Here is a 144,179-nt window from a genome sequence, read left to right as displayed (position 1 = left end):
TTAATGGTGTCGTTCAGATGCCATGAGGACAACAGTAACCAGCCCGTCAGCTATCAGGTGGCAAGAGTCAGAATCACCATGGGAGGAGCACTGCCTTCGGTGCGGCTAGGGTTCGCCATGGAAGCTTTGTTGTTGTTATTATCGTTATGCATGATTTTTATTGAATTGGGTGAAAGAATACTTTTTATAATGTTTTATGTTATTTGATGCGAAAAGAGTAATTATGTAAATTTAATCATCAACGTGAAGTTATTCATGTATGCGAAGTTGTAGGATGGTAGAAAACATAAGTAAATACACATGAAAAACAATGCACATATCCCTATGGTTGCTTAAAATTGGTTCTACAGTCTCCCATAACCGCTTTGGGTGAGATTGCGATCTGCTTGCAGGTCATTGCGGAAAGGGCCAGTGGTTGAGGGTTTTGTTGGTGCGCAATGCACTCTAAACCTGGGTCAAGCCACCTTAAACCAACAACATGGCTTAGTCTTCATCCACCATGTCAACTCTTGAGGTGTTGCAAAACAACCCTGCCCAAAAGAAGGCTTTACTTTCAGCCATCTAATCAGTGGATCCATTGGATTCCAACCTTGTTGTTTTCTATCATGAAAAATATACCCCTTGGCTTCCAGTTCAATTAGATTTTATAATCCAGGTTGCCATCCGTGGTAATAATATTCATCGTTCTATCGTGGATGAGGGAGCCTCGACTTGCTTTATGTCAGTGTCTTGTTGGAAGGCATTTGGTTCTCCTCAATTGAGTTAGTCACCTACCACATTGAAAGTATTTGATGGGAGAACATACAAACCTTATGGGATTTTGAACTCCTTGCAAGATGAATTTGGGGGAAAAACCATGTCCATTGAATTCAAAGTTATTGATGAACCTCTTGATTACAATCTTCTATTGGGACGTATGTGGGTTTATGCCATGGCTGTTATCGTTTTGACTTAATTTTGTATGATCGCCTTTCCTCATAAAGGCGGGATTGTAGCCATAAACCAACTCACATTTTTCACCTCTAATTCACATGTTAGTGGAAGTGTCCCACCTGTAGGGGAAACTATAATGTCATATTAGCATGTTGGGGTTAGATTGTTTAAGGATTCTTTACTTATGGGAACCTTTTCGCTCCCTCCTCCTCTCCTTCTCAACAGCTCATCTTCGGTCACCTATATCAACATGATATTGTCTCCTACTATCTTGGCCGATCCGTGGATTGTACTAGATGAAATTGACATCCAAATTTTTGGTGACTAAATGTCGGTAAGTCCTATTGAGCTAGATTATGAAGCCATTTATTCAGCTTGTGCGATTTCTTCCTTTGATTTGATTAATTGGGTAGACATATATTTGGATTATGGTACGTCTTCTTATCCTTTCTCGTGTGTATTCCCTACCGATGAAAGCATCGTGGAGATCATGATGTCAAACGATGTGTATTGGGATTAACATCACCATCATTTCTCCTTACCTGATTCCATTGAGGATAGCCTCAGTGATGTGTACTTGCCCAATTCTATCTATTTCTATTCATGATGTTGATTCAAAAAATAACCTTTCGAATATCAAAGAGATGATACCTCTTGATATTTCCGTTAAGCCAGGTGTTTTCAAAAATCTACACATTGGAGCATCTTGCTCTCCATCCGAGATCGAGACTTATCGAGCCCTTTTTCATGAGTTCCGATATGTCTTTGCCTGGATCTTCTAGGAGATGCCAGGTATCGACCAAAATATAGTTGTACATGAAATTAAGATGTATCCTGATGCCAAACCAGTCTAGTAGTGCCTCCATCTAGTCCATCCAAAGAAGGTTGCTGGCATTAAGGCTGAAGTTGAAAAGCGTCTTCAAGATGGTTGCATATACCTTGTTCCTTTAACTTATTAGGTGTCAAATGTAGTTCCTGTTATGAAGAAACAAGGCACCATTCAAGTGTGCGTTGATTATTGGGATGTAAATCATGCATGTACAAAGGAAAATTATCCCACCCTGTTTATTGACCAGATTGTTGATGACTATGCTGGCTACGAAATTTATTCATTTATTGATGGATTTTTGGGCTATAATCAAATCAACATTCTCCCAGCGGACCAACCTAAAATTGCTTTTATCTGTCCTTGGGGCACTTTCACCTATAGGAAACTCCCGTTCGGTTTAAATAATATTAGGGCCACATTTCAACGTGCCATGGATTATGCTTTTCATGATATCAAACACATTGTTCAACCATATTTGGATGACCTCCCTACTCACTCCAAACATCAGGTTGATCACCCGATGCATCTTCAGGCTATTTTCCTTCATTGTAGACATTATAATATTCGACTTAACCCACACAAATGTGTGTTTTGTGTTGGTTCTGGTTGACTTCTGGGTTTTGTCATATCAAAACAAGGAATTTGTATCCATCCATTGAATGTACAAGAGATCGTTGATTTTCCTGCACCTTCTTCACTCGTTCAACTTCAATGACTCCAAGCGAAATATAACTTTCTGCAAATATTTATCCCTAACTACGCTAAGTTGACCAAAGGATTCACTCACTTGCTGAAAAAAGGGGTTCCCTTCCATTGGGATGATGTGGCTTAGAAGGCGTTTGATGCCCTGCAATATGTACTAATTTGGGTACCTCTTCTATACCCCCAGGATTATCAATGCGACTACTTCCTGTATCTTGTTGCTGTCATTTCTATTATAGAAATGGTATTGGTCCAAGAAGATGATTTAGGGACTGAACATCCCATTTATTATCTGGATCAGAATCGTAACAATATTGAGATTCGATATTCCCACATACAAAATTTGGCTTTGGCGGATGTTCAAGCCGTCCAAAGGTTTTGCCATTATATCTTTCTTTGGAAAACTATGGTTGTTTCGAAATGCAACCCTATGACATAAATTTTGTCACGTCAATTGTTGGGGGGAAATTACTCGAAATGAATGGTCATTCTACAAGAATTTGACCTGGAGTTCATCAAATCCAAGTGAAAGAAATCCCCGATTTTCAAGGAACTAATGTGTGATCTTGCTTCCCCTGATTTGGAATCTACATCTGAAGATTATATCCCCAACGAGTCGTTGTTTCTAATCTCGTCATCTGACCCATGGTATGGAGATTTCTTGATTTATCTCCAAACCCAACTTTCCGGTCTAATACATCTCGCTCTGAACAGCGACCATATCGTTGGTAAACCTAAAATTACATCATCATCGGTGACACCCTTTACCGCCGTGGTATCGATATGATATTATGAAGGTTCCTCACACTTGAGGAGGCTGAGAAAGTCCTTAATGAATGCGCCTCAGGTTCATGTGGCAGATATTTATCTGGTTATGCTACTGCCCAAAAAATTTTACATGCTGGTTACTTTTGGCCTACCATCTTTCGCGACTTCATCTTCAAAGTCCAGAAGTGTCATGTGTGCGAGATATATGATCGTAAAGCCCTTGCTCCGTTGCATCCCATTATCGTTGTTGGTCCTTTTTTGAAATGGGGTATCGAATTTATGACATGTAACCCTCACTAGCCGGGGGGCATGGTTATATTATTGTCGCAGTTGATTACTTTACTAAATGGGTTGAGGTGATGCCTACATTTAACAACACAGGTGAAATGGTTGCTTACTTATTTTTCAACCACGTCATCCATGGTTTGGTGTTCCATAAAAAATAGTTACAGATCAAGGAAAGTATTTCCATAATCATATGATGATTGAACTAACTGCTAAGCTGATACTTTCCCATGAAAGTTCCACTCCCTACTATCCTCAAGATAATGGACAGGTTGAGGCCATCAACGAAGTTCTTAAGATGATGGCCTCAACCTGTCCATTATCTTGAGGAAGCACGAGCTCAGGGTCATCACAAAAAAATCCATGCCTATGTAAGGATAATCATTGTTCATAATAAATTTCTTGCCCATCCATTCAAAGAAGGTTGGTGAGAAGCTGATTACTGATGGCCCTGCATGACAAGACATGTGATCTATCCACCTCCTCATCTATGGCACCCTTGGATCAATAGGCTCGAGTGTAATATGCTAAGGCTGAAGTAATGGAACCCTCTCTAGTTCAAAAGAAGCTAAGATTGTATTGTATTTGAAGTTCTTTAGTTTTCCCTCTTTTGCTTTAGATAGTTGTTCTTTCATATTGATTAGAACACCCTCACTCTAGTTGAAGAGTGTTGGCTCTAGAAACTCTAACCCATATTGCATGTATGATCTACTTGCTACATGTAATATTAATCTACCCTCCAATCTTGCGATAATGAATAAGATCATTCTCAAAGGTAATCAGGTCACATATTTATGCTGACCTTTCCATTGTTGGTTGGTTGGGCTCGAGGTCTGCAATAGGTAGTTATTTAATCTTTCACAGTTTCTCCCCCCTTCTACCGCCTAAGAGGGAGATGGGGGCACCTCTCATGGAAAAATATTTTAGAAAGTAGATGTCTTCTACCTTTATCTGAAGCATATGTTCCCCAAACCTGAACACTTGCACCTTAACATCCCCTGAATGAACAAGGTATTTTAACAATTCCTTTTGTTGCCTCATACTAGGAATCCAGAAGAATTTTAGTAACCCATAGTTCCTTAATGCCTGGATGGTAGTAGTATCATTTGCCACATTCAAATATTGTTCCTCATGTTATATTTCTCTCTGCACGAAAGCCATTTTATGCTGATGAACCCCTGAAACATCAACATGATATTCATTAGGATCCTTTTTATGAAAAAAACTTGACAAATTTTGAGGAAAAACTGCTGAACAAATTTTGGATTTGTGCCCAATGCACCCCGAAAGAGAAAACTAGAGCGATGCATCCCTGCCTACAGTATATGACTGCTTAGGTGCAATGCAGTTTTCGACCATCTCGGCTTGCATTGGTCCTAGGGTGAAATTTCAGAACTGCAGGGCCCTAAAAAACTCAACAATTTCGCATGAAATCATAAAATGGAACCACAAAAACAATGAGAGATTTTAGCTCCTACCTGGAAGCGACAATACTCGAAATGGTCTACTAGATTGTCCACAATCAGCTACAGAAGATAGAGGGAAAAATTACTCAAAACTCTCACTGTTGAAGGTAAATGTGTAATGGTAAAGATGTACCATCATTTTTAAGTATATATGGTCATATTTTTCATTATTTTATTCATATTTAAATGTTTTGACCTAGTCATGATTCATTTTTACCATGAAACATGTATATTTAATCCTTTTTCTGTTGTTCTGAGAAGTTTGACAGTTGATAACATATTGTGTTGTGCTTTAAATAGGTTATTTTGACCGAAGAGTACAATTTCATCTCTATTTCAGGCTCTTTAAACCTACGAAAAAGGAAACCCTCAAAGTCCTATTTTAGCTCTTTTCACATTCCCAAAACATGAAAAGATTGTCGAGCACTTGTCTTTTCAAACTCTTAAAAGTAAATGAAAAGGCGTCTACTCAGTATAAGTTTACCACTTTTCCGGATTGAGATAGACTAAGTACGAAAAATGAATACCTTAGTTGAACATGGCTAAGAGGTTCTCTTGGGTATTGTTTTCTTCCTTTTCATATCTAAGGGACTACCTACAAAAAGGAACATCTGGATTTTTTTCGCGTTTTTTTCAAACTCTCTAAACATGAAAAAGAAGTCGAGTTTTCACCCTAGCTGGAATCATAAAAACATCAAACAACGATGTACTTGTCGATCATGATGGGACTAAACCACTCCTTCTATGGGTTCCATAAATATTCTCAGAGGGATTCATTAGAAGGATGAACTTACATATCAAGGATATGTTATTCTCCTCAAGCTTGTTAAAAAAAAAGAGAGGTATTGACAAGTATGGTTGGGGAAATTGGGAAAACAAGGTATTCCATTTGTTAATGGTAGCGAGTCACTCTTGAACACGACACTCTTCCACTTCATCTCTGTGGCTGTTGGATTGGGTAATATGCTTGGATTTTGGTTGTCATACTGTTTCAGAGCCTCCATTTCAGTTTTGGGTAAATGCTGCCAACTCCATTCTGTGTCATTAGTGTGTTCAAGAGAATTTTTTCACCTTATATCTATTGAAATACTCTTAAGCCTTCATTCCATGTTTGTCTTTCTTGATCGAGTTCCATATCATCATCATTCTAATCATTTTGTCTCAATCATCATACCTATTTCGTGTTGTTGATGGGGGATACATCAAGAGCCTCCTATGATGGGTCGCTTCCTATAAACATCAACATATTATCCAGGAAGATGACTTAGAAACACCTATCGGTACCTTAGTGCTTGCATACATCAATGGCAAGTGTCCTTGCTCTCGACGATAGGTTTACATCATTGGATTTTGACAGAAATATTATGTGTGGTGTTTGACAACAACTCATTTACTCACACCATATTGGTTGTACTTGAGTACCTTGAGATCCATTAACATCATTGGTGGTTTCTCTCGCATCTATTAATGAATTACATCATTGGCTAGTAATTAGATGGTGTCTACCATGTTCGACCTCGGCTCATTGATTCACATGGATAGACTCATATGTTGGTTGGTCGTCTAAACAAGATAGAAGACCCTGGATCTAGTTTCCACCATTCAGGCTGTTATTTCAAGATTATACAAGATCACTATATATGATGACCATGATCATACTAATAGTCATCTAGTCATGGGCCCACCATCAGTCATTAGTGGACATGTCTTTTGATCATTGTACATGTTATGTTAGCTTATGTGTTAAGTATGGGTATGCATCCCTCAGTAAAAGGATATCATGATGTAAATGTATTTTAACAGAAGTTGATCTCACCAGTTGTTCTTTATCCCGACTTGTCACAAGTTAGAGAACTTTAGTCATCGGTCATCAACTATGACTTTGCGCTTTAGGGGGCATTTTTTTATAGGACATTTTTTCACATCCAATCAATATGCCTCCTAATAGGATCAATCAACATCCTATTCCCCCTTTACATCATTGTTTCACAAATCCTTATGCATGACTCTCTCCTTCCCTAGAGTTTCTTCCCTAAACTGCATCATCTGAGCCAGTTTTAGGACCAATGCTCCCTATCCTCTTTCTGGGCTGTGTTCACTTACAGTTTTCTTCATTTCAGCCTACGTTGATCACCTACAAGTTTCTCCCCTTTGCACCTGTGTTGGTTCTAGAAATTCGGGAAAAAGAGTGAGAATCCCAAAGACTTCATTTCCAAAAGCTTCCAGGATCTGTTGTAACCATTTACCTTAGATAAAACTTTCGAATCTTATCCTATCCTACCTTAGAGTTTCCATCCCTTATCCTTTGATCATATCCTCCCATCAAAGGTGGATCTAAGAACTTAGATTGGTAATTAGATAAGAACTCCCAACTTACCTCGCTCCTCTATATATTTACAGCCTTCCATATGCAATAGGTTGGCTTTTGGAGAGTGATTCTACCCTTATGTTGTTGTAGTGAGAGTGATATTTTCATGCATTTAGGGTGATTGTAGGTGCACTTTGTGACAATGGAAGGAGAATTCAACAAGTTGGAGGAGATCTTCTACAATATCAACACCTATTTATGGTTGTAACTCACTCTATCTATATCAATACAAAGAGTTCTTTGTTTTCCTATATGTGATGTCATTATTTCATGTATTTAAATACCATGTTGATTTGTTGAATAAAGTAGATAGATGATGCTACATAGATCTCGTAGTTTCTTGGCTTGTGTTGTCCAGTTGTGCAGGCTTTAATTTTGGCAGCTGGGGCTAGGATTAGAGAATTCAAGCCAAAGAAGGAGCAAAACATATGACATATTCCCAGTAGGTTTCATCCCTTCATCTACTTACTTTAAGGAAAACATTGGGTCCTTTGTCTTTCTGTTGTTCTAGGTCAGTCCACCAGACCTAGGGGAGATATTTTTTTCCGTAGTCATAAATCCCGCATAACAGGCAACTTTGGATGCCAAGACAGAGAGCTAAGTTTAAATATGAGATGGCCAATTTTGAATTAGGCAAGATGGGTAAACTCTCTCTAGTCTATCCTAGATAGGGACAAGGAATTCCCTGATGGGGGTGTTAATGGTGATTATGAGGGATCCTTGGGGGCTGAGCCTGCCACTCTAGGACGTGATGGGAGTTTATGAAGAGGGAGTGTGACTTGTTCCCAACATGCATCTACATGAAATTCACTATATGGCCATCTTCAACTATTTATTTGTGGTATCAATTTGGTTTTCGACATTCTGTGAGAGAGTATGGAGAAAAGGTGAGGTCAAGCCATCGACCTCCCTATTGTTGGTGGAAATTATTCACCCTTTCGCTTAGAGGAAATTGTTTGCGATATTTCCTAGTACTAACACGACATGGTATTTTCATGTTGTGGTGCACAGGAAGCGGTGGTGGTTGAGCATTGGAGCTAGGTGCGTGGAAATATTGAATTGGCCTAAAGCCTAGGTAGTCAACGGTCTACAAAGATTTACCTTTGATACTCATGGCAAGGTGGTATAGGTCATTTTCTCTATGATCTTGTTTCTTTTAGTATTTGTTTTCCTAGGTCAATTGTACTATATTTCTGTAAGCCAGTCTAAGGAATTGGTGGGGTGTGGGAAGCACATGAGTTTGTTCACTCTCTGTCTTAAGTGGGATATATTGTTTTTTTAGCTAAGATGGATTTATTATGGTATGTTTGCGATTGTTTCTTGTTCTTGTAAGGGGGTTCTCATGAAGAAAATTGTTAGTTGGACGAGAGTCTCTTCACCCTCCTTGTATTATTCAGTTCTGAATGTATTCTACAAAACTTGTCTACAAGGAAAATTGTGGCTCTACATTTTGTTAATTATTCTGGGGCCTGTTGGATTTTCCACCGAGGCATCCATTTCAATGGATTTTGAGTGAAGGTGTCTTTCAATTGGTGTGTTTTGGTTGATGAGTTTTGGTGACAATTCTATTGTGTGGTGCCAAATCCCTAACAATGTTGTGGTTGGGTCTTTCTCCTATTTTTTTGCAAGTTGTGGTCGTTATAGCAGTTGTTATAGGTGTGACCCCCATTTTGCAACCATGCCACCTAGGAAATGGATGTGTTACAGGCGCATGGGTGGGGGGAGTAGCCCATAAGGTCAAAGAAGAGTGAGGATTTATGCTTAGGATTTTGCTGCTACCTATTTTACGTTGTCCCTCTGGAGACAAGGAGAGAATTTTTTAAATTGGAAACTCAAGCTAGAGTAGAAATGAAAGCCCACTTCGACTCAAAAATCTTAGATGAGGTACTTGCTTAGGTACCAGACCCTGGCCACACTAGGGGATTGAAGAAGAAGTACTTGAACTCTGTCGCTTTTCATTGCCAGATGATGACTCTATTGGGCTTGGGCTTCAAGGAAAATTAGGTTTAAAGGTATAATGTCTTTGCCTCTTTATAGGACATCGAGAAGATGTTTAGGAACCATTGTTTCACCTTGGACATGCTCAACGCAAGGTTGGCCCATATAGAGGGACACATACAATGTGGCTTAGACATTGTTGTACCTCTTGGGTCGAGTGTTAGGGACCCTAATCCCATATCTTGTTCTAAATTTGAATGATGCATATTCTTGTTAACTTTTTAATTTTATTATATGTGTGGTTAAGATAACCCAACAAGAAGGGATTTCGTAATCTTTTGTAATATGGATTTAGTAGTGTGGATTCTTTTTGGATCGAGGGTTACTTAGTAAAGTTATGGTCTATGGGTACCTTTGTATCCTAATAAAATCACAGAGAAACCCTCTCTAGATAGATGTAACAACCATGTACTTCTAATTTTATTTTGGTAATATAAATTATTAATTTACTATAAGAAAACTTAAATATTTGGAAATTTGTGAGATAAAAATAACTCATATTTACAAAATGAAAAGGAGATAATTGCCACAAGGAAATGGTGATCCAAAGTAAGGGCCATTGTCTCCTAATTCTTTATTGTGATTTTGCTATCAATGATGATTGTCAACAACATCATTGGGTTTAAGAGAGAAATACCCGCTTGTATTTGTTTTTCTCCTCTAAACATGCGAGGTGATAAAATCTTGAAGTTGGGGAAACCTATTTAAGCAAAATGATTGTTTTTAGCCTTGACAAGTTATGTGAATCTTTAACATTATAGGCACTAGATCAAGCTTTGTATGGTGTCCCGATAGCTTGTCATTAGACCAGGCATATGGATGCACACAAGCTAGTATATTGCTTTGCTTGGTTAATTAGAATGAATCCATTTTTAAATAAAGTTGTGTGGTAGCTTCTTGTTAGACCGAGCATAGGGATGCACACAAGCTAGAGTATTGCTCAACTTGGTCTATTACACGAATAGTTATGTCGATAGGTGTATCTATTTTGGAATAGGCCCTTCACAATTTTAATTTAATTATCAATTATTATTAAGTAGAAGGTAGAGATTTAACCTCCATGGAATATGCAGGAATATTCATAATAATATTTATATATCAAGGGTTCAGATTTATCTCCAAGCTAGTTATATTCTTTTAATTAATTTATCCCAAATTAATTAATTAAAAAAAATGTCATATTGAATATGTGGTTGATAAGCCATTGTATCATAACAAGAGCTATTTACAAGTTACCAATTTCCATAGAAAAGTGGGGGTGAATCTGCATAGTTAAGAATATTGTTACATACTTTTAAAAATTTATATATGTTTAACTCATATATGAATTCTTTTTATAATTAAATAATAATTTAAAATATAGTTATAATTTAGTTAATTTTTTAATTTGGGGAATGTGAAATATATCGTGTGGTAAGTATCTTAGCCTCAAGGGTTACATCAGTTGTTCAATCATCATCATTAAAGAACCTATGCTATTGAGAGGTCGGAGGTCCAATTCTCTTAACACTCTCTCGGGGTCATGCTCCATGATTGAGCCAACAAGGAGTGATCCTTTAGAGCTCAAAAACCATTGATAACTTAATCAAGTCAAGACTACCATAACTACCCAACAAAAATTAATAAAAATCCATAAACATTCAAAAGTAAAAAAAAAAAAAAAACTCATATATAATTTCAAAACTGAAATATAATTCTAAATAAGAAAATAAGGCTAATATAGATTTCACAAAAATGGAGCTAATTATTATTTTTTAAATTTAAATTTAATTTTACTGTAATGTTAACTTGGTCAAAATGTTTACATAACATTACAACATCTCTTCCATACTGGGTTAGAGAGCACTTCTTGACACAATTATTACCAGCCTAGATCCATATTAACTCTAGATCCACCAAATGCCAAGAGAGATCAAATCTCTTTTCAGTCCAAAAGAGGTTTGCACCTCGAGAGTCTTGATCCCTCTCGGCACTTGGTAGATCCAGAATTAAGATGGATGTAGGTTGATTTAATGTGTGTATGTGTGTGTCATGTGTGCGTGCGTGTGTAATTTGACCACGTCAAATTTTTTACATAATATATCATAACCTTACAACATCTCTTCCATATTGGGTTGGAGTGAGCTTCATGGTGAAATTATTATTAAACAACCCAGATCCATCTTAAATTTAGATTTGACAAGTGTAGAGAGGGATCAGGTCTAGAATTAAGATGGATCTAAGCGGTAATTTGTATTTTTTTGTTTTTGTCCTTCTCATTTGGACGATTTCTTTCTTATCGTTTATTTATATAACATTTTGGGGGATTTTTTTTGGGATTCTCTTGTATTTGTAGTGATAAGAGAGAGAGTTTATGTTAAAAAGTGAGTATTATGATTACTAGTTTGGTATGTGATTATAAATATTTATTTATAGTGCATAATATTTATTATCACTCTAATTTCTATAATGATTGTTTGTGCAATGCTTTCAATATTTATATATAGAAAAATTATGAAGTTAGATATGTATAATGTATATTTACTATCACTTTGTTCCATGTGATGAATTTCTTTTCATATCTAGAATATATCTAAGTTATATTGGAGGTTACATAAATGAATTTGAATTTCTAGATTTATTTTTTAATCACAAGTGTGTTTACTTGTCATGTCAATAAATTATAAATGCCTTTGCCCCTCATTAGCATTTATAATATTTATGTAACTCTTTAAGTGTTGAGGACTACCACTCTTCTTAGTTAGTGAATTCTTGTTCATCTCAAATTTCTTTTATATATTCCATATGAACAACTTTATGTTTTTTCAATGTAGGATAAAAGTGCCTAATGGAAAGGCCATGGTCTAAGAATCTAAACGTAGTTTCGTAGATTGAATCCACGTTTTTATTTGCTTTTAATCTATTTAGAAAGCATTGAAATATAACATTTAAAGTAGACAAGACAAAGTTATCATGGGAATGATTGTGGACAACCAACTCCCCGCCCCTCGCCCAATTTTTTTTTGGGAGTGTTTACCTCTTTGGTCCAAAAGTCAACTTGTGATTGAAAGATGATTGATATGCCCTACCATGGTATTTCTAGGGAGATAAGAGCAACATTATTCAAAATTTGAAATTGTTTGAATATTGCTGATGGAGTTTTTTTAGAAACAAATTATGTCCAAAGTATTAAAACATCTAACGTTTTGAGTGGAACTCTAGCCATCATTATGGATAAAAAAATAAGTAATTGTTTGTTTCATACACTTCTAAAAATAGCCTCCATTAATTAAACTAACATGGTTATAATTTCCTAACATAAAATAAAATTTCTCAAAGAAATATGGATGTTGGCTAGTTTTCATCATCTGTGAAGAAGATGGGGTGTTGTGAGTTGGTCCCTAATTGGAAAGCTAGGGAATCCTTCATAGCTGCTATGTTTTCCTCAATTTTTCTGAGTCCTTCTCAAACCTTTGGGATTCATCGATAAGGTGGTATTATTTGTCATTACAATGTGTTTTTTCTAGAATCGTGGAAAAGATTTGTTTCTTTCTCTGAAATAGAGCCCATGTGGCATGCTATCATTCCCTTGGTATACCAGTATAAATCCTATAAAAGACTACTAAAGTGGGCCTACTCCTAGAGATACCGATGTATGGAAGTATGTTCTCTAGTTCCTTCTCTATGTGCTTCATGTTGGTGGAAGATTTCTTAGCATGAACTTCGTCTTTCATATTTCCTAAACTTTGCATGGTAATGACTTTATACCTAGTGTCAAATCCTTTGAAAATGGGAAATGCTTCGGGGTTTCAAAATTTTGACTAAGGGTATTGTTCTAGGGCGAGGAATTGTGCCAAAACATCTAAAGTAAGGTTTTTTTTTTATTTTAAATGGATGACCAATGCTTGAACTTTAAAACATATGTAAATCCTAAGTAATTCTAAGAAAACGGAAGGGATGATTCTTCATTCTTAACATAATTAAGCTTTAAAATGATTTGGAAAGCATAATTTAAGATGTATAATTCCTTAAACATTCATATTGAATATATATATATATATATATATATATATATTTTATATAGAATAGATGTGTATAGAAGTTTTCTATAGTTAAATAGTGCATGTGCAAGAGCTAGCAGAAGACGACAATATTTTTTTTAGAGGAATTAACTAAGACAAATATTTTCAGTTAATTAATCTCTTTTAATAATGATAACTTTGCAGGGGCTTTTAGAGAGACTTGCATTCAATCTAGTCCTACCCAAACTTCTATGTTACCTTGAACATGTGTAGAGAAAATAAAATTGAAAACATAATTGAATAACCAAAAGAACTCACAGAGATACAAAAGCTGCTAAGAATGAATCCAAAATCCAGGCTTCTATTAACTTCAGAAATATCTTAAAAAGTTACAAGAATGTCCAATGGTTCATCATAAGGGTTCAACCCTTTCTTCTTTTAATTAAAGATACTTATAGAGCTCGACACAAAATATCTAGACTTCAATTAAAATTTATTATAAAATATTATATCATCCAAAATAATTGGGATATTATAAAAATAGTACTGAAAAATGGTAAATCTGAACTGATTTTAACACTACACAAATTTTGAGGGTTGTTGTTTGATGACTGTAGCTAAAAATTTTCCTTTTTGTTCACTGCTCCTTTTAATCTGATGCCTTCTCCTGCTTATTTGTTGTCTGCTCCTGAAATTTAGCATTATGTTCTATTTGATGAGCTCACATAATTGATCCCATCTCTTTTCATCACGGATAGAAAAATTTAATAATTTTCTCTGTGATTCATCAACTTCAGTATATTTTTCAAAAGTAGGCCTAGTTAGAAACAAATGCTTTTTTTTTTTTATGCTGAATGAGAAAATCATAACTTAAACATTTGATGAAAGCTTTACTAGTTATAATTCCTCTTATTTTGGCAAACTTAGTCTTGTCCACTGCTATATCATGTAACCTGTTGTTGTAGTGGCTACAACCCTCCTCCAAATTTTTTCCTTAGCTTCGTTTTGGTGCCTCCCTACTAACCTTTCACAACACCATGTATTGCTTCATCAAGTACACAAGCTTCGTTGATTTTCTTGTAGAAAGACAACCAATCTCTCAAGTTTGATGCATTCCCCTCACAGGCTATTTCCTTGGACTTGGTCCAACTACAGGCTGAGCAAATCCCTCAAAATTTTTTGCAATTCCGGAGGGCAACCAGCCTTCCCTCTAGAAATTATGCAATTCTGTCTGGCAGCCTGTTGGGCTCCATAATTGCGCAATCCCGCCGATCAGCCTTCATCCAGAAAATTGCGCAATTCTTCCTAGCAGGGATGCTCAACCTAGGAATTGCACAATCCTGGGCAACAATAAGCTTTTTTGCCCATAAATTATGCAAATCTCCTAGGTATCCAACCCAACTCCCATCCAGAAATGCACATTTTCTCCCAACAATTGAGAAACCTCTTTCATGTGCGTTGGGTTGGTCAGTTCCAACCGGGACCAAGGAAACTTGACTTGCATGCATGGCTTGATTTTTCCCCGAATAGAAAAAGGCAACATGCAAAAAGAATCCCTTGATTTAGGGAGCTATTTTTAGCAGTTGGAGGTTGCATGCAAAGATCATTTTAGAGTATTTCCTCCAAGTGTCACTTTTTCCTAGATTTGTGGCATGCACATCATGAGCCCAAACTTATTTATTTGACACATCAGAGCTCATTATTTCACATCGATCTTGGATGTATGACATCCCACAACACATCCATGACTCTTCGACACATCTGGCTCAACTATTCACTAGTAAGTGGTCTCAACTTGTCTTTTTTATCATTTCTGTCACTTTTTGTGTTTTCTCTTGTGTGAGTGTTGTTTGCTTGATTCCTTTGAACTCTTGTTGTAGTTTACATGCATACTAGATTGTGCTAGCACCATTTTAGTTTTCATTGCCATCTCACAACTGTCGCATGCGTGAAACTGTTTTGCAGGAGCAGTCGTCGATTCAACAACTCGCTTCACCCAAATGCCTGTTGTTTTGTTTTCTGAATCTTTCATCCAATGTTTGCATGCATGATCAATCACTTCTGTTTACACTTAGTATCACCATGCATTCACTTTAATATTTGCTTTTAGTTTCTTGTCGATGGGTCTAGGCAGCCTTGGCCCGGACTCTACCTCACCAAGACAACATTGCGCAATCCGGAGAAGGAAGGCTTTGTCTTCCTCTCCAGAAATGCGCATTTCTTCCCAAGAGCTATCCTCTAGGCTTGCTTTGCGCATTTATGAGGGACAATGAATTCTTGCCCAGAAAATTTCACAATGCAGTCATTGAACCTGTATCCATTTCTAGCTGGAATTGCACATTGCATAATTCCAACAGTCAACAGTTAACCTGGATTGCGCATTGTGCAAATCCAACAGTTAGCATTCAACCTAGATTGCGCAAATCCAACAGTCAACAATCAACCTGGATTGCACATTGTGCAAATCCAGCAGCCAATCTTACCTCCTAGATAGCCCAAATTTCCTTTTTCTCAGTCCTGGCAGCTAGTCACCCAGGCTCCTAGAAGAAACTGTGCAATCCATGCCTATAAAATCCCTAGGCATGTGTTATGTCATTCTCGAATTTTCTTTGGTTTTTGCTAACATATTTCTTGCCATGCATGTCGCTTTGTCTCCAAATCTTTCAGGTGTTCATCCACCTCTTAGTAGTACAAGATCAATGGCCTCCAAGAGAGCGAGATCAAAACACATTGACAGAAGTACAACTGGAGCAGTAGTTGAGCGAGTGTCTCTAGTCTACCGATCCATGAAGACACCAAGTTGTTTCTAGACAAGTACATCAAGCTGAAATGGCGAGAGGTCAATGATTCATTTGCAAGCACTTTTGGGGAAGAACTCGAATACCACTAGGTGTATGTGAACATTCACAAGTCCGACTTATACCGGATTGCATGCAGATACCCTGTGTTCCCATGCGTGGAAATGATACACTGGATTGTCTCGTACAATGATCCTGAGACGACGACTTTGAGCAGTGTTAGCGGGACGAATATTGCAATCTTCTGGGCATAGCATTATGATGAGATGTATCAGATGTCGAAGCCTATGACCATCATGGAGACTCCCTTCAGTATGCCAAGCAACGGTTCCAACTCCAGATAAATATTGAAGAACTGGGTTAAGGAGCCAGCTAGATTCAGGATGACACCCAACCAGATCTACAAGACGAAGATACTATAGAACGAGTATCAATACTTGGTCATATTTTCATGTCGACTGTGTGGACAAGAAAGCACAGAAACCTTCCCACAAAGTTGGGTGATTGCACTAGACCAAATGGCTAGATAAGGAAAACCATGTAATTGGTCCAACATGTTGGCTCATTAGCTAAAGGAACAGGTAACGAGGGCTTGACAGTCACCCGAAGTTACGCAAGCAAAAATCTACATGTATGCATATATCTTGGATGCAATCTATGCCCAACAGGAGTTCCCGGGCTTGAAGTGGGCATGGTCACCAGCGGAGATTGTTGTGAACACTTATTCTAAGTTGTTGTCCGAATGCAGCTTTAGAGGATTTATCACATGGTTGTCCAATCATTTTTTCACCCCAGTTTACAAGATGATATTCGAATAGGATCCACCCTACATGTCGAAGGCAACAATGGAGGCACTGATAGACATAACTGATTGGTATGCTTCACTGTTTGGCACCTTCATATGGATGTATAGCTTGGAGAAGCCTCTGCATGTCCTATCAAAGTTTTCCTTGAACATACTCATCATGCAGGAAGTATCATACCACATCTTAGCAGGATTGACAGCTAGACCGCACCAGAATAAGAAAGCACCTTGGCCCGCTCTTCTGCTACAAATTGGGTTATATGAGATCTATAGTTTCAAGTAAGCCAATGTCAAAGAAAAATAGATGAAGAAGTACCTGTTCAACCTCTGAAGTTACACTCCATATGACCCACATTGTCTTGTGAAAGATCACTACGTGAGAGTATAGTTCAACTGAATCCACTAGGCATTTCATTGAGCGGAGGACGACCTATAGAGATATTAATATAGTTTCTCTAGACCCAATGAATAGGTCGGCTTCGTTGTGGAGTGGTTAGCGAAGCAACATGAAGCAGCATCTTGGAGAGCACCAGAAGCAGCACCAGCAACAACACCAGAGGAAAAAATACCAGTGCATGACAAGGGCAAGAGGAAGATTTTCGATCGCATGGAGGAAGAGAAAAGCTGCAAGTTTCAAGTAGATCCACTTGTGGAGAAAGAAGTTATGTCTATAGAGGCAAATAGGAAATAATGTGATAAGAGTAACACACAAAGACAGAGGGAGAAGAGAAGAATGGAGGAAACAGAGAAGGAGTTGCATGAGTTGAAGGAGCAACTCAGAAAGGAATAAGAGCTACCCAAATAGGAGAGGGAAGCATAGAAGCAACAGGTACAACAGGGGGCGCAACATGTGAAAACAGATGAAACAATGCTCGTATAGATAGTGGACTCATAAGAACATCTAGCATCAGGCAGACAGGGTGAACCATCGTAGGAGTAGGACTTCGCTCGTGAGATAGAGCAATCACTTCAACATTTGGATACGGATATGAAGCAACAGGAATTGGAATAGGAAATCGACCTTATGCCTCATCACCAAGAGGTTGACTTACTCACTTCACCGCATCTAGAAGATGAGAAAGTCTCAAGTGACCAAGGAGGCACTGAGATCCTTGGAGATCAGCCAGAAGGAAAGATGCACAACATCTCATTCGACGAGTCTCAATGTAGAGTTGTGCAGTCTCGCAAAGTTTCGACTCCAGATGATCATACATCTCCTATGCAGGTTGAGGAACGAGTGATCGTGTCTGACGTGCACAAACATCCTGTATCCTTGGCCGATGCTACCATAGTGTATGCGGAAGCCACTAGCACAAGTGTTTGCTTTTTGATAGCTGAGAATGAGGGAATAGCTAAGGAACTATAGACGACCAAGAAAGGAGGAGAGTTGGTGACAGTGTCCACCTGAGATGAACTGAAGAAGGCAATATTGGATGAAGTATTGTCCCTTGACATAGTTATGCGAGCATTTTATTCCAATTTTGGTACCGTTCATAAGGAAGTTGTCCATCTCAATGGATGGCAGTAGTGATGTGCTATAAGAGCATGTATCTTGGTGAACTTGCATGCTGCTGTTGATTACATGCAAACATGGACGATGAGATCCAAGGGAGGCCCGCTTCACTTGCCTAAGATGATGAAGGCTAGAGCAATTGAGCTGAAGGCACGTATCCAGAGTCAGATCCGGAACTATGAAGAGCTCCCACAACTCATCACTGGTATACAGGCTTCCCATGCACGTGTATTCAAGAGTATGGATGTTGTGGTGCGCGCACATGTGATCTGATCTATTGGGATTCTCACCCAGGCAAATATAAAGGCACAGGTCCATATAGAGCTTGACTCATACTTCGACGAGTTGATGCGCATTGCTACCAGCCCAGACTTTCCCATCAGTGAAGACATCATGCACAGGTACGTTGCTGGTCTAGCTGCATTGAAGATAATGATGCGCATGCTTTCAGACAAGTTGAACAGAGGAGCCCGAGCAGTGTACCCGGATGCTATGGAGGCAAGAGTCAGGTTCCAGAAAGATGTCAACTTGGAGCACACAGACACCATCATGGACTACCGATCTTGGCATCAGTATGCTATTGTTGACCATCATGAGGATGTTGAATAGTTGGACTTCCATGATTGTCTAAGTCATAGTGATGTCAAGCATGTCTTGCTCAAGCCATTTTGTCTCACATGGGTACATGTGCATTGTGATGTAACGACTTGTCAAGTGTAATTCAAGTGTTGATAATTGGATATAATAGTCATAGAGTAGATGAAGAGTCATGAGGGTAGATGAACTGTCACAAAGGGGAATGTCAAGGGTCACCCCACCCTTTGCTACAAATTGTCCCTTGTAACTCATTGTAAAGGATTTTGGTCAGCCAAGCTTCGATAAGAGTATCTTAGAGAAAGCTTGGACAGTATTGTAATGAGCCTTGGCTTCTCCACTACGCAGAGCTAGTATATCTATTTGGAGGAGCAGGTAGTTGTGGCTGTAACGTTACACTATTGGGACTAGCGGAAGTACATGGATGTACTGTATCACTGGAACTTACACTTCTTAATATAACAGAGCCAACATGTTTTCATGCATATGTTGTTATTGTAGTTGGAATATTTTGGTTGCTGTAGAAATGTATGTTATTTAACTCACGCATTTGTGTATGAACTATCTTATATGCAATTGTATGAATCTTGTTGCAAACGTGCTGTTGGTTTGAACATCACCTTGGATTGCCAACTATCTTGTTTTCCAGCCGGTGATGCATCCTTTCTAGTGTGTTCCCTTCCAAGCTGAGTAATATTACAGGGTTCCAAGGGGCACACTCACATCACCCTCTTTCTGTTAGAATATCTCATGCACCTTCTTTGGCTTACTGCAACTATCACATCCTTTCTACTAACACATACATCTTACTTGCCTCTGTGTGAAATCGCAGTCAAGGCATTACCGTATGACCCACTGCTGGGACTCCCACGCCAAACGGTTTGAGGTCTAATTGGGACTTCTTATTGGGGAGATCCCCTGACATGTTGGCGGGTCCAACACTGTCAACACCTGTGTTGATAATATTTAAGTGGAATCAATTTTCCACCTATACCCTATAAACCTAGGAGACCTTTTTTGATATAGAGCATTGAATTTTCTGTGAATTTTTTTTATCTAAACCTTTAAATTCTGGCACATATTCTCAAGTTGTAAAATCAAATTCCTCTTGGTTAAAATTTTTCTTACCTCCAAGACAACTTTGGTTCTATTTTCAATCCTGAATTTTTCAATTTCATCCTTTGTTTTGGAGTTTAAGACTTTAATTATCCTTGTGGCATCTCCTGGTTTGTGGTCCAGGTCTTCTTTTACTTCTATTACTACTTCTCTTGATCTCTGCAATAAATATTCTTGTTCAAAAATAATTTCAATGGAAGGCCATAATTTAGTCATTGATGCATCAATATCAATCCATATATTTTCTTTGGCTTGAGCTATAGTTTGTGCAATCAAGGATTCATTCTCATAATTTTCTAATTGCTTAGTCAACTTATAGTTCTTTTGAATCTCAGCCAAATATGCATTATCATACTTGATTTTCTATTCTTGAATCTTTTGGAGTTGCATCTTAAGGTTTTCAATTTCTCGATCTTTTAAAGATAAGTCTCCCATGGCCTTTGGCAATTGTTCTGCTGAATCAGTATATTGTGTTTCTATTGTGATTGTTGTTGTTATATATGTCATTGCTGCTAAAGTACGTACTATAGAAGGTGTCACTATAGGAATGGCAATTGTAATACTAAGCTGCTGCTCTTTTTCTTTCAATAGTGTTTCCATATAAACTTCGATCTTCTGAATTTGGATACTTTGTTCGACTATCAACTTGAATATATTTTCCTTTTCCTTTTCTATTTTACCTACTTCCTTAGCTTGGGGATGCTTTTTAGTAGGAAGTTTAAGTTGCTTATTTAATGCTTGAATGTCAACCTTTTTATTCTTTATCATCTCTTTCGATGCCTTGATATCACTAGGAGCATATCCTAGTTTAATCACCAAATCTTCAAGTGCTTTGATTTTGGTATCTTTAGCTAAGGGCGAAATTCTTTCTATTTTTAACTCTGTGTCAATATTATTCAAGGAAGCTTGTAGCTTAGAGGCCACCATGGCTGAACTTGTCAATGTAGAATATATCATTTCATCTCCTTGCTTATGAAGGTCAACTTGATCAATTGGATGAATTTGCTTAGTATCAAAAGAAAAAATGGATGTTTATAAACGTCCGCACTTTTAGGAACTATAACCTTAGGTTCTAAGAAGACTAATTGAAACTGTCCCTTTTGAGTATCAAGTGCAGACAAAATTCTATGTTGGGTAGTCGAAGACTGTTTCCAAAACTTAGAATAAGTAGAGGCCTTTAATGCTTCATCTTCCTTTTTATTTCTCTATATCTAGCAAAAATTGTTTGTTGCATTGTATCTTGAGAGACATATGATACATGATAATTTGATGTTATCTCTTCAATTTGTGGAAAGGAAGTAATAGGAAATTCTGGCAGCACTACTATAACCTGCTCCTATGAATTATTTCCTTCGGAGGACTCTTCATTAGTGTTTATTTTCTTTCTCCTTTTGAATATTGTGAAACCCGTAGATTGAGTTTCTGAGTATGTAGGAGATATAATTTCTCTTGATCTTTTGGTTTCTTTTTCTTGGAGAACTATAGTTTGTAAAGATATTTGATTAACAATTTGTTCCTTGGCTTCCTGTAATATATTTTCCTACCATTCTTCTTGATTTTCATATTGTTCTATCTTTGGCCTGGCTATATGTACATAAGGTGTTGTTTTTTCCTCAACTCTCAACCTTGAAATAATTCCCAAGGGATCATTGGACCAAGTAAAAGTCAAATTGAATTTCATTTTCTTTAACAAATTATCAACCTCGTTCGTTGTTTCTCTGGTATTAACAATGAAAGGGCCAATCTCTGCCTTCATCTTGAATTGTGTGTTTTTCTTCCTGGATACAAAATGCAAATCATCCATATTCATCATTTGCCTAATGTATTTTAAGGAAAATATCCTTATTGGCACAAACACTAGTAACCTGTAGGGAGGGAGTTCACAACCATATACTATGATCTCTATGTCATTCTAGTAGAGGTACTAGTCTCCAACTTTAGCTTGCTCAGTAAGTTATAAAATTTCTTTGATTTTAGGTGAAATCCTTGGTCTTACATCACTGCTGAGAAGGCATAAGGACATATGCAAAAACTAGTTTACAAAGTCATTGAAGGAATACTCTTCTATGTTTTTCCTTACCAAGGAAGTCTAGTGAATAACATATTGATGCTTTCCTTGTGCATCTAACTTCTGAAATGGGAATTTAAGCCTTCCTTCTTGATGAAATAAAAGAAAATATATAAGAACTGATTGATGTTTAAATGAAACTTCAGCAAAAAACTTTATAAATTGATCATGAATAATATCTGACAGAAACTGACTGTAATTAAAAATCAATGAAGGCTTATTACCCATAGAGAAAACTGACAAAAATCTTAGTATCACTTCATCTGCCCATTGATCGGTAGCATAACCTAACAAACAAGTGGCCATGAAAATAACTTTCCTTGACATTTCTAGAAAAAATGCATTGGAATAGGGTGGATTAGTTCTAGGAAATTCAGAAATTTCAGGTAGGAATGACTCAAAAATACTAGCTTGCTGGGGAAGCGTAAGTGTTTTTATAGATATCCATGAGGGAATCAGCAAGAAGGGGTGCAGAGGAGCTTGAAAATAGATTTTTTAGTGCTTAACATATGGATTTAGGTGTAATATTGAATAAAACTTCATTGTTTTGGGAAATTACAGACCTCTGACTAGGAAAATAACTGAGATGGCGTTAGGTGAAAATTCTGGGAATTGATGAGTTTCGAGAAAGACAAATTGGGGCAAGAAAGAATCCCAGATATTTAATTCATCACTAAAATCTTGGAATTTTTGGTTTTCCCAATTGTGGAGTTCATAAATATCAAACTCGCACTGGGTCCCTGAGACTTTATATTGGGTATCAACCAGAGGGAGCTCGCCTAGGGTAATGAAAGAGGGTAATGTAGGGATTTCTACAACTATTTTAGATTTTCCTTTGTGAGAATACATTTTAAACAACAAATTACCAGTTAAGGTGGTGAATTACCAGGCTATTGATGATCACTAGCATAGGAAGATGGTTGTGCAATTTTGAAATTCTGGGCCACACTTGTGCTGTTGAAAGGAGAAATGGTGAAAAAGGAGTATGCAGGGTAATGAGATTTTTTAAAAGAGGAGATTTAAACGAATGGTGATTATAACCATTTTGGCACATCTAATTAATAAAAATAGGCGTTCGCAGGAATGATTTAATTATTAAATGGTCATATAGCTGTTTGCCAGGAATTAATGTAAGAAAGACAAGTGGCAGTGTATGAGCGGGAGTGGGAGTGAAGGTGGGAAGGAAAAGTGGTTTGCAGAGGGGTGGGGGGGGGGGGTAGGAGGTTAATGGAATTATATTGGGGAGTCCCAAACTTCATGTGGGGTTGTCACGTATGGTTGGGCGGTATTGTCAAATCAACTTTTCAGAAACCCCCACCACACCCACCCCCCCGCCCCCTTGTTAACCTTTGAAAGTGTGGGGGGGTCTCAAACCTATCCTCTATCTTTGATCCAGGCGAGGATGATCTCATACATTTATTTTGAATCCCATTTTATCGCTATTCGATGAAACATTGAATCAGTTTATTTTCAAATTTACTAACTCTCGGAAAAATACAAAGGATTAAAATAGTAATAAAAATAAAATAATGTGACATTTTGACTTGCACACTGACTTTGGGATATTTTCATTTATTTTCATATATATATATATATATATATATATATATATATATATATATATATATATATATATATATATATATATATATATAGATATATATCTATATATATATATCTATCTATATATATATATATATATATATATATATATATATATATATATATATATATATATATCTATATATATATATATATATATATATATATATATATATATATATATATATATATATATATATATATATTTATGCCTTTTTCTTTCTTTTCTTTTGATTTTTTATTTATTTATTTTTCTCATTTTTTTTAAATTCTCTTTTTTATTTTTTCTTTTTTAACATAAAGGGAAAAGTAGAAAACAAACTAGGGTAAAAATAAGTTACAACATCGGCTCCATTTGGGGACTGCTTCTTCCTGTGGGATGCAGAGAACTTGTAGATCCATGTGCCTTCTCCTCAGGCTATGGAGTCTTTGCTGTGAAAAACACACTTTAATGCTAAAATTTAAAGAAAACTCAAAATTTACAGTGAACATGGTTGCAAGCATTTAATACTGAATATAGTTTTTGAGGTATTTCCCATTGACCGTTAAGGAACATCATCTCTGTCTTGGTTTAGCTCAATAATCTAATTGATTCTCCTTGAAAAATCATAAGCTTCTTCATATGATTCTTGTAAAAATTTCATGGCTGAAAATGCTAACTTTGTAGGGAAAATGGCTTTAGTTCCATATACAAGTTGGAAAGGGGATTTTCCAGTAGATATTTTGGGTGATACTATGTTTTCCCAAACTGCATATTTGGGATTACTATCCCAACTTCTTTTGTGATCTGCCAATACTTTCTTAATAACCTTAACAAAACAGTTATTTGATGATTCTTCTAACCCATTACCTTGTGGGTAATATGGTGTAGAATGATGCAATGAAATATGATATTTCTTACAAAATTCTATCATTTTAATACTGTTGAAAGCCTATGCATTATTTGTAACTATTTTATTTGGATACCCAAATCTAGACAATATATATTCTTTAATGAATCTCGTGACTAATGTATTAGTTGCATTCTTAACAGGGATGGCTTCTACCCACTTAGTGAAGTAATCAGTGGAAATTAAAAGCCATCTATGTTGGTTTCTGGAAGCTAGAACTATTTCACCTATGAAATCTAATCCCCATTGTAAAAAATGAGCTTCAATTAAAACTACAATAGGGGAAATGTTACTAACCTCTGTTTTCCAGCAAATACCTGACATGGGATACAACTTCTTACCTTTGCTCCAACTTGTGCAAATATTTTGGGCCAATATAAACTTGTTCTCAAAATTTTGTATGCAGTTTCCTTCCAAGCATAATGTCATCCACAAATTCCTTCATGAAATTGTTCAATTAGTCCTTCAGTTTCACTTTTAATCAAACATAATAAAAGAATATTCAAAGGATGCTTCCAATACAAATTGATATTTATGATACAATACTTCATAGTCTTGAGTCTAAGAGATCTGGATTGATTCTTTGTGAATTCAGGAGGATACTCTAAATATGGAATAAAATGCACTATGTATTTATACCAATCTGAAAGTAAAATTTTCTCATCAATATATAAAGGAAGAGGAACTAGATCTGAAATGGAAGAAGGCTCTTGTGGATTCTTCTCACTTGAAATTTGAGAAGGTTCTTGTGGATTCTTCTCACTTGAAATCTGAGAAGGTTCTTGTGGATTCTTCTTACTTGAAATTTGCATGATGTTGTTGATACCAAGAATCTTACAATTTTGATTCACCCAAGTGTTTAGCTAAACCCTATCCTTTGACCAATTTGGTAGGTCTGATATTTAGATCAAACTCCAGTATTTTAGCTATCCATCTTCCCCTATTTCTATTTGTTTCAGGTTGAGTTAGAACTTTTTTACCGCATTGTTGGGGACATAAGAAATTATAGGAGAATGCAAGATATAAATTCTAAATTCTTTTAAAGCTTGCAAAAGGGCATATGCTTGTTTCTCTATTATGTCATATATTGGTTCAACATCTCTCATCACCTTACTAAAAAGGAAATATTTTGTTCATATCCATCATCATTCCTTTGTGGTAAAACAACTGCTATGGTAGTGACAGAGGCAAAGGAGAAGATACTAAAAACTTTTGAGTAAACTGGACTAGCTAGTACTGGGGCTTTTGAAATGGCCTTCTTGATCTATGAAAAAATAATCTAGCTTGTACTGTCCATTTGACTTCATGACCATTTTTAAGCATATTAGTAATATATTTGACTATCTAAGCATAATTAGGTATCAATCTTCTTAAGGAATTTATTTCTCCTAAAAATGACTAAATTTTCTTCTTGCTTCTAGGTAAATTGATTACCTAAATTGTTAAGACTCTTTTTGGATCAATAACAACTCCTTCCTTTGAAATTATATGTCCCAATAGCTTTCCTTCTTTCATTGCAAAAAGTGATTTTTTGGGATTAAGAGAAATCCCATATTTCTTGCATCTTTCAAAAACTTTTCTCAAGTGTTTCAAGTGTTTATCATTAGAATCAGAAAATACAGTTAAATCATCAAGATAAATGACAATAAATTTATTTATGTTACCAGCAAATGTGAGATCCATTTCTCTTTGAAATTTTGCTCCATCATTGATTAAATCAAATGGCATATTGGTGTACATAAATATACCCCATGGAGTTGTAAACGTTGTCTTTTCTCTATCTACTATACTAAACAGAATTTGGTTATATCTAGAAAATCCATCTAACATTGAAATCCTATTTGAACTTGAAACTCTCTGAAGTAATTGGTCCATTTTTGGTAAAGGATAATTATCCTTTAAAGACAATTTGTTGAGATTCATACAGTCAACACACAGTATTATTTCACCATTTTTCTTCCTAACAAGTACTAGGTTGGCTATCTATTCAGAATATCTTAAGGGAACAATTATTTTTGCACCCAATAGCTTTTTAATTTCTTTTTCAATGATTGGAAGCAAGACTGGATTTATTCTTCGTAATTTCTGCTAAAATGGTTTAGCTTCTAGTTTGAGAGGAATTTTATGCTCAATAATGGTTGCATAGGTTTTAAATTCTTCATATGACCATGAAAATACATCTCTATAATGTTTGAAAAGATTAATATATTTGTCTTTGATTTCTTGAGGCAATGATGCTGCAATTTTAACATTTTTGATTTCTTCAAAAATACCAATATTACAGTCATGAACATCTTCTTGTTGTGAATTTAGCAATGAAGTTTTTGACACATCAGTATGATTAAAAAAAAATCAAGGGGAACTAATCCTTTTGGAATGTAATTATATGATAACTGAATGATATTGTGATCAACAATTTTATGTTCTAAATGTGAATTTTAATAATCCTCATTTGATTTGATTTCATCAATGTGTTCTTCTTCAACATGTGAAGCAGGAAATTCATCTATTTCTCGTAAAATGCTTTTTAACTATTCATCATTCTCAAAAACCTTCTAGTGTTTGAGATTGTTAGGAATGGAAGGTCTATATTTTACTTCAATTTGATAATGCAATTGTAGGGGATCAAATATTTTGAAAGAACTAACAAAAATTTCCAAAGCATCAACATGAATATTTTCTTCTCTTGGGATTGATGTGATATTAAAGGATTGAAAATAGTTATCTACACAATCCCAAACTTCATTCCTATAAGCTCTAAGCCTAAGATGTTTAATTTGACAAAGGTTTTTGATTTTTTTTACAATCACCTCTGAATCACCATATATTGCCAAGTTTTCAACTTTCAGACTCTTATCTAACTTCAATCCCAAAATTAGGGCTTGATATTCTGCCACATAGTTTGTGACTTCAAAATCTAATTTAAAATATTGGGTTGTATTTTTCTTATCAGGAGATATGAGTACAATTCCATCCCCAACCCCATCTTTGAAAATTCCCCATCAAAATACATTTTCCAAATGTCAGTATTTAAAATTTTAGGGTATTGATAGTTTCTTGAATGTTGATTTGAGGGTTCGGAAGATCATTAGTAGCTAAATTAAAGAATCCAAAATCTTGATCAATTTCATAAATGGGATGATTAATTGCTTGATTTTATTTTCTTTGCAAACTATATTGATGAATCTTACTACTCTATATAATCTTAAATATTCACCTCCATAAACTGAGATTGTAGCATAAGACATGTCCATTTGGAGACTCCCCCCTAGCTTGGCACAACAAGATCTTGACAATAACATTCGAAATATTTTGGGAATATATGTCACAACAATGTCCAATATTATACTCTTCACAGGGATCTGAGCAAGTGTTACAACTAAATCCTTAATTAATCTGAGGCGAGATACTTTCTTAGAATCAAAAGTATACATATCAGGATATGGTCTAGTAATTTAAATTGAAGTTGATCCATGATTACTTTAGGCATTAGATTATGGTAAGCACCATAATCTAACATGAAGTTATATAAAAGGTAATCATGAATTCTCAAGGTGACATAAAAAGGAGGTACACTTTCATCAATCATATTTGAACTAGGACCAAAAACAACTTGAGGTTTTTCATCATGTAAACTAATGATATCCCCCTATGCATCAACACTTGAAGATTGAATCCATTTAGAGACTTGATGTTTATAACCTGGATTTTTGGAGAGTTCAGATAATGGGATTGGAATTTTAACTCTCTCTAACTCTTTTTCAACATTAAAAATAGTTGGAACAAAATTTTCAACAATATTCTACTCTTGTAACTTATTTTGTGGTTGAATTGATGATGTTTGTGTTTAACATGGTTTTACTTGAGGTTCATCAAAGGTAACCTTTTTGACTAGTCTACCAAGTCCTGGTCTTGGTCTAAGGTCATATCTTCTATTTAATTCAACAATGAGGAATTCAAAAAAAGCTTGATACTTGGAAATTTGAGAATTTTATTTATTTTGAATCAGAGACTGATCTTGACTGATTTGAACGATAACATTCTATGATGATGGATCTTCAAAATAATTGATATCATTTTTACTGATAGGAACAATTTCTTCAGGATCTTGATCATCCATCATTAGGGGAGGTTGAATTTTCTAATCAACGTTTGGTCTTTGCAAAATTTGAGGTTGGAAAGGTCTTTTGTATTGAACTTGTGGTATGTTTTCAACTTGTTGGCTTACTCTAGATTGAGCTTCCATTCTTGAGATTTTGTTAGACAGATTTCTAAGTAAAGAGGTTATTTCATCAATTATATGTTTTTCATCGTTAGTTTTTGACGATGAGGTACCTTCCTCTCTAGATTTCATCCTCTTTTCAACCTTTTATGGCTTAGATTTTAGTTTAGCAGATGTTGATCTATTAGCCTCAACTTCGATTGCATTAGTTTGCATGTATGCTAGGGTTTCATATTTTCTCTCCCTAAGCATTACAACAAAGTCATCTTCAAATGCTTTGGAAAACCTAACTTTGGCAGCAGTCACTGGAGGTTTGGAATCTGGGGGAATTTTGTTATAAATTTTATTGAGTCTTTTAATGAAATGAGCTACAGGTTCACTAGGGTTCCTTTTTAAGTATTCAAATTCTATTAACTAGTAAACAACCTCATTTTTTATTCCCCATTGATTTTTGAAAATGTTGACTAGTTTAGGCCATGAATTAATGGAATTAGCTTGAAGTTGTCTAAACCATATTCTAACATTTCCTTCAAGTGATTGAACAAAAAGTCTTTTGTAGACATGTTCGTGCTCAATATTCATGTTATCAACAAAATCTAGGAATGCCACTAAGTGATCTTCAACAGATGGCCCTGTCTCTCCATTAAATCTAGGTAAATGTTTTAGATACCCATCAGGAAAATCATGAAGTTGGGCTGCTTTTGGAAGGACTAAGGTTGCACAACATGCTTCCAGAATTGGTTGAATACCATCTATTTGATGTTGTGATGGAGTTGTCCTTTTAGGAGATACAACTTTGCTAGAAGAAGGGGGTAATGAAGGTCTAGGTTTCTAGAAGAATTGAGGATTAATAACTAACTTTTGAATTTCAGGTAAAACCTTTTCAAGATCCTCAAAAGCTAGAGGATTAGTATAAATACTAAGTTCCTCTTTAGATTTAGTAGAAGTGGATGGATAAGTATATACAAAAGAATATTTAAAATCATGTGGTTTAAAATTAGAAAGAGGAAGTTTAGGATCTTCTTCACTGTCATAAGATTCCATATGGGAATAAATAAGTTCAAAATCCTCACGTTGATGGACTAAAATTTCGGTTTGAATATTTACTCCTCTAGAAATGAGTTTTAAAACTTTTGGAGGAAGATCTAAATATAACAAGTATTGGAGTTGACTGTAAACGATCAGATTCTGAACTTACTCTAGATATAATAGAGGCATAAGTATTAAGAGAATCTTTTAACATACGTCTAATAGATGCAATTCTAACTAATCTCTCTGGATTAGATAAAGGAGAGAAAAACTATGGATATGACTGAGATATGGTATGCTTGCGTGAAGCTAGATTTTATATGTAGAGTCACCAGGTGAAGGGTTTTAGCCTACTCACCTCATATTCACCATTAAGATGCAAGTATAACTATTGTCCCAGGGAAAAAAACTTCAATATTTATTCTGTTAGCACTCAACAATTTTCTAAGGTTGCATAAGAAAATCACCAAGGTAACCACAAACCAATTTTGGAAGTTGGGATCTAGCCCTGCTAGCTTTAGAGAGGGATCTTTGTGTAAGATTTAGCTTTGTTTGATCAAATATTAGGCTATTCATGAAGTTTGGGGGTTTTATTTGTATTTGAGTGGTTGGTTGATAACTTTTATTTCCATTGGGCTATCGAGTTTGATACATAAACTACTGATTAACTTGAGTATCTACAGATAGATCTCACAAGGCAAGGTAGCCAAATGGACTGGATTCTTTAAATTCTATGAAACAGAGAAGAAGAAAAGTGCAAGCTTCAGTTTAAAATAGAACATTGTTACCTGAATTCTATATTCAAGGATCAAAAGAAAACATAAAAATTATTCGTAGTCAGGTGCAGAGTGTAGATTTAAACAAATTCTGCCCTTTATTTATCTATTGACTAATTCCGATATTACAAAACAATCATGTGCTATAAACAGAGAGATATAAACACATATAACAGATAGATGTACTTTACCACCAATTTGACACATGAATCCTGTGAAAGAGCCTCTGTATTACTTTGGAAAATCAGTCGATGCTTCAGCAACAGGTATACAATAGTTTTTCTTCGTACAAAAAGAAACCTGTACTACTTCAACAATTGAAGTATTTATAACTAAATTACAAAAATATCCTGTCAAGATGACAAGGATGCATCTACAAAATGATAGGACTGAATTAAGCTAACTTATTACAATGAAATGAGGAAAATCGAACTGTCTGAAGTGGTGGCACTGAAATGAAGGAATAGTTGGCTGTCTGGTGCTGAAAAAATGGATGCGCTATGATGCTGAGCTGTGCTACAAAATTTACCATTTACTCTAGTAATTCACAGAGTTTATCCCAACATTGTTCACTTGGGATATTCATCTTCATTAATTTTCTGTACACTTCATCAACTTTGGTATACCTGGAAAATGTCGGTCAGGTGATGAACAAATTCGGAATTTCATATTGGATATATATGAGTATTTTGTTGAATTAGTTATTACTAAATTTCCAAATCAATAACATTATGTTGTGTGGGTGGTTAGTATTATGGTTTGGTAATTATTTTATGTTTACAAGGCCTTGGTTAATTGATAGGATTCATTATTGAGTGAAATTTTTATACACCAAAGTTCTTTGACAATATTAAACATCTAAATCAATAAATTTACATCAAGTAAACCATTAGTCATATGTTTAATGGCAAGTTAATCCACCTAGTTTATTTTTAAAAGTGCATCCATTAATCCAACTTGGTCGATTTTTCATAGTGCAGCGAATTCCAGATTCAATAATTCCAATTCCTATGCATTCTAAATTTATTATTATCTATATATAGAATAACAAATGTCACTACCATTGTAACGAGGTTGTTGGACTTTAGATGCCTTTAAATTCAATAGTATCTATTCACTCTATCCTATTTTTTTTCCTTCTGGCAAGGGTGTTTATAACCCCATTCTATGTAACTCACAACACATCAATAAATACCTAGTAGAATGCATAGGAATTGGAATGATTGATGGATGCACTTTTAAAAATAAACCAAGTGGATTAACTTTCCATTAAACATATGACTAATGGTTTAATTGATGTAAATTTATTGATTTATCCATTTAATAAGGTCAAAGAACTTTGGTGTAATAGAAAAAGTCAACAAGATTTAATTTTTTTAAAAATTTCATTCAATAATGAATCCTATCAATTAATCAAGGCCTTGTAAACATAAAATAATTACCAAACCATAATACTAACCACCCACACAATATAATGTTATTGATTTGGAAATTTAGTAATAACTAATTCAACAAAATACTGATATATAAAAGAGTTATAATAACCTTGCCAATAAGGCACTATCCCCAGTTGGAGCCAATGTTGTCACTCGCTGCAAAAAGTGTTTTCAAGTTACCCAAAGCGCAAAATAGTAGAAAATTTTACAGCTATCTTTCAAGCCATATAAGCTCTCAAAGCTAAATCAGACCCTCTTCATTGGATAGTGCTCAGAATAGGCTTTCCAATGGTACGTGGAAGTCCAAAAATGGACTCCTGGATTAGAAGTTAGAGCAGATTGAAGCTACCCTCTGAAAGCTAGAAAACAAAGAGAAAAGGACCAAGGGTAAGGCTCATCGCAAATCACAATTGGAGTTTTCTGAGGCAACAACAGGGGAAGACATTGAAATCTACGATTAGTGATTTCCAATATCGCAAATCATAAACCGAAGTTTTAAGGTACTGTCTATCGATGATCAGAGGTCGTGTATCGATGGGCTAGCGCATCACAGGTCATAGTCATGTTGCAGATCACAATCAGAGTTTTGACAAAGCAGCGACAAGAAAGGGCACAACAAACTTGTGATCAACAATCACTGATATCGATAATCGGTGATCGGAGGTCCATGGTCCATAGTCTATCGGCGATCGGAGGCCCTGGTAGTGACGAATGAGTAGGAAATCGAGATTCGGGGTGAATCAGCGATCAAAAGTACCAGAGGGTACAACCAAATATGGCGTCATGAAACCGCCGAAGGCTGATAACATTAAAAATTGCTGATATTTAGGCCTCTAGTGTTAAAGTGCCAGGGAGGGCCGATTGCAATTAACAAGGGAAATCAATTACAAAACCAGAGAAGGGCGGGCCTTTTCCCTCTCCTCTAATAGGCGACATGTCGAAATACTATTGGTCCCGATAAACCTACATGGCGGTTGACATCATCATGACGTGGAAGTACAGAGGTCACGTGGCATGAAGATTTGGCATTTTTAGGGGTCATAAGGGGCCAAAATAAGGTGACACGTGTCACCACTCACAAGGTGACATGCGACAAAGTATGAGTCATCTCGCAAATCAATGATCAGAGATCTCGTCTCATCACATATTGCAATAGCATGAGTTAGGAGGGTGCAACCAGAGGCATGGATTAGAAAATTCTTGGTTGCCGATCTCCGATATAAGGCTAAGCACCAGGTCACTTCCCTTGGTCATATGAGAAGGAATGCAAAAAGGGGCTAAACCATAAGGGGCCTAAAGATCCCAAAACTTGCCGATTTTGTAATGTTTTTAAGTGCAAAGGGCTAATAAAGAGAATCCCCTATTCAACATTAAGGTAGTATTACTCGGCATATCATGGCTCCGATAACATGATACAGAAAGTTAAAGGGACAGATGGGTCGACAACCGAGGCATTGAATGAAAGCATGGTGCAACGGTAAATCAGTACGGGGGCTTAGGAAGACTTAATGCCTTAGCGTGGAGCCCCACTCAGGCACAAATTTAAAGGACTGCCCGGACAAACTCTTCTTCTACTTTGTGACAAGCAAACTTAGTTGACCACTAACAGCTCTAGAGAACGAGCGATTTCAGCAGTTAAGGCGAAAGTGACAGGAACCATCCAAACAACAGGAATGACCCATTGTGGCAGAGATGTGGCCTGATTAGGGGCCTTCACAGGAAAAATAGGGGGATACTTCCTCCATCATCTTTCCTTTTTCCCTTTTCCTATTATTCTGTAATTTCTGTTTATTTTCAAGAAAGGAATCAAATCCTTAGAAATCATTTTGAGTAGCAGATCTATCACAGGCCTAGACAGCTGGCCCTTGGCTAAGATATTTTGTAAATGTTGATTTAAAGCCCCCCCTTCTCTGTATAAATAAGGGGAAGAAATACTTAATATGGGTTTGGGAATTCTACACCCAAGTGGTCCAAATTCTGTGGTTCCACTCTGGTTCTATGAAGCTTGTTCACGAGGGACTTGAGCTGCAGGTTGCTGAATGTAAATGGACTAGTGAATGGGACTCAATTTGAAGATTAATGAAACCCTTTGGTGATTCCAATCATGGAAACGCGCAATATGTTTTCCCTTCTGTAAATATCATTCCATGTATGTTTTTCTTTCTCTGAAATAATGTGATGAAGCTACAGGTTTCATCCTTGTTAATGATTGTATATTTGTTACTAAGTAGTGACAGTACCTATGTTACCTACAAATGTACTTATGTACCTGTAATATGCACAAATTTGCTTAATATTTTGGATACAAATGTGCACATGAGTATATGGCCTGAAACACTGACTAGTGCTCCACTCCTGCCACTCTTTCATCTCCTTCCTCTTCCATATTTCTGCTGGAACATTGTGGCTTAGGATTCTTCATTGCAATCAGACCTATGCACCAATTTCCCTCCTCTTTTTCCTCCTCTTCACTTTACTGCAACGTTAATATCAAGCTTCATGTTGTTGTGTGCCGACCACTAGAACTAGACATTTCTCTCTAAGGTTGGCCCGATTTACCCCCTGAACATTTGGATCCATGTATTGGCTTGAATATACTTTGATGAAGGGCAATTGAACCAAGCCCCCTTTCTTCCCTTTTTCCAACTATGTGACATTTGGAGTGCAATAGAAAGCCCCCATTGATAATCTTCCATGCACTCCTCTATTCAATATGTCCTAGGTACTGGTCTATAATTAACCCAGAGTTTGTCTCTAGGAAGCTTTCTATATCTCCCGAAACATTTGTGGTATAGGTGCTATTAAAATCGATAACACCCAGTCTATAGATTAGAAGGGTATATATAGAGCCTTCCAAGGCTATCCCTTATTACCTTGGAATACATGCATATGTTTTGGCATTAATGCCATTCCTCTTGAGTTTATAAGGACTTCGACCTAGCCAGCGAGTATATAATTAGTTACACACACACATGCACAAGCTGTAATGTCTCTCTTGAGATTTTCATACGGCTCATCCTAGCTCATTCAATGCATATATTTATATGTATATTACTCATATAAGAACATTGTCCTTACTAAACTTATAAATAAACACCACCAAATATATAGTTTGGTTATGCAAATCATTAAACACAGAGAGATCATTTTTACAACAAGTATTTTCCCATCCTTCATACTCAGATAATTAGATTAAATTCAAGCTCAGAGTAAACACAAGAATTTAAACCAAACCTCAAACATTGCAATAGAATGATAACTATTACATATATTTACCCATCTCTTGACACTCGGGCAACTTGGAAAATATCCCATACTTAGAAAATAACATATTATCTTATGCATACATACCATTAAACAAGAATCTGTGCTTAGAATAACACAAGTAATCATACCCTTCCAAAACCATACAAGAAACCAACATTACTCAATCATACAAGAAACTCCATTTCCCAGCATTGATAAGTCATTGTTAACCAATGCATAATCAAGCAATAAGCATCAATACATTCACACAAGAATCAACATCCCTCAACACTAACATAAGCATTGAACCAACACATTAAACATGAGATTAATATTCAAAAGGAATTTAAAATGCACCATAAACATTCATATATCATTTATTGGAACATAAGGCATAAGGAACATTTATCTTAAGTTGACATATCTGGAAATTGAGAATGGGACTTCAATTCTCCACCCAATCATAGACAAGTTGCAGCCAAGTCTTTCTTGAAATTGACATCCCCAAGCCAGATTCCAGAGTTTGAGGTAGAGTGCTTTCATAGGAATTTTAAAGTGATATTACCAATTGAAACAGGGTGTCTCGAGGCTGCCTCACATCCACCCACCAACTATCAAAAATAAAATAACCACAGTGAATCACTTCTCTCACAAATAGGCATCATCAGCTCAGGGAATTAAACCAATATCATCAGTTGAAATAGGGTGCATCAAGGACACAATGCCTTCACCCATTAGCTATTCAAATATTTCACCTCAAGTAGGGAACACTTTCCTTTAGACAAAGGGACTTATAATACAAAATCCTAACATCTCTAGGGATTTTGACACAAATACTCTCAATTCCGTTGTGGAGATATATATATATATATATATATATATATATATAGTTAATAACATGGATGGTTTATCAGCTATGTTACTTTTGAAGGAATAAGAGTGCACTTTCTAGCATCTTAGTGGAATCTTCCACCTGTTTTCTCAACCTAAGTCCCATGGAACTATCATCAAATGTTATCAGCCCACTAGCCCTGGGTGCCTCCACCTCTCAAAGGTTATCAACCAACATAGTATCCAGTGGATTTATCAGCCATGTAAGGCACAACCATTGTTATGTGATTATCATTCAGCAAGCCTCATGGGTTTCTCAACTGGCTATCATCAGAGCTTCTCTTCCCCCTGAATTCTCTCAATCGTCATATATTTTCCTTCCCTCTCAATAATTCAACTTGCTCATCAGGAGCCTCTCGGCCTCCTCTTTTCTGTGTTCTCTTCTCTACCTATGCCCATGAATTGTGTATGATTTCAAAAACCTTCTCAACCTTCTTTCTCTATTCATCATGAGCCACTCAACCTCCTTTCTATGTTCAATAGGATCCTTCCAGCCTCATGTTCTCATGGTCGTTCTTTCTCTATACACATAGGGTATATTCCTTCAACACATAAAAGAAAATGAATAGAGATAATACCCCCCATATCCTCCCATTATTCTTCATTGTAACTATATGATAGAGTATCTCCTCCCCTCCTCAACCATGATGGTTCTATAATTTGGAGTGGTCTATGCAGTCCAAACACGTTGGACTGCGTAACCCATATTCCTCATTAACTTTTTACCTTTCTTTCTTGTATTGTTTCCCAAGAGAACATGGGTACATCCTTTATTTCTAGTCGAATTTAATAATTAATCAACTCATTAAAACTCCTTATTCTGACTGATTATTTAAAGCAACCATCTTCCCCGACAATCTCCTTCCTCAAGCAATAGGATTTGTGTCACTTCCTCATCCATTTTAAATTTGATGGCTACAATATTACAAGGAAAATGTTTTACAAGGGGAATTAACCCGCAGAGAATGTCACACCAGTCGTCTCAATGAATTCTACATATCTTTGCTAATCCTTTATGGATTTTTTTTTGAACAACTTGACCACTCCATTAGCTTGTGGATGATAAGTTGAGGACTTTTTTATGATCAATTAAAAACTTGCTTAGCAATATTTTTATTGTTCCATTAACAAAATATCTTCCTTGATCACTAACAATAGTTAATGGACAACCAAGTCTAATGAGTATGTTTTCATAAATAATTTTCACAAAAAAATTATTTTTTACATGACTTTACTGGTTCAAGTTTTGTCCATTTCATGATGTATTCGAAAGTAGTGATTCTACACTTTTCTCTTTTCTTTTTGTTTGTTGTGGGAATGTTCCAAAAAAATCAATTCTCATATTTAAAAAGGTAAACATGAATTTACCACATTTAAAGGAATTTCATCTTTCCATAATGGTTAGCACATTCACTAGCAAATATCACATTTCTTTACATAGTTTAGACAATGCAATGCCAGCGACCAAAGGCCGACTTGAAAAATCTTCTTGGAATTTGTATATGCATGATAGTTTATTCCTAATAGCCAATAGCCCTACATATGCTTCATTTTTCATCTGTTTCTTTTTATTTTCTACAACATATCAATGAAGGACATCATTTGAGCCCAACTTATATAAATACCCATTCATTAGCGTGAATGGTGCAGATTTCATTGCTAATGCCTTCTTTTTATTTTTTTAGAAGTTCTTCAGGTGCCTTCCCATCCTCTAAGAATTATGCAAGTTCAACTAAGTGATGTGGCATTGCCAAAATTTGAAATAGGTGAGCATTAAATAAATCGTTATTGATTTTGGTTGGCTCTTCCCCTATGTTGACTCAAGACAGGTGGTATAGTCGAACATTCTTCTTTCCTGGTCAAATGATGATGTTGAATTTGAATTCTTGAAATAACATCCATGATTGGCATATTCTTCCTTAGTGAATTGGTTTATTCATGAAGTATTTTAAAGCTTGGTGGTTTGTGAAAAAACTAGATGGATTTTCTAGTAAGTAGTTTCTCAAGTTTTGTAAAGGAAATATCATTCCTAAGCATTTTCTCATGATCATCGAATAATTTCTTTGCACTTTATTAAATTTCCAACTAGCATAGGCATTTAGGTGGTTGATTGTTTCATTTCTTGGTTGAGCCAAGATGACTTCAACTGCAACATTGGAGGCATCAACATGCATATGAAACTTCTTCATCCAGTTAGGAAATCTCAGTATAGGAGCTTCTACCATCTTTGATTTAAGCAATTGAAATGACATTTTGTATTCATTGGTCCATGTAAACTCAAAATCCTTGCGAAGCAACGCATCATTGGGGAAGATGATGTCGAAATAATGATGACTAAATCTTCTACAATACCTAGTATGCCCCATAAATATCTTTATCTATTTTTTATTTACTAGGAGCTTAAGGTCAAGAATGATTTTTATTTTTCCTATGTCTACTTTGATGTCATCCTTACATACAACATCTCAAGTTGTACAATGATAGTTGTTGCGAAAATATATTTTTGATCTTAAGGGAAAGTTGTATTTGTCTACACCTTTCCAACATCATCCTTATCCAATGTATATGTTCTTTTAATAGATGTATACTATGTAATCATCAAAGTATACAGCCGGGATTTGTATATATACTCCTTAAAATATTTCACAACTACCCTTAACAAAAATGGGTGCATTCATCAATCCAAATGACATTACTTTTTATGGAAAAGAGCCAAATTGTGATACAAATGTTGTTTTATCTTCAACTTTTGTAGCAATTGATACTTGGTTGTACCTTGAAAAACAATTAGTGAAAGAGAAACATTAGTCTCCTATGACCTCATTTATGATTTTGTTGGAAAAATGGGTCGGAAATGGATTAGTTACCATTATTTTGTTCAAGGATCAAAATTCAACACAAGTTATAAGTCTTTTTGGTTCATGTTCCTCTAATTGGATGACTATTGGACTGTCCCATTTTGATTTAATGATGGGGTATATTATTGATACATATAACATCCCTTAAATTGCTTTCTTCATGACGAGTTTATACTTATATGCTAACTTATATGGTTGTTTTCTAATTGGCCTAGCACGAGGGATGAGACCAATTTTCATATCCCTCATCTCCTTCCATAATCTTTTAAATATTTATAATCCCATGCAAAAATATCCTGATATTCTCAAAATAAGTTGATTATCTTTATGATTTTTTTATTTGACCCATCCAAATCATCTTTGGTTAGTTATATATAGATATATTATATCCTTTCATTTTTATATCAAACTCATCTATTCAAGTGGTTTTGATTCACCTATTTCTCTCTTTCCTTCAATAATTTGAATATACTCCAATGGGAAGTTTGGTTTTCTAGCTTTATCACTACTTTTAGTGGATATTTTTATATTATTCTTATATGTTTATTCATTTCTAGATTATCCTTCTAACTTGCAGAGGGGAAACTTATGTTTTCCATATCGATTGGATGAGCAATCAGTTTGTTATGGCGTTCGACTCGTTTATAAATTAAGACTTGTTTATAAATTAAGTCAACCTTATGTCAACTTTCGACTTGCTTTTTCTCAATATTTTTTGAGAATCCAATTTTTCTAAAAGTTCCTTTATTTCTTGTATTTCCTCAGATCTTTCTTTTTATTCGCTAGCAAAAATTTAAACTCGTTGATGAATTTCTTTTTTATATAAACTAGATACGAGTGTCTTCCCTGGCTTCTTCACTTTTATACCATTTATATGGTATATGGTCTAAAGTATTTGGAACTATATAGGGCTAGACACGCCAATCTCTATAGCCAATCCTCTATTCCTTCTCACAATTGTCAATAAGGGCTACATGATAATGTTTGATCTTAAACCATGGAATGTTAGTTTGAGAAGATAATTTGTTCTCACCAAATATTTCTATGAAATATGTGATCATAGTCATCCAAGTTTTCGACTGTAAGGAATGCACTTCCCACCATCTTTCTACTTGTCAAGTGAATGATTGGACCAAACTTTGCATCTGACGAGTCTTGCCAATTGTTTTTGAAACCTCAAAACGACGAATTTCATCCCTTCAATTGAAGAGGGTGAGTTGGTTCTTTTAAATCTGTTGGTAGTAGGGTGGGTGTTTGTCTTCCCTTCTTATGGTATGAAAAATATGATCCATGCTTTTTGATTGTGATGTACTTAATCAACAAACATTCCTGGGCACTCGATTCATAGTTTTTAGTTGCCATTTATATATTGCACGGTTAGAGTTATGGCCCATGGATAATGACAAATTTTAAAATATTTCTCTATTTTGTTAGCTCGTGGGTTTTTGTGATCTATAATGTAGTAAGTATGTCTTTCGGATTAATCACATTGATATTATTTGATCGATTTTTTGAACCAGCGAATGTGGTTCATCTTTGAGACAAAGATGAAAAAATCCATAGATCCTAATGAATAAATAGAAAGGAAGCATCAAAGTCCAGAATTAACTGTTAGACACTAATTAGTAGGAAATTAGTTATTTAATTAATAAATTAATAAATTTTTAATTTTTAAATTCCAATTAAAGACTAGTGGTTATAAACTAGTCATTAATTGTTTATATAAGTATTTAATTAATTGTTTATATTATATTAAAAAAAATAAAAATATTTATATAAACAATTAACAACTAGTTTATAACAGTTAGTCTTTAATTTGAATTTAAAAATTAAAAATATATTAATTTATTAATTAAATAACCAATTTCCTACCGACTAGTTTCTAACAGTTAATTCTGAATTCTGATGGTTCTTTGCTATTTATTGATTAGGATTTATGGATTTTTTCCCCTTTATCATGAGGATAAACCACATTAACTAGTTCGAAACGTCGACCAAATAATACTGATGTAAATAATCCAAAAGACGTGCTTACTATATTCCCTTGACTAAATCGATTACTTCAAAATTGACTTAGTCAAGACACCCATTATTACGATTTTTATGCACCACAAAGTACCAATTGGATCAAAAGTCAATTATTTTCCATTTTCAGATAATCTGCTTTTCTATCTATTGTGCCCTCCCTAATTTTATCCAAGTCTTCCTTGAAGAATGTTGACTGGGTAAAAATCTACCACAACTCAATTTACCATATGTCCATTGATCTCTGAGTTGACTTGCGATTCGTAGTCATCCTGCATTTCGTTTCGAGATAATTTTCGAAGGTTCTTGCATGGTCTTTGCTCCTCTATAATCCTCCACAATGCTCAACGATTCTTTATATTTAAATAATTATAATTCCTCGTTCCCTATTCATTGTTTTTTTGTTTGAATCCATGCATATACTTTTATTTTGCAACAGTTATACTAGACTTTACTTTTGCGTCTAAATAGATTGGATGGCTCCTGATCTGGTCACCACATGCAAATGTAAAAATTTCTGTTTTCCCACCCCGGTTTTCAGTTTCTCCTTATTTCTCCCATGTAGTTAAATGCCCATTCCCATAACCATACATTTAACAGACTGAAAAAAATAAATATTGCTGAAAACACAAATTCTGGAAATTTTTCAGAATGCTGGAAATTGCAGAATTAAAAATCAGCAATTAAAAACAGCCATTAAAACACATTAAAACACTGATATTTTTGGTCAACTTGACCCTGGAAAAACCCCCTACAACTCTTGGGGAAAACCAGTTTGAGAGCTCTTCTTTATTTCTGAAAATTGTCTTTTTACAGTGAGAATTATTCAGCAAAAAATCAGCAAGCAAATTTACAACTTATCTCCTTTCCCGTGCCTCACAGCAATCTGGAAATTACAGCAAACAGGACAGCAATAAATGTTGTACGACCTCCGTTTTGTGTGCAGAAAAATCAGCAAACTGCTCCTCGATTTTTGTGCAAAAATCTGCCTTTCACTATGTGTTGAATCAGCTGTACAAATCTGCTCAACTGCTGCCTTGGAATGTGTGCCAAGCTGCTGTCTCCTTCTCCTTCCTGCTCAGAAATCTCTCTTGCTCTCCTTCTCCCAATCTGCTCATGAAAGAATGAATGACCTTTTCCTCCTTTTCCTCCTTTAATATAACTCCAAGTGACTTTTGGGTGATCTCTAAATCCAATGGCTGAAATAGATTTAGATCAATGGTTGAGATTAAATGCTCATTTAAATCTCACTTTCTATTTTTTAATTCACCCCACTTTAATAAAGACCCACTTAGTCATTTATTTCCAAAGTCACTTTTCCTTTCTAATTTTTCATTGACTTTATAAAAGTCACTTTAAAATTAGACTTAATAACTTTATCACTTAAAGTCACTTTTAAATTAGATTTAACTTTATAAAATTATAAAGTCACTTTAGGAGAAAAATTAAATTCTTTTGGACACTTTTCCCTAGGCCAAAGATCAAAGCCTAAGGGAACCACCTGTCCTCCGGTACCAAATTTCAACACTCCCTCTTACCGAGGAAGGTGTTCCTCACCACACCCATCTTGTCTCTGAAGTAGACATGCTTGCCCCGTGGTAAGGCTTTGGTAAGGATATCTGCAACCCGCTCATCAGTGGAAATATACTCAAGCTTCACAGCTCCCTTCTGAACATAGTCTCTGATGAAATGATATCTGATCCCGATATGCTTTGACCTGTCATGAAATACTGGATTCTCCGTGAGTTTAATGCAACTCTGATTATCACAGTAAATCACTGAAGGTCTCAACAGCTGACCAAATAAGCCAAACAACATCTTGCGAAGCCAGATGGCCTCACAACTAGCTAGACTGGCTGCCATATACTCTGCTTCCGCTGAACTCAGTGCTACTGACTGCTGCTTCGGCTGAACCATGACACTACTGCTGAACCCAACCCAAAACAACACCCTGAAGTGCTCTTCCTATCAGAAGCACAACCTGCCCAATCAGAATCAGTGTATCCTGCCAATCTCACTCCATCTCCCTGCCTGTAGTCCAGACCATAATCCACTGTCCCCTGCAAGTACCGCAAAATGTGTTTTGCAGCCACCCAGTGAACCTTCCTAGGCTCACACATAAACTGACTCATCGTGTTGACTGCAAAACAGATATCTGGTCTAGTGTTGACCAAATACATCAAGGAACCAATCAGCTGCCTGTACAATGTGGGATCCACCAACTCGGAATCCGAAGCATGAAGCTTCTTCCAGTTGGTGATCATCGGTGTCAACATGGGTCTACAATCCTCCATGTGGAATCTGCTAAGGATGTCCACAATATACTTCCCCTGCCCCAGGAAGAAATGCCCCTCCTCCTGCCACACCTCCAAACCCAAAAAGTAATGCATCAAGCCGATGTCCTTCATCTCAAACTCCGCCGCAAGATCTCTCTTGCAGTGCTCTATGAGTCTCTCTGCACCTGTAATGATCAAGTCATCCACATACAGCACCAGAATGAGAGGCTCCTCACCAATCACAATAAAGTAAAGGTTCGGATCTGCCTCACTCTTTGTGAAACCCATCCCCTGCAAGTATGCATCTATCCTGGAGTACCAAGCTCTGGGAGCTTGCTTCAGGCCATAAAGGGCCTTCTTCAATCTGCACACATGGGACTCCTTCCCATGCACCTCAAAGCCCTGTGGCTGCTCAATGTACACCTCCTCCTGTATGAAGCCATTGAGAAATGCGGTCTTCACATCCATCTGGTGGATCTTCCAACCCATCTCTGTTGCTATCGATATAATGGAGCGGATCGAAGTATATTGAGCCACGGGAGCGAAGGTCTCCTCATAATCAACTCCCTCTACCTGGGAGAACCCTCTAGCCACAAACCTCGCTTTGAATTTCTCAATGCTGCCATCTGCAGCATGCTTTACCTTGTAAAGCCATCTGGAAGTAACCACGGATTTGCCCTCAGGCCTCGGCACCACCTCCCAAACATCATTCTTCATGATAGAAGAATACTCCTCCTGCATGGCCTCTCTCCAGACCTGCTGGCTAGCTGCCTCCTCATAGCTAGAAGGCTCAGAGTCAAGGATGCTAGTAACCATCGCCATATAACTACAAAACCTCTCAGGTGGTCTACTCTCTCTGACCGGCCTCTTCGGCTTAGCAACAGATGTGGCATCTCTCAAGGTGTCATGAAGCCACTTGGGCTTCCTCTTCCCTGAGCGCACTTCTTCCACCGGAGAATGAAACTCCTCCTCCTCATCATCATCAGTAGCCTGAACTCCTGACTGTCTGTCTGCTGTCCTCCTGCCTGCACCTGAACCTGTAGAAGCTGAGGTACCGTGTGAACTGTCCATCAGTGGACTCCCTAGTGAACTGCTCTGCATGCTGCCCGGAGCACCACCCCTCTGGCTCGATGAGCCACTGCTCACTGACGGACCTGACATCCTCATAGATGTACCTCCGGATCCTCCTGATCCCTGCCCACTGGATCCCTGCGACTGACTCAACTGCTGCTGAGGGTCTGGCTGATCCAGATACTCTAACTCCCGTGACCTCCTAAAGGCCCTGTCCTCCTCGAACTTCACATCCCGTCTGACAACAACTCTCCTCTGTGCAGGAATGTAAATCCGAAAGGCCTTTGAGGTCTCACTGTAGCCCACAAAGATACCCTTCTCTGCGGTGGGCTCTAGTTTGGTCCTCTTCTCCTTGGGTATATAGGAGTATGTAATGCATCCAAAGATATGAAGATGACCAAGATCAGGCTTCTTCCCAGAGAAAGCCTCCTCCGGAGTCATGTGCCCCAAGGCACGATGCGGACTCCTGTTCTGCAAGTAAACAGCTGTGTTGCAGGCCTCTGCCCACAAGAACAATGGCAACCCCTGATCATGTAGCATAGCTTTGGCAGCCTCTATGATGGATTTGTTCTTCCTCTCCGCAACCCCGTTCTGCTGGGGGTTGTAAGGAACAGTGAACTCCCTCCTAATGCCTGCCTCCGCACAATAGTCAACAAACTCTCCAAGGGTGTACTCTCCTCCATTGTCCGACCTCAAGGAATTGATCTTTCGGCCTGTCTGTGTCTCCACAAGAGCTCTGAACTCCTGAAACCGCTTGAAGACCTCACTCTTGGTCTTTAAGAAATAAATCCAGGTCCTCCTGGAGTGATCATCAATGAATAAAACATAGTACTCATACCCACTCAAGGAAACATGAGACATCCGACCGCTCACATCGGAATGAATCAAATCAAGTATCCCCGTCGCTCTGCTGTCACTGCTGGGAAAAGGGGATTTGGCAAATTTGCCCATCGCACAACCTCTGCAAGTATCAAAGTGATCAGTACTGAAATCTGGCACACCTATAGTGATCTCCCGCAATGTCCTCAAGGCTCCATGATACATATGTCCCATCCTGCGGTGCCAAATCTCACACAGCTCAGAACTGCTAGCTCTGCTGTCGGTACTACTGCTCAATGCCAAAAGGGGCTGAAATGCAAACTTGTACACCTTTGCATGGCGTACACCTATCACTCTTGCTGAATCAGCTGGAGTGTCCCTGGGATACATCAACACCTGTCCTCCCCTGAACAGTACGTCATATCCTCTGTCCTCCAAAGCTGAGACGGATATGAGGTTCTTCCTCATCCCTGGCACATAAAGAACCTCTGACACCTTCAAGGGAGGTTTGGACTCCCTCTGAAATGTCACTGTCCCCACCCCGACTGCTCTAACAACTCTGTCATCACCGAGTACTACCTCAATATCAGTGCCACTCTCTGAAAGCTCTGAGAAGTACTCACGGACTCCTGTCATGTGACGTGAAGCCCCACTGTCCACATACCAAATACCTGTAGATGCTCCGCTAATCGAGGGAAAAGCATGCTCCCTCTGAACCTGTGTGGCAGGTGATCCTGCACTAGAGGACTCACATGTAGTGAACGCAAACTCCCGGTCAAAACGACCTGCAAAGTCCTCAATCTCAGCTGAAGCTGCCACGTCCTGGTTCTTTCCCTTCTTCTTCTTCTTCTCCGGACACACAACTGCATAGTGTCCCATCTTTTGACAATTCCAACACTTCACCTTGGAATAGTCCTTCTGTGTGTTCCCCGGTTTACCTTTACCTTTGCCTTTGCCCCCACCACTGCTTGTGGAAGCCTGCTTCTTCCCTTTGCCTTTCTTGCCTCCTGCCACCAGTGCTACATCCTCATCCTGCTCAACTGGCTTGGCTGCCCCAAGCTGTCCTTTCCTGATCTCTGTCTGAATGCAATCATCCCAAAACCTCTCCCTTGTGGGAAGGGTCTCACGTGCACAAACCCCATCAGCAAAGTTCAACCATGAACGGGGGAGGCTATTCACTGCAATACGCACCAACTCAGTGGATGGAATGGCCTCTCCAATCGCTGCCAACTCATCTATCACATTGGTAATCTTTGTGAGATATCCAGCTGCACTATCATTACCCATCTTAATGTTCTTCAGCTTCTCCTTCAGGACCATCTTCCGGTTCTCATTGGTACTCTGGTAGAGATTGGACAATGCTGTCCACATCTCATGGGCATTGCTCTTTCCTCTCACATGAGGAATGCAATGGTCTTTGATTTCGTCTAGAATTAGCCTCTTACCCTTATTGTTCTTCTTTTTATACTCAGCCAACTGAGTAACATCAGTGGGCACAACAACAGGGTTCTGTGCGGTATGCACCATGATATCCCAGACTTCTGCCTCCTCAAAGATACTCTGCATTCTCTCCTTCCAAACGCTGTAATTTATATGCCCATCCAGCCTATCCTCCACCCTCAATCCCAATGACATCCTGCTGTCCTAAAACTGAAAAATAGCACTGCTGTAGTAAAGATAAAACTGCTGTTTATGAAAAAATCAGCTTGCTGGAATTTTCTGAGTGAAAAATCAGCAACTGTAATTTTTCCTTTTGCTGTCCCAAACTGCCCTTCAGCACTCAAGCTCTGATACCATGTAAAAATTTCTGTTTTCCCACCCCGGTTTTCAGTTTCTCCTTATTTCTCCCATGTAGTTAAATGCCCATTCCCATAACCATACATTTAACAGACTGAAAAAAATAAATATTGCTGAAAACACAAATTCTGGAAATTTTTCAGAATGCTGGAAATTGCAGAATTAAAAATTAGCAATTAAAAACAGCCATTAAAACACATTAAAACACTGATATTTTTGGTCAACTTGACCCTGGAAAAACCCCCTACAACTCTTGGGGAAAACCAGTTTGAGAGCTCTTCTTTATTTCTGAAAATTGTCTTTTTACAGTGAGAATTATTCAGCAAAAAATCAGCAAGCAAATTTACAACTTATCTCCTTTCCCGTGCCTCACAACAATCTGGAAATTACAGCAAACAGGACAACAATAAATGTTGTACGACCTCCGTTTTGTGTGCAGAAAAATCAACAAACTGCTCCTCGATTTTTGTGCAAAAATCTGCCTTTCACTATGTGCTGAATCAGCTGTACAAATCTGCTCAACTGCTGCCTTGGAATGTGTGCCAAGCTGCTGTCTCCTTCTCCTTCCTGCTCAGAAATCTCTCTTGCTCTCCTTCTCCCAATCTGCTCATGAAAGAATGAATGACCTTTTCCTCCTTTTCCTCCTTTAATATAACTCCAAGTGACTTTTGGGTGATCCAAGTGACTTTTGGGTGATCTCTAAATCCAATGGCTGAAATAGATTTAGATCAATGGTTGAGATTAAATGCTCATTTAAATCTCACTTTCTATTTTTTAATTCACCCCACTTTAATAAAGACCCACTTAGTCATTTATTTCCAAAGTCACTTTTCCTTTCTAATTTTTCATTGACTTTATAAAAGTCACTTTAAAATTAGACTTAATAACTTTATCACTTAAAGTCACTTTTAAATTAGATTTAACTTTATAAAATTATAAAGTCACTTTAGGAGAAAAATTAAATTCTTTTGGACACTTTTCCCTAGGCCAAAGATCAAAGCCTAAGGGAACCACCTGTCCTTTGGTACCAAATTTCAACAGCAAATTCTTTGGGTTCAAAACTTCATGCTTTGGAATTATGTTACTAGGTTTACGTCTCTATTATGCATGATTTTCTCTAACATGCTCGAAGAAATCTTCCAAAGAATGATTGCGGAGACCACTTGTATTACAATACTTTAAGTCAGTTTATTCTTTCATCAAATAGTTGGAAGCGAGATGAACTTCTTTATAACGTGTGAAACATACATTCGACCTCTATCCTAACCTCTTCCACCTCTCATGAATCATCCTCCTCCTCTTCCCTCGTAACCTCTATGCCCTTGGTAGCCATTGATTGGTTGTGCATTTTAGTTGGTGGCCTATGTATGGTATACCACATGGAATTTTGGTTTATTTCAACCATTCAAGCGACGTTCTTGTTTCAAAGGGCTATTCTCATCATAGAATGCACACTATTTTGGTTTTACATTTTTTAGATTATATGAGAAGATCTATTTTTGTTTTGTGTACAACTGGTTTATTTTCGAAGGCATTACTAGACTTAGAATTGCCTTTTGTGTGACTTTTAATCTTACAATTTGTACAAAACATTTCAATTTTTTTCATGGTCAAACTTTGTACGGATTGTTGAAGTTGCTCTAGCTTTTCTTCGAGGCTTTTGTTGGTCAACGATGATGATGTTGAGGGCGAGTTATTGTCAACCTCTATGTGTTGAGCCTTCTACAACACTTCTACACATGTCTTGATGTTATACATCCTTAGTGGTCCTGTAATGTTTTATAGCAAGGCTAATACATACCATTGTACCATGAGTTGTTTGTTTATCTAAAGGATATTTGACTTAGAAAATATTTGAATCTACTGTTATAACTTCAAACTAATTCTCCCGAGGGTTGCTTTATATCCTTCAGACTTTGTGCAGCCAAATATTAATATGTTGGGCTTTGAAAAAAGATTGAAAGTTGGATTTTATTTCATCTTTACTTCTTTAATTATTTTTTGTAAAGTTCATATACCACGTTAGTGTTCTGCTTTTTAGGGAATCGATCAACTAGGTCATTTGTTTTTCTTCGTCATTCATTTTTAGTTATTTCCAAAAATCTTCACAAAGAAACCAATGATTCCTTGGGTCCTCATCACCTTCATACCTTGGAATGTGATGTAGACCCATGTTTTATTTTATTTGTAGTGTCTTCAACAAAGAGGGAGGGGTTTTTGCATATTTTTATTTTTTATTTGAGTCGACTTATCAGTTAACTAATTTTTACAAGTTGAATGTGAATTGGTCAAGTCGACTTGGGAGGTCAAATCCATTACTTTTGTCGATTTTATTTTTTCGATAGAATGGATTTGACTTCCTCTTCTTTGGTACCATCTTGGTTTGTTTAGCAAGGTTTGTTTATATCCTTAGTGAACCATCCTTCCTAGGGACATTTTGGTTCACCATAATTGCTTGATGACTCAACATCTTCTTTCTTAGTGATTAAATTTGGCAAGGGGTGAATCTATGAGATCCTTTATATGGAGTTCAATGTTTTTTTCACCTCTTTGTCCTACCCAACACTGATCTACCATATATATTTTGATCAACAACTTTTCATGCGAGTTTCCTTATGATTCAACTCTATACCACACTTAATATAGTTTGAGATCCATCACGAATACAAGGACTAGCACCATGAGGGATGGCAAGTCGATGCAATGTTGGGCTAGAGTCATCAATGTCCATATTTTCTACAGTATCTACAAGTTGAAGAGCACCATCTATTACCATGACCAACTATAGGATTTTAATCCTGTGAGGAACCATTGGGATAACCCTTCTTGACTCCAGTTGTCTCTACCAATCTTGGATGAGTCCAATGGATCAACTTGTAATTCCTAGAATTTCTTCCCAATTGATGTCGGGGGATCACTTTCATTTTGTATATCTTCTCTTTTTATTTTTTCATTTCCCCTTTCAATTTTTTGAATATCAACTGTAGGTTTATCATTGACATTTGACGTGTAATCCTTTGTTTAGATTCTTCTTCTAATGTATACTCTCTTTCAACTTCCTCCTTTTTGATAGCATTATTTTCTTTAATGTAGTGACTCTTTTAAGGCCAACTAAGGCATCTGATGAATCAATGACCACCCCATCACTGGCCCCAACTTACTTGAAGTTAACAATAGTAATCATTATTACTAAGCTCATTTTCTTAAGAAACAATATCAAGCATCCTTCATATTTTTACAGTTTATTTCTAAAAATATTCGCCAATTATTTTGCCTCTAATCACAATTAGTGTGGGAGGAGGAGTATTTAGAGGTGGTTGGTTCCTGACGATGTGACCAACTCCTTTGTCTAATATAAATTTATGTAGGAAGCTATTGTACATAAGAAACCATCATGGAAATTTTCATGGAGCCTTCTTTTAATTTTATCAATTGAGACTCCTCCTTTTATTGCTTGTTCTTCATAGTTATCATTATTGATCTTTTAGACCTATTTGTGCAGGTATTTTTGGACCCCGTTTGTGATTTTTAGCATTAAATTTTGGTCATCCACCAATCTATTCATTAGTAGTACGATTTGATGTATTAGATGATTTGTTGCAAGATGGCTTGTAAGAATTTACCGTGAATCTAAGTGAAGAAATGTGCTCTTACTTCTATCCACATTAGTGGATTTCTCTTGGCATAATTCTCGATATAATTTTGGATCTTTCACTCCCACCACTCACAGATATCTTCCAAACTCCACATAGAGGTATGCATTATTTTCTTGTACTCGAGTTTAGGTACTATCAATAATGGGACCAATGTTGTAATCCGAGGATATATGAGCATTTACCAGTAGATATATACATATATATATTCTTACACACATAGATGAGTGAAGGGAAAGAGAACACAAGTAGTGATATATATATATATATGTATATATATATATATACATACATTCTTACACACATAGATGAGTGAAGGGAAAGAGAACACAAGTAGTGGGAGACCAACATATTAGCAATTTATTTATATATCACACAAATTTTAGAAATTCCTTCCAACTTCTCTCTTCTCTTTGTTACATCAAATGGCTATTTATACTAGATGTTTCGGTTACAAGGTAGTTACAACTATCTAGCTACCTTGGCCAATTTACCTAACTTGCATGGTCGACAAACTTACATTCTAACTTGCGTTGCTGACTGAATTATATTCGACTTGATAGCCGCTAAGGTCTAACTATCAGATCTAGTATACTAATTCCACTAGCCCTTCCAACAAGTCTTATATTGACAATGTCTTGAGCTTTTGTGAAATCTAGTTTACTCTAGATACCATCCTTATAATGAAAATATGTACCCTATATATATATATATATATATATATATATATATATATATATATATATATATAACCCAATGAAGCTCATATTAATATCCTATACATCGAAAAGAAATACATTTAATTCCTACCATTTTTGTAGAAGTACAATTAGTGCAATATTATTTTTATTTTTCAAAAAATGACTTTAAAAGTATTTAAAAGAAAAACAAAACTTGACTTTGTCACTTCCTAAAACCCTTCACTTTTAGCTATATCTCTCTATTCCAATCAATTTTCTTGTTGACATTCTAAAGTTTTTTGTTTTCACTAATCAATGTTTTTATGAAGCATTTGATCACATGCTTGTCCAACATACCCAAAAAAAGTCTTCAACATCATGTTAGGATCCTGAAACATGGAGAGAAGTGGCAGTGTCTAAATACATTCTTACTTAGATCCTACTGGTTGTGAGGATAATTTTACCTAGAGTCTTTCCACCTTTAAATAAGTTATATTCCACATGAATACCGTGAGTCAATACCATGGGTTCTCATAAACCTCGAGCCCGAAAATGGTTGGTAACTTAACCAAGTCAAGTTTACCTAGACCACCTTAATAATCCCCTCCTTAAACTTGACTCAGGGAGGTTAACTTGGCCAATCATTCACCAACTATCTCACTTGAGATTTGACTTTCCCCCCCTCAAGCTAGGATATTGGTACACATGCTACCCTAGTACTTATCCAAGCGGTCCATTCCACAACTTGATGACTCCATGCACCACCACACTATATATATGCCTTATCAAAGTCTTAAGGCCTTACAAACATTTGTGCTCTTGTGCAGCATGTATGCCTGAACAATAGGTCTTACAATTTCCTAGGGAAAGACACCTTCCTTGGACCAAAAACCATTAGGGTGTTCTCTCAACACTGGTGTGATCACACCATTGTGGTTCTCATAACACGTTGGCTCCTTCCCTAAACTTCAAGCCATTGACTCCATCTTCATTTTCTCATCCATAAGACCACTCTCTCACTACATCTCTAGCTTTGTTGATCCATATTTTAACCTAGCTTTTCTCACTACTTAACCTCTCTCTCCTCATATCTCCAATTGTTCATTCACATCCGCATTATCATTGTGTGCCCTCTTCCTGGTTTTTCTTTCTACTTCTACACATTTATATCTCTACTCACTAGTCATACATGTACAACCATGATCATTTTCTTGCCTCTACAAATCACACTCCCAAGTCTAGTGGCGCAAAGGCTATTCACTCCGGCTGACATTCTAACTATGGTTTATGCTTCACAAGTCTAAGAGGCCTGCTACACTTCACAACCTCCTCATCATTTCTCTTCCTCAACAAATTTATCTCCTTTTCTAGTCTTCAATCCCAATTTTGTCGGGCCTCTTTTCCTTTTTTATCTAGTCTTAGACCCTCCATAGGACCCATAATTATTTTATGTAGGGTCAAGGCTTTCGACCTTCAAGCACCCACTAATGTTGTCACCACAACCTGCATGGGTTTGTTACAATTTCTTGTCCTCACTTCATTATGCCATTCTTCTTACCGCCTTTCTTGGACAACTTCTTATCAAACATGAGAGGAGTGAGCTTCTTCTATGTGGTGGGGATATTTCTGCCATAACCTTCTTCTCAACAAGTTTCTTCTTTGCCTCTTTAGACTCTTTGTCATGCTCCCACATTGTGCATTAAATTGCCACTATCTACACCGACAAGTCAATAACTAAGCTATGCGTTGAACAAGTCTCTTTCCTCCACTCAACTCTTTTGGTTACTCGAGCTACTCCTTATTGACTACACCTCCACTGAACAATCATCTATTGCACTCACCTCACCTTCGTCTAATATTCACTAGGCTCTAATCAACACACCTTTGACCACAACTCTAATACTAGTTGTTAGGATCATGAAACACCGAGAGAAGTGGTGATGTCTAAAGACAACATTGTTTGGATCCCATTGGTCACCAAGACAAATTTACCTTGAGTCTTTTCGCCTTTAAATAGGTTATATTCCACATGAATACCATGAATCAATACCATAAGTTCTCACAAACTTAAAACCTAAAAACCATTAATAACTAAATCAAATTTACTGAATCACTCTCACACATCAGAAATATATATCTGCAATTAATTACTCTCATTTAAGGAAAAAAGTTAAAATATTAAAATTAATCGACATTTTTATTTTACAATAATTTCCCACACTCGCGTAACGTGTGGAAAGAACCTTTACCAAAGCAGCCCATGTTTTTGTGGTCAAACAGTGAGTTCCCTGGATATTTTTTAATTGACGAAATAATGTGATGAAAATAAATTTGAAACCTGTGGGTGAAAAAAAAAATTTTCTCGGGTGTTTCCCCTCGTGTGGAAAACTCTCCAATAAGTTATGATACCATGTCGATTAAAATGTCCCTTTTATGTTTTGCCCGATGATGATAGCACGTGAATTGAAAGGTCCTTTGATGTCATTTTTATACTTTGCTGGACTTTTTCTCTTATTTAACAAAAAGTTTATCAACGTTTATTTCATAATATGCATGTATGCTTATAAAATTATGCTTTGACCTTTGATAAACCTTAACCTATTCTTACTTATATATTTTGATAACAATAGGGTTTATCCAATTAATTATTAAAAAATCTTAAATCAATTTCTTTATTGTGTAAAATCCATAAACTTTTTCCTAGCTAAATATGATGGTTTTCAACATCCAAGTACCTAAATATAATTTAGTTTACCAATAAAGGGACGTTGCACCTTTTACCCTTTTAGTACTTCATATTCCAGTTTTTAAAACCCAAATTGGTGTTATCAAGAGAGACAATGACACCAAGTGAATGATCAACTTTTTTCATGTGTTTGAAATTGGTAACTAATTGAATTAAGCAAATCAAGGATTTAAATTCTTTTTATACAACATAGTTAAATGGTTGTTCATAATAACCTTTTTTAAGTTTATGTCATTTACAAAGTTTTTTTTTTAAATGTGCCTTTTAATTTGAATTAAGCAAATTAAGGATTTATATTATTTTTATACAATATAGTTAAATGGTTGTTATCGATAACCCCTTTTATGTCACTTATAATTTTTTTTGTAAGTAGAAGAAAGTTTTTTTCAAAATGAAAATTAATTTATCCAACTTTTGTGTGAAGTAAACACACTTCTAATTGGATTATTTATCAATATAGATCTATTTTAACTTCACATTTATCAAGTACAAGAGGTATTGAATCTCTCAAGGTGCAAATCTCTTTTTTGAGTGTAAAATTTGAGAAAAAGTTTGCACTTCAAGAAATTTGATCTCTCTCGGTGCTTGATAGTTATGGAGTTAAGATGGATCTACGCTGGTTATATATATATGAGTAATGGTTTGCCACCTCAAGAGTTTTGATCCCTCTCGACACTTGATAGATCTAGAGTTAACATGGATATACACTGGTTATATATATATATATATATATATATATATATATATATATATATATATATATATGAGACAATGTTTGCACCTTGAGAATTTTGATCCCTCTTGATGCTTGATAGATCTAGAGTTAACATTGCTCTACATTGGTGATATATATATATATATATATATATATATATATATATATATATATATATATATGCTTTTTTAAAATCAATTTTTTTATTTTTATGTAATTTGATTGAGCCGCACAGACACATATATAGATCTAGAGTTAACATGGATATACACTAGTTATATAGATATATATATATATATATATATACACACACACATATATATAAGAGAAAATGTTTGCACCTTGAGAATTTTGATCCCTCTTGATGCTTGCTAGATCTAGAGTTAACATTGATCTACATTGGTGATATATATATATATATATATATATATACTTTTTTAAAATCAATTTTTTTATTTTCATATAATTTGATTGAGCCGCATAGACACATATATATAATTTTATTTTTATTTTTATGTAATTCAATCGAGTCAAAATGTTTAGATAACATAACATCACAACATCTTCCATACTGGGATGCACAACGCTTCTTGGCAAAATTGTAGTTTTTTTTTATAAATGAAAGAAAATGATTTATATTAACATTGTGGAATGAATCATTGAAATATTATTTAAGAATAAAGTTTTTATTAACACATATTGTGACTAAAACAATACCAAACAAGATTGTAAACATTTTGATAAACATATTTCCAAAGTTAAGATATCTCAACATTCTCAAACTGAAGGCCATGGCCATTTGGTTTGTTTAAATCTATCTCAAGAAATGTAACTTCCTCATTAATGTCCTTGTCAACTGATAAGATTTCATGACAATGATTAAATTTTCAAGAATAAATATCATATTAACAAAAGTTATTTGTTTACATTTAACTATCAAAAATACTAGAGCTTTAACATTATTAACTAAAACATTTGTTAGAATTGCATATGACTATTAGCTAAAATATTTGCTAGAATTTTATATGAAATATTAAGTATAGTTGACAATCCAAAGATACTAATAGTTTTGCTTTTGCGTATTCTAAAATCCATGAACACAATTACACATCATTAATGTCTATCATTATTTTAATTGTTTCCTAGGTTATTTTTAGGAACTCATCTACCATATAATCCTACATCATTTTGTAGAATTTGTTGATTTTTCCACGACACTTAAGAATCAAGTTTGAATCTAAAATCACGTCACCACAAACGCACTTAAATTCCACAACCCTTCTACTTTGCACAACGGAGAATACACAATAGTGAATCAACTAATACACAAGACAAATTTTAACCCAACAATTGTTATATTACAAAAAAATAATACAACAATATTAGGAATCTCGTACTAGGGATCATGGCTTTTATAATCAACCTTGATACAAGACACAACTAGGGGCCTAGGGCTTGGTATCAACAATTATTAGTATCAATTTATCCTTGAACAAAGTACACTTGACCTACTTTCTAATGGTGAACATCTACGGTCCTTTTAGTTCACGTACCTTGAACACTTCTAGCATGTGCTTTTCCTTCCCTTTTGTCGATCACACAACTTCTGATCAATTAAAAAGCGTGCATCTCTAGCTCAAAAATATACCACTATTAACACTCCTGCTCCTCCAAGGGTGATTGAACTTTGACCCAAAAAACGTTTTCCACTGGCTACTCTCTTGCACCACCAAGAGTGCCAATTCTTAGGGTCTTTACCATTGCTCACTTCTTGCCTCTCTGTTGCTCCAAAGATGACCAAATTTAGGGCTTGTAGGCTGCCCTCTTATCTCTGATTTGACCCATTATAGATGACAAACCTATTTAGGACATCCAAAAAGTTGTCCTATAACCCAGGAATTTGTGCATAGGACTAAGGTTTCAACCTTGATTTTAGGGCTTATGTTACAACTATAGGTAAGCCCTAACTAGGGCTTCAAACATACCTCAAAACTAGGTGTAACTCTCACTTATGGCCACTGAAACTTCGGTAATGTCCCTTAAAGATAATCGACCTCACTCCAACTATCTGCCAGACCTTGTGGCCTTCCAAAAACAACCCTTACGACCCTGTAACTAGGGGTCATAGGGGCTTGACCCTTCTTCCCAAAGCGCAAAAAAACTTTACCTGTACAAAAATGGTATGCCACCAACCATATGCCCATAAATATGCCTTCCTAACTCTGCCAACACTACCCTAACTCGGCCCCATGAAAACACAAGAAAGAGATTCCAAAAACTCATCCTTCCTTCACTTGGATTTGCTCCTATAAGTCTGTAGGAAAATCAAATTAACTTTCATTTAGATGATATGCACTTGGATGTGTGTAAGCTCACTTGTCTTCTATTTGTAAAGGTCTTGGTGGGTTTCCCTTAGCAACCAAGGATCATTACTTAACTCCAAGATGTCCTAAATACTTCTTCTAACATCCATAAAACATAAGACATGAAATTAATTTCATCCAATCAATGCAACATCATCGATGCCATAGGTGCCCCATAGATCCTTAAGGGTTCCGCACATGCCCTCAATGACCAACCATTAAAATATCTACTTGGTTTTGCGTCCACAACTTTGGGTGAAAAACCCACTGCTTGGGTACTTCGCCCACAAAGCCCATGTGGGTTAACTTCTCCAAAACCCTATAACCTAGGGTGTGGGAATACCTCCCAAGCTACATAAATCAATGCTCCCTTTAGCAACGAAGGTAAATCCATCATCATCATCACTACCAACACTAACCCAACTCCTAGTGTTCACCACTACAACATACCTTATAGAATGAACCATGCTCATCATGATAATGTGTCTATGACCAGAAGCCTCCTACTTGTTTTTCCTTTCCTGATAGGCCTTGATGCCATCCCATCATTCCTTCTTTCTAGCTATAGAAGTCCCCTTACTTCCCACTGACCATGCATTTTTCTTGGGTTGCATATTCTTCCTCTGAACCTACATACTCCCTTTAGAACTTGGCTCCATCTGAGCCTCAGGAACCTCCTGCTTCTCATGATATATATGCTTTCCCATTATCCGGTATAGAAGATGCTCCCTAACTCCAATTACAACTCTATTAGAGTTAGAGATTCTCGGCCTACGTTTCACTTTACCATCCTAGAAAATTATCTCAAACCCCTTCACCATAATCACTAAAACTGACAACATGTTGTATATGAGCTTCGGTACCCATAGTAATATTGAACTCAAAACAAACGACCTGAATCCGTCCTGAATGGAACAATACCTAATCCTCTTATATCTTTCTGACTCTTGTTTCCAACCACCATGTGCAACTATTAGGATTGTAGGTGATGGACCATTTGACTTGGGTTTTGATTCAAGTGATGAGACAAAGATTGCAACAGCTGTTGTGCCAAATATGAGAAGAACACCAAAGACTACATGGCTCCAAGAACTTGAGGAGATCAACATAAGAATTCAAGCAAAGAAATTTGAACTAAGGAGACTTCTATAAGAAGCAAAAGAGGAGAAGTAGGGACTCTAGCTTCATTTGTAAACCACATAAGAGGCCTTAGAAAAGTTGAAGCATAATGAAGGCTTAGCAATCCATCATCACCCGCTTCAGAGGTAAACAATGATTCTACAGTTTTATGTTCTCATGATGATGATGAATTTGGTGCTTTTGAAAGACACACCACAGGTATTGGTTCGAAGCTCATGAAGAAGATGGGGTATGAAGGAAAAGGCCTAGGATCTAATGGCCAAGGCATTGTGAATCCAATCCAAGTGGTGGAATTACCTCGATATGCAGGACTAGGCTATGTTAGAAAGGAATACGAGACATTCTCCAAGATGGATATAGGAGAATATTTAAGCGACAAGTCTAAGACAGTGAAAGATGTTGAGAGCACATCACCACCTTCTAGTGAGATTTCCAAAGGAAAAGCTACGGCAAGATATCCTCATCAGAGTCACACCAAATACCTATTCAAAGAAGGTCAAGAAAGTATTGAGGAAGAAAAAACATTGCAGTCATTGCAACAAGGGTAGACATTAGAGAGCCACATGTTGGAAGCTCCATGTAGAGCAATGACCAAAGAAGGGTAAGAAAGCACTGGCGAAGGAACCAACCAATGAAATATTTCAATAAGGAAGCACGGTATGGGAAGAAATCTCATTAACTTAGTTAGCTAAGAAAGGGGTAGCTTTTCTAATTAGTTTGGCATGACCACCATTTTAAATCACATGTTGCAAAAATGATTGAAAATGTGATGAATGTACAACATCATTTTTTTTTTTAGGCTGTGGTTCATGGACAAATGTATAACATCAATTATATATGAAATATAGTGATATTTTGGCCCTTAGTTGGATAGCATGGGGTATGGTTTCTAATGTAAACTTTACCATGAGTGTGTAATTTTCATCTTCCCAAGTTTGGAAGTACAAAGGTGAAGGAAATGGAAGGTGACCTACCATAGGCATCTGTCATGCAGATCAATGATCATGTTTATAATTTTCGAGGACCAAAAGTCATTTAGTGGGGAGGAATGATCCAGGAGGATCCTAAAAGGACAAAATTTCAATTTCCTTGAATCTCAGCAAAACCTATCTCAAATCGAAGAGGTCGTCATTCTGAATCCAATGACATAAATGACACCTCAATCTAACATCGTATGTGAAAGTTATTTCCATTTGAAGTTTCGGTCCAACAATAAAAAAAGTTGTAGGCGTACCTACCATGTGGCACTCCCTAGATCACCACATGGTAGTACGGATGAAATTTGACATCATTAGTATGAAATATGTTAGGCCAATCTGGTGTTGACACTTGGCAGACTCAGAATGGTTGTATGCTGCCCAATCCAGGGGCACCACATGGCACCCTAGGATTCACAAGTAAACCCTTACCAAAGCGGGTACGGAAGCTGGCAAAAGTTTAGTTTGGCAGAACCCTTTTTTTCTATTGGTCATTTGGTGGACAGGTGGCATATTATTTATGGTAATCAAGTTTGGTAGGTGGAACAGGTTGTCGAGCCACCAATTTGGCAGACCCACCAAACCCATACCCAACTATTGTGGTATGACAATGGTCAAATGGACAGACAATGAATTACAGCTGGAAAGAATTTGTTTCATGTTTAAAATATATATCGGTTGGGAGTTCACAGGGCTGAGCCTAAAACCCCTGGGGTCATAGCAACTTAACACTCTTCCTGTAGATTTTGACCCTTGCTATTGGGTAAAATGCACAGTGTATGGAGAATGAAAACTACCCTCAAAGGCCTTCCCGGGACCTTCGACAGACTGTAAGATCATCTGCAGAAGCTACCAAGTTATACACATGTTCATCTATCAAATATCAGTTAACAAAGTATGGAAAGAGGATTACCTCAAGAATCCTTCTATATTTGTTTGGAGATCACAATGCAACCAAGAGGAACTCCCTCAAAGTTGACTCCAAATCAATTCCTGCACAAAGGAAAGGCAAACACAATCACATCATACAATCTTGAAAACTAATATATGAATACACAATGAACATCTATTTGCATACAACTAAACTACTCATCTAATGAAGTATCGAATGAACAACTTAATGAACAAGGATACTGACACCATGGAGTAAGGAACACAACTGCAGTTCTGTATTAATAACAGAAGAGTGATTACAACCATCCATTGTATCAGTCTTCCTTTTCCCCTTCCGCTTCTCTCTCTATCTCTCTCTTCTAGCTCACTTCTTCAAGTATGTGACAGTTCACAACAACTTAGTAGGCTATCGTTTCAAATGCTCTGACCCCTTTCACAATGACCCTCTCACTACTTATATAGAAATTAGTTTAGGGTTGCCAAGTTCCTCATAGAGTTCATTGGGGAAAAAGCAATGAACTTGCCCTGCTTTCCAGCTCTTTCCCATTTGCCTTCTTTTTCAGATTGGAATTTCCCCAAATAGTTTGATTTTTGGGAATTTCCTTGCTTTTCTTGAGCAAATTTAGGGATAAATATCTAGATATTTGTGAGCAAATTTGTTGGTTTGATACACTGAACTTCCCTTAGTTTCACTAACGCTGCCCCTGGTCTAACAACTTGAGTTAGTAGGGTCACTAACGCACCCTTAGGCTTGGTAACAAGCTTTATAAAGCAAGTTTTCAGTGTGCAACTAGTGTTAGTGTGGAATCGAGGCCTGCAATTATGGTCTTTGCTTCAGTCATGCTGTCTTTCACCTCTGAGTTTGATGAGGAGGTCATTTTGTTGTATAACAGATGCCCCCTAAAGTATGAGATCGGAGGCAGAGATGATGGCCGGAATACTTTACTGACACTGTAATTTTTCCTGTCAAAATGTAGAGAGAGAGAAGCTTCGGGCAACAATGGAAACCTCATACAACACATATATATAAAAATGGTAAAATCATGTCCTGAATTGGGCATTCCCATGCTCAATAGCTATGTCAGAGTAATCTTCTCAAAAGAGATATGACGATACCAGCCGCCGATAAGCACAACGTGGGTCCAATGTCATAATAGAATCATCCTGAAACAACTATCTTCAAAAGCCAATATCCGCAGCTTGGGAGACGAAACAAGGCTGAATGATGCAAGCCTCTACCCAAGGTCTTGATTTCTGCTTCACCGAACAACATAGATCGATACATGCAAATATATGCGTTGACGTCAAACATGCACGAAATCATCTGATTGCTGGCCAATAATGGAGATTGTTAACAGATGCAAGGAAGGCCATCAATAATGGTGATGGTCTCCAAGATGCACAATACAAACTAGTGAGTGTGAAAGATGTCTTTGTCGTCGAACACCCATAGAATCGCTTAATCAGGAGCCAATAATGAGAACCTCTAACTGAGCACAAGGAAACCTGCCACTAATGTCTGCAAGTGTGAAGGCACTGAATGTGTTTTTGGTTTATCTTCCTAGATAGAGTGTTGAAGTTGATAGGAAGAAACCTGTCGAAAGGTAGGCAATAATGTGTCCTACATCAATCGACACGAAACGAGACAAGAATGATTTTGTTTTTTGAGGAATATTTTGAGCATTTGGGTCTAAACAACGAAGGACATGATGAAAGGATACGTTTGATCGGTTGATGGAGGAAACAAATGGGTAACCCTTGAACAATAGAAGGCACAACAATGGTTTTAACCAGACAACACTAGACTCATGAACACTACAGAGTGTTAGGATACAGAGACACAATTACATCAGGGTATATAGGCTAAAACTCATAGGATGGTGGGGTTCATATTGAGAGGCCATCAAAAGGAGGTTTATATGAGGGAGTGCCATGTTGAAGGGAACGACTACTTCCAAACCACGCTTTCAAATACGGAATACAGTTGTATTGTCCACTTTCCCCGTGTGATTAATTTTATGAGTCCAGACGGGTAAACTCATCGATCTTTTCATATTTAAAGAGTCTGAAAAGGACCACAAAAAGAGCAACTCTTTTCCCTATCTGATTAGTTTAATGAGTCTAGATAAACAAACTTGTCGATTTTTTCATGTTTTAAGTCTAAAAAGTATTGTAAAAAGAACAACTCTATATCTTGTCTGTGTAATTTAAAGAGTCCAGACTAGACAACTCAATGGTCTTTTCATATTTAGAGAGTCTGAAAAGATCGTAAAGAGAGACTCCATGGTGGTCCCTTTGTCATAGTTGTTAACCGGGTGTGACAAAAGGTTAATAGTATACCCAGATCGGTTAGTTTTCCGTAAGTTAATCTATTGAACCCGGATAAAGAGAAACCTAATTTCAATAGATGTTGACCTCATTTTGTTACGAGTACGAGGCGATGGACTAAACTCGTTTTTTGTCGTGAATTTTTAATGAGTCACATGACGACAAACTCAATATCTTCATCAAAAGTTTTAAGAGTCAAATGAATAAAACTCAAGGTATCTTTTCAGTTTAGTGAGTGATAAAAAGAGGGAAAAGAACGACTCATCCCTTCTTCATAGTTTTACGAGCTCGAAGGAGGGGAAAAACTTGTGGATTTTTCGATTTAAGAGCGAGAAACGGTCCCAAAATAGAAAGTGCTCTTGCTGCTGCCATATATTTTTAACGAGCCCAGTAACAAAAACTCGAGAATTTTCAGTTTAACGAGCGAGAAAAGTACCTAAAAGAATGATTGGTTCATTTTATAAAGTTTAACGAGCTAAAGCCGAAGCTCGGGATTTTTTTCAGTTTAAAGAGCGAGAAAAAAGTGCCTAAAAATAATGATACCTTGGTCTTTTTTAGTTTAATGAGCTAGAAAAAGATCAAAAAAGATTTGCTCAGAGCATCGTTGTATAGTTTTAACGAGCACAATGATGAAAACTCGGAGATGTTTCTTATTTTTTAAAGAGCAATAAAATATCACAAAAGGTGCTCTAACCATCGTCGCATAGATTTAATGAGCTCAACGATGAAAACTCGGAGAGGTTTATATTTTTTAAAGAGCAATAAAATATCTCAAAAAGTGCTCTAATTAGAATTGCATGAAACTTTTACTGCTTTTCATTCCTAAAGGTGCTTTCATAAAAAAGCGGAAAAAGTATAAAAAAGGCAACAACTCCTATCATATGGGTTCATGCATGATAAAAAATCATGGAGAATGGACTACTTCCTCTTTAAAGATTTCAGAAAATCATGTCTCCAAACATAATATAAGGAGATGCTTTGAGCTTTCACATGCATCATATTCACTATTTTGAATTTTGTGAGAGCATTTTGGAGCTAAAGAGGAGCAGATTTTCCGCGGACCATTGCAGGAGATCCGGGCGACCATTCGATGTGCCGTTAGTCCCAAGTAAAACCTAAAACCTTGCTCTATGCATTACTTGACCTTTCTTGATAGTTTTATGGGTGGAATTTTGTAGATATGAGGTGCCATAAAGCCCTATTTTCACACTAACACTCTCCAAATGGCCAGTAGGGAGCGTTAAACGCTCTGTACGAGCTACTAGAGGACGTTAATCCTCCTTGTGCAGCACTGCGGGTAGCGTTAGAGCTAAAGGGCGCAGTGAAAACCCTCATGCATGGATTCCTTAAGTGTTTTTGCCCCATTTTAACTGTTTTTAGGGTTATTTTGTGCAGGTTTCAGGCCGAAATGACTCACCTATGGAGAGAACGGGCCCATGATAATGAGGAATTGCTGATACGAAATGATCCAACATGCATACTTGCATTGTGCCACTATGGGTTACTGAAGTATGAAAAGTTAGAGTTGATGAAAGGGCAGGAGGATTTACTGAGATGGATTATCCAGCGCTAGGATGAACACGAGAAAGTGTTCAAGATTGGAGATCAGGTGTTGGCTATTGACCGTGATGACATCTATTTTTTCACTGGTTTGTTATGCCATGGGGCACAGGAAAACCTCACCAGTGGCTAGCCAGATCCACGATCTACCTTAGAGCTGGTGCAATCCTACTGCATCCATGAGAGTGGACTAGTCAGCAACAGAGTCCCTATAGAGAGGATAAGATCCCAGTCTATGAGGGTAGTTTTATGGTTGATTGTGCGATTGGCGGGGTCAAAGAGTCCCCACGTTGCGACAAAGGCCCAACTGATGCTTGCAGTTGACTGTGTCCAGCCATAGATGTTCAACTGGTGTGAAGCAGTTCTTTCCTAGTTGAAGGCAGAATTAACAGCATGCAAGACTCGTACCCAACACAGTTTTGGGTATGGTACTATCATAGTCTCATTTTTCCTTGAGAGGGTACTTGTTATGCACCCAAGGATGAGCTTAGGTCCCCTTGATCCGAGGGAGCCAAGGAAGGGTCACTGATCATCACTCGATCCTCACACAAGAGGAGGACCGATCCGACATTTCTTCGACGAAGATTTCTTCCAATGGCTTCGTAGCCAAATTGTGATTATTGATGACTATGCCTATGAGGGCATGGACTTTACCGGCGACCCCGACTTGATGCTACCGCTTGGGACCAACTGGGCTCCTCAAGGTGAGAATAATTTTTTACAGTACTTTAAGTATTTTTTAGCTTTCGAATGTTTATGTAATGTTTTTATAGGCGAAATAAGTACTGACATGAAACTCATGCTTAACACAAATGTGGTGCCATTATGACCTGCAGGTGAACCTCGCCATGTGCGACGAGGAGGCCAACTACTCGTTGGAGGGGGTGATGCTGACAATCTCCGCGAGGTTCTGAGGAGCTTGGAGGGTTTGACCATGGGTGTCCCCCCCCTTCCTATGAGAGAGATTCCCGCTCATATGTAGTGGCACACAGTTGGTGTACCTGAGTGTTTTCTTGTTCCTCTTCGGAGTGTAGCTAGAGTAGTTTTAGCATTTCTGGAGCAATAAGCTCTTTTTAGTAGGTGTTTTGGCATAGCCATATGATTGTTTGTAGCTGGGCTTTTATAGCCACTTTGTACTTAAAACATCCAAGTTTTGGAATATTTTGATGTAAAAGACTGGATGACGATCTATATATATATACAGACATTTTTGGTATTTTGGTGGTGTAAATGTGTTTTTAAATGTTTTTTGTAACAAAATTTTAACTCAGTAAATGTTTTACTTTTCATGCATGCTTCTATAAAGAATGAGACAAATGCCAATCTAATACATAGTTAGCTAATGAATCAACAACTGTATTTAATTCTCGAGGAACATGTTCATATGTGATTATTTCAAATCGACGTTCCAGGAGTCGCACCCTTAGATAATGACGTAACAAGGTTGGATTACGAATGTGATAACGATTAGTCAATTGCATAACGACTAGCTGGGAGTCTAACCTGACCACCAGATTGGAGATGTCCCTTGACGACGCTTTTGTGAGAAGTGAAACGACAGAGATGTACTCGGCAATATTGTTGGTGACGGTACCAAGAAAGACCTCCCCGGAGCAAAATAGTTCTGACTTGCGTGTGTAAATGACCTAAGCGGCTAATGCAATGTGCCGTTTGTGACAATTAGCACCATTCGTGTATCCTATGTATGCTAAAGGTAACAACGACATCTACATTGCGAGAAGAATGCATGAGACAAGTACTCCACTAAATAACAAAACAATCCAATCACACAAAAAAGGGAAGAAAAACTTATGAATACATAAAATTACAAAGCACATGCCCAGTGCAATACTAGGCATAATACTTTTTCAGATAGAGCCCCTATGTGGGCTCCTTGAGTGGGACTCCTTCCCAGTCCTGTAGTTCATATGCCCCTGTGGGGAGGACTTTCGTTATGACATAGGGACCAAACCTTTTGGGTTGAAGCGTGCATGTCTCCAAGAGGTCATCTTTTGGATGATAGAGCAACACAAGATCGCCCTCTTGGTAAGGAGGAAACTTAAGCTCTTTTGCAAATAGGGATTGTACCTAGCGCTTGTGAGCCTCGAGTGCCGAGTCAGCATGTCGACGGGTTTTATCCATATGTTTAAGGTATAGTAAGCGTTCTTCTTCGGTTGTACTGCTGAGCATGGGTTCAACGACTATTTCCAGGGAAGGGATCTGATACTCAATGGGTTTGTCATCATCGTAAAACTGGATCTCATGTGCGACAGTTGACGGATTAATGTCGGGCATTTCCTCGTGAGACCCATTGAATACATTGTGGAATTCCTAAAATAGGTAGGTGTAGCTTGTAATTTCCTCAAGATTGCAATCCACTCTCATCTGGATATTTTCCACGATGCCTGTCTTGACAGAAATATCGATGGGTAATGACCTGGAAGTGTCGCCCATGTTTCCTTCCGCATCCAAAGTTTGGATGTTCGTATATGGAGAGGAAACGATTTGTAGTATGTCAGGGGACAGAATTTGAAGAGGCATCATGTCCGAATCAGATATCGGAACATGATGGTGCCAATCCTCCCAATGTTGCTCTCCAAAACTCATGATTTCTAGAACAACTTTGTCTATAGGAAGGAGTTGATTGAATGGATCTAAAGGAGGAGAGGTTATGGGAAGGGCGGTGGTATCGTCGGCAGTAACCAACATGACCAGAGATGCGGATGCGGATTGAATGGCTTGGTAGGCCAATTCAGTTGGTGACAGCGGCATCTGGTCTCTGAATGTGTCAAGGTCGGAAGGAGCCGACAGGATCCATGGACCGGTCAGTTCATGAGGAATATATGAAAGCATGTTGACCATCTGTGAAAACTTGGCAGCTGAAGAGGAAAACATCCCATGAGGGAAGACGCCTTCTGTAGACTGGTACCTAAACTGACACAACAGTCAGTTCCACCTCCTACTAGGGGTACAAAGCCACTTGGTAATGGTGAATAATCAGGGGTGCAGAAAGACAACTGATCTACTGTAATAACCTTTCCATCCAATGGAAATAGGATGATGCGAAAGACAGTAGATACGACAGCCATTATGGCATATGTCCAACTGCGACCCAGCAAGAGATTATAGTTGAGTTTCTTGTCCATGACTTCTATGTCCACCGTTATAGTTTTCCCATACAAAGTGATGGGACTACTAGCTAGGTATCCTTTTGGGATAAAGGTGTGGCCGTCGAAAGATTTCAGGGAGTTCGACGGTGGGGATAGGGTTGGAGAACCCAGGGTGAGCCAACATGAAGCCGACATGACGTAGGTAGAAGCACCTTTTTCAATGATAGTTCTGTGTATACCTTTACCTTTCGAAGTGATATGCACCTAGAATGCAAGCTGGTGAGAAATGGGAGGTTTACACTTGTCCATGTTAAAAATAGCAAGCATGGAATCCATTGGGTCAATACCTCCAATAGCCGAAAGCAAAGCTTTCTGTTGTGTTGGGCATGTTTGTAATACTTTGAGCACCAACATAGCCAATGACACTTGCGCCAAATCCTCTACAATGTTGTAGTGTTGGGCGGCACGTGTAGATGTATTGTACATTGTGCATTTCAGTGGCCCTTTTGGGGGTCAAATTACAAAGTCCTCAACTGGACTTTCGATATGCAAATCGTTAGGTGGCGGTGGGCTTTGACCTGAGGATGGTTCTGCTGTCTGGGCGACATGAGCTCCATAAGATTTGGCTCTTGTGGTGAGTTCTACCATTTTGAATGTGTAAACGGTAGAAGATCCTTCACCAGCTAAAGGATGTTGCGAACCATCATTGCCCCCTTGCGGGGGTTGCGGTTGGTTTGCAATAAGATTTTGCTGCTGTTGAGTGGGAAAAGGATTTCTAAGGATAGCAGGGGCCTTACCAGAATCCCTTTTGGCAAGGTATTCTGTGCATTCCTGAAGCCGCGGACAACGCCAAGTCGTGTGGTCTTCAACACAGAGTTTGCATGGATATCTGGTGGTTTTATCCTTTTCCTCGTCAGTAGGTGCAATGACCTTCTATTTTAGGTTGGGCTGCTTGGTGACTGCTCTTCAGAGGGAGCGGAGTTTATCGCAGTGGCAGGAAGAGTAGTCGTATTGGTAGAGGGGTCCACTGCCAGCTTGGCAATGGAACCACTGAGTTGTTTTACAGCAGCCCCAGAGGTTGCGCCGACAATACCGTCGGCGTGCACTCCGGGGCGCTGAGTGGCGGAAGCATCGAGGTTACTAGGAGCATTGGGGATTATGTCGTAAAGAGTGCCAGACTGTGAATATATCAGATCTAAGTGCTGGAAACGACGTATGGATTGGTCTTCTGTGACCGCACCACCTAGAGTGATATCTCTAGCGATTTGTGGGTGTAAGGACTTACAGAACCAGTCCGTTAAGAGAAATTCTGGGATGGGAGCTTTTACTAACCTTTGCCTAGTCTCCATTTATGAATATGATCGGAGATGTGGGTGGTGGTCTCCTGACGAAATGAAGTAAGGAGCTCTGTCCCAGTCTCATAACGGATAGGTAACTGGAAGTGCTTTAGGAATTCCATCGCTAAAGTGTCAAAGGTGTTTATTGACGCGCGTGGTAACTCAATATACCATTTCACTGCGTTGCCAGTGAGGGTGCAGGGAAAAAGACGTAACCAGACACTATCATCCACCATAGAGTTTGAAACACACCAGAGATGGTAGGTGGTGATATGGGTGCCCGGATCCTCCCCTTGTTTTCCATCGAACTTTGGGATGTCCGTTGGTATTTTATGCGGGATCGACGACCATTGTAAGTTGTGATAGATGGGGTTGTTTGTCAACTTGTATAAGTCGGGTATATCCAACGTTGCCAAGAAAGGCAGAGAGTTAGGTGCCCCTGACTCAGACCATGGTGATGATGGATGACTTGAGGAGCTTTGCGCTCCTCCCATCGTTTGGTTCCCCATATTATACATGGGTTGCATGGTGTAGCAGTTGCTTTGAGGTATGGTGTTGTAGAGTGGATTTCCATGAGGATTTTGATACTGGGGTATGAAATTGCCCCCAGTATAAGCGGTGCCCCCTTGACTCATTTGAATATGTGAGTAGGGTGCCCCCATGGACTGGTTGGGAACCCCTTGAGGATTCCTGCCCGACACAGAACTAACCATTTGTCCTTGATTGACAGAGGGAACGCTCATGTCAATTAGCGACTGACCATGCATGCCTGAGAACAGAGGGGGAACTGTTATGTTCCCTACCGACATGTGCATATTGGGAACCCCCCCAGGTATATGAATCTGGGGGTTTGAACTGTACATTGGTGGTCGACCATGTTGTTGGTAAATGGGAACCGCGCCCATAGTGCCGCATTGAGTGTTATAGGGAGCACTATATGTGGCACTTGTCGAAGGTATGTAGTTTGGCACCATAGGGGTGGAACCTGGCATCTGCTGGGTTCCACTCATAGAGGGTGTCATGTGAGTGGTTGTACCTGGGACAAACGGGATAACGGGATTCCACATTACCGGTGTTGTGATGACTGTTGACTGGGGGAGTGGTGAAGGACCAAAAGTGTCCCTAAAGTTCCACAACCCATTAGTCGTCGACTGGATAGATGGAAATGTTCTAACTATCGAAGCAGGAAGTACAGGTACCACGCGAGCCAAGACGGGTTCCAACGGATTCGTGAGCGAAGGGTTAAAGGGGGGAAGAAATCCCTCGGTGAAGAAATCCTCTGGCAAACTTGAATTGTTGGTTGTCAAAATAGATCCCGTGTGAGATCTAGGAGACTGATCCCCGGAAGATGGGGAATCTGGTTCAGTGGAACTCGGTGGATCTTCCACAATGAGTGGAGGAAGTCCTAACAATCGTTTGGAGTGACGACGAGGGCCAGATGTAGCCACGGTGACCGTTAATTTTATCAATAAATTTTTATCGTGATATTCTTTAAAGTCTCAAATGATAGCACTCAGGTACCTAAATAAATATAAAAAATACACTAAATGGATCAATCAACAAACATAGGGAAATTACCTCGTCTGATAAGCACCGATCACCAGAGATGAAGCCCGTTATCTCAATGAATAACAGAGAATGATGGCCAAATGTACGGTTATGTTTACTCTAGAGCTTCACCTGAACTTCAGATTGAGGGGCCAAGTACTCTCATGAAGACGAGCACCCTCCCAAAAATAGAAGACAGAGTAGATCCGTCTGTGTTAGGTACCAGGACAACCCGTCCCAGTCACCTTGTGTAAGTCCCTATAAGTTTGGCCACTAGAGATACCTCAGATCACAGACACCACCGGGGGGGACATAGTCGTAGACAACACATTGTGTGGGCAAGATACCTGTGTCCCTGACTCAGTTCCAAAATCCTCGAAGGGACCCCGAATACACAGAATGCCAAAAGGATTTGTAAGAGAAGGCAGGCTACCTTCAATTATAGTCCGATATTGTCTCGTATTTTGCTTCGCTTTTGCTGGAGTGGTCCTAGTAGTATGAGTGCAGAAGGAATTTTTCACTCATTAACGACACTAGTTTGGTTTTCGACCTTGGGCAGTTCACTCACATGCTTATCCCAAGATCCTAGCCTAGCTAATGTTGGTTTGCTCAAAGGAGTAATTCACTGATTTTAATGTAAATTTTATGTGTACTTGATTATTATCTTCGGTAGGGGTGTTGACGTATGAAATATGGTGAGACTCTTGACTCCATAAATCATGCAGAAACAATGCTTTGAATTTTTTTTCAATTGATGCATACAAGCTGTATTCTACATATTCATATTTTCACATATTCATAGTTTCATCTGTGCATCTATAGTCTTTCAACACATGCATAACCAAAATATTCTTTTCCAATATTTCCTAACAACTACTAAAAACCAAAATGAATCAACTCACAACTATTTAAACAAAAGGATGAATACAAATTGTCAGTGTTTCTTTCAGAAAAATGTTTTTAAGAGAGAAAAACCAAAACTTTTTCCTAAAAATAAATTTCTAGAACACCAATTTTGTTGGCATAATACAGTTACAAATCTTATTTCAGCCCATGAGAAGATTTTCGATCCCTTTTGGTCCACAAATACTACTGGAAATCAAGGCAAAGGGAGAATAACGCTCTGTAACAATGGATACAAAGAGTTAGTAGGCTCACTAACGTTCCCTGCACACAGGCACAATGCTTTATAAAGCTTTGTATAGCTTGGTAACCTGCGTTAGTGTGGGAAATCTATCACAAAGAGGGTTTCCAAGATCAGTTTCTGAGATGAATGTATACTAGTAGGATGTATCAAGATATTTGGTGGATCAAAAAAAGGATTGCTGAAGAATAGGGAGCTCTTGGAAGGAAGAGAGAATAGAGAAGAGTCTGGGTAAACCGAGAACTAGATGTATAGTCCCCAGCGGAGTCGCCAATTCTGCTATGGGGTAAAATACACGATGTATGGAGAATGAAAACTACCCTCAAAGGCCTTCCCGGAACCTTCGACAAACTGTAAGATTATCTGCAGAAACTACCAAGTTATACACATGTTCATCTATCAAATATCAGTTAACAAAGTATGGAAAGAGGATTACCTCAAGTCTCCTTCTAGATTTGTTTGGAGATCGCAATGCAACCAAGTGGAACTCCCTCAAAGCCGGCTCCAAATCAATTTCTGCACAAAGGAAAGGAAAACACAATCACAACATACAATCTTGAAAACTAATATATGAATGCACAATGAACATCTATTTGCATACAACTAAACTACTCATCTAAACAAGTATCGAATGAACAACTTAATGAACAAGGTTACTGACACCATGGAGTAGGGAACACAACTACAATTCTATATTAATAACGGAAGAGTGATTACAACCATCTGTTGTATTAGTCTTCCTTTGCCCCTTTCACTTCTCCCTCTCTCTCTTCTAGCTCACTTCTTCAAGTATGTGACAATTCACAACAACTTAGTAGGCTATCCTTTCAAATGCTCTGACCCCTTTCACAATGACCCTCTCACTGCTTATATAGCAATTAGTTTAGGGTTTCCAAGTTCCTCATAGAGTTCATTAGGGCAAAAGAAATGAACTTGCTCCGTTTTCTAGCTCTTTCCCATTTGCTTTCCTTTTCAGATTGGAGTTTCCCCAAATAGTTTGATTTTTGGGAATTTCCTTGCTTTTCTTGAGCAAATTTAGGGATAAATATCTAGATATTTGTGAGCAAATTTGTTGGTTTGACCCACTGAACTTCCCTTAGTTTCACTAATGCTGCCCTTGGTCTAACAACTTGAGTTAATAGGGTCACTAATGCACCCTTAGGCTTGGTATCAAGCTTTATAAAGCAGGTTTTCAGTGTGCAACCAACATTAGTGTGGAATCAAGGCCTGTAATTGTGGTCTTTGCTTCAGTCATGCTGTCTTTCACCTCTGAGTTTGATGAGGAGTTCATTTTGTTGTATAACAACCCTATACAAAAATTACTTTCTAATGAATTCTTATATATATATATATATATATATATATATGGCAAGAAACACAAAAAAATACATAGAGATTTTCCTCTAGATCCCAAAATCGGGACTACCAGATTGATTTTTCATTATATTCCTTTCAATGTTACAACACATATATACATGTCGAAGCATCCATAAAACCCAATCCATTAACCCCAATCCATTAACCCTGTATTAGAATATAACTATAGTTCCCTTGACTAGATCTATATAATACCATGGGAGGAAAACCAACATGCCCAAAACCATGTGTGGAATCCATGCACAAAACCATAGGTAGGTTTGCCCACCTAATATAGGGTCAAAAAAAAGAAACTTGAGGCATTTCCCCGACTACCACCCTCCTGTAACCCCCTCACTGTGCTTGATGCAACGAAAGGGGGACAGGATGCCCCCCCTCTAACCCCCTAGATTCGTCCCTAGGGCTAGTCGCGGAAATAATATAACACACACCCAACATTCTCCCACTTGTTGTTTTCTTTTCCATACAGGGGATCAAAGGAGATCTTAATCATTGGTCCAACCCTGTAATGCCCATTGTTTCTCTACACCAATATAACTTCTCAATGCACACAAACTTTGTCAATGCATCTGCAGTATTCTTCAATGTGTCCACCTTTACCAACAACACCTTTTTGTCCTCAACCATATCCCTTACAGAGTGATATTGAGCATCAATGTGATTTGTCTTTGAATGATAAGAATGGTTCTTTTCCAATAAAATTGCACTTTGGTTGTCACAGTCTATCCTTATAGCTCGTTGTACTAACCCCATACTTGAACGAAATCTCTGCAACCAAATTGCTTCCTTGCTTTCATGAGTGGCTGCCATGTATTCTGCCTTTGTAGTTGAAAGTGCCACTACAAACTGTCTCTTACTCATCGAACTGAATGCACCTCCAAATAGGTTAAACACATACCCACTTGTAGATATTCTCTGATCTAGATCTCCAGCCCAATATGCATCAACAAAGCCATGGATGTCCAAAAATTTTTCCAGTCTTGGTCTTCCTTGGTAGCACAGACCATAATCACTAGTGCCATGTAGATACATGAAAACCTGCTTCACTATTGTCCAATTCTCCTTCCCTGGTTTTAACATAAACCTGATCAATACTCCCACTGCATATGCAATATCTAGTCTAGTACAAAGCATTGTATACATTAGACTACTGACTATAGTTGTGTATGGAACACAGGACATGTCCTCTGCCTCTTCTTATGTCTTGGGACACTATTATCAGATAAATTTACATCTATAGGAATAGGAACCTTCATTGGTTTACTATCCTGCATATTAAACATCTGCGGTATTGTCTCGACATACTTACTCTAGTTTAACCAGAGCTTCCTGTTTGCCCAATCTCATTTAATTTCCATGCCCAAAATATAGTTTGCAACACTAATATATTTCATGTTGAATTTGGAGGACAATTGGGTCTTCAAATCCTAGATAATTTCTTTGTTATTTCCAATCAGCAACATATCATCCACATACAAGACCAAATAGATAACACGGTCACCAATTAATTTAAAATACACACAATGATCTGCTTTTCTTCTAGTGAAGCCAAGTCCATGTATAAATGTATCAAATTTCTAAAACCACATCCTTGGTGAATGTTTTAACCCACACATAGACTCTTTTAACCTGCATACCAATTATTTCTTACCCTTCATCACAAAGCCTTCACGTTGCTTGATGTAGATCTTCTTCTAGATCCATGTGAAGAAATTTTGCCTTCACATCCATCTGTTCTACCTCAAAATCAAAAGAAGTATCAACAGATAAAAGTAATATAATAGAATCTACCCTGGCAACACGAGAAAAAATATCACCAAAATCAATTCTCGACACCTGGGAATAACCTTTTGATACTAACCAAGCTTTGTATCTCTCCACCTTTCCTTCTGCATTCATCTACTTCTTAAACACCCATTTGCTTCCAATGGGTTTCCTTCCAGTCGACAGCTCCACCAGATCCCAAGCCTCATTTTTTTCCAAAGATTCCATTTCATCAACCATGGACTCTTTCTAGAGTTTTCCATCCTATGAATCTACTGCCTCCATGACAGTTCTGGGATCATCATTAGTAATAGATAGAGAAAAAATTGAACAGAAAGAGGATGGACTATACCTTTATGGCTTCCTTCTTTCTCGAACTGATTTTCTCAAAGTTGGAGTTTGTGGTTCTTCATCGTTTTATTCCTCTTCTGCTGTAGAGTCCAATTCTTCCTCCTTTAACTCAAACTCCATCTTCTCAGGTTCCTTTGGTAGGACTTCATGTTTAATAACATCTTTCACCTCTCTAAACACCACATCTCAGCTGTACACAACCTTCCTTGATTATGTGTTCCAAATCTTATAACCTTTTAAACCATCCTTATACCCAATAAAGATGCACCTTTCAGATTTACTATCCAACTTGGTTCTTCTCTCCTTTGGAACATGTACATATGCATCACAGCCAAATACCCTCAGATGTGAAAGAGAGGGTTTATTACCAGTCCATATCTCTTGTCGATACTTATCCTCCAACTATGATGAAGGTGATATGTTGACCAGGTAAAATCCAGTCTCAACTGCCTCTCCCTAGAATTCTTGTCCTAACCCGACACCACTGAGCACGCTTCTTGCCTTTTCCATCAGCGTCATGTTCATTATTTCTGAAAGTATGTTTTTCTGAGGTGTGTATGGATCAATATTCTGTCGTGCTATACGAAACTTCTTAAAAAACTCCTCAAATTCCTTCTTGCAAAACTCTCCACTGTTATTTGTCCTCAATGCCTTTAACTTCTTCTCTGTCTAGTTTTCCACAAGAGCCTTAAATTATTTAAACCTGTCAAAGACTTCAGATTTCTTCTTGAGGAAATATATCCATGTATTCCTTGAGAAGTCATCTATAAATTATCATAGTACACATAGTTACCCAGTGATGGAACTGACACAGGTCCAAACACATTACTGTGCACAAGCTCTAATATCCCTTTCGCCCTCTTAGCAGCAGAGGGGAAACTGACCCGTTTTTTCTTCCCATATACAGAATGTTCACAAAAATCGAAATCCAAAGAGAAATTAGACATACCTTCTACCATACCATTACCATGAAGTATTCAAATGCCCTTCTCTCCAATATGTCCAAGATTTTGATGCCATAACATGGTCTTTTCTCTAGAGACCACTAGATATTTTGCTCCACTTTCAAGAACCACATAACTATTGCACCCATCAATAACAATGCTACCCAGAAGCTTATATAGAGTTCCAATCTAAACTCCTTGGATTTGTACTAGTGCTCCCCGAACCATCTTGCAAGTATCTTTCTTGAACATTGTTTTTACACCTGCATCTTCCATCTTGCTTACAGAAATAATATTTTTGGCCAATGCAAGAATATGAAGAACACCAAGAAGTGTTCTAATCCTTCCACCTTGCAAATTCATCTTGAATTATGTGTCTGATGATTCTATGATTCCCTTAATAATACATCACCACCGTCATATTTTTCATACTCGCAGAACCACTCCCTTTGGGGAGTGAAGTGAAAGGATGCACCTCAGTCAATCAACCATGCCTCATGATCTACATGTGTACTTGAAGAAGAAGCTAAGTACACATCCCCACCTTCATCTAAGGTGGTTTTTGCTTCTATAGAAGGAGCATCATCAGATCACTTTTCTTTCTCAGGAGCTTTAGATCTATAGTCCTTTTTGAAGAGCCCTTCCTTTCCACATTTCCAGCACACCTTTACAGGTTTTCCTGGAGATTTAGATCTCCCTCTAGATTTAGATCCCCCACTCAAGGACTTATTTTTGATTCTGTTCTAGGACCGTCCTCATAGAGACAAGGCATCACCATTCTGGCCCTCCATATTTTTCAATCTCATCTCCTCTAACAACAAAGATGAGACTATTTCATCAAAATGCAAGGTAGTTGTATTACTACCTATTGCAACATCCAGACTATCCCATGAATTTGGTAGAGAAAACAACAAACTGATGCACTCATCTTCATCTGAAATCTTAATATCAACATATAACAAATGACTTACCATAGTATTAAATGCGTTCAGATGCTCTGTCACTGAGTCTCCATCCTTCATCCTCAGGTTATACAAATTTTTCCGTAGGAACAATTTATTAACCAGAGACTTAGATTGGTACAAAGTCCATAACTTGTCCCACAAAGCCTTTGTAGAAGCTTCCCTTGATACATTCAACAATACTGAATCTAAGATACAAAACAGTATTGTGCTCTTTGCTTTATGATCCAACTTCTTCCAGCCTTCATCAGACATTGTCATTGGTTTAGTACTTGGATCTATCACGATCCACTGAAATTTATCCACCAACATATCCTTCATCTCGATTTTCCATAACTCAAAACTCTGATCATTAAATTTATTGATCTCTATCTTTTCACTGCTCTCCATCTTCTTTCACCCCAAGAATCGATCCCGCAGATATCCCACTAAACAGAGTTTACCACAGGCCCGAGAAAAACCCCTCAGCAGTAAAGGCGTCCCCTTGAAGCCAAAACAAATTTGATACCAAATGTAAGTTTTAACCCTATACAAAAATTACCTGTAGACGAATTCTTAAAACTAAAAATATATAATTGCGAGAAACAAAAAACATATACACAAATATTTTCCCCTGGATCCCAAAACCAGGACTACCAGATTGATTTTTCATTATATTCCTTTCAATGTTACAATACATATATATACATGTCAAAGCATCCATAGACCCCAATCCATTAACTCTGAATTAGAACATAACTGAAGTTCCCTCGATTGGATCTACAAAACACCATGGGTAGAAAACCATCGTGCCCAAAACCATGTGGGAAATCCATGCAAAAAACCATAGGTAGGTCTTCCCACCTAATATAGGGTCCAAAAAAAAATTCCTCGGGCACTGCTGCCCCCCTCTAACCCCCCAACTTTCCACTTTGGGCTAGTTGTGGAAAGAATATAACACACACCCAACACTTCCGCTAACCAACATGGCCCAAGTGGCTTGTTGGAATATCCTCCCAAACCATTAATATTTAAACCCCTCGTATCATTTGAATGACAGAATTGGACGAGCGGAACCGAGCCCCTAGTGGAATAGCGTAGTCGAAACCCCATCGTCTGAACCCTAACTTGAGTGCGAGTTATGTGAAGGATCTAGGGGGATATTCCATTGTAATATTTGGGGAATATTCCACAAAAAATCTGCATGGAATCTTTGATATTTCCTAGGGGGCTAAATTTTCAAGGGACAAAATATAATCAACTTTATACTCAAATTTTTCAGAATTTTGTGAAGATTTCACTGGTTGATTTGAACTTATGTAGGAACACAATATAATATAGATATAAACCTAAACACAAAGATGCAGTAGAAATAAAACTTCGTTTCATTAATATCAAAGAACTGAAATATGCTTACATATAGAATGGAAATAAACTAGCTCAGGTGATGATAGCTTATCATTGAGAAGAGATGTGGTGGAGACATTCCTCTAAACTATGTTACAATGAGGCTTGAAGGCCTATTTATTATTGAGAAACAATGGGAAACCATAAACATCCAAAAATCTAACCCTAGGAGATGAAGCGCCAAAACTATGGGCCTTGTTGGGGTAAATTGGTACATCAACTTCCGAGGGTCGTAACTTGACATACGATCTTCGTTTGATGTGCATGATATCTCGTTAGAGATATCTATCTGAGGACTGTAAATTTCGATTATGAACATAAAGAGTCACATTTATCGGTTTTCCAAAAAAATGTCGTTTAGGGCCTCAAAACAACTCTGAAAGTTCAGAACCCGAAAAACTTCCAAAAATAGTAAACTATGCTACAATTACAGAAACTGAAAAAAATAATCATACAATGGTGGGGGTCCAAGTGGAATAGGCAGGTGGCCACCAATATCCACATGGATCATTGGTGTAGTATGTTTTTCCATATGAGCATCCCATTTTCAAGTAACTCCCAGATTTGGAGGTATAAGATGTATTTTTGCCATGTACTACTTTATTTTTGCTAAGACGAATGAAGAGGCATCTACACTATTGAAACAAGGCTTGGAGATGTATTCCACACTAGACGAACTCCATTATCAAACTTTTGCGTGAATTGTCTTATGGCTTCCATTATGCTGCTTCTTTTTATGTGTTTGTATACATGGTTTTTATACACTCTTTCATGCAATTCTGAATACATCATAGAAGAAAAGATCTTGGTTAATGTCGAAAAATTAGAGATTCTGGATCACTTTACCACTGCCCATTTCTTGTCTCTATGTTTCTCCAAAGATGACTAGACTTAGGGCTTGGAGGTTGCCGTCTTATCTTGATTTGAGCCACTGTCAATCACATAATAGGATGTCCACACAATTCTCCTAAAACCCATGGCTTTTGTGCACAAGACTCAGGTTTCGACCCTCCTTTTAGGGATTAACTAGAGGTGATCCCTAACTAGGGCTTCAAATAGGCCTTAAAACCAGGTGTAACTCTCACTTTTCGCCACTAAAACTTTTGCATTTTCCCTTGAAGATACTTGGCCTCACTCTAGCTACAAAGAGTGTTCCACCAACCACATGCCAAAAAATATGCCTTTCTAACTCTGCCAACATTGCCCTAACTTGACCCTATCCAAACACAAGAAAGAGATGCCAAAAACTTGTCCTTCCTTCACTTGGATTTGCTCTTATAGGTTTGCAGACAAATCATATTGCCTTTCACTTAGATGATATGCACCTGGATGTGTGTGATTGAATGAGCTCACTTGTCTTCTATATACAGAGGTCTTGTTGGTTTCCCTTAGCCATTAAGGGTCATTACTTAACTCCAACTTGGCATAAATAATTCTTTAAACCTCCATAAAACAAAAGACATAAAATTAATTTCTTCCAATCAACACCACATCATTGATGCCTTAGGTGCCATTTAGTTCCTTAAGATGCATGCCCTCAATGACCAAACCATCAAAATTTGCACTTGGTTTTGAGCCCACAACTTTGGGTGCAAAACCCATTGCTTGGGTACTTGCCCATAAAGCCCATGTGGGACAAATTCTCCCAAACCTTGTACCCTAGGGTGTGGGAGTAGCGCCCAAGCTAAACAAATCAATGCAATTCCACCTCAAAACCATATTTACCTAGAGATCCACTCATCCATTCTCCAAATTACTTTTCAAAATTTCTCCAATGTTATTTCCCTTATAATTTTCTTTTTAGAGTAGTGACCATTACAAGGATAACATTAAACACTTTTTTCTTTAATGTGCTTTCAATTTCTCTCGAGACCAATTATTCTTATTATTCATTTTTGACTTTCTATTTTCTTCGTATATTCAAAGTAAAACTTTTAGAAATTAAGTGTAGCTAATAACTTAGAGATACTTTCATACCCTTTGGAATCCATGAAAATAATTACACATCCATTAATGTCTTATCATTATTTTACCAATTTTCTAAAAAAAAAAATTAGGAGCTCACCTACCATTTTTGTAGAATTCCACCTCCAAACCATATTTGCTTATAGATTTACTTGTCCATTCTCCAAATTGCCTTTTAATTTTTCTCTAGTTATTTCTCTATCTAAATTATTTTTTTCTGGAATAATGACATCACAAGAATGACATGGAACAATTTTATTTTTATTTTTATTTTTTATTTTTTATTTTTTCTATCTCGGTTAATTATTCATTTTGAAGTTTCTATTTTTTAATTATATGCAAAATAAAAAATAAAATCACTAGTCAATTTGATTAGGGGTAATTTCATGTGTATTTTATCTTGTACTCTTTGAAACATGTTAACTTGTACTAAAAAATAATAATCAATTTATTTCTTTGAATGCATAGCTTTATCTTTATCTTCACTCTCCCTATCACCATCCCAATTTCTAAAAAAATCTTATTTATGATAATTTTTCTTTCTAAATTTCATGTTTTATTGATAACTTTATGTGTAAAATATTTTAATTTATAAAAAAATTGTAAATATTTAACTCAAAAATCTATTTAAAATAATTAAAATTCATTATTTTAATTATTATTTCAAGTTTCATAAATTGACATGTTTATATTATAGAATAGAGTAACTATGCCCACTCTTAAATGAGTCTATATTAAGAATTAGCCTAATACCAACAATCTCTCTTGCTTCTAGACTTCTATAAAAATCAATTTTCTTCTCTACACCATTCCCAATACTTAAAAATTATATATCTATGTATAAAATACCATTTTAATTTAAGATACCTATGTACATTAAATTAATTTTCTTCATCGAATCAACATGGAATCGTTCTAATTTATTGATTTATTGTTTCGATTTCATGCGTAGTTTTTTACATTCCCATATTCAAACTTCAATATATCAATAGGAAAAAGGAAACACAAGTGGTTGTACTGATGTTTATGTCCTACATGTCTACGAATTGATTCTGAGTAAACAAAGGGAAACAATCTCACATGGGATAAAAATCTCACATTGTGGATGTGGGGATATGTGAAGAGTAATGATACGGTGTAGATTGCATATATTTATTTCGGGTAATGAATTGTGTGTTGAAAATTGATTTATATTATTGTGTAATTTTGGATTTTTGTGATAGTAATAATATGTAAATTTTAATAATTTTATATAAAATATGAATTTATTATTTTTTATGTAAAATAAATTTAAAACATTTTCACTTAGGGTTATTATTTTATATATATATATATATATTTATTTATTTTTAATAAGTTTAATAAACAAATATATTTTTAAATGAAAAATAATAGATAATACATATAAAAATTAAAATTTTATATAAAAAGGTTTAATATGTATTATATGGTAAATATAAGAGATTTGTTTGTCTCTTATAAAGTCTCTTGTGATGGAAATTATAAAATAAAAAGTTTTGAATATGTAGTTGGCGAAGACATTACATTGGACATTAAAGGTTGTATCGCTATAATTACTTGAATGCAAAGAAACCAATTTTAATTACCGCTCTCCAATGTGAGATCCATAACTTCTAATATTTTCTTTTCATTATAGAGTCTCCATCTCTTGCCATTGACCAATATTAAATTAACCATGAGTTAGCAAGAACCATAATTTTATGAGTGTTTTAGAAAATTTCACTTTAAAACATATGGGTTAGGGAGACTCATAATTCTATTAAGGTTTTAGAAAATTTCACTTTTAACATTAAAGATGAGATCCACATATATAAACAAGGACTCCAAAACTGAATACATAATATGCTTTTTCTGTTTCCTCTCAGCACAAGCGTAAGGCATATTGTGTAACCTTTGCACAATGTGAATTGTAACTCACTGTTAATTACAATGGACATTGTCTAATCATTATATGTTTTGAAGTTTTTGGTAGGAGTTTGGTGCTTTTTTTTTCAAATCTTGATTTTTGTTCTTTAAAATTGATTTTTGATTGTATATGAATTCAACACCCTGAAAAACTTTTGAGGCACTCGAATTGTGAAGAGTTCAAAACTCAAAATTGTGATTCCAACAAATCCTTATTAAATTCTAAGTAAAACCCGCAAAAACCTGTCTCGGGATTCCACCGTCGAATTTGCCTTAAACTTGAAGGACCTCTTGAGCAAACTCCAGTGCAATAGTGGACCAAAATTCAAGGGTTATGGATGGCTACAAGGAATTTCGCTTGATGCCTTGTGTGACCCTCTAGGGTTAGGCCTAGAATTGGGAAAAGTGAAGAAAAGAAACATAAATTTGACCATCAAGGGGATGTGAGGGTCAGTGCCTTGCTTCTTGGGTTTAATGGAGTCAAGATACACCTAGATTGAGAATTTATGTGAGCTAAGGAGCCCTAATTGACCTTTGCTAGCCTCTCCTAGGGTAACAACTAGGCTTTTAAATTTGCTTGTGGAGAAATATATAAGAGTTTTTTTCTCTTTTACAAAGTTTTTTTTGTCCCTTTGTGACTGTGATTGAAATTATAAAATAAATAGAAAAATAAATATATATTTAATTGTTTATTTATTAAAATTTATATTATTTGTCAAAAATATTAATAAAATACTATTGTTAATAATCATTGATTTATGTCATTATGTTGAAATTCACAACTTTTCATTATTTTATGACTCCTCCATTTCCCATTAACATAATTAATTTTAATAATCACTTATTTATTAGTCTTTGCCATAAAGAAGGTAATGACTATAGTAATCGCCTATGCTTTTGTATTAGTCCCCGCATAGAAATCAAAACATTAAACTTAAGGTTTTAAGCTAAATGTTTTGGTATATTTTTTTGTTCAACCAAATAAATATTGACAACACATTTGGTTAGCCAATGCAGGGTTTTGAGGTCTTATTTGGCCTCTTCCTAATGCTGAAAGGCAAATTTTGTGCCAAACGCTCAGTTGAAGAACAATCTCAACAAATATTTTCAGAATCAAGTAATACTAGCATTAGTCTGGCAATATTGGTTAACATTAAATGTTTGGTGTAAAGAGTAAAATTTTATATGGCCCTAATGTGTAGTTGTGTGTTCTCTTTGTGGTGATGTGTTGTCATGTGTGGTCATTTGCATGTGAACCTCACAGTTGGCAAGGGCTCACTCGAAAACTTGAGTCATTCATCAACCTCAGCCTAATCCTATTGGTAACGAGCCTGAAACATAAATTCATTTTGAAGATAGTACTGCCAATTTTTAACAGCCTTAAACTTCTTCCTAAGAGAACATGTTTTCAGTCTCCTACCACGGAGTAGATACTTTTGGCCACAAAAAAGAACATGGGATATTTTTTCCTTCCATTCTAGAGCAACAAAGAACATGTGAGAAACAACAATGAACATGTGAACAACAGGTAAACAACAAACATTTTTTTTCTATAAGTTCTTTGAATGCACAATATAGACATTGATTATCTCAGACAATTTTTACTTTATTTTTGTAGAATCTCGTCTTCCCACTAGGTGTTTCTCACAAATAGAAGGGGATTGATCAGTTGCACATATACTGTGGCTGAACTTTTGAAGTGATAGACACTGAAGCATGCTCATATCTTTTGTGTTTTGGTATTGAGTGTTAGGATTTGGTTGGTTTAACTAATTAAGAAAATATGCAAAATAGGTTGATATCTTGTTTTGTTTCTTTATAATGTTGGATTTGGCTGGATCGATTTGATTAGTAAAATATGCAAAACATGCACATCTTTCCCCTTTGTTGGGTTAATTTCTTCATTTATACTTTCTAGGGTGATTTTAAACTAGTTGTTCACATATTTATCCTTGCTATTGAGTTTGTTTATCAAATTGTTCTTTATATATTAAAGATTATTCTTTTAATAAAAGGATAAATTATCTTATTGAGGTTCATAGAAATTGTTTGGCTCATCTTTCATGTGTCAATACTTCCCAAATTGGAGGCTTAGAACTATAATTTTTAGGTTCATAATATCATTTCTGCCTAGTTGGCTTGTATGGCATTTGTCAAGCCTCCCCAAACATGAGGGTTAAACCATAAATTTTAAGCTCCAAATTCTGTTGAATTTTCTCACTCATGCAGGTTTATACAGTAGAGTTGGAAGCTAAAGCAAATCAACTCAAAGAAGAGAACATGAAATTCAAGAAGCAACAAGTAGTTTTTTGTACATACAATGTATTATAGTATTTGGTATATATAGGTAGTTATTTGTATAGGCAACATGTTTACTAGTTATGGTTGAGAAACAATACTTAACATAGTAGCAAGATTTGGATAAAAATAACAAGATTATTATCTCATAGATTCAAAAACATGTAATTTTGTCCCAAATTTTTGAATAATTTTGCCACATGTACACTTAATATATTGGAAAAAATAATCCATTGCTTAAAAATTTGGTCATTTAGTTTATAGGGTCTTTAATATGTTTCTATTGGGCCTATGTGTCCAAACCCCACGTGTATTGAAAACTTGAGGTATATTATCAAAGACTGGGAAAAGTAAGTGGACTCAGATAAAATTTTCCCAATGCCAAAACTCTTGAATTTTGCTACTATGCTTTAAAATGATAACATGATATGTTGTAAAGATGATATGATGAATAATGCAATCTAAATTGCCTATAATATAAATGGGAAAATATATTGCGAGTTTTGCTACCCCACTACACGGGGGAGGTGGGGCTTCACTATGAGTGAAGTGTGAAGTCCAAGAAAAATTGTACGAGGTCCATTATTTTATGTTGAGTGTAGATTCTTAAAATGCAAGTTACAAATATTTGCCAATATTTTTTTTTTAAATCCTCAAATCTAACATTTTAATCTAATTTGTAGGATTTTTCAAGTAAAGTAATTTCATTGTATACAAAATTTGGGGAATACTCATTTTTTGATAAATTATTTTAATAGATAGTTTGAAATGTATCAAGGTCAATTATGTCTTAAGTTAAATTCTATATCTCTATCTATCTTTAATTTCATATTCTGGAGGTGATGGCCCCAATGGAAAAACAGTTAAGAACCAAAACAAGAGCTCGGAGGAGAACACTAACTTGTCCATGGTGAAGGCTGACGTGCAGTGGAATACATAAAGCATAGTCCAATTTCAGGTTATCCATCTTTCTTATGGTGTACTAGTCTAGGTGCTTTGTAAGAAAATTAAAGGTAAACAACTCCAAAACTAATGTAAAAGATAGTTATTGCAGATTGGTTCATAATGCTTTGAGCCCAACTTATAAAAGGTCACTGATCAACAAATGCAATCATGAGTATTTAACATATCGATTGGAGATAGTGTCATCGACCTCTAGATCCTAGAGCAAAGCCACAACAATTGAAAAAGTTGAGGCAAACTTCTCCTGTACTAATGTTTTGGAGAAACTTTGTTGGTTTCCATTTAGCATTACCTTATATTTTTCCTCAACAATAAAGTTTGTTCCTTTATGCAAGGTGGGCATAATAATCTATTGAGAAAATAATTAGCTTCGATAGAAAAGTAGCATCTTTATTTGGATGAAAATAATCTCATAAAAACAAGAAGAAATATGAAAACAAAGAGAATCTTACAGGTTATTGTGCAAGTACATCCTATGCCAGATAATTACTATAAATGACCCTCTTGTGTTGTGGCCTTCCCTAATGAGAGAAGCCCAATGCAGTAGTGAGATTTCCTGTGAGGAAAGGGGTAGAGATTTTGACCAAGTTGATTTGGCTTAATATCTAACTATCAGGAGGAATAGTTAAGTTCTTGCTAGTCCCCACTTCTATATTACAACAAATAGGATCAGAAGTCGCGTCCTCCACCAGAAACTATTAAGATCTGTATCCTATCACTGACACTACACCACTTGTAGTAGAGTATAAAAATAAATACTCCATAGCAAATACACCAAAAGCATAGAAGGTCCCAATAGATCATCATGCACTAGTTGAAACAAGCTACAAAAATTATTATAGCTCTCTTCTCTATGGGTTTATACTAAAGAAATCACTACCACATATTATAGGTTTATAGCTTAGAACTTGTGAAGGTTGCGATGACTTCTTTCAATCGCTCGGACACGTGAAATCCATGCAAGGTCTGTCTGACAAGTTTTTCTTTTTCTTTTAATTTTACTTTATATATATATATATATATATATATATATATATATATATATATATATATATATATATATATATATATATATATATATATATATATACATATACATATACATATACATATACATATACATATACATATACATATATACATATATATATACATATATATATATATATACATACATATATATATATATATATATATATACATATATATATATATATATATATATATATATATATATATATATATATATATATACATATACATATACATATACATATACATATACATATACATATACATATACATACATACATACATATATACATATATACATATATATATATACCAGTTAAAGCAAGTAAGTCTTTGTTCTCTGCGTGAGAATCTCGTAAGTAATGTTAGGCATGCACCTCTCTTGGTGGTCGAGCAATCTTGCCCAGACATTCCGTGATTCAACATCATTCGACCCTTAAAACTCTTTGTTGTCACTTTAACGTGGTTGGACTTTTAATTGAACAAAGAGAAGGGTTGAACTGAGTGGTCGAAGAGATGTTGTTTTAACCTCAATAAGTTAAATAATCAAAACAAATTGGTTCAAAAAAATGGGCATTGTGTAATATGTGACAAAACTCTATTATTGAAAAAGTTAACATATAAAATATTAAAACTAAACCAGTCATATCATAATATAATGTCTCATTTACAAGGATTAAACAAAACTGTGATTTATTTAATGAAATTTCACTACCACTCTCAAGCTAGTGCCCCACGAGATCAATTGAATATGAATAATACTCACACTAAACAAAGGTGTAGCTATCCTTTGTAACTTCCTTTCCAAATCTCTTTTCTATGCTTTCTACAAATCACTAGAACCTTTACCCATACATCCAGTGCATTCTTTATAACTATCCATTAACCATTTATCTACTATATTCATCACTACATTCTTTGTACTTGTCCCTTTATTATTCATCATCCACGTATTTTCTAGAAGAAGTCTTTCAAGTTCTTAACATGAGTGATGCATTGATCCAGTGATAGGAAGACACTATTAGAAATAAATTACCCGATGCTATTAAAAACAATAAGCTTTGTAAATTGTCATTAAGAGATTTGCAAAATTCCAAATCATTGATTCCCCTAACAACACTTTTTGAAATTTCCTAACAACCTACATTTAAGCTAGATTATGGAGCAAACAAGCATGCATTATGGTTTAATATGAGTTTATTATATTATATACCTTATATTATAATTGGTATTAATAATTTATTATCTAGCTTGTATTCGTATCAATTTTATTTATATATTTCTCTTGTATTTATTTCCTACTAATCTAGTATTATTATATTCTAGATAGTCTTTGTATTATATTAGCGAGTATGCCCTTTTATTTATATTATTTATTAGCTAGTGCACTATTACTTTATGCAATTGCTACCTCTCTCAAATGTATTCAATAAATTTGGTTATTGCACAAACTAATGCTAGTGTTACTAGAACTTCTCATGCAGCTACTCCTAAATAAGCTGAGGAACTGTTTTGGGTATTGATGTTCAATTAGACTCAATGGAAAGGACTTGTTGCTTTGTGTCTTCCCTTCTTGAATTGTGTTGAAATCCATAAATTTTCATTATTTTATAACTCCACCATTTCCCATTAACTAATTCACGGTTAAATGAGACAAATGGCTTGCACAACGTAATATAAACATGTGAAAGGCATGATGTTAAGAACATATTTCTACTATTAAATTGTAAAATACATACTAATTCCCATAGTGAGTTACATGAACAATCAAATATGTTAATAAAATAATGATTTTAATAATCACTGACTTGTAATAGTTACGTTGAAGCCCACAACTTTCCACTAATTTAGAACCTCTATCACTTTCTTAATAAACAATTTCCAACATTTCCCTAGCATGCCATCCATGGTTTACTTTAAAAAAATTATGACTCAACAAAGACACCATGCATATGTAAAGATAATACATGTGAAGGGCATAATTTTAACAACCTCTCTCTATGATTGAATTGTAGAATGTAATAAATTTAATAATGGAAGGAGGAACACATCTTAATAGTATATATTTAATGAAGATTGTATATATAATATTATAATTCTAGTCATTACTCCAACAAATATGGATCATAAGTAATTCTTCATCATAAACAATGATGACTTTATATTAATGTGTTTAGAATCATCTAATTATTAGAGAGATAACATTAAGATCACATGAAAAAACCCTACTATTTTTGCATTTGATCCCATGCATGTTTGAGTCAATTCATCCCTCTCTATCATTGTAACACCTTTTCCACTTAACTTTTTGTTGGTTTTACATGTATAGGAATATATTTATATTATAAAGAAACTAAGATTACATTGATAGATTTTGCTTCCCAAAATCTCTATGGGATCCATAAACAACCATTTTTTCAGTCAATTCATCCCTCTCTATCATTGTAACACCTTTTCCACTTAAATTTTTGTTGGTTTTACATGTATAGGAATATATTTATATTATGAAGCAACTAAGATTACGTTGATAGCTTTTTCTGCCCAAACTCTCTATGGGATCCCATAAACAACTATTCTGATAAAAGATAAAAAAAAATCAATCCCTATGATCCCCAAGATTGACCAACATTCAAACTACATAGCTGTAGAGTCTCATGGCTGTTTTTTTTTTGACACTCTTTTCATCCATTTTTCCTCTTTTAATCATCGCTATCAATTAAAATAAGCAGTAAACTATAGATTTTGACATGCTAAGGTACTCATATGTCTTATTTTTAATATTTATTAATGTGCCTTATTATTAAGTTAAACGATTGCAATAACCTAGAGAATTAATACGATTCTGCAGTTGTTTCATGATTCCGCAGCTATCTCCATGGTTTTTCGGATTCCAGTACGCCAGCTAAGAAAAGAATCACATGGATATATGAGGATTGATCTCCTCATGGATCGCCTCCTATTCACCCGAGCCAAATCATCAAGGAAATCACCCAGTGGCGCAGTAAAAGAAGCGGGTCAATACGTGGATAAGAGGAGTAGTGAGAGTTCGGATAAATCATGACCCTCTGATTTTCTCTCCAAATAGCAAATCGTATAGAAATGTTACTACTCCATTATAGATTAGATTTCAAACTAGGATTGTTTTAATTTTTATAAGGCATAAAAGTCTCAATATGTTGAATGAATTCCATATATATAACTCTATAAACATAAAGCAAGGGAGGCGCGTATGTAGTTTTTGAATGAATTTTTAAAGTTTTATAACTCTAATCTCTTTAATTGAAGAAGTATTTTCGTCAACCTCATGTGCAGTTAGCTTTCGAATTAAAGTTTTAAAACCTGCTGTTTTGTGGAGGGACCCTACAGACAGTTGAGGTTCAATCTTTTACGTTTAGCTCAGTCATTTCATTTTCATTATTTCCATAATTTCATTATTGTAGCTTCAGTTTCTTTGTAGTCATTTGTTTACAGTCTCTCTTTTGCTATCCACCAATTTCAATAATTTATATGCTTTCCAAAATAGAAACATGTATATACTCTTCTTATTTTCATAGAAAATACATGTGTTAAATTGCATTCCTTTTGTTTTATCTTTATTATTTCAAATTTGAATTGTTAATTGTAGTGTAGAGATCTTAACATAGGATGCCTTATAAATTCATTCTAGAATAGAAGTAATTCTCTTTTAGAGCATAAATAATTGTCTTTCTAGAACATAATTAGTTTATTAAGAGATTTTAGAATAACTTTATTTTCAGTTTCATTTCAAAAATACAATTTATCTTAATGAAGTTTTTTGTAGAGTTTACAAAGTAGTTTTGCTTTTCTATTACCTTGCATAGTAGTTCTTTTGAAACTAACGATAGTCAGTTAAATAGGATCTTGATAACTTGTTTTAATTTTCTTTTTTGATTTAATTGTAAATCATCAATTTCATTAGGAATATAAGAATAAATAAAATCCTTAAAACAAACACAATCATAATTTTAATAAACTTGAGAAGGCTTCTAGCATATATAGTGCACTTGCACTTCACAAGTTTACCAAATCTGGTCGATAATTTATGTAAGCAATTTAAGAACATTAAATTGACTAAGCATTTTGGCACCGTTACTGGGGAAGTGTAAATAGAAGTATTGATTTTTTTTTTTTAAATAATAATAATAATAATAAAAACATGATATGCATATGTGTTATAGACATTTTTGTGCCTTACAGCATTGAGCATGAAAAGTCCATAATCTAAGGGATCCAAAGTCCCTAAACATGTTGTTCCTACCCCTAGGGGAACAAGGCTAACAAACCACAGCAATTCACAGAAGTTCTCCACCAGAAACTGCTCAAAAACAAGTCAATTCAGGATCATTTCAGTAGCTCCACTAGCTGTTTGCGCTGAATGTCAAAGCCAACATTGGCTACCTGCGCTGAATGTCAAAGGGAACACTGGCTACCTGCGCTGAGCGAGAGTGGACATGTGGCAAGTTCATTTCTCAAGGTGTCAGAACCCAGGAAGCTTCCAAAATGACACTTGCCTCAGGGAATTCGACTGGTGATGAGTAAGAGGTTCCAAATCTCCAAGTGGAAGCAAGAACCTCCAAGTGGAATCAAGAACTGACAGAGGGAGAGGACACTAGTCAGATCTCAAGCTGACTCATCCTCTCTCCAAACATCTATATATGGATCTCTCCTCCATGAGATCTGGGGGCTGGAATTTTGTTATTGCAAAGAATTGCTGTTGGTTTGAGATTGGAATCATTGGGTGCTTAATGCTTTGAAGGGGGTGAAGATAGGAATTCCATTTGCTGGGAAGGAGATGCTGGATTGGAGCCCTCTGGGTTGTATCTCTTCCTGAACCTTGTTATTCATCAATAAAGCTATCTTGGTTTCTCCTATATACTGATGTATTTTTGATGTATGATTGCATTAGTATGTTTAGTTTATTTCTAATCCTGAACTAGTTATGAATATGAATCCTTGTCTTGTGTAGTGTTCTCTTCTTGTGATCTTGCAGAAACCTCTTGAAGCTGGGCGAGCGAGAAGGCAAGTAGCTGGGAACTCTCCAAGAGAAGAGAAGCCAGATCGAGGGACAAACGGAAGACACTGGTTAGTCCATCCATCTCTCTCTTCATTCTTAATTCATAAAGGAAGAATACTAGAATAGCTGTCTCTGTTTGTTGCTAAGGCACTGTCACACCTTAGGTGGATAGGATCGTCTTGCATAGGCATTTTTCCCCACAACAAATTGGCGACTCCACTGGGAAAAACTGTTTAGTCATTTTATTTGTGCTTCTATCATTGTTTGTTTCATAGACTTGACAACAACAATCGAACTGCATCTGCTATTCCCAGATGCAAAGTAGACAGTTGCTGCTTTGATCCAATCACTGGACTTGTCTATGATCTGAACAATGGACTCACAAATGATTTGATGATCCTTTGTGATAGATCTTAGTACTCCCTCAAAGCATCCCTTTGATTGTACCTTGCTTGTTGCTTTTATTTGGCCTGAAACAGGGATTAAATAGCAATCTGTGACCCAGAACCTAGTGGGAAACGAGAGTTTCTCCTTCAGCGCAGACCCAGTGAAGGGATTCTGCATTTCAACGCAGGTCCCGTGAAGGCTACCTGCACTGAATGTCAAAACCCCTGTTTTGAGGTTGCGCTGAACCAGTTTGGCCTTGTGCAGCTGGGGTTCTCTGCTCTATTTTGCCTTGTTTTGATCTCTGATTTTTGCAGCCTGTAACCAGCATAGGTACCAGTCTGATAACTCCTTTTCTTTGCTTAGATTCTGCCTCCTTTTGTACAAAAATACTGTGAGTGTTTTTATGTGTTTGTGGCATCATTTACAGTTTTCCTTTGCATGAGTGAAATAGTCATCCTGTAGCCCTTGATTCAGATCTGTTGATTGTGATCTTAGGAGAGAGTTCATTGGCTGTTTGCAGTTGATTATACATTTACTTTTGCATTTGGTTTGAGTTTGTCTCTTTTAAGTGTCGAAACAAGTATTCATTTCGAAAATCGTTAAGTGTTGTAATCTCTTCTACCCTCTCTGATTTCGAAAAAGTAAACTTGTTTGTATGTGTCATTTAAAAGCAAATTCAAAGTTGTACAAAAAGCTTTCTTTGTAGGCATCAATACTAAGAAAGCGGAAAAAAAACACCTGCATTGTGCATTTGCATCTTGATAGTTTGCATGTTTGATTTAGGAAAAGTGCATTAGAGTGTGCTGATTGCTCTTTGAGAAAAGATGGTGTCTTTCTTTTCCCTTAGTAGCTAGGATTTTCAAAGTTGAAAAGATATAAAGCTTGCTTATCATCTTTAGACTGCATTTAGGAATTGTATCATACATCTCGTGGTGAACCTTGAAAGGCAAACTTCTAAAAAGATCAACCTAAAATAAATTGAATGAACTTAACAACGCTTTGCAACATAACGCACAACATAGAGGTCTAGGCTAGAGACGTGTTCCAGCGTCGTAAATCCTGGTGACTGTCGATCTCGTGGATGGTGGGTGATTCCTCCTGAGGGACGATAGTGCCAGTACGGATTGTGCTCCCACGTACCATCGCATATATATTGGGAGACCCCTATAGGCATAAAACCTTTATCCTTAGGAAGCCGTGTCGGACGCCCTACTGATCGCAATGCACTGAACACATCATTCAGGAAGATCGACCGCCCGTACCCTAAAAAGTATTCTGCGGTTTTGCGAAAAGTTTGGCACACCCTCTGCCTAGAACTCCAGAGCAGTTCCTTTTTGCCTTTTTCAGACTCTATAACAGAAAAAGTCCATCTGAGCATTTGTCACTTCGGGCTCGTTAAAACATCGAAAGAGACTAGAGTCATCTTTAGCTTTTTCTCGACTCTTTAAAATTGAAAAAGCAAGTTGTGACTAAAGCGTCGTTAAAATTTATTTTAAACGGAACAATCACCCCTATTCCTGCGTTGATCTTTAGGTTGAAAAAATGGAGCACACCAACCAAGGAATTCCCCTTGGTGGAAATCCTAGTCCCTTCTCCTCTTGGGGAGATGTTGGTGCGCCTCATATGGCTACATTGTCGCTTCCAGGACTGACGATTGGCCTGCCAGTCTGGCTCTTTTCAACCAATGTCGTTCAGAACACCACCATTCCTGAACAGTCGAGTCAACAGTTAGACCAGACTAGAGTTGCCAACCAGCCTTCTACTTCATCTAACTCTTCCTCTCCTCCTTCCTCTTCGCTTGACGGAACTGGTAAAACAAAAAACCAAATTCCTAAGGAGAAGAAGGAAAAGAAGAAGAAAGAGAAGAAGAAGAAGGAGCCAAAAGCGACTGGGGGCAAACAAGTGTCGTCTGACAAAAATCCACACACAGCACTGACCAGGCCTAAATCGCACATGTCATATGCAAGGGAGACCACTTCCACAGAGATTGTCCCTGCATCCCTCGGATACTAAGGGACTGGTCTCCCCATTTGCACAATTTGGTAGCGTCGACCTCTGATAGCCATGTTGACAGCTCACCGTCGACTAGTGAAAGTGAAGTCCCAGGACAGAGAGGGAAAGCTAGATTTCCCTGCAAACTGTGTGAAGGCGACCATGCCATCCACCGTTGTCCCTTCTTAGACGAGGCTAAAAGAGTTTTGGAAGATCGCCCGGTTTTACCAGTGCAACTTCCTCCTGGATATCAAAAACTCCTGCCAAGTCCTTCACTAGTTGAGAACCCAGCTGGCCCGCCCAGGTGGTCAACCGAAGCACCTATCATTGAAGATGAACCGTCTGGATCCATGCCTGACGAAAGTCAAAAGGTTGAGGCGGCAGTTGACCCGGTTTTGCCTTCAGAGGCTCTATCTTCGAATGATACCATCACAGAGGAGAATAAAGACGACACCGTCCAAATTCTCTTCATCAACACAGACTCCGACGAACCAGGGGGCAATTTGCCCATTCCTTTATCGCAGGAAGGAACTTCGTCAGAGTCATATCCGACCGTCTATTCGGTCCCACCACCAAGCAACCTAGTTGTCTCGTTCGACTGGAACCAATTAGGCAGACCCCGGTTGCCAGCAAGCATACCATTCAGAATTATCGTTCAAATATACAGAATGGTAATGGCTGGCACTATCATTGATGAGGGGGCATCTGTGAGTATCCTTTCCTCTATTGCTTGGAAAGCGCTGGGTTCGCCAGCGCTTTTGCCTGAAATGAGAAATCTATCAGGCTTTGATAAAGGAACCAGTCGACCTTTAGGGATCCTCCCCAACGTGCCCATAACATTGAAAGGGAAGACCGTTCAAATGAATGTGATGGTCGTTCAAGGACCCTTGGATTATAACCTACTCCTTGGACGAGACTATATATATTGCATGGGGGCCCTCGTCTCCTCACTCTTTAGAGTAATGTGTTTTCCGCACGAAGGAAGAGTGGTCAAGCTCGTAGACCAGCTTTTGTTTCCCGGATCACGCATCGCAAATAGTCACATACCATCCCTAAATGGTCTCTTCACGCAAGAAATGTCTCAACCCACGGTCCGTCCTCTTGATGAGCGCGAGTAATCCGGGAGGATATGACTGGAACCCAGGGGGCATGCGTCCTGGTCTGCTTCGGCAGGTAAACTTTGGGTATAGAGTAGGTTTCCGCGGGAGAATATGACTAGTCTGTACCCCGCCCTTGCTGGAGAGGGGTTATTCTAGAATAAGATTCTTTTGTCAAAGTTATGTGTTTCGCACTAAGGTCATTCACCTTTGTCTATCTCGGTAGATATCGCTGAAGAAGTGTTTTGTTTGAAAGATTAACGAGACAATCTTTGGGTAGCCTGAAAGAGGTAGGCCTTTCCTGGTAGAACAAATGTTTTACTTGCAAATTGAGGGGTAACCTTGAAATCGTACTTTATGCCTAGGGGCATGCAAACCTTTTGGAGTGCAAGCAAGGGGCGGCTATTTATTTTTTAAATTTTTAGGTCCTTCCCTTTAAACTTGTAGGTCTAACCCTTTAAACTCGTAGGATTAGTCGTTTCCAAACTTGCATAACGAAAGGATGCGGGGCATAGCTTTGGTAAGGCGCAAGCTCCATAAAAAATGGAATCTTACATGAGTCATTCTTATCATATGACTGGATTAATCGAGCAGTTTTAGCACACAATTCATGCTCGTTAAAAAATAAACGCAAGATTCGAGCAGTTTTAGCACACAATTCATGCTCGTTAAAAAATAAACGCAAGATCCGAGCAGTTTTAGCACATAGTTCATGCTCGTTAAAAAATAAATATAAGACCGAGCAAATGTTTCCACCCGCGTTTAAGCTCGTTAAAAAATGAACTATCCCGGTAAATAACCACAGTGAATGTAATATCATCAGCCATTAAAGCCTTGGTCGTGTTTGCACCGTCACCTCCACTTTTCCATTGGCCGATCGTTCAACTCCATATGATTGTTTACCCATTTTGAGGAACAGCTGCGAAGAGTGATTTCACCTAGCCATCCTTGTGACACTGCCGTGATTGGAAAATTCCAACCTGTACCTGGAATCAACTGCTAACCCTGTTTATCACTCGTTCCTCAAAAGACAAGTCTTCTTTAAGCTCTTTTCATCGGACTCGTAAAATATGAAAAGATTGCCGAGTTTTGGCCTTCCAGCTCGTTAAAACGACCGAAAGAGCTATCCCTCCTCTAGATTTTAATCTTTTTGGACCTGAGGGATTATTGCACAAAAAGATCGAGCGCTTGTTTTATTCGGCTCGTTAAAACTATCAAAAATTCATCCCTTCTGTATTGTTTTATACTTTTTCGGACCTAAGGGATTAGATGACGAAAAAGGGCTTTTGGAGTTAACTTTATGTACCTTTTCAGACTCTCTAAAAATGAAAAGGACCGAGTTATCTTTGTCGTTAGACTCGTTAAAATCATTAAATAGCGACAAACTTGTCTTTAGACGAGAACGAGTTTCACTATCGCTAGGCTCGTTAAAACATAGCGATGGGCTTGCCCGAAGGGCAGGTTATAGAACAAGCATATGTTATCCTCCTCAAGCTTGACAAAAATAAAGAGGTACTGGTCAGCAATGACTGGGGAAAAATTGGGAGAAACTAAAGAAAACTTTGATGGTAGCAAGTCGCTCTTGAACATGACACTTTTCCTCCGTACCATAATCGGGTTGGGTTGTTTCATTCACCGGTCACATCCATGGTCTCGCCATACCATCCATATTTGGGGTAATGCTACCGATCCATCGCATCAGTGTCGCCATATGTTCAAGAGAAGTCGTTCAGAAAAGTCAACCATGTCCCATCCACTGCCGTACATTATCCTTCATCCTTTCATGACTGCCACCCTGAATCATATGTCACAGATCGTTTTCACCTCCATCAAAATCATTAGCTCCGTTCCGTGTCACTGATGTGGGATTCATTAAGGCCCTCCTTTGACGGATCACTTCTTGTCGACATCAGCTCATTATCCAAGAAGTTGATCTAGGAACAACCCCTTCAGTACTTTGAAGCTTGCATGCCTTAATGGCAAGTTTCTCACTTCTGGCGACAGGTATACATCAATGACCTTCGATCGAAAGATTTTGCGTGGTGTTCGACGCCAAGTCCTTTATTCACACCACGTGAATTGTACTGCAGTACCTTGAGGGTCATTATCATTATCGGTGATTCCTCTCGCGCTTGTTAACGGTTTACATCATTGACCGGTAATCAAGCGATGTCTTTCCATGTTCGACTTCAGAACATTTCTCACATGGATCGACTTGTACTTAGAATGAAGATCGAACGAGTTTGAAGACCCCGGATCTAGTTTCATCCATCCAGGCTGCGATATATATTCAGGAAAGATAAAGACATTGACATGTACATCATTGCAGCAGATAATCATCCTACTCAAAGGATGATAATTTCATCAAAATTATCAGTCTACCATCAGACGATTGTCTGTTCTATGTACAGAAAAATGAATTTATAAAGCTGAGCATGGGAATGCCCGCCTCAGCTAGATCATGAAAGTATTATGAAAAATAATGTATTGTATTGTATCATATTACAGGTCTCCTCCCAGCATTGGATGAACTTCGGATCCCCCTGATAAAGCATTTCACCCGATAAACAGCCTCATACTTTAGGGGGCAACTGTTATAGACATTTTTGTGCCTTACAGCATTGAGCATGAAAAGTCCATAATCTAAGGGATCCAAATTCCCTAAACATGTTGTTCCTACCCCTAGAGGAACAAGGCTAACAAACCACAGCAATTCACAGAAGTTCTCCACCAGAAACTGCTCAAAAACAAGTCAATTCAGGATCATTTCAGTAGCTCCACTAGCTGTTTGCGCTGAATGTCAAAGCCAACACTGGCTACCTGCACTGAATGTCAAAGGGAACACTGGCTACCTGCGCTGAGCGAGAGTGGACATGTGGCAAGTTCATTTCTCAAGGTGTCAGAACCCAGGAAGCTTCCAAAATGACACTTGCCTCAGGGAATTCGACTGGTGATGAGTAAGAGGTTCCAAATCTCCAAGTGGAAGCAAGAAACTCCAAGTGGAATCAAGAACTGACAGAGGGAGAGGACACTAGTCAGATCTCAAGCTGACTCATCCTCTCTCCAAACATCTATATATGGATCTCTCCTCCATGAGATCTGGGGGCTGGAATTTTGTTATTGCAAAGAATTGTTGTTGGTTTGAGATTGGAATCATTGGGTGCTTAATGCTTTGAAGGGGGTGAAGATAGGAATTCCATTTGCTGGGAAGGAGATGCTGGATTGGAGCCCTCTGGGTTGTATCTCTTCCTGAACCTTGTTATTCATCAATAAAGCTATCTTGGTTTCTCCTATATACTGATGTATTTTTGATGTATGATTGCATTAGTATGTTTATTTTATTTCTAATCCTGAACTAGTTATGAATATGAATCCATGTCTTGTGTAGTGTTCTCTTCTTGTGATCTTGCAGAAACCTCTTGAAGTTGGGCGAGCGAGAAGGCAAGTAGCTGGGAACTCTCCAAGAGAAGAGAAGCCAGATCGAGGGACAAACGGAAGACACCAGTTAGTCCATCCATCTCTCTCTTCATTCTTAATTCATAAAGGAAGAATACTAGAATAGCTGTCTCTGTTTGTTGCTAAGGCACTGTCACACCTTAGGTGGATAGGATCGTCCTGCATAGGCATTTTTCCCCACAACAATATGGAAAGAGAATCTAGGGGTAGATTTGTAGGTAGAGGAAAGAGCTTAATTCCAACAACATCACTTACCCACCAAGACCTCGTAGTGCCAGACCACCCACACAAACTCGAATTCCATCCATAGAAGGAAAACATAAACTTCATGAGGTATTAAGGTCCGAAATCCAACCTAGAGATTCACCAACTTCATCAACATAAGCCATAATAGAAGAAGATCCTATATCTCCAACAACATTAATAATTTTCCTATCTTCAACTGGAGAACAACTTCTAGCTCAAGATTTGAAAGTCCCTATTGACGAAGAGGAAGAATAAACCTACTTCAAACCATTGATAGAATAACTAGAGGAACTAGAGGAAGTTGAAAACCCAATCTTAGAACCAGAACCAGAACCCTATATTAGTTCTGAAGAATCTACAATGGTTGGAGAAGGGGAAGGAGAGGTACATAATTTGAATGGTGAAAAACCTAGGATTGGAGGGGGAAGAGGAGGTGGAAGACAAGGTGGAAGAGGAGGTGGAAGAAGTGGAGGAAGAGGAAGAGGAGAAGATATAAATCTAGAACCTTTTTCATTTCTTATCCTTGATGAAGATACAACTATAACAATGAAAAATATCTCACCCTCTATCCTTCCAAACTTTCATGAATTAAGGAGTGAAGATCCTGAGACATTTCTCTTTGAATTTGAAGTCTTGTGTAGATCATATGATTATCTACATGATGCTCAAAAGTTGAAATTATTCCCTGGAACCCTTAAAGATGTAGCATTAAAATAGTTTATGAGTTTAGGAATAAATTCCATAAGAACATTGGAACAAATGAAAAATACATTCTTAGAGAAATATAAGGATTATTGTATGCCCCATAACATCAAATATGAAGTCTTTAAAATGATACAAAAAGAAGATGAAAATCTTGAAGATTTAGTCAAAAGATTTGCTTGCAATGTAAAAAGGGAAAAAATGAATAATCTAGATGAGGAAACTTTGAATGCTCTCTTATTGAAATCCCTTAGAGATGAGTGGATTAATATTCTCAATCAAATGGGTAAGGGAGACATTTCTCAATTGTCACTGGGAGAAATTTGTGAGTTATGCATACACATTTCAAGAGGCAAAGCAAGAACCGGGAAAAATCCAAGAGATCCTCTTTTATCAAGGATTAATAAATCTCCAGCTCAGAAAATATGTAGAGCAGAATTAGGAAATTTTCTTGATAATTTTAAAATAGATATTTTAGGGAGTCTTAATGAAAAAAGTGACACCCTTAAAATACAAAACGAGCAAAAAGCTGAAAATGCTGCATTATCCATTTTTTGCCCTAAGCGCAGAAAAAAACATGCCTTGAGAGAATGTCCTCTTGATTTAAAAAGTGTAGAAACTTGTGTTATTTGTGTGGAAAATCATGATACAAAAGAATGTCCCTCAATACCAGGTCTTAAAGTTATCTATCAAGAAGAAGGAGTACCGAATTAGGTAGATCCTCTCTGTTTTATTGCTAAAATACCTTGGAAGAATCCACAACAAAATACAGCTCAAGGTTTTAATAGTCAACCATTTGCACAATATTTACAAAATAATTGGACTACCCCAGTGCCTTAGCAATCTTGGCCAAAACCGTGGTCACAAGGATAACAAAATCCTATGGAAAATTCCCTCAATATCCTCAATTTCCACAATTTCAACAATCATATCCTACTTTTCCTCCACAATATTATCCTCAGTCTGTTCAACAAAGTCAACCTCACAATTTGAATCCACAACTTTCATTACAATTTCCTCAAAGACCAAACCAATTGCTTGCCCAACCACTCCCAAATCCAAATAATAATAAAAATTCACAACCTATTTACAATATGGAAGGACAAAAATTTCAAACCTACATGATAACTCCACTAAATCTAAAAAATGTTCAACTTAGATCTGGTAGAATATTAGAAAATAAGTCCCCATCAGTTGTTATTCAAGAACGTGAAAAAGAAAATATCTTTGAAGAAGAAAAGTCTCTTAATAAAAAAGAAAAAAACTCAAAAACAAGTTACTCCAGCACATTCAAATAACTCAAGTCCTATTATGGAACAACCTTTAGTATCTGTTTCAAAACCATCTTTCCCTCAAAGATTAAAAAGTGATGAAGGGGTAGAAAAAAAAAAATTATTGCTTAATTACGACATGTTAGATGAACTGAAGAATGTTTTCATAAAGATTCCTTTTCTTCAAGCCATTAAGGAAATACAAATTTTTGCAAAAACAATTAGGGACTTGAGCATAAAAATACATTGAAGAAAAAGAAAGAAATCAAAAGAATTCGACTAGCTGGAAAAATTACAGATATCATGATGGGTAAAACAACAATTAAGAAATATCTTGATCCAGGAAGTCCCAATGTGAAAACAGACATCAATGGTGTGGAGATCAAAAATACATTGATTGATATATGAGCATCCATAAATATCACGAGTAAACAAACTATGAATCAATTAAAACTTTCTAATCTTCAATATACATCTACACTATTACAATTGGTAGATAGATCTGTAATCAAACCTGATGGTGTATTAGAAGGCAAATATGTATCCTTAGATTCTTGGGAATACCCTGTTGATTTTATGATTTTAACACCCAAGAATAACTTAGGAGGACATCCATTGATTCTAGGAAGACCATGGCTAGCTATAGTTGATGCTTTCATAAGTTGTAGATCTAGTGATATGTTCATTTCTGATGGGAGTACAACAAATAAATTCACACTATATCCACCAGCAAAAACAACAGTAGAGGTTGAAAATGAAGAATGGATAGATGATGACTTTGATATAAGACCAATATTTTCTACTTCAAAAATATATGAAGAAGATCAAATTTTAAATTTAATGGAAAATAATGAATCTTCATCATATTGTGTATCTTGTCAAAATTTTCGAGAACAATGCAATATTGAATATTTATCATCCCGTCAACTATCCTTGCGTTCTATGTGTTGGCTTGAGGGGGCCTGACCCAGGTTTAGCATTATTTAGCCAAACAAATCCCTACACTACTGGCCCTTTCGGCATCAGCCCATGGAGTGCGGACCGAAGTCTCACTCGAAGCAGTATGGGGGGATGCTGGAACCAAGTTTCCGCACCCTGAGATGGTTGTGATGTCATTTGATCTCTTTTATCCCTGCCTTCACGTAGGTGTTCTCGCTCTAGGGATTGTAAGAAAACCCCCCTATTCTGGCTTCCAATACCTTTTCGAAAGTATATGATCAACCTTCACGCGGCCCTAACCTGGGGCTCAGGTACTTTCGCACTGCTATGGAAATTCACCGTGCAGATTCCTCAATTACCCTAAATGATTTTCTTATTTTGCCGAATACTTAAGTTTATCACCACGTAATCAGATATTCGTAATTACGTTTAATTATTCAATGTAACCATATTAATTCGCGCAACATAGAAGCACAACGAAGGAAATTCATGCACAAAATATAAAAACCCATCAACAAAACAAATACAAAGAAATTGTAGGATAACTCCTTTTATTAATATCTTCCAAGTGTTACAGACTCTGTTCACCCTGCGCACATAACTGCAGGGGTTTGCGCACTCAGTTGTGGACTTCTACCCTATGCCTCTGTGCACTCAGCTGCAGAGCCTCTACCTACGCTACAACCCAAGACTTGGACTTCTTGCTCTAAAGGTATGACTTTCTTACTTCTTCTATGCCTCTAACTCCTTGGAGCTGAACTCTTTTTATACAATCCCATGGTCTGCAGACCATGGATAGATCTCTTACAACCGACTTTACTTTACAACACTAAGGTGGAATACCCTCTGTGACACATAATACCTTCGTGCTCCGCGACCACAAAATGTGGAGTATTTACAATAATATTACAAAACATGGGCTTTTAGCCCTAAAACTGCCCTTGGGGGATCTCGATCCCAACATTATGGAAAAATCTAGCAATTCTACAATTGAAATATTTCAAGGAAAAATCTTGAATATCAACAATAATTTGGATGGATTTCAGAAGAAAGAATTAATCAAGATGTTACAAGAACATTCACCTGCTTATGCATTGGAATATACTAACACGAAGGGAATTGATCCTAATACTTGTAAACATCATATCTACATTGAAGAAAATGCCAAACCAATTCGACAACCTCAAAGAAGAATGAATCCAAATCTAAGGGAGATTGTTAAGGAAGAAGTACAAAAACAGTTGAATGCCAATTTCATTTATCCAATATCAGACAGCGAGTGGGTTTCACCCTCAGTAATTGTTCCTAAAATGAATGGAAAATGGAGAGTGTGTATTGAATATAGGGAATTGAATAAATCCACTTTAAAATATCACTTTCCACTCCCTTTCATAGATCAAGTTTTAGATACATTAGCAAGAATGAAATATTTTACATTTTTAGATGGTTTTAGTGGGTATAATCAAATCCAAGTAGCCCTAGAAGACCAAGATAAAACTACCTTTACCTTCCCATGGGGAACTTATGTTTACCAAGTACTTCCTTTTGGATTATGTAATGCTCCTGCAATTTTCCAAAGAGTAGTATTAGGAATTTTTTCTGATCTAATTCATGATTGTGTGGAAGTGTATATGGACGTTTTTATAGTTTATGGAAGTTATTTTGAAGAATCTCTTAAAAATGTGTAAAAAGTTCTCATTAGATCTAAAGAGGTAAATCTCTCATTAAGCCATGAAAAATGTTTTATGATGTTCACTGAGGGAATTGTTTTAGGACACCATATTTCAGGGAATGGAATTAGAGTGGACACATCTAAAGTAGAAGTTATCTATAAATTATAAATTCCAACATGTCAATGAGATGTTAGAAGTTTTCTTGGTTTCACTAGTTATTATAGAAGATTCATAGAAAACTTTACAAAAATTGCATCTTCACTTTTCAAACTGCTCAAAAAATATTGTGAATTAAATTGGAATTCTGATTTGCAAAAGGCCTTTGAGTTATTAAAATAGAAAATCTCTGAAGCACCCATTTTTAGAGGAAAAAATTGGAAATTACCTTTTGACATTTCGACTGATGCTTCAGACACAACTTTAGGAGTTATACTAGGACAAAAAGACTTAACTCCATATGCCATTTATTACACTAGTAAAAATTTGACTCCTGCAGAGTTAAATTATACTATCACAGAGAAGGAGGTTTTAGTTGTTGTTCATGCCATCAATAAATTCAGACAATATATTACTGGCTATGAAATTTTTGTACTTACTGATCATTCTGCAATTAGATACTTAATGAATAAACCAATCACTAATGGAAGAATCACTAGATGGTTGTTGTTGCTGTAAGAGTTTCACATTACTATTTTGGATCGACTTGGAAAAAAATATAGTTGTTGACTTTTTATCAAGGGTTCAAAATGATAACAATGACATGCCTGTAGAAGATAGTTTTCCTAATGAATATGTTTTGTAGTATCTATTAAATCTTTTTGCTGTATCTACTAAATCTCCATGGTTTGCAGATATTTCTAACTATTTGGCTACAAGAAAATTACCATCATACTTGTCTCCTCAAGAAAAAGGGAAGGTAATTCAAATTAGTGCATCTTATTCATGGATAAATGAAGAACTGTATAAAACAAGGCAATAATTGATCATCTGAAGGTGTGTTAAAGAAGATGAAGTACCATAGATACCGAAAGCTTGTAATAATGAGCCTTGTGGAGGACACTTCGATGACAAAAAAACTTCATACAAAGTCCTTCTCTTAGGATACTATTGGCCTTCCCTTTTTAGGGATGCTAGGGAGTATGTTAAGAGTTGTGATAGTTGTCAAAGGATGGGGAAACCTATTCCTTTTGATGAGATGCCTCTACAATTTGAGGTACTTATTGAGCCTTTTGAAAAATGGGCTCTGGATTTTGTTGGTCCAACAAATCCACCTTCGAGACAAAAAAGGTACATTATTGTCTGTAATGATTATGTTACAAAATGGATAGAAGCTAAAGCACTTCTTTTTGCTACTGAAAAGGCTATAGTTTCATTTATTTTCGAGGATATCTTTACTCATTTTGGTGTCCCAAGAGAAATTGTAACAGAAAAAGGTACTCAATTCACATTCAAGTTGGTACATAAGATAATGGACGAATAGAAAATAAAACATCAGAAGTCTACTACATATCATCCTCAAGAAAATGGACAGGTGGAGTTGACCAATAAAGTCATTGAAGGAAATCTCACCAAAACTATGCATTTTCATAGAAGAGATTGGGTAGAAAAGCTTCCAGAAGCTTTATGGGTATACCGTACCACATGGAGAAATACTACAGGGCATACTCCTTATGAGATTTTCTATGGAAAAAAAGTCTTGTTTCCTATTGAGTTTCAAGTCAAAACTTTCAAGACAACAGTCAAATTGGGTCTTGATCTTTCAGAGGCACAAAAAAAAAGAATGGAGCAACTGAATGAACTTGATGAGATAAGAAAGATGCAATGCAAAGAACCAATCTAGTTCAATAGCAGAGATCTAGATGGCATGAAAAATATATCAAAGAGAGAAAGTGGTGAGCACCAGTATTGCAGCAATAATGCTGCAACTCCTGGGCTGCCTACTTTACTCTTATCAACCTGGTAGTTCGTAACAAAATTGGAAGCGACGGTGCTATATGCACAAGTACTAGTTCTTACTATAGGTTGTCACTTGGTCAACTGGCGCAAGATCACTAGGAGCTCAAGCCAACTTCTATGGATTCCAAGAGAAGCTCTATATGTGATGAAAGGAAAAAGAGAGATTACTCTACAGATGCTATTCTACTTGTAGAAAGGAAGAATGAAACGTAAAGCAAACCAAGGAGATCATAATTAACCAACTAATCATACATTTGTAGAAAGCTTTATGAAAACCATGGAAAGAATTCCATTACCTATTCAAGGAAGTAAACAACATCTAATTGAACTATTTATGGAAGAAAATGAGAAAAAAACATCTTTTTGGATTTTTATGTGAATTTGTCATGCATGTAATTTATTGTTTGTGAATGTGCAGTGAATAGGTGGCGTTGGAGGGTGGTTTTGAGACTTGAGAGGATGTAGGATGGTGTGGATGGATCCTAGGAGGTCTCAGGTAGCCTCCTGGAGGCTTTCCCCAAACTCGGCCTTCAAAGGAAAGCCTACAGGAAATTCTACAGGAGGACACAAGAAATCTACAAGAGGAAAAACAACGTTCTACAGGAGGCCTACAGGAGGAGGCCGAGAGCAGTTTTGGCTACTTTTAGGGTGTGAGAGTGGGTGGAAAAGGTAGATGAGGGTTGGAATTAAGTGTTAAGGCACCTAGGTTCTACCAAGAATCATTAGGAGAGAGAAAGATGATTGGATTTTCTCAAGGATAGAGGAGGAAAGTCTATGGAAAATGCAGGAAACTAAGGAAGAATTGAGGGAGACTTGGGCGACCTGTAGGGCATGGATCAGATGGAGGATGGGATGGATGATAGGCTGGCCTACTGCTAGAAGGTATTTGCTGCATAAACAACTAACATTCAACCAATGAGATTAAGTGAGCAAGGAAATAAGTGTATCTAAAAAAACAGAGTTTTTGCATCAAGTAAACTACGATCTATGAAAGGAAATGCTAATAACCATTGTAGGAAAATAAAGCATGAAAGAATACTTTTGAAAATAAGGAAATGAGCATGATGGAGAAGTTTTGAAGCAAAGCTAAACTAGACTATGAACCAACTAGAAAGCTACAAACACTAGAAGTCCTATGAATGAGGAAAATTTGTGTTTTTGGGGCAGCAAGAGGGTATTTGCCTCAAATCATTGTCCCAAAGGGAGGAAGAGAGGCCAAGGCACTATTGCTAGCCTTTTGAATATTTTCTTTATCACTACTTAATCTTCTATAGAAAGCACAAATGGAAGCAAACTAATAAATCATCAAAAGCAACCTATTCTTAACCATAAAAGAAATGCATCTAACAACAACCTAATCTACAGACTGAAATGAAATATACAAATACAAGTAAAGAGGAGCTTGGATGCTTGGATTGGACCCTAACCCAAGAGTTTAAGTCCTCTGAGGTAACTCAGTGCTAGCTAAAAAATGATTCCATCTTTATTTCCAAAACAAGAGCAGAATTACATGAAACTGTCACAAAATAATAAGCTCGAAGTTGAGTAGAGTTTACATAAGCAAAAATCCAACAAAAATACAACCCTAGTGAGGCCCTAGGCCTCTCTACTTATACAAATGAAGCTACCAACAACTTCCTTAAAATCAGGTAGGCTTGGCTCCCAAAGCTCGAGATAATCATCAGTCATCCTCCACTTGCTCGGCTGCCTGCTAATGCATGACTTGGCTGCTTGTACTCCGAGCTGAATGTAGGGGAATTTGAAGTGGGGAGTAATAAATGAGGGGGATTCCCTCCTATAAGTCCTCTCCTTTTTCCACTTCGAGTTATTGCTGCCATTTGTCCACTGGATCCTTGACTTTGACCACAAAATTCATCAATAATTTGCATTAAACACACATTAGACCTCATGGCATCATAACTAACTCAACTCACTCTATAAGCATAAATATAATTAGAAAATCATACAATAAACTAAGAGAATGGTTGATTTGAATAGGTTAGGAGGTAAAATGAGCCCATATAATTACCCATTTATGAGGCTCATCATCACCCCCATACTGAAAGTGTTGCTCATCCTCTGAGCAACTTAGTCCATCTCCTCATCTTTTATGGCCCTGGTGGCCTCCCTAGCATCGCATGCTTCTGATGTGGTCTCCTCTTCCTTGTCATAGAATCCTGCCTCCCTGTCTATCTCTTCCCACTTTTGTTGCTCATCTTCTTCTTTTCTGCCTTCTAGCATTCCTAGCAGTAGTGGAGGACTCAATTTGAGGCCAATCCAATTGACCTTCAACCTCTGCATGGAGCGCTTGTACATTGGCACTCTCCTTAATTCCTCTTTCATCCTCATTGGGGAATGATATTCCTTGATCTGCAAACTGTGTGGTAAGGTTTTCCATCTCCTCATACATGCATGCACACAGTCATCCCCAAGTAACCTTTCCATATCCTCGAAATGTGCAATGGATTGTGCCTGATCACTGATATATCTAGGGGCAATCTGAGGATTATGTGCAAGCAAGTTATGTGTGCTGATAAGTGCCATGGGGTCTGATGGCTCAGCTATGATCATTAAGGGCTCATTCTGTTCCTTATTATCAACCTTCTTATTTCTACTGCCCTTAACTCTTCATGGTTCATCGATGAGGCCATGGCAATTAGTTGCAAGTCCCCTAGCCTAGCATTGGGATCCCACACATTCATCTCTGTGAGGGCCATGTTATGCAGATAGAATTCTACCATCTTTACCTTATCTTCTAATGTGCTTTGGTCACATAGGTCCATAAACTACCTGTAATCTTGGAAAGGCATTGTGCCTCTTTGTGCCAAAGTCTTTATCTGAAATTGCATCCATTGGTCCTTGAGATACATGCCATAGGATTTTGCTGGTGTCCTACATTGCAATTCCTCCATGGAACAGCTAGCCATGCATGCCAGTTGGGTCTCTTTCTCTTGCAGTTGTCTTCTTAGCAATTCATTTTCAGTTTCAAGGTGACTTCTTGTGATTGCTTCCCTGTGTTTGACAACACTTATCTCTCTGCCCATTTCTCTGAGTTTGTTCTCTATATGGCCAATATCCTCAAATACCTTGGATTTGGCTATTTGCATCCACCTATGGGTCCTTATTCTTTCTTTCTCTAATTCAAAGAATAGTGGAATTGTAAATTTTTGTGGAATGATTCTTCCCCCCTCGAGAAGATTGTAGTAAGAGCCAAGACTAGGCTAGGGATCAGGTTCTTGTGCCTCTGTTGCTTCCTCCTTTCCCCGTGGCTGTCCTCATACCCTTTTTTCAAGTTTTTGGGTCTCCTGTAGTTTTGACAGGGTATCCTATAGAACAGTCTATGCCTCCTGTAGGACTGTTTTTGAGTCCTGTAGTTCTACTTTTTCTTTCCATGTGGGAGATCTAGGAGTCCCCCTTTTCATAAGTTATAGGTGCCTTAGAAGGGGATTCCTTTCCTTGGGCAGACTGTGAATCTTCAATAATAATTGGCACTTTTGAAGAAGGCTGGGGTTTCCCTGTTTTGATTCTTGTGCTCTTCCTAGCTCTGAAATACATTGAGGTCTTCCTCTTCCTCTTCTGTTTTGGCTTAATTGGTGTGATGAGGGTAGTGAGAGTAGCTACTGCTTCTCTTTCTAGGGTCTTAGGGGACACTTCTATCTTTTCTGCCCCTTTTTATCCTCCTTCTGTCTCTTTCTCTGTCTCTGTTTGCTTTGTTTCTTCAACTTTCTCCTCCTCTCTTTTGGTTTCTCCCTTCTTCCCTTCTTGTTCCTCTAAATCACCAGTTTCTTCACCTTCTCCCCCTTGCTACTCTTCCTCCTCACTACCAGTAGGGCTAATATCATAGGTCAGGGTCTTTATGTCATCTTCAACAGTCATGTTTCGGAATATTTCCCATGCTATAGGGAGTGTAAATGTATGAAGGGATTCTTCCACTAAAATTTTGATTAACCCATGGTGAGCTAGCTGCTCTGGATTTCCTACTTTTACTTTAATACTGGAGTCAATGAGGGACTATAGGAGGAAGTAGGGGATGCTAAGCTTTTGAGGGGCTGGAGTGTCCATGCCATACCTTAATTCATGCATGATTCTAAAGTGGTAACCATAGACAATGTTGTACTCCCCTCACAGGAAATATACTTGATTATTTGATAGCTGACCTCATCCCAAGGATATGGTATGTTGGAAATAATACTGAGAGGGGGGGTGAATCAGTATTATCAAGTTCTTTTAACAAATCTTCCTTATTTATACTTTGAATTATTTTTGTATGTCAGTACCATAAAATAATGAGCATGAACAAGAAAAACAGATAGTCACACCAAAGAACACCAGATATAAGGTGGAAACCCAATGTGGGTGAAAACCACCTGCTGCAATATGTCTCTATCTTTTTCAAATTAGAAACTCCTTTTACAATAATTTTGTACTGGTGCAGTCCTTTACCAGTACGCAGGTTGCAACCTGCAGAGAGCTACAACTCTCTCTCTAGTTTTCTAGTCTCTCCTGGAAGGGAGCTACAACCCCTTACTTCTTTTCTTTCAAGGATCACTTTTCATAAATTTTCAAACTAGATCCATGAACATCAAATGATCATCAAGTACAAGAAAGTCACCCAGTCAACTGCAGTAACCAGATCAATAGTAACACTAAACTAAACCCAGAACACCTTATCAACAGAGAAAATTCAGTCAAATAAATGCCTTAAGACAGATACGCAATTTTTCTTTATCTGGCATGCGTTGCTACGCACTTCACCTTCTGCACCTATGCGTATACCTGCAGATATCCTTGAACTGCACTGCGTATCCACGCACTGTTCCTTTAGACGCGTCGCGTACCTTCACTGTGCCCACGCACCCATTGCTTCTATCACGCCGCGTACTACTACTGTGGCCACGCACTCTCAAATGCTATCGCGCCGTGTATCTACGCACCTGCGGCTTCTGTAGCGCCGCATACTTTCACTGTGCCTCCGCACCTGAACCTCTGTCGCGCTGCGTACCTACGCACTGCGCCTTCTTCTGCTCTGCGTACCCACGCACTGAGCCTTCTTCTGTTGTGCGTACCCCCGCACTTGCACCGTTAATCACCTGCGTACCTCTGATTAGGACCGAATTGGCAGTCCACGAGTGTGCCACAAATAGTCAGATGACCAGATCTGATCATGTGCCCGAGAGATCACACTTCATAGATTCACTTTCAACTTCACTTTTATATAGATCAAGCTTTTAAACCGATAACCCAATATTTCAGATCTTAAGATATATCATTTGCAAAAGATACATTAGCCAAGTGATCTCCTTCCCTATTTATAGTCAAGCCCTTATTCACACCATGGGGCAAAACCATCAATAACCAATACAAGGGACCCAAACCAGGGCTAAATTAGATCCTATACCACGGGCCAAAACCATAGAATCAAGAACGGCGGGCTAAATACCACGGGCCAAACATAAGAAACCCCACGTGAGCGCGCTTTTATGCCTTGAAGTGAGTGAACTGGGGGTCCGCACCTCATGAACGGGTTACTTGCGGGTATGTACGCACTTATTCTATGATATTCCTGCGGGTCCACAGCTTTTGTACGGTGTACCTGCGTACCTCTTATTTTCCAACATTTTGAGAGCCTGAACAGAGCATTGCCACTTAAGAGAGTTGCCATCAAGTACAACACCTGTAACATAGAGCCAAACTAGAATCATAATGCCAACATGGTATGCTAGCCCTTCTTATGCCATTTTTATCTTCTACAGGGGTTTCATTGTTTTGGAAGAAGTTTTTCTGGCTAGCCTGGACAATTGGTTTTTCATCCTTACTCCAAGGCAACCCAAGAGGAAGGGTAGTGACCCTATTGACAAATTCAGGGGTTATCTCCATGGAAAGGCCTCTAAAGGTGACAGTGGCATGTGTTCTGGTGTGAGGGGCCAAAGAGTGGGCAAGTTCTTGAGCAATTTCCTCATCAAACCCTCAGAATTTCTCAAAAAAGTTCATCCAATTGGCTCTTGTGAATATGTCCACTACTTGGGGATGTGCATGGATCCTGGAGGAGTTGGTGGGCCCCTTACTCATAAAAAATCCTATCATTTTGTTTATGCTTCCCTAGAAAACCAAATATGGAAATTGAGAGAACAATTTTTGAAGAAAAATAGAGAGACAGAGAAACTGTGTTTTTTTAAGAAATAAGCAGCAATTCTTCTATGATTTTCCTCCACCTAAAAATTTTATTTCCTCCCCAAAATTAAACCACTGCTTGCATATTTTGATATTCAATGGAGGTATGCCAAGAACCTACCTCTTCAGCCTAAGAATTGTGCTAAAACCCGTGTTTTCCCTCTCCAAAACAACTCACTGTCCCTCTTGTAGGAGACTACTGGCCCTCCTGTAGAATTCCTGTAGGTTCTCCTGTAGAAATATTGTAGGTTCTCTTGTAGAACCTGTAAGTGCTCCTATAGAAAATGCTGAGAGCAGGGATATGGGAGATATTAATGGAGAACAATGGTTTCAAGGATGTGGGGGCACAAGAAGGTTGCAAGAGCGGAGTTTCGAGGAGAGAATGAAGGAAAAGGTGGTGAGAGTGCTCAGGGAGGAGTACTTATTGCTTTTTATGGATATTTTCGGTGATGGAGGGTGAGCTGGCCAAGTGTACGTTGGCCATATTAGGACCGTTGGTCCCCACCTACCTTTTCATCATGGCCCTTCCCTCATAATCATTCCACATGATTTCATCGGAGTTCACACTGCCTCCACTACCTGTCCTTTACATTCCTTTTGAGTTGACTGTGCGCACGTGTGGGTGACATCTTCAGATGAGTGGAGTCAACTAGATGAAGGTGGCCCAGTTAACTTTCCCTCGTTCAACCTTAACCATCTCGTTGCTGTTGCATGCCTTCTAATTACACAAATGCAAATAGAGGAGCGGGTTAGTTACTTACCTGAGATCCGAATGCATTTGCTGTGAGGTGCTGTGGTTCTCTCTCTCTACTGCATGCCTTTGGTTCCTTTGATGCATGCTGTCTTCTTGTTGATGAGTGGCTATGCTTTGTGCAGGTTCCTCTCTCGCTGGATCTGATCTTCAGTTGTCTTCTTCAATCTTCATATTTGCACCTTCTTGTTCTGATGCTGGATTTTAATGGGATCAGCTGCTACATGAATTCCTACAGGAGCTCCTGTAGCTGCTTCTCCCTTTGAAACTTCAGCTTCTTTTCGTTCCTTGGTAGAGGGAATTACTCCCCTAGGGCTTTTTGGGTTGAAACCCTAGTAGACTGAAAGTTATCTAGTCAAAGAAACATACATTCATACAACCATTATGCTATAGTAAGCAAATTCTATGATAAGGGTACGTACCTTTGGTCCTACATTTGAGAAGGCCTTTAGGGTCCAAACCCTTCTTGGAGTTCCCTTCTTCTCTTTTGTCCTGCAAAACAACCAATTCAAAGAACACAACAATACATGGACAAAACTTATAAAGAAACCATATTCATGTTATAAAGAAAGGTAGTTAGTTATGAAATCCAAACAACCATTTACATATGAATTCTAAACATGACTATCATTAACATAAAGAAGATTCATTTCAGGAACCAAGACATGTGTTTCTTTTATTATAGACAAATAAAGTACATAAAAAGGAATATGTTCACCTGAATCACCTTCAGCAGGCTCCAAGCAAAGCTTCCTTCTGGATCCGTTCCAGCCTCAAGCCTCTAACAAAACTCCTTCCATGACTCTCTCCATGATGTCATAAATGGTGGATGAACACCAACACACAAGGAAACAAAGGTTTCCTGTACAAAATGGGGGAAGTGCGGAAGGCACAAGGGACTTCAGACCTGGTCAAGGGAAAAATCTGAGCATAATAACCTTTCTCTCTATTCTCTCCTCCCTTAGGCCTTCCCTTTGAGGTCTTTTTATACCATCTCCAAAGTAGTTTTTTAGTTAGGAGTTGGTTGGGAACAGTTGGGCCACGGGCACTAACAGGTGATCAGCAGGTAAAACCCACGATCTCCGCCCGAAAATGAGGAGTTTTATATTTTTTTAAGTGTTTTAATACATACACGCGGGTTGGCTATACACAGACCTGCGTATACACGCGTTTAACTCAGGGCAATGTCGCGTATAAGGGATAAAACACTGTTTTTTAAATTTGACGACCAGGTCTGGAAGGAGGGGTTGCCCTAGGCCATGAGTACAGCATCACAAACCATAAGAGTGAGATTTGGAGCTATAACAGATGCCCCCTAATATATGAGGTCAGAAGGGGTACATGATGGCCGAAATATTTTATGCGAGTACATGGACAGGAAGTCTGTCAAAAACCGAGGAGGACTTCACTAGAATTCAGCCTGCCAAGCCACCAAAGGAGATCAGAAAGAAACACTGTCTGAGGTGGGCATACCCATGCTCAGAAAAAGTAAAGCATGTTTGCATATCAGGTACAAGCGGATCCACTAAGTATACAAGTATAAATAAATGAAAGATACATAATGGATCATCTGATCATAATGAACAAGTACATGTCTGAATATCACATATAAGACTGTCAATGATGTTGAAAGATGCAACGGATCACTAATATCAAAGACTGATCCCAAAAGGTACCAACTGAACATGATGGAATAGGATGGTACTACACTGCAAACTCAGGTGCCAGCATATAGAATGTCGCCATGACTGATTGCAACATATGAAGTGGAGTGGTATCAACTAGCAGCAACAGGAGCAACTGTCAAGTGAACCAATGAATGCTGATACAACCTGAGGTCTTCACCAACCGCCGTGGTACATTTCTACAGCATGGGAATAAATGATCTGAAGTCGACCATGTGAGAAATCATTTGATTACCGGTCATTAATGTATACTGTTAACAAACGCGAGACTACTCACCGATAATGATAATGAGCGTCAAGGTACCCAGTACAATCTAACAAGTGTGAATAGATGAGCTGGAGTCGAACACCTGTAAGAATCTATCGATCAGGAGACAATGATGGTTTCCCACTGTCAATAGCGAAGGATCTGCCACTAATGATTGCAAACCCCAAGGTACTGCCAAATGGACTCTAGATCTTTGCCCCAGAGCAATGAGTCGGAGTCGATAGGGAAAGATCTGCTAGAAGGAAGGCATTAAGGCATCCTTCATCAATCTAGCGCGAGTGTAACCCGTAGGCCAATAATGTGGAAGGAATCGGACGAAAAAGATGTAGTAACCCAACCGAAGTACGTTTCTGGCATACACAAGATGTGGCTAGCGCACGACAGAAACCCTCTGAACCAACCAATAATGAAAGCTGACACAGAGGCGAGGTATCCACCAATAGGGTCAAATGGAAACTAAGGTATTGCACGAATCCCAATGTGTGATAATGTAAGCTGATGTCGAACACAAGGGAAACCACTCAGTCAAAGACCCATGATACTGATCGATGCTGAGCATAAGGTAACCTATCAATAATGAGAATTGGGCCAGGGTGCAGCTCTAGGCCTATCCTCAGAGCAAGATGTCGTCGTCGATAAGGACAAGACCCGCCAGCAAGAAGTCAATGGGGACCTTCTCAAACCGGCACGAGTAAAGGACCAATATAACTGATGTGATGATAGACATGACACTGACAACCAGGGATGGCCGACTGAAAAATGAGTCAAGAGATACCGCAGAGAGGCCGACTCAGGCTAACTTCCCTTGAACAAAAGCACGACTGAATGTGACTATATGGCAGCATATGATGACTCTGTATAAGTTCGCCATGCAGGAGGCACGAGCGAACCCTCCATATGATTGGAAGAAATAACCAATCGGGGGAGAACTGACTCTATAACAAGGTTATGGCGTACCTAAGTCAAACTAAATCCCACCCATACGGAGGAGACTTTGTTTTGAGTGCTTTGTTCAAGGGCGACACGACTGACTCTAGCTGCCAACAATAAATGGAAATAATGTCCCGTTCCCGCTCTTTTTGGAATATTTAATTTTTTTGTCTTTTTCTGTTAAGCCGAAAAAAGAATAAAAGAATGCTATGGTACCTTGGAAAGAACGAGTGTCGGTGAAACAGATGATCTAGTTCCTGGGAAAGGAACATTCCTATGCTCAATGCAGGGAGGTGAAAACTGGTCAGTGACACTCAAAGGTATGTTCTTTCCACGGGTCAAGGTGTGTCAAGCTGTAGAAGTCAAGGGTATGCAAGGTTGATTTTGCAGATGTCATGGTCAAAAGTTGGCTTAAACACGAGTCCAAGTGAAGCCGGCTCTAGGCCAAAAGGTGCAAGTGGTCAACATGCAATGCAATAGTACAACTCAACACAAAGGAGCCTCTAAGGTATATGGCCAGAACAAAGCGGAGAAACTAAGAGGAATGAGTCTTCAACGCATAAGTCATGGCAGGACTACAGAGGACTCCCAAGCCTACTCAAAACGGAGCAGCATGGGCAACAAATGTTAGTGAGGTGCTAACTAGGATGCCCATGTAAAGGATGGCTCTACCATCGTGTCACGATTTAAAGAATCGGCGAGTGAAGATGGCTTACGCACCATAACACGATGGGGTCGACCATATGGCAGAGGTGTCGGTCAAATGGAGGCTAGTATGCATAATGCAACGGAAAAAATGGTGTCCCTAACCTATATGCCAGTGAGAACACGATACCTGCTATGACGGGTCAGCAGTCATGGAACCACCTCGAAACTGAAAATCGTCCAAAATGTCCTGAAAAACAGACCAATCTTGACATTCCAAGCTCCCAAGTTAAAAGTCACATGAGGCCAAACAAAATAAAATTTTGAAACAATTTTGCATTTTCAAAACTTATAAAAAGCATTTTGGACTCACCATTTTTACCATTTGAGTTCGAGAGCAAAAGATTTGGAGCAAAAGGAGCAAACTTCCCACAGCCAGATTCAACCGTTCAAATTCGTCGAAAACCTCCAGGTAACTCTTATACTTAGCTTGCAATTGATTGTGACAAGTTTTAGGATTTTTTTTGAGGTTTCACCGTTGAACTTTTGTCCAAAATTTCCTCGTGGCGTATACGCGGGTTGGTAATATCGAACCCGCGTACACGCGGGCCCTATACTCGACTGTGTGCACAGGAACTCGCGTATACGCCGCGAACCATTTTAAACGAAAACTAACGGCTTTGAATCAATTTTTTCTCAGGATGCTTGTCACGTGGCGTGAAAGAGAGCATGCAGCGGTAGACAGTGAAGTTATGAACAGTCCAGAAGCATTAGATGCCCTACGGGGATGCGGTTTGCTTAAATTTTTGAAATTGCCAAATATGAAAGCGAACACGCGTCTGCTTGAGATGCTCATTGATTATTGGGATGTCGATGAGGAAGCTTTTGTGATCGATCAAATGCCGCTCAGGGTAGAAGTGGAGGATATCTATTTTATCACGGGCCTTTCCCGAAGGGGAGAGGTAGTACAGTCCCGAGGCAGGATACGGAGTGCCCTCTCGATAGAGGACTATGTATAGATATACTGCCCGGGACATCCCAAGAAGGTTGGGAGCCAGGTTTCCATCACACATGTGGCGAGTTTATCACTTAGGATAATCCTGTTTACCATGGCTCGGGTGAACGGATCATCCTCTCTGCATCAGGCATCACGGCAAAACATGAGCGTGGCAGTTGACTGTCTCACTACTGTGTTTGACTGGTGTACTCCTCTTCTGGCCAACATGAAGAGCCAGCTCACTTCTATCAGGAGGGGTCAGACTAAAAACTTTGGATATGGGAGCATCTTATGTACTTTCTTTTTCGAGAAGAGAAGGTTCCCGCACTTCGCCCCAGGGTAGCAGTTTCCATTAGCACCCCACGCGATCCACGCATGGGCCGGTGGGCTGATCTGATGAAACGTCTGGGGGGTGGGGAGGTCCGAAGGATTTCCTTTGATGATGACTTCTTCACCTGGTGGGGTCAGCAGATCATCGCCGTAGATGACTACCCCTATGTTGGGCTGGATTTCCGAGGAGATCTTGATCTAGTGTTACCACCGAATGCAGCATGGGGCGAGATTGGTAAGATTTTTTGATTTTTTGATTTTTTTTTTTGGATTTTTCAAATATAATGATGAATTTTGAAAAATATTTTTTGATGAGATTCAAATGACTGATATGATGATCATGTTCCAGACATTGGGCCGGTACGACCAGATGGATTCCCGCGGCATGGACGGCGCGGCCGAGGAGCCGAAGAGGCAGCTGCTGATACAGAACGGACTCTAAACAACGTCCAGCGACACTTGGCGAGATTGAGCTGTCGAGTACCGATGGCCGTCATAGAGGACCTTCCTGAGGATATGCAGCGTCATGTGGTTGGCATGCCACGTGACTGGGTTCGCATTTTTCGGCGCGTGGCCAATGCTATAGTGACATACTTAGATGCTCATCCTGAGCCGAGGCATTAGATATGCCGGACATGATTATGGGCATTTGAGTCCCAATTTTGTATATTTTTTGGACACACATATGTACACTCGAGACGTTTTACGATATATATATATATATATATATATATATATATATATATATATATATATATATATATATATATATATATACATATACATATACATATACATATATATACATATATATATACATATATATATATACATATATATATATATATATATATATATATATATATATATATATATATATATATATATATATATATATATAGATATATATATATATATATATATATATACAGTTTGAATTTTTGATGCTTGATTTTATTGTGATGAATGATTAATATGCCAGTCTAATGCTTGATTAGCGATAGAATCAACTAACCAATTATGAGATCTTGGAATATGCAAATAATTAATATAAGTAAATGATATTTGCAACAACCTCACCCTTAAATACTGGCAATATAAAGATGGATCCCGTACCCGATAAGTGTTATTTAATTGAGACACTATCAATTGAGAATCAAGATATACTACCTACGAGTCGATCCCATGAGAGATTTCCTAGGATAATAAATTAATAACAGCAGTATACTAGGCCATATTGTTTGAAGCAGGACCGATGCACACGCCTCTTGATACCATCAATTGACCAGTTGGATAATAGAGTACCCAAGCTGCGGAAGCAAGATTCCAAGTGTGCCGACTAGCACCATCGGCGAACCCAAAATAGACCAAATCATCCATCAACACCTGCCACAGCAGACCAAAAAGTGCTGATATCAGAAAACTCTCGATGATATATGTACAAATATACATAAAATACAAAGAAGCCATTGCCTGGTCAAAACTAAGGAAAGTACTTCTTTAGGTAGAGCCCGTTTTGGGGCTCCGCCATCTTGTTTCCCTCGAAATCAATTAACTCATACAATCCTTTTTCTAAAACTCGTTTAATAATGAAAGGACCGTACCACATAGGCTTAAATTTGCCTGCCCCCAAGGCGTCCTTATCTTGGTCATAGACCAGGACAAGGTCACCTTCCTAAAAGACTGGAGGACGGACAGACTTTTCATACTGCGTTTTAACCCTTTTCTTATGGGCCTCATTCATCGTGGCGGCATCTCGACGCTGCTCATTGAGATGTTCCAAGTGAACTAGGCGCTCTTCGAGACTCGAAGTCTCAGGAAGAAGCTCAACAACCAAATTAAGAGATGGAATTTCACATTCAACTGGAAAGATAGATTCCATCCCATAAACCAACTGAAAAGGAGTAAAACTAGTAGCCGTTTTGACGGAGGTTCGGTATGCCCAAAGAGCCAAATACAACATAATGTGCCAATTGGACCGATTTTTATCGATTGTCCGTTGGAGTATCGTCTTAAGATTTTTATTGACTGCATCGACCTATCCATTGGCCTGAGGATAATAAGGGGACGAATGCTCCTGATGGAAACCTAATTTAAGAGCCAATTCGGACATTAGTTGCTTCTGGAAATGACTGCCATGGTCAGTGACAATCTCTCTTGGGGTACCGAATCTTGAGATAACCTGATTGAAAAGAAACAAAGCTGCCGTGTCACTATCGTTCTTATAAGTGGGCATGGCCTTAGCCCACTTCATAAAGTAGTCTACAGCCACGATAATGTACTTGTGATTCGCTGCTGAAGGCAGATTACAAGTTGTAAAATAAATACCCCACTTGGTAAAGGGACCGACGGTGTGTTATAGACATTTTTGTGCCTTACAGATATAAGCATGAAATGTCCATAAACCAAGGGATCCTAAGTCCCTAGAAGTGTTTTTCTGACCCCTAAAGGAACAAGGTCAGCAAATTACAGCTTCTCCCAGAAGTTCTCCACCAGAAACTGCTCAGAATCAGTCAAATCAGGATCATTTCAGCTGCTCCACTGGCTAGCTGCATTGCATAGCACCCAAATACACTAGCTAGGTGTGTTGCAACGCACCTAAATGCAATACCAGGGTGCGTTGAGTGGGAAATGAAAAATGGCAGTGTCATTCCACGAGGTGGAAAGACAATGGAAGCTTCCAGAATATTCTCCAATGACACTTGCCTCACTGAGTTCGACCAAGGATGAGTAAGAGGCTCTCAGTCTCCAAGTGGAAGCAAGAACTGACAGAGAGAAGACACTAGTCAAATCATAAGCTGACTCATACTCCTTGCATACATCTATATATGGATCCCTCATCCCAGAGATCCAGGGCCTGGAATTTTGTACATTGCAGAGAATTGCTGTTAGTTTTGAGATAGATATCAGAGTATTGGGTGATTTATGCTTTGTTGGAGGTGAAGAGGGGGCTTCTTTGCTGGGAGGTTGATGCTGGATCAGGAATCATCGGTTGTAACTCCTCCCGGATCTTCTTGTTATATCAATAAAACTATTTGAGTTTCTCCTACATGCTTGTGTATCATTGATGTTTGTTACATTTGTATGTTTAGCTTAAATCTGATCCTAAGATTTTTATGAATATAAACCCATGTCTTTGTATAGTTTCCTTCTTCTGTGATCTTGCAGGTACTTGGTGAAGCTGGGAAAGTAAGGGAGCAGGTAGCTGGAAGCTGTCAAAGAGGAGAGAGATTGGATCAAAGGACTAGCGCAAGACACAGGTTGGTTCATCCTATTTCTCTTTGTTTATAGTTCATAAAGAAGAATACAAAAGTAGTTTTATCTGTTTGTTTCTAAGGTCACTGTCACACCTTAGTGGGATAGGGTCGTTCTGAATAGACACTTTTCCCGTTAACAAAATGGCGACTCCGCTGGGGACGATTGTCTAGTTAGTTTGTTTGTGTTTCTCTTGTTGTTTGTTTCATAAACTTAGAAGTAGCGAATCGAACTGCATTTGCCATTAACAAATGCAAAGTAGACATCTATTGCTTCAATCCATTCACTGGATCTATTTATGATTTGAACAGCTGATTCACAAATGATATTATTGCCCTTTGTGATAGCTCTTAGACCTTCTTTAGATCTACCCTCTGATTGTGCATTACTGACTGCTTTTACTCGGCCAAAAACCATAGATTAAACTGCAAACCGTGACCCAGAACCCAGATAGAATTCTCGTTTCTGCCCCAGCGCAGGTACTGTGAAGAGTTCCTGCATTTCAGCGCAGTTCCCAAGAGGGAAACCTGCGTTGCAATCCAGTTTCTCTATGTAACAGGTGCGCTGATAAGCCTAGCCTTGTGCAGCTGAGGTTCTTTGCTCAATTTTTTCAGTTTTGTCTCTGATTTTTGCAGCCTGTGATCAGTGTATGTGTCTGTTTAAAAACCCCTTCTCCTTGCTTTAATTCCGCCTCAGTTGTATAAAAGAAACTGTAGATGTTTTTGTGTGTTTGTTACGTCATTTACAGTTTTCCATTGCAAAAGTCGAATAGTCATACTGGCGTCCTTTGATTCAGATCTGTCGCAAGTGTCGATTTTGATCATAGGAGAAATTTTATTTGCTGTTGACAGTCGATTATGCTTTTACTTTCACCTCTGGTTTGAATTTGTGACTTTCTAGTGTCGAAACGAGTATTTATTTCAAAATCATAAAGTGTCGTAATCGTCTCTACCTTTTGATTTCGAAAAGAAGCTTGTTTGTGTTTTTCACTTGAAAGTGAATTCAGATTTGTACAACAACTTTCTTTTTAGGCATCAATATTAAGAAAGTGAAAAACAAAACACATGCATGTGCATTTGCATATTGGCAGTCTGTTTGGCTTGATTTAGGAAAGTGCATTTATAGTGTGCTCTTTGCTCTTTGCGAAAAGATTGTGTCTTTCTTTTCCCTTAGTAGCTAGGATTTTCATTGCTGAAAAGAGATAAAAGTTTGTTTATCATCTTTAGATTGCATTTTAGGAATTACATCTACATCTCGTGGTGATCCCAAAAGGAAAACTTCATAAGAAAGATCAACTTAAAATAAACTCAATGAACTTAACAACCCTTTGGAACTTAACGCACAACATTTAGAGGTCTAGACTAGAGACGTATTCCGGCATCGTAAAGCCTGGTAACTGTTGTCCTCACTGATGGTCGGGTGATTCCTCCACTTTGAGACGATAAGTGCCAGTACGGACTTGTGCTCCCACGTACCGTCGAGTATATATTGGAAGACCCCTATAGGCTTAAAACCTTTTATCCATAGGAAGCCGTGTCAGCCGCCCTACTGATCGCAATGCACTGAACACAGCATTCGGGAAGATTGACTGCCGTACCGTAAAAAGTATTCTGCAGTTTTGCGATTGGTTTGGTACTCCCTCTACCTAGACTTCCAGAGCAGTCCCTTTCATTCCTTTTCAGACTCCTTAATGGAAAAGGTCCATCTAAGCACTTGTCACTTCAGGCTCATTAAAAATCGAAGGAGACTAGAGTCATCTTTTGTTTTTTCTCGACTCTTAAAAACTGAAAAAACAAGTTGTGTCAAAGCGTGTTAAAATTTATTTTAAACGGAATATTCATACCCTTTTCCTACATTGATTTTGGGTTGAGAAAATGGAGCCTACCAACCAAGGAATTCCCCTTGGTGGAAATCCTAGTCCCTTCTCCTCTTAGGGAGATGTTGGTGCGCCCCATATGGCCACATTGTCGCTTCCATGACTGACAATTGGCTTGCCAGTATGGCTCTTCTCAACCAATGTCGTTCAGAACACCACTATTCCTGAACAATCGAATCAGCAATTAGACGAGTCTAGAGTTACCCACCAGCCTTCTACTTCCTCTAATTCTTCCTCTCCTCCTTCCTCTTCGATTGATGGAACTGGTAAAGCTAAAAGCCAAGTTCCTAAGGAGAAGAAGGAAAAGAAGAAGAAAGAGAAAAAGAAGAAGGAGCCAAAGGCGAATGGGGGAAAACGAGTGTCGTCTAACGAAAATCCACACACTGCACCGACCAGGCCTAAATTGCCATGTGTCATTTGCAAAGGAGACCACTTTCACAGAGATTGTCCTTACATCCCCCGGATACTAAGGGACTGGTCTCCTCGTTTGCACAATCCGGTGTCATCAACCTCTGGTGATCATGTTGAAAGCACACCGTCAACTAGTGAAAGTGAAGCCCCAGGACTGAAAGGGAAAGCTAGATTTCCTTGTAAACTGTGCGAAGGCAATCATGCCCTCCACCATTGTCCCTTCTTAGACGAAGCTAAAAGAGTTTTGGATGATTGTCTGGTTTCACCGTTACGACTTCCTCCTGGATATAAAAAACTCTTTCCGAGTCCGTCACTAGTTGAGAATCCAGCTGGCCCGCTCAGGTGGTCGGCTGAAGCGCCTATAATTGAAGATAAACCAACTGAATCCATACCAGACGAAAGTCAAAAGGTCGAGGCGGCAGTTGACCCGGTCTTGCCTTCAGAGGTTTTATCTTCGGATGATAGAATCACTGAAGAGAACAAGGATGACACCGTCCAAATTCTCTTCATCAACACAGACTCCGACGAACATGGGGGCAATCTACCCATTCCTTTACCGCAGGAAGGAAGTTCGTCAGAGCCATACTCGGCCGTCTACTCGGTCCCACCTCCAAGCAACCTAGTTGTCTCCTTCGACTAGAATCAACTAGGCAGACCCCGCCTACCAGCAAGCGTACCATTCCGAATTATCATTCAAATATATAGAATGGTCATGGCTGGTACCATCATAGATGAGGGGGCTTCTGTGAGTACCCTTTCCTCTATTGCTTGGAAAGCGCTTGGTTCGCCATCGCTGTCGCCTGAGACGAGAAATCTGACAGGCTTTGATAAAGGAACCAGTCGACCTTTAGGGATCCTTCCCGATGTGCCCATAACATTGAGAAGGAAGACAGTTCACATGAACGTCATGGTAGTTCAAGGACCCTTGGATTATAACCTACTCCTTGGACGAGACTATATTTATTGCATGGGAGCCATCGTCTCCTCACTCTTTAGAGTAATGTGTTTTCCGCACGAAGGAATAGTGGTCAAGCTCGTGGACCAGCTTTCATTTCCCGGATCACGCATAGCAAATAGTCATATACCGTCCCTAAATGGTCTCTTCACGCAAGGAATGTCTCAATCCCCAGTCCGTCCTCCCGATGAGTGCGAGTAATTCGGAGGGATACGACTGAAACCAGGGGGCATGTGTCCTGGTCTGCTTCGGCAGGAAAACTTTGGGTATAGGGTAGGTTTCCGTGGGAGAATATGACTAGTCTGTACCCCGTCCGTCGGTGGAAGAGGGGTTATTCTAGAAAAAGATTCTCTTGTCAAAGTTATGTGAGTTGGCGGACGTCGTCGCTCACCCTTGTTTATCTCGGTAGACATCACCGAAGAAGTGTTTTGTTTGCTGTGTGAATAGAGCAATCTTTGGGTAACCTGTAAGAGGTAGGCCTCTCTTGATAGAACAAATGTTTTGTCTGCAAATTGAGGGGTAACCTTGAAACCATATTTTATACCTGGGGGCATGCAAACCTTTTGGAGTGCAAGCGAAGGGCGACTATTTATTTTTTAAATTTTTAGGTCCTCCCTTTAAACCCGTAGGCTAACCCTTTAAACTCATAGGATTAGTCGTCACCTAACTTGCATAAAGAAAGGATGTGGGGCAAAAATCTAAAAGTTTCCATTTCTATATGAGACATTCTTATCATATGACTGGATTAATCGAGCAGTTTTAACACATAGTTCAAGCTCGTTAAAAAATAAACATAAGACATGAGCAAATGTTTCCACCCGCGTTTAAGCTCATTAAAAAATGAACTATTCCCCGGTAAATAACCACCGTGAATGTAGTACTTCAGCCATTAAAGCCTTGGTCGTGTTTGCACCATCACCTCCACTTTTCCATTGGCCAATCATTCACCTCCATTTGATTGTTTACCCTTTTTGAGGAACAGCTGCGAAGAGTGATTTCACTAGCCATCCTTGTGACACTGCCGTGATTGGAAAATTCCAAACCTTACCTGGAATCAGCTGCTACCCATTTTATCACTCGTTCCTCAAAAGACGAGTCTTCTTTAAGCTCTTTTCAACTGACTCGTAAAATATGAAAAGATTGCCGAGTTTTGGCCTTCCAGCTCGTTAAAGCGACGAGAAGTGCTATCCCTGCTCTAGATTTTAATATTTTTGGACCTGAGGGATTATTGCACAAAAAGATCGAGCGCTTGTTTGTTCGGCTCGTTAAAACTATCGAAAATTCATCCCTTCTGTATTGTTTTATACTTTTTCGGACTTAAGGGATTAGATGACGAAAAAGGAATTTTGAGTTACCTTTACGTACCTTTTCAGACTCTCTAAAAATGAAAAGGACCGAGTTATCTTTGTCGTTAAACTCGTTAAAAAGATTAATAGCGACAAACTTGTCTTTAGACGAGAACGAGTTTCACTATTGCTAGGCTCGTTAAAACATAGCGATGGGTTTGCCCGAAGGGAAAATTATAGAACAAGCATATGTTATCCTCCTCAAGCTTGACAAAAATAAAGAGGTACTGGTCAGCAATGACTGGGGAAAAATTGGGAAGAAAACTCAAAGAATCTTTATTGGTAGCAAGTTTCTCTTGAACATGACACTTCCACTCCGTGTCCGAATCGGGTTGGGTTGTTTCATTCACCGGTCACATCACCATGGTCACGCCATACCATCCACATTTGGGGTAAATGCTACCAATCCATCACATAAGTGTCGTCGACATGTTCAAGAGAAGTCATCCAGAGAATTCACCTGTGTCCCATCCACTACCATACATTATACTTCATTCTTTCATGACCGCCATCTTGAACCATATATCATCAGATCGTTTTCACCTCCATCAAAATCATTTGCTCCATTCCGTGTCATTGATGTGGGATTCATTAAGGCCCTCCTTTGACGGATCACTTCTTGTCGACATCAGCTCATTATCCAAGAAGTGGATATAGGAACACCCCATTCAGTACTTTGAAGCTTGCATGCCTCAATGGCAAGTTTCTCACTTCCGGCGACAGGTATACATCAATGACCTTTGACCGAAAGATTTTGCGTGGTGTTCGACGCCAAGTCCTTTATTCACATCGCGTGAATTATACTGCAGTACCTTGAGGGTCATCATCATTATCGGTGATTCCTCTCGCGCTTGTTAACAGTTTACATCATTGACTGGTAATCAAGCGATGTCTTTCCATGTTCGACTTCAAAACATTTCTCACATAGATCGACTTGTACTTCGAGTGAAGATCGGACGAGATTGAAGACCCCGGATCTAGTTTCATCCATCCGGGCTGTGATATATATTCAGGAAAATAAAGACATTGAAATGTACAGCATTGCAGCACAGATAATCATCCTACCAAAAGGATGATGGCTCCATCAGAATCATCAGTCTACCATCAGACGATTGTCTGTCCTATGTACATGAAAATGAATTTATAAAGTTGAGCATGGGAATGCCCGCCTCAGCTAGATCATGAAAACAGTATGAAGATAATGTATTGTATTGTATCTTATTACAGGTCTCCTCCCAACATTGAAAGAACTTTGGATCCTCCTAATAAAGCATTTCACCCGATAAACGGCCTCATACTTTAGGGGGCAACTGTTATAGACATTTTTGTGCCTTACAGCTCTAAGCATGAAATGTCCATAAACCAAGGGATCCTAAGTCCCTAAAAGTGTTGTTCCGACCCCTAAAGGAACAAGGTCAACAAATTACAGCTTGTCCCAGAAGTTCTCCACCAGAAACTGCTCAGAATCAGTCAAATCAGGACCATTTCAGCTGCTCCACTGGCGAGCTGCGTTGCATAGCACCCAAATACACTAGCTAGGTGCATTGCAACGCACCTAAATGCACTACCAGGGTGTGTTGAGAGGGAAATGACAAATGGCAGTGTCATTCCGCGAGGTGGAAAGACAATGGAAGCTTCCAGAATCTTCTCCAATGACACTTGCCTCACTGAGTTCGACCAAGGATGAGTAAGAGGCTCTCAGTCTCCAAGTGGAAGCAAGAATTGACAGAGAGAAGACACTAGTCAAATCATAAGCTGACTCATACTCCTTGCATACATCTATATATGGATCCCTCATCCCGGAGATCCAGGGGCTGGAATTTTGTACATTGCAGAGAATTGCTGTTGGTTTTGAGATAGATATTAGAGTATTCGGTGATTTATGCTTTGTTGGAGGTGAAGAGGGGGCTTCTTTGCTGGGAGGTTGATGCTGGATCAGGAATCATCGATTGTAACTCCTCCCGGATCTTCTTGTTATATCAATAAAACTATTTGAGTTTCTCCTACATGCTTGTGTATCATTGATGTTTGTTACATTTGTATGTTTAGCTTAAATCTGATCCTAAGATTTTTATGAATATAAACCCATGTCTTTGTATAGTTTCCTTCTTCTGTGATCTTGCAGGTACTTGGTGAAGCTGGGCAAGTAAGGGAGCAGGTAGCTGGAAGCTGTCAAAGAGGAGAGAGATTGGATCAAGGGACTAGCGCAAGACATAGGTTGGTTCATCCTATTTCTCTTTGTTTATAGTTCATAAAGAAGAATACAAAAGTAGTTTTCTCTGTTTGTTTCTAAGGTCACTGTCACACCTTAGTGGGATAGGGTCGTTCTGAATAGACACTTTTCCCGTTAACACGGTGACAACGGGAAAAAGGGGAGCTGGATGCGCGCGCATCTTCCGAGTAAGAATTTGACACGGGTGACAACGTTTGACCGCTTCCACACAGTATTTAAAGAGTGAAGGCCAAAAATAGCCGACACGTAAGATGCGCTGGGCTGTAGCAAGCCCTGATAAATGACCACCACAAGCTCCACTGTGGCAGTCATTGAGCATAGACTCTGCTTCCTCTAAGGTTAAATAGTGCCGAAGGATTGAATCAACCCCTCGACAGTATAATGTGTCACCAATGATAACATAGTTTTTAGCCAGGTGATGTAATTTTCGACATTCATCCTTGGAGAAAGTAGAGGGAAACTTCGAAGTCTGGAGATAGACAATGATATCTCCATACCAAGGGTTGAGTGAAGAGATGAGGAATAAATGTTCGTCGGGAAAACTTTCCTCATAAACAGTATCCTCTCCACAAGGAAGCTCAGAAATTAGCTCCGCGAAAACCATGGATTTCTTAGACTTGGCAGACAAGAACTCGAGATCGAATTCTTGCAAAATGACTATCCATGTGTTATATTTGCCCCCAATCACTCGCCTACTAAGGACAAATTGAAATGGATTGACTGCCGCTAAGACAAAAGTTTTGCGTAGCAAGATATAATGACGGAGCCTCTGGACAACATGGACAGCTGCCAAGGCCAACTTCTCAACTGGAGAATAGCGAAGTTCAGGACCTATTAAGCCTCGACTCAAATAATAAATGACGTGCTCGGTGAGAGCATCATCCTCCTGAACTAGAACCATACCAATGGTTGATTTTGCTGCGGAGAGATATAAAAGGAAGTCTCTACCATAATCCGGTGGACTCAAAAGCGGGGCAGAGACTAATGCCTTTTTCAAAGCATCAAACGACCGCTGCGCAAAGTCATCCCACACAAATGGAACTCCTTTTTGTAGCAAACGCATGAACCCTTTTGTGATCTCGGCATAGTTTGCTATAAACCGTCTTAAGAAATTAGCCTTCCCTTGAAGACTTTGAAGTTGTCGAATTGAGGACGGGGGAGGCAACTGAACTATTGCCTCAACCTTGAAGGGATCAACCCGAATCCCTTCATTAGACACTATGAACCCTAACAACCAACCGGACGTAACCGCGAAAACGCACTTGTTGGGATTCAACCGGATTTTATAAAAATGACATCGTTCAAAAACCAATCGAAGATGACTAGGATGATCAGTTCTCTTTCGAGAACGAGTAGCGAGATCATCCAAGTATGCCTCGATGACATGTTTGATGCTGTGGAAAGCATATGACATGGCCCACTGAAAAGTGGCTCCAGCATTTTTAAGACCAAAAGGCATCTTTCCATATGCAAAGGTACCCCAGGGACATATAAAAGCTGTCTTATGTTGATCTTCAGGACGGATAGAGATTTGATTATAACCCGAAAAACCATCCATGAAGAAAAAAATTTCATTACCCGCACACTCGTCGATAATCTGATCAATGAATGGCGTGGGGTAATTATCTTTGGGACAAGCCTTGTTTAGGTCCTTAAAATCGATGCATACTCGGATTGTTCCTTGCTTTTTGTCCACAGGGACTGGATTAGAAACCCAGTCAGTAAGAGGAACAAGGTATATAAAACCCGCCCTTAGCAGCTTCTCAACCTCAGCTTTGATAGCTGTTGCTTTCCTAGGGTTAACTGGCCGAAGCCTTTGACGAACCGGTTTCGAGTTTTCATACGTCTTGATCTCATGTTGAACAATAGAAGGATCAATGCGAGACATTTCCTCATAAGACCAAGCAAATACATCACGATATTCCTTAAAAAGGTCGGTGTAGATTTGAATTTCTTCAGGGGAACACTCAATTCCGATGAAGATATTCTCGATGACGTTAGGGTCCCTAGAGATGTTTATAGGTATCGTTTTTGAAATTACCGACATATTACCTTCGGCACGAATGTGTACTGGAGCCAAAGGGTTTGACATCGTACAAACATCACTAGTGAAGAGCTCGGAGAATCTAGATTCTACTTCCTGCAATGGAGGAAGAAAGTATGAACGATGGTGTAAGTCTTCCCAAGGTTGATCTATACCCATCACTACTTCAAGGATTGCTTCTTCAGAAGGTAGAACCGAATCTAAGTAGTCCAAGGCAGAGGTAGAATCAAGGCTCCAAGCCGGGGCCACATGACCATCTAACTCCTCTTCGGAAAAAGGAGTAGAGTGGTTGTCTGCAGAGTCTACGATAGACTCATATCTAAGCTTAGTTGCAGATATAGGGAATGCCATTCCATTTACTTGTCCTTCAACTAATGTGGTCGTAGGTGAAGGCAAGGTCCAAGGGTCTGAAAAATAACGAGTTCGAAAGAACTATTCTCGAGGAGACTCCTTAGATGATGAAATAACATTGATTTTAGCGAAAGGAGAGGGAAGATCAAATGTACCCATCAATGAGGAATACATCCCTACTCCTAAATTCTCAGTTGGCAGGCGAGGGTTATCCACTAAAGGGACAGTAGAGTCAGAGCTTGCTTGAGGATCGACTGGACAATAGTCCAATTGATCAACCTTAACGATTTTCCCCTCATGAGGAAAGAAAATGACACGAAACAGAGTCGAAACAACGGCATCCATCTCGTATCCCAAGTTCCTTCCTAATAGGAGATTATAGTCTAGGTTAGCGTCTATGACCTCTACTTCAATATTGACGACCTTTCCCCCAACACATATAGGAAAGGCCAGGATAATCCCTTGCGGCTTATGAGAATGACCATCAAATGCAGTCAAAATGGTGGGTGAAGGAACAGCTGAGGGTGATCCAATAGCCTTCCAGCATGACATCGAAATAACGCATGTGGAAGCTCCTTCATCTATCACGGTGCGAAAAATATTGATTTTTCGGTATGTAGACTTTATTTGGAAAGCCATATGATGAGGGAGTCGCTTTTTGACATTTAACATGTCAAAAGTGAGCACTAAAGAGTTAGCTGGATCGACTGCTCCAATTGCGGAGAGTAAAGCACTTCTCTGAGCCGGACACAACTGGAGAACCTCTAAAGCGGACATGGCGCACAGACTCTGAGCCAGATCCTCCACAATGGGGTAATTCTGGGCGGCCCTAGCATTAGGATTAATCGTCGCGCGTTTAGCGGAACCTTTCGGTATCCGTGGTATAGTCTCGACAGGGGGTCGCTCAATATGAAGGTCAGTACTTCCGGGAACAGTCTTGTCCTTGGGAGTTTTGGCTTCACCATAATCATGTGACCGAGTAGCCACATGGACGTTAGAACCCATCATGAAAACATTTGACGATTTTTCCCCTTCCTGGTTGCCCCCAGCGGAGGTTCCAGAGTTCGAACTCGCGCCAGCAAGAAGTTGCTGCCCTTGGGGAAACGGGTTGGTTAACACAGCTTGAGAACTAGAAGTCCCTTGCTGTCCTAACAAGTGCTGAGCATCTTCAATCTTAGGGCAGAGATGAGTTAGATGGTCTCCACTGCACAATTTGCAGGGAAACTTGACTTTCTTTCTCGACTCATTTCTACCACCACCGGCGTTGTTGCCAGATTTATTTGCATCAGGCTTCCCATCCTGGTTCTTTTTCTTACCTCGTCCTTTCTTTTTCCCATTGGAATTTTGATTTCCTTTGGGGTTATCAGATTGGATGGCATTTATTGAAGAAGTTTGGGAAGCGGGGGGATTAGACGATGTGACTTGGTTGTTAGAAGCAGCTTGCAAGGACAACTGCTGCAATTGATTCAACAAGTTCACGGTAGTTGTGTTTACTGACCCGACGATACCATCCGCGTGCGGACCTGGCTTCGACTTAGCTACATCAAGCTTAGATCCAGGAGCATCTGGCAAGTACTTTTGTAGGATCCTAGACTGAGAATAGATCAATTCTAATTGTTGGGCCCTAAAAATGGCTTGCTCCTCAGAATAGACCCCAGACATGGAGACATCCTTGGAGATCTCGGGTTGTAAAGACTTCAAAAACCACTCAAGACGGTACTCCGGAGGGATTTCAGCTTTAATGAGCCTCTTTCTCCGTCTCCATTCCTAAATATGGTCGAAAATGTGGGTTGCCTTATCCTGACGAAAGGTGGCCAGAAGTTCAGTTCCGACATCATAGCGGACAAGCAACTGGAAGTGATTTAAGAAAATATTGGCTAAGTTAGCGAACGATGTAAAGCTACCCCCTGGCAACTCTATATACCATTTGGCCGCATTACTAGTCAAGGTGTGCTGAAAGAGTCTCAACCTAATCGAGTCCTCGATAAGGGAGTTAGATGAGCACCACAAATGGAATGTGGTTACATGGTCGCCTGGGTCTTCGCCACTCTTCCCTTCGAATTTTGGAATGTCCGAAGGGAGTTTGGTTGGGACCGGAGGCCAGGCCAGATTGTATTTGATTGGGTCATTTGTTAACTTAGTGAGATCTGGCAAGTTTAACGTTGCCAGAAACGGAAGCCTAGGAGGACCTTGGGGATTCCACCTAGACTGGACAGAACTCCCAAAGCTCTGAAAAGATTGTCCTGGAATTTGGGAGGTACCAGGCTGCCCGAAGTAACCAGTAGAACCGGCTGAACCAAAAGGCAAGCCTTGTGGTCCAGCAAAATTCGTAGTTTGACCAACTCCGGCCGTATAACCTCCATAACCAGCAAAGTTTCCTCCTAACGGATTGTAGGGAGTTGATAACCCCTGATACGGATTCCAAGCTGAAGCAAGGGGAGGAATACTTTGAAGCATACTAACCGTGGAGTACGGCCTATTCCCTTGTTGGCCGATAAATGGATTCCCAGTTCCCGCGCTACTAACCCCAGGGTCATTCCAACCTTGGAAAGGATTGCTGCTTTGTCCCACGGAAGAAAAAGGCATGGATCCTACCGTCGGGTTGGAATGTGGTATATGACCACTTCCAAAAGGAAAACCCTGGAATGAAGCCGATCCACCCATCATGGACGTAGCGGCACTAAACGGAACCGATGGAATACCCTGTGAATGGGTGCCAAATGGAAGAATCCAGTACCAAAAGCATTGGTTTGGGCATTTCCACTCGTGGACGGAATGGAGGTAGACCCAACTATAGACGTGCTAGCAAAAGATCCAAACAAGGAAGCAGAGGAGATGGAAATGGTTCCTCCCCCTTGCACCGATGTTGGGGTTTGCATATTCGTAGCAATCGTAGAAGCCATGCTTCCAGTAGTGGTCATCGATGGTAAGCGCGTAGCGTAACCTGGACTTGACGGTCTATGCGTCGGAGTCCCAACGTATTGCAGTACGTCTGGATGACTAGATGGTAGTGGAGAATTTGGAGCCGCTAACGACTCTTAAAATTCTTCTACCTCTATGTTATTCTCCGCTTGAAAGAGAACTCGAGAAAGGACTGGAGTGTCCCTCTCTTGTTCAGAAGTGCCAGGCCTTGCTTGGCCGCTAATGCCCCCGAGAGGAGGATCAATCCCCGATGCGTCAACCGGCATGGGATGGAACCCACCGGTAGTATTGCCTCTGCGCCTTCTAGGAGAAGGCTCTAAACTTGGTGGCGAGAGACCATGAAGTCTTCTAGACCGTCTTGGAGATCGGTCAGCCACTTTGAAATTTTTGTTATGATCTAACTAAAGACTCAAAAAAATTGAAAGCTAGGCCAACTAGGAGCACAGAGCACACACTATAAAGTCCCTAAAGAGACAGCCAATCAAACAACTTCCAAGTATTTCCGCTCCGGGTGATTAAGACTGGACACCAAAATACGAGAAAGTGAAATAAGGGGCCTTTCGAAGATAGTCTGGGATGATGAGGGCCCAGTCCTATCAGCGAAGGTATCAGAGGAAGTTACGCTGACCTCCTAACAACAGCCTGCACCGGTGCAAGTCCCCAAGCTTCGCAAGGGTGCCCTCCAGTAGTACTGTCGAGAGTGATGCAACGTCAACCTCAGGTGCCATGGGATTCCCCTCCACAGCCACCTGTGTAGTTCCCTAGGAGTAGCAATTATGGATAACAACTCGTCGCAGACGCCAGGCGGAACAGTCGTGAGGTAAGTTCGGACGAGTAGGAGAGGGGGTATCTCTCTTCCCTGTCTTCACAGACCCTCATGCTTAACTCCCAGATCCGGAGCTTTCCTGGTCTTCCTAACGCTATTGGATTTTCTCTCGTTATTCAGACTCCTACGTTTGACGTTTATATGGCCTTGGAGAGTTAACTCTCCACTCGCCTAATCCAAGGCCCTAAAATCCTAATCTTGTTGGTGTAATTGACTAAAACAAAAAGTTCTAGTGAATTTTAGTTAGCGCTTGATTTTATTAGGCTGTTCTTTAAGTCACAAGGTAACGGAAGTGAAACTGGTGGTGTTTTTTGATGCAAAAGAAATTAATAAAAACTTAACTACATGCACATGCACTTTTTCATTTTTCGATGAAGAGCAATTTCTATAGGGTTTAGAGGTACTTCTAATAAAACAAAATTTTCTTTTCTTTTCGTTAATTCACACTTCACACTCACAAAAGTTAACAAAGCTATATGTGCCTAAAAAGGGGATGCAAATCTATCCTAATGCAACAACTATATGTGGATGCAAGATCTAAAACTACTCTAAAAACCAAAAATGAAAGTTGCTTGCTTATCAATCTTTATCTTTCCACTTACAATGCCTAGATGGAATATGAGATGTTACCATTCATTTCATCTAAACATTAAAAACAAGTTCTAAGACAAACATAAAGCACTTTCACTTTACTAAAAGGAAACCAAATGAAAAGCAAGTTCAAGAAAGCAAAACTAGGATTTTCAAAAGATTTTCTTCAAAGCAATAAGCAAAAAAAAGTCTTTTCAAAAATGCTCTCAACAACACTGAAACTTGTGAACGAAGAATAGGCAATTAAACACTTTTGCGAATCAACACCACTCAATGGATGAAAACTCAACAAAAATAAATGTGCTTGAAATCGCTCTTAACAATCAAAAGCAGCAATGAAAGCTTTGGCAATGAAAACCAAAAGATCAAAAAGACAAATTCCAAGAAAGTGTTAATCAACAACTTTCATGAAACAAAGAAGTGGATGGTCACAAAAAGAGGTTTTGTCAAGCAAACAAAAAGTCACCAAAAGCAAGATTAACACAAAGATTGAATTCAATCTCACTACCCTGATGAAACAGAGTAGCCAAGATTCCTAGAAAGAAATCTTGCGTGCTTTATCCAAAAACGATGACGCTTGCAATCAACAAAAAACAAGACCAATACTCCTTATAATCAGAGAGAATTCAGAACGAGATGCTCGTTGTAAAACAAATAACTGATACTGGAAAATGACTGTTTCAGACTGACTCAAACCACCAGACAAGCCTTCAGAGACTAAAAAGATTTATAAATCTCGAAAATTGCAATATATACGCGACTGTACTTAAGTACAGATTGCATGTATACGCGATTGTGTTTTAGGAAACCTACGTATAAGAGGGTTCACTCAAAGAAACAAGCGTATATACGCCCCTGTATCTAAGAAAAATAGGGTGTATGAAAAGCTTCAAGAAAAATAAAAAACAAACTGAAGAAACTGGCAAAGCTTAAAGTCCAAGAACAGACCAGACAGTAACAGCAAGCAGACAAGGCAGCTGAGCCCTGATTGGCTTGAAAAATACCCAAACTAGGAACAACAAGAGCGTTGTCCCCAGTGGAGTCGCCAATTCTGGTAGAGGGAATTACTCCCCTAGGGCTTTTTGGGTTGAAACCCTAGCAGACTGAAAGTTATCTATTCAAAGAAACATACATTCATACAGCCATTATGCTATAGTAAGTAAATTCTATGATAAGGGTACGTACCTTTGGTCCTACGTTTGAGAAGACCTTTAGGGTCCAAACCCTTCTTAGAGTTCCCTTCTTCTCTTTTGTCCTGCAAAACAATCAATTCAAAGAACACAGCAGTACATGGACAAAACTTATAAAGAAACCATCTTCATGTTATAAAGAAAGGTAGTTAGTTATGAAATCCAAACAACCATTTACATATGAATTCTAAACATGACTATCATTAACATAAAGAAGATTCATTTCAGGAACCAAGACATGTGTTTCTTTTATTATAGACAAATAGAGTACATAAAAAGGAATATGTTCACCTGAATCACCTTCAGCAGGCTCCAAGAAAAGCTTCGTTCCGGATCCGTTCCAGCCTCAAGCCTCTAACAAAACTCCTTCCATGACTCTCTCCATGATGTCATAAATGGTGTATGAACATCGACACGCAAGGAAACAAAGGTTTCCTGTACAAAATGGGGGAAGTACAGAAGGCACAAGGGACTTCAGACCTGGTTAAGGGAAAAATCTCAGCATAATAACCTTTCTCTCTATTCTCTCCTCCCTTAGGCCTTCCCTTTGAGGCCTTTTTATACCATCTCCAAAGTAGTTTTTTAGTTAGGAGTTGGTTGGGAACAGTTGGGCCACAGGCACTAACAGGTGATCAACAGGTAAAACCCGCGATCTCTGCCTGAAAATGAGGAGTTTTATATTTTTTTAAGTGTTTTAATACATACACGCCGGTTGGCTATACACAGACCCGCGTATACACGCGTTTAACTCAGGGCAATGTCGCGTATAAGGGATAAAACACTGTTTTTTAAATTTGAGGACCAGGTCTGGAAGGAGGGGTTGCCCTAGGCCATGAGTACAGCATCACAAACCATAAGAGTGAGATTTGGAGCTATAACATTCCTGGAGCTATGAGGATGATGCTAGAGATGTAGAGAGAGATGGAAAGGTAATGGGTGGCTTCAGGTGAGGTGGATGGTGCTGTTTCTTTTCTCATTTTTTTCTTTTTCTAAAAACTATTTTTTCTGTGTTTTTTTTCTTGGGTAGGAAGAAGAATGATGCTTGGGATGTGATTCAGGCTTCGAAATGATGGAAAGGAGGTTTGAAGACTATAGGAGGATTTATAGACCTTTTATGAAGCTTCCCTATTCCTCTAACTGCCTTTTATGTCCATTTCTGGCTCTCTGTAATTCCTACATGAGCCTCTTGTAGAAAACGCAGTTTTTGGAAAAGAAGCACAGTGAGGTGGAATGATGCAGAAAGGCATGGGAAGGTAGGATAGGTTCTTGTATTGGTTTCAGGGCTCCCTTGGCACCTTCTGTTGCTTCCTGTAGTCCTCCTGCAAACCTGCAATGCAATTGGAAATTCATTTTCTTTCTCTCTCTCTTTTTTTTTTTTGAAAACAACCAGGGTGCCTCAGGGAGGTTTTCACCCAGGGATCTTATTTTTTATCTTCTCTTTTTGACATCACTAGGCCACCTCAGAAGAGGTTTTCAACCCAATTATGGGACCCAAGTGCCTCATGGAGGTTTTCGCTTGAGTACTTATTATTATTATTTTTTTAATTTTTAATTTTACTTCAGTGAGTGGGTGAAGTGGAGGCTAAGACATGCTCCACTACCATCACTGTTTTATTCATATCTTCAATTAACTCTTGCTTGGAGAGGGGTTTGTTGTAGACTTTCAACTGGTGTCCATTGACAAGCATGGAGATGGCTTCATCATCAATGGTTCTGATCAAACTGAACCATTGTCATTACATTTCTCCACAGTGTAGGGTCCCAGCCATCTTGTCCTCAGCTTGCCCTTGAAATCTTTGTATCGTGAATCATAGAGTAGTGCCACATCTCCCTCCTGAAATTGCTTCTCCTTGATGTTTTTGTCATGCCATATATTTCACTGAAGCTGAACTACCTCTATATGGAGAAGGGCTTGCATTTGGTGTTCATCCAATCCATTGAGCTGGAGTAATCTTTCTTTCTGTGTATGGCTGAGGTCTAGGTCTAGTTGAGTTGCCATCCTCAGGGTATTGGATTCAAATTCTATTGACAACAAAACCTTCTTCCCACAGACTAGCTCATAGGGTGTGACCCCTGTAGTGGTCTTCCAGGTTGTATTGTAGGCCCAAGTGGCCTCAACTAATTTGCTCGCCCAGTCTTTCCTGTTGTTGCTCACTACCTTTGTCAGGATTCCTTCTAGTGCTCTGCTAGTGACCTCCACCTGCCCATTGGCTTGTGGATGGTAAGGGGTGGAAGTCCTGTGCTTGATTCTATGATATGTGAGCAGGTCTTCAATCAAATTGGAAGTGAATTGACTTCCTTGATTTGTGGCCAGCTCTCTTGGATACCCGAACTTGCAGAATATGTTCTCTCTCAAAAATTCAACTACTTTTTCCTCTGTCGCTGCTTTGATTGCTTTTGTCTCTACCCACTTTGTCAGGTAATCGGTGCACACAATGATGTATTGCTTCTGCTTTGAAGGAGGGCTGATAGGCCCCACAAAGTCCATGCCCCACTTCTCAAATGGCTCAAAGGTCACTTGAGGTTGCAAGCGCATTTCATCCTTTGGAGTAGGTTCCCCATCCTTTGACACCGGTCACACTGGCTAGTGTATCTCCTCACATCCCGATGAAGAGTTGGCCAACAGTGGTCTGTTTGTAGTATCTTGAAGGCAGTTATTTTTGCTGCAAAATGATCTCCACAAGGCCCATCATGACAGGTCAGGAGGATGTCAAAAAATTCCTCCTCCCTGACACATCTTCTCAAGATCTGATCTGGGCCAAGTTTGAAGAGATTGCCCCCAATCCAGGTGAAAGGGGCGCTTTTCCTTACTATCTTGCTCTTCTCTTTTGAGGATAAGTGTGGTGGGAACTGTGCTGAAACTAAGTAGTTTGCTATATCAACAAACCATGGAGAGAGTACTGAGATAGCAAACAGGTGTTCATCTGGCATTTGATCATCCACCATTCCTTCTTCACCTGCAGGCAAATTTACTCTAGACAAAAAGTCAGCAACAACATTTTCTTTACCAGGCTTATCAACAATGGTCAAATCAAACTGTTGCAGTAAAAGCAACCATCTAATAATGCGGGCATTTACATCCGGTTTTTTTCATTAAATATCTAATTATAGCATGATCAGTGTGCACAAAGGTTTGATAGCCTGTGATATAATGTCTGAATTTGTTTAAGGAATGCGCTACAACTAGGAGTTCCTTTTCGGTGACTGTATAGTTTAGCTCCACCTTTGATAAGTTTTTTCTTATAAAGTATATGGCATAAGGTATATTTTCATCAATTTGTCCCAAGGCTGCTCTTATTTCTTTTTTCGAGTCATCTGTGTGAATGTGGAAAGGTAGGGCCTAGTTTGGGCCTCTCAAGATTGGGGCAGTCACGAGTTTTCTTTTCAAGGTATCTGGGGTTTCTTGACAGTTTTCCGACCATATAAACTCGACATCTTTACCTAAAAGGCCAAACAAAGGAGAGACTAGCTTGCTGAAATCTTTAATGAATCTCTGGTAATACCCAGCTAAGCCTAGGAAACTTCTGACATCTCTCACCTTTTGAGGAGGTGGGACCCTTTGGATGATGGCAATTTTGTTGGGGTCCACCTATAGTCCTTGTTGAGATATTGCATGACCTAGCACGGTTCCTTCAGTCATAAAAAATTCACATTTTTCCAGACTGAGGGACAGGTTCATCTCAATACACTTATCTAGAGCTCTTCCTAGGTTAGATAAAGCTTCCTGAAAGTTAGATCCATAAGGAGTAAAGTCATCCATGTATATCTCTACTGCATCATGAACTAATTCAGAAAATATACTCAGTACTGCTCTTTGGAAAGTGGCTGGAGTGTTATAAAAACCAAAAGGAAGGACCCGGTATGCAAAGGTACCCCACGAACAAGTGAAAGTGGTCTTATCTTGGTCTTCCGGGCTGATTTGAATCCGATTGTACCCGCTAAACCCATATAGGAAAGAGAAAAAAAATTTCCCGCCAGACCATCTAGCACTTGATCTATGAAAGGTAAAGGGAAATTGTCCTTTTTAGTGGCTTTGTTCAATTCCCGATGGTCAACAAAAATTCTCCACTTACCACTTTTCTTTGGCACTAGCACCAAAGGGGAGACCCATTAAATGTCAGAGATGGGATAGATGAAACCCACATCAAGCAATTTCTGCAGTTCTTCCTTAACAATATCTTTAAGTGCTGTATTCATCCTCCTTTGAGGTCACCTGACTGGCTTGCAACCCTCCTTGATGTATATATGATGAGTATAGACTGAAGGGTGCACTCCCTTCATCTCCTTATAGCTCCAGGCGAAGGCATCTAAGTGACTTCTCAGCAGGCTACACAGTTCCTTCTCCTGGGAAGTGGATAGGGATGGATTGATTTCAAGGTTCTTTCTGAACCGAACTCTATATTCTTAATACAGAGAGAAGTGGAGTCTGCCGCAAAAAGATCAGTTGAGGGGTTGTTTTGGGTTTCTCTTACTATGTCCTCTAAGGGCGATACACTGGGAGGCGGATTCTAAATCAAATTTTCAATTATATCATCCTCATCTTGTTGTTCCCCCCCATGGTGATTCCTAATGTACAAAGCAGTGCAGAATAAACTTCATCCTCATCTTGCTCCTCCAACCAGAGAGGTAGATCATGTTCTAACAAGGGTTGGCAGGAGGATATAGGATTAATTGTTTGTACATATGCCCATTCTTTATGGTCATGTTCCCAGCTCGACAACTGATGTAGGCATCGACAGTAGCCAACCAGGGTCTTCCCAGAATGAGAGGATACCCAGTGAGGTTTTTCTTTTGCTGGAGAACTAAGAAATAAACAGGGTACTCCCAAGAATCAATGGAGACCATCACATCTTCCACAATCCCCTCAGGGGTCACGGTGAAGCAGTCTACTAACTGTAGCATGGTTGTGGTCTTCCTTAAGGAACCTTGGAGGTTGAGTTTGAGCATTGTGTCCTTTTTCATCACATTAATGGCAGCTCCCAAATCAATCAAAGTGTGTGGGATCATGGTGCCATTTATGTGGACATCAACTACTGGGCTTCCAGGGTCTAGATATTTTGGACAGATTACCTGCCCCAACATTAGGTCGACAGTTGCCCTATGACATTGACGGTTGGGGCATCTCTCTTGCGCCTTCCTGGATGCCTGAAGCACTTCTCCTTGATCAACCTATTGTATATAGGGACATATTTTATGGCTTGGAGAAGTGGCATCTTTACACATAAATGTTTTAATTCCCCTAGGAGTTCAGTTTCTTCTGGGGTAGGCTGAACTGTCATGGATAATCTCTTAGGAAAGGGTGGAATTGCTTTAGGTTCACTTTCCTCTTTATCTTCCTCAACCTCCCTGGGTGGAGGTTGGCTATCTGGGAGAACTTTCACAGATCGCAAGTTAATTTCCTGAATCTCGATAGCATAAGTTGGGCATGATGGTTCCCCACTATACACTTGCTAAGCCTGTCTGTTGTTCGGGTTCGGGTTCGGCTGGGCAGGAATTTGGGGTTGCTTTGGAGGAGCAGGAGGTAACAGTTGTGGTTGGGCAGGTGGTGGAGGCAAAAGAGTGGGAAGAGAGTTGTATTGGGGTCTCCACCCCTGATGAGGTGCATTCCACTGAGGTGGTGGCTGAGCATAGGATTGAAATGAATGGTTGGCTGGTTGGGCATCATATAGAGATGTGAAGGACCAAGGAGGAGGTGTGGATCATGAAGGATGATTAGGGGGACCCTAAGAAGGTACGGAAGTGACTGGGTTGGGGTTTTAGCATGCCTGGGATGTCCCTTGCATCCCATGCTGGTATGGTATAGGTCCATGCAACCTTCTTTGGTTTATGTAATAGAGTTGCTCAGTGACTCCCCCAACCCCTTGATATACAGCTTTAAGTCCGGGCAAGGAAGGGCACTTATCTGTAGAATGATTTTCTTCACAAACTGAACAAACCTCTATAGATTTCAATGGCCATTCATTCTTAGGATGCCTCCTGGTGCATCTAGGGCAAAATATGGCCAAAGCCCTCTCTGCTTCCTCTTGTTTCCTTTTGATATGCAAGGTATCCATTTGCATGGCAAGAGTCTGCAACATCTCACTCTTGAAGTCTTCTAGCATGTTTCCAATTTCTCCCTTAATGGATGAGTTATAGGAAGAGGTACTGGCTATGGGTTGACTCCCACTACCTTTCTTTTGGCTGCTTTAGAATGGTTTCTAAAAATAGTCTTTATGTCTTCATAGGATAGTTGGTAGATGTCTCCCCCAGCCAGTAGATGGAGGGTGTCTAAAAGATCTTCCTGAATTCCCATGAGCAGGACCATCTTCAGAGACTCAGGGTAAAGTGTACAGTCGAACCTTTTGTAACTGAGCTGGAACCTCTCCTCATAGTCTTCCAGGGACTCATCACTTCCTATGGTCATCCATAAAATTTCTTCTTTAGTATCTTTTTACCTACAATAATCTCGATACTTTTTGTTAAAGGCTTGATGCATCTGAGCCCAAGTTGTGATACTATTGCCAGGTAATCCCATGAACCAGCACAATGCTGCATCCTTGAGAGTAGAAGGGAACAATTTCAACTTTTTCTCATCTTCTGCATAGTCATAGGTTCGACATATAACAACAAACTCAAACAAGAAGGTGTCAGGATCTTCTGTAGTGAGACCATGGAAATGAGGTAGGGCGGAAGGGGTTATATTCTTTATTTTGGTGTCCCCATTGGTCTCCCGAATGGGAAAGGTACCTTCTATTCTTTCTCCATTCCCCCCAACATTTCTGTGTTCAACCATTGGCTCTAAAGGAATGTTTTCTTCTTCTTCTTCCCCTATAGGTTCTTCAAATATGTCTGGCTATTCACCTAAGGGTTCTTCTTGATCGCAGCCACCGAAGAAGAGAGAAGGCTGGTTGTGTGAAGCAATGGGGGTGTTGGGAAATTTTTTTCCTGAATTATCTCTATTCCTACGAGGCATGAAAGGAAATCTTTTTGGTTGGTTTTTGTTTCTTTTTTCCTCACACTGATAGTACCTGCAAAATTGAAATTGGTTGAATAAAACAATTTGCAACTAACTGAAATGAACTTGCTGAAATGAAATTTGTAGAATTTAAGAGGAAAGAAAATAAATGTAGAACTTGAAAGAAGAGAAATCAGTAATCTACTTTTGCTGAAATGGAAATTGCAAAACTAAAAAGGAAAGAAAAGGAAATGCAGGACTGAAAGAAAGGAAATGACTATTCTACTTTTGCTGAAATAAACTATTAGCAGAATGTTGCAAGAAGAAATAGAAGAAAGCAGTAATCACAGAATACTCTGACGCTTCCCCGAGAACGACGCCAAAAAGTGGTGAGCATCAGTATTGCAGCAATAATGCTACAACTCCTGGGCTGCCTACTTTACTCTTATCAACCCGGTAGTTCGTAACAAACTTGGAAGCGATGGTGATGTATGCACAAGTACTAGTTCTTACTACAGGTTGTCACTTGGTCAACCGGCGCAAGATCACTAGGAGCTCAAGCCAACTTCTATGGATTCCAGAAGAATCTCTATATGTGATGAAAGGAAAAAGAGAGATTACTCTACAAATGCTATTCTACTTGGAGAAAGGAAGACTGAAATGTAAAGCAAACCAAGGAGATCCTAATTAACCAACTAATCCTACTTTTTCAGAAAGCACTATGAAAACCATGGAAATAATGCCATTAACTATTCAAGGAAGTAAACAACATCTAACTAAACTATTTATGGCAGAAAATGAGCAAAAAACATCTTTTTGGATTTTTATGTGAATTTGTCATGCATGTAATTTATTGTTTGTGAATGTGGCAGCGAATAGGTGACGTTGGAGGGTGGTTTTGGGACTTGAGAGGATGTAGGATGGTGTGGATGGGTCCTAGGAGGTCTCAGATGGCCTCCTGGAGGCTTTTCCCAAACTCGGCTTTCAAAAGAAAGCCTACAGGAAAATCTATAGGAGGACACAGGAAATCTATAGGAGGAAAAACAACATTCTACAGGAGGCCTACAAGAGGAGGCCGAGAGAAGTTTTGGCTACTTTTAGGGTGGGAGAGTGGGTGGAAAAGGTGGATGAGGATTGGAATGAAGTGTTAGGGCACCTAGGGTCTACCAAGAATCATTAGGAGTGAGAAAGATGATTGGATTTGCTCAAGGAGAGAGGAGGAAAGTCTATGGAAAATGTAGGAAACTAAGGCAGAATTGAGGGGAGACTTGGGCGACATATAGGGCATGGAGAAAATGGAGGATGGGATGGATGATAGGTTTTCCTGCTGCTAGAAGGTATCTACTACATAAATAACTGACAATCAACCAATGAGATTAAGCAAGCAAGGAAATAAGTGTATCTAAAAAAATAGAGTTTTTGCATCAAGTAAACTATGATCTATGAAAGGAAATGCTGATAACCATTGCAGGAAAATAAAGCGTGAAAGAAGACTTTTGAAAATAAGGAAATGAGCATGATGGAGAAGTTTTGAAGCAAAGCTAAACTAGACTATGAACCAACTAGAAAGCTGCAAACACTAGAAGTCCTATGAATGAGGAAAATCTATGTTTTTGGGGCAGCGAGAGGGTCTTTGCCGCAAATCATTGTCCCAAAAGGGGGAAGAGAGGCCAAGGCACTATTGCTAGCCTTTTGAATATTTTATTTATCACTACTTAATCTGCTATAAAAAGGACAAATGGAAGCAAACTACTAAATCATCAAAAGGAACCTATTCTTAACCATAAAAGAAATGCATCTAACAACAACTAATCTATAGACTGAAATGAAACATACAAATACAAGCAAAGAGGAGCTTGGCCACTTGGATTGGGCCCTAACACAAGAGCTTCAGCCCAATGAGGTAACTAAGTGCTAGCTCAAAAAGGATTCCATCTTTATTTCCAAAACAAGAATAGAATTACATGAAACTGTCACAAAATAATAAGATTGAATTTGAGCTGAGTTTATATAAGAAAAATCTAACAAAAATCCGACAAAAATCCAACCCTAGTGAGGCCCTAGGCCTCTCTACTTATACAAATGAAGTTACCAACATCTTCCTTAAAATCAGGGAGGCTTGGCTCCCAAAACTCGAGATTATCATCAGTCATCCTCCACTTTCTCGTCTGCCTGCTAATGCATGACTTGGCTGCTTGTACTCTGTGCTAAATGAAGGGGAATTCGAAGTGGGGAGTAATAAATGAGGGGGATTCCATCCTATAAGTCCTCTCCTTTTTCCACTTCGAGTTATTGCTGCCATTTGTCCAGTGGATCCTTGACTTTGACCACAAAATTCATCAATAATCTGCATTAAACACACATTAGAC

The sequence above is a fragment of the Pinus tabuliformis genome, chromosome Q (genome assembly GCF_031772625.1).
Source record: "Pinus tabuliformis cultivar Carrire ecotype Pingquan chromosome Q, CPIR1, whole genome shotgun sequence".
Classification (NCBI taxonomy): Eukaryota; Viridiplantae; Streptophyta; class Pinopsida; order Pinales; family Pinaceae; genus Pinus; species Pinus tabuliformis.
The sequence above is the reverse complement of the archived record's forward strand: the minus strand, read 5'-3'. Positions refer to the sequence as shown.